This window comes from Camelus ferus, chromosome 23, assembly GCF_009834535.1.
Source record: "Camelus ferus isolate YT-003-E chromosome 23, BCGSAC_Cfer_1.0, whole genome shotgun sequence".
NCBI lineage: Eukaryota > Metazoa > Chordata > Mammalia > Artiodactyla > Camelidae > Camelus > Camelus ferus.
Window position 1 is genome coordinate 13564349 of NC_045718.1, and position 143886 is coordinate 13708234.

Genomic DNA, 143886 nt, shown 5'->3' on the forward strand with positions numbered 1-143886 from the left:
GCAGAGCATTGAGCACAACTTGAATTCTAGGTCAAGGAAGTTCACACTAGTTTTATTATTGAAGACAGAGACCTATGTTTAGTGGTAGAGGGATTTGATGAGAAGCAATGAAGAGCAATGTTTACCCTGCTGGCAGCAGGAGAGTTAAGGCAATTAAACTGGATTTTACCCCTTCAGAGTCCAACACTTGTTCCTCTAAGTACTGTGAGTTACAGAGATAGCACATCATGTACCAATAATGAAAATAACTCTGTGAACAGCACAGAAGTAAGTTGGGGCTACTTCCACCCACACAGAGATGAATTTTATGTGCAGAAGCCCAGTGGAATATAAATGAACTGCTGTATATGAGAAAAGAAACAAAAGGCTGAAACTCTAGAATATATCTCAAGAAGAAGCCTGCATTCATTTCCTCTATCTCCGCAAAGTAAGATCGTGGACACAGACTTCCCTTCTTGCAGGGATATAGCTGGTTGTAATAAAATGTCATGCACAGTGTGAGGGAGAGCTTGCATTTGGAGGCACTCGGTCTCAAGAGCCCCTGGTTCTCATCGCAAACTCTCTAGATGCTCTTCTATGTGCCCTTATTCAGGGTATGCTTTACTGGCAGCAGGTGTCTGTTCACTTTGATAAACGTCAGCTTCTTAACATCACTTTGGAGAGGGAAGGGTGACAGGCACCATCGTGCCCTTGCTGAACTGAAGGCCTTTCCACAGTGCATGCAGGAGGGCAAGTGGTGTACTCATGTTAGAGCCGCGTGGCTGGAGCTGGCCCGGTCTGCTCTTCTCTTGTCAGTGAAGGGCGACTCGGCATCAGCAGACATGCTCCAGATGTCCTGCCATCACCTGACTGATGCAGACTCTAGGGAGCCCCCAGCCTCTCAAGATGCACAAGGAGACAGGAAGCCCAAGGCTTCCGAGTGGTGCCCGAGGGGCTTCTGAAGTGCACTAATGCACTAATTGAGTGTTACTGTTCTGCCGTCTGTCACGCTGCTTCCACCCCTGCCCATTCCTCTTTTCTTAGTTGCTTGCTTTCTGAAGCCTCACTTAATCAAATATACTACTCGAATGAGTGTTGAATCACACAACATGCCCAGGGTCATTTTGCAATTGAATTACAGCTTTTGTTTGAAAACATTCAATAAAAAATTTTCCCCAAAGGCCAAGTCTCAAGGAATAACTCATTAAATATTGCTGTTCATAAAAATAAATGGCCAGTAAAGGTGACCATTGTTATACCATCTATTTGCAATTGGCATGGCTGCCTGAAACTTCTGATTTTTTCCAAACTAAAATTTTCTCTGTGCAGGGCCCCTTAGGTGGTATTTGCATTGAGTGGAATGATTTTTGTTTTCAAAGAAGGAAATTTTATAAATTGTGCTTCACTTTTATTTCAGCTTGAGCTGTTTTCTCCTGGGAAAACAGCTTGTTGCTTGGCAAAAATGGATGTGAAGCATTGGCAAAAACGAAAGGCCACTTTTATTGCAAAGAAAACTGCCTTTTGCTTTCGCCAAATAAAGCAAAAACGTATGAAGCAAGACCACAGATATTTATTTCCCTGTTTGCAAACCCTGTGAAAACATGATTTTTCACCAGTGGTGAGAATATTTTTCCCACACCACTCTTCCCATTTCTAAAAATTATGGTTTCAATGGTAAAAGTCATAATTTACACCTACAACACCTCATGACTGTAATCAAATATCATGAATATTGTTATTAAATATATTGAAGATCTATTCCATCAAGTGAAATATTGGAGGACATACAGCCCTTACCCAGTGAGATTAGGTTCTGAGCGACAGGGGACCACTGATGTTGAGCAAGAAGGCTTGAAAAGGGAAAGTATTTGGGTTGAATTTGGATTTAATGTAGAGCATGTAACTGAATAAAGACTTAGGAGAACAGCAGTGAAAGAGAAGACAAGTGTGGTAATAATATCACATGGCCGAAAGGGTGCTGAAATAGCATCAGGAGAACTGGATGCCAGTCCTGAGCGCACGGGTAACTGGCTGTGCGACCTTTATCATCTCAGTCTGCTGGGCTCTCAGACTCCACTTGTGAAAGTGATAGAATTCAAGGAAATGACCAGATTTCTTTCAGATCTACATATTTGCCAAAACCAGACTGGAAGTGCATTTGTAAAACATAAAAATTGTCAATATCATGGAATCTCCACTAATTGATTCTTGATTCCAAAATAACCCATGAAACCATGTGTCTTTGTGGTGTCTTTAATGATTTATGTGAAGGTATTCACGTAACAAAGTTAATTGGGAATTTCTTTGTGTTCATGGCTGCCCCTAATCTGCTTTTCCTCATGCCTACACTAAGTCCTTCCTGTGGTAATTAAGCTAATTTCTTCCCATTTTCCACAGTGAAGTAGTAAACATTCATTCACCTTTTCAAAATGTTATTAAAACACAATGCTCTGGAAAGAAAGTTTGTAATGCTCCATCAATGCACCTTGGTATGAACTTCGTAGAAAATATAACCTATCTATAAGTATAACTTTAAAATTGTACAACATAATAATGCACTTTAAATACAAAGTACATGTATAAACATACTTTATGTAAAGATATAAATAGGAAGTAACTTAAAATATTTATACATAAGTATTTTAAAATTAAATTATATATCATATATAAATTTAAATAAAATATTTTTTTTCCAGAAAAGGATTTTTTTTATTCAAGTAACTGCAAATAGGAAACCAGAAGGGGGACCCAGGCAAGGACAGATAATGGCTACCTCCTTCCTGACAGAACAGGTGGAGAAGGTGGTCCCTGCACCTGACGGTCAAAACAGGCCCCCTTCCTTTCTCTGCTGCAGCATACTAGGGGCAGGGCCGCACCTTCCCTGGGACTGGGGTAGTCGGTAACCCAGCCTGCTTTGCCCCAGGCCCCTTCCTCCAAGAGCATCTTGGAGGAGGGGAATGTAGGCAGAACAGGAGGCAATGAGGATGAACGTTTAGCGCTGGTAGCAGCAGCAATGATGGATGCCTAAGAATGAAACTGAACAAAAAACAGCACAACTGTCCAGAGGTATTTTGTGACCAGAGGAAAGATGAAACCAGAACCTTGGGGGGTGAGGAGGAGCAGAAGGGTGGGAGTGGGCAAGGCTAGCTCCTTGTTACTAGCGCCCCATGTAAGGGAAAGGGAAACAGGCCAAGAGTGGAAGCAGATGGGGATGAGGAGTGGCTCCAGCCCACCTTAAGTGGTTGCCACAGGAAACCCAGGCCCCTGGGCCTCCCCGGATAAAGGTGGCTTTGCATCTCCATCACTGCAGTAGACTCCAGGGTGAGGGCAAGGTGGACTAGAACCTGCTTAGGGCGAGTAGGGGGCTTAGACCCCTCCTGCCCTCCTTCCTGTGCCCCCAAGTGAGCTGCCCAACCTAGTGCAAGGACTAGGTAAGGTGGGGAAGGAAAATGGGTGTCAGCGACACCTGCTGCTGCTGATACAGTGCGAGTGGGCCATGTCAGAAGGAGATGGGGCTTGGGCCCTTTTTTGGCCAGGGGAGCCCTCCCAAGCCCCTTAATGGGAAGCCAGGGGTAAGAGTCAGGGATCAGAAGGGACCCCCCAGACCAAGAACCCAGCCAGCAATGTTCCCACCGCTGAGGGAGTGGGGATCAGCAAAGCAGGGAGCGGTGACGTGGGAAGTCAGCTTTGTCCAGAGGGCAGGTGTGGCGTGTGGATGAGAGGGGTCTCTGGGAATTGAAATCAAAGGAAAACTGCTTCCCACTCGGCCCGGAGGGCCCTGCAGCGGCCGGTGTGGGTGTGGTGCGGCTGTGAGCGCGCAGGTGGGTGGCGGTGATGCGTGCGCCTGGGGGAGGGGTGGGGGCATTGGGGCGGGGCGGAGCTACTAGCCCCAGAAGGAAACTGGTCCCTGGCGAGGGAGCAGACGGCGCGGGCACTGCTCCTCCTCCGAGGACTCCTGCGAGATGCCCTCTTCTTCCTCCTCTAGTTTTTTGGGTCTGCGCCTTGGTTTCCTCCCTGGAGTTGTGGTTGTTTTCCAGGTCTTGGCAGCACCCTTGTTTTTGCTCCCCTTCTGTCGGCCCCGAGGTCTAGGTGTTGGCGCCTGGCTGGGCTCCTGCTGACTCCCCGCCGGCGCCGGCCCGGGACTCACCGAGGCTGCCTGCGCCGCGCGCCCCGCCCTCGCTCCTCAGCGCCCTGCTTTTCCTGCTTGGAAGCCAAGGACTGGCTGGACTTCGAGCTCCACTCGCTCACCTTCTCTCGTCTGCAGAGCAGGTGGAGGAGCGACGGCCGGGATGCGCGAGCTCGGCCGCCGGCCTGCGGTGCGCGCCCCGAGCTGCCGGGAGCGACGGTGCTGGGCGCTGTGGGCCGGTCTGCCGCCGCCGGCGGTAGCAAATGCGGATGCCTTCCTGGAGCCACGCCACGGCAGAAATAGCGCGGAGTCGGAGTCCCAATTAGAGCTAAAATATATTTTCTAAATATAAAGAGAAAACATAACAGGAAAGTAATTTCTCAAAAAATAATGTCCTGGAATATGCAAATGCTTGAATTCAGCTACACTGGATAACTCTTATTTCTCTGGTGGTTGCTCCAAGCCTTATTTAGATTTCTGCCTATTGTTATTTTTCCCTATCAATGCTTAAAGCTTCTGTATATTTATGTCTTTCTTCCCCATGAGTAAGAAAAAAGCTTCCTCTGCTCTCTCGTCCTGGCATATTCCTGTTGTTTGCAGCTTTAAGTCTGAAATGGCGTAGGTATTTTTAGCAGAGGAGGGAGGCTGATCATTGCTATTTTTTTTTTAAACTTCCCTAATGTTGTTTTTTCATTTATTTAAAAATTATTTTTAAAGCGTGCAATTTAGTGCCTTTTAGTAGATTCATAAGGTTGTGCAACTATTGCCACTGTCTATTCCAAAATATTTTCATCACCCTCCCAAAAAACCCCATATCCATTTGTAATCGCTCCTCACCTTCTCCCTCAGCCCCTGCCAACGCTAATCTACTTTCTGTCTCTGTGGATTTTCCTTTTCGGAACATTTCATGTTAAAGGAATCATTTAATATGTGGCCTTTTAGACGAGCTTCTTTCATTAAGCAGAATGTTTTCAAGGTTTACCCATGTTATATATATCACATACTACTATTTTGTTTATTTTTTACTTTCTCGTGTCTTATTGCTTCTTTCTGGATTAATTTTCCTTCTTAAAGTGTATGCCTTAAGAAATCTTGCAAAGAGGCATAAATCTGTGGTATAAAATTTCCATAGACCCAGTATGTTTCATAATATCTTCATTTTGTCCTCATATTTATAATAAGGCTGGATAGAAATGTTTAGGGTCAAAGTTCCTTATCTCCAAAAATTTAAAGATAGCTCTTTACTGTTACCTAGAATCCTGGTAGCAGTCTGGTTCCCATTCCTTTTAGGGCACCTGCTAGTTCTCCCTGTAAGCTTTCAGATTGTTCCCTTTACGTTTGATACTCTTACATTTCACTAGGATGCATCTAATTGTATTTTTCCCTACCCTTTTTAAAATGTTGAGCACTGGTTGAGACCTTTCAATCTAAACATTATATCTTTCTCTAATTCTCAGAAATAATTTCTTCAAATTCTCAGAAATAATTTCTTCAAATATTTTTTGTCCGTGTTTGTTTCTCTCCTTTAGAGATCCCTGTTATGCAGATAGTGACATGTTTACTTTTGTTTTCTATACCTCTTAACAATTATCTGATTTTTTCCTTTCTTGATGCTTTCCTTGAGAGTCCTTTGACTTGATCTTCCAGCTCATTAAATCTTTCTTTTCAGCTGTATCCATTCTGAAACTTAATTTACCCATTGAATCCTTTACCTGGAAAATTATACTTTTCTGTGTGCAATGTTTTTAATAGCTTTATCTTCATGGTCACTTGTTCCTCTTGCAGATGTCCAATATCCTTCTTTAAGTTGGGAATTATTCATTATGCTGATTTTAAATTCTTGTTCTGTCTTTACAATTACTTTTGCTTCCTCCAGGGAACAGGTCTCTTATTTTTCTCTCTGAGTTTGTCTTCTGTTAGGGCTCTCAACTGCATTGACTACCAATGTTTCCCTTGGAGGAGTGAGAAAACCTTGCTTGTGTTTTCCAGGCTAGTTTAGGTTTGGTCGATGGGGCTTCTCCTCAGGTGAACAGACCCTTGTATTGCACGCTTGCTCAGCCACTCCCTGTTTCCCTACTTTAGCATCATCAGCCCCTTAGGGAATCTCCCAGTGCTTCTGATCCCAGGAAAGGTAACGGGGAGAACTTGGTCTCCTGCCAGCCAACCAGCCTGTTCCTCTGTGTTTCCTATTCTGGTGGGCACTGACATTGCCCTCAGGTTACCTGTCCAGTTCCACCTTCCCCAGGTGTGGGGTTAATATTGCTGCATGAAATGATCGTTGAAGGCAGATGCAAGGAGGGGAAGGGAAACAAGAGGAAGGCAGAGATCCAGTGGCTCTGGCCCTCTTTGACTCCAGACCACACTCCTCCTGTGTTAGTTGTTGAGTTCTGCTTTATGGCCCTCCCACCTCAGCCTTTCTGTGGTGTCTCCATTCAGGATTAGATCCAGGGGAGAGAGTCAGCAGCCCACGCTACTTTGCCGTTTTTTCAGTCTTAACATATTATCACTTGTCTTTCCAAATATGAAAGAAACATTCATTTGACTTCAAACCAAGGCTACTCCAACAATTGATTGGTAGGGCATTCAGAGTAAAATGTGCAAGCCATTGGATTTTAAGTGTACTTGAATAACTTCTATATACGAAAAGAGATCATTTCAGAGCTCAATGGTCTGATTAATATTTCATCTCAGTAGAAGCCCAGATACTGAAACCAACCAGTAACTCCACTCTCAGACAGAAAGGATTCAGTTGGCTGGTGTTTGGGTCTCAATTTCTAAACATAGAAAATGAGAAGATGCTTGTAAGGACATCTGCCTGGGCCATTTCCAGCCCTGGTTTCAAAGGCAATCCATTAATTCTATCATTGGACAGGGTGATTTTTGGTGGGGGACTATCCTTTGGAATCATTTCTTCATTCAAAAAACATTTATTGATCACCTATCCTATGCCAGACTCTATGCTAAGATCTTCATAAGACATTCTTTTATGTGAGTGATAACCAGAGTTTTAAAGTATAAACTTATTTATATATCTCATGACATTGAGCATAGAGCCTGAAGAAAGAGTCCTACTGTCTTCTTTTTCTATTAAAATTCTGGCCTTTGTTGAAGTTTGGGCTATGTTATCTATGAAGCTTCGTTCAATAACACTTTGATTGTTTAAGAAATACTGTATCAGCGGATGGCTATTTCTTTAGACTATCCTTTTAGACTCTGGTATAGAAGAGTTGGCATCCTGGCCTGCACACATGGAGTTGAGAGCAGAGCATCAGCAGAGGGGCTCCTGGGCAAATTCCGGGGTTGCTGCACTGCAGCCCAGTAAATTATCAGGAAAGCTAGTTAAAATGCAGATTCTAGAATCTTTCCAGGAGATACTGAACTAGTGTCTCTAGGGTTGGTGGCCCTGACATCTGAAAAATTCAGGGCTTTGGCTATGTGTGGGTCTATCCTGTGATTCTAGGGCAAACCAGATCAGAGCTGCCCATGTGGGAAGAAGGAAAGGATGGCTCCAAGCAACAGGCAACACTGGAGGGGCCCAGGAGCCATAAAAGGGAATTAAAATGTATTCAGAAGACAGCGGGGTTAGGTCCTGAGAAATAAGATTATGTATCAAGATAAATGCATGAGATGATAGAACTGTCACTAGGATAGGTTATGAAAAGGGAGCTGAGAGATAGGTGTAGGATGAGTGAAGCAAATTAAGATCGAGAATACTGGAACACAGTAGAACTTAACTTTTAATGAGAGCCCTGTGTCTGTTGTCATGGATGAAGATCCCTTCAAGATCCACTGGTGGATAAAAAGATTATTTTGCGAAGTCCTAAGGGGAAGGTGGCATACTCATTTCTCTATTCATTTATGGCTTTAGTCATTTGATCTGTGGCTAGATGTGGTGTATTCACTACTCAGCAAATATTGAGGGTATATATCAAGCACTGTGTGAATGGTAAGACTGGAAAGGTAGGCAGAGACCAAACCATCCAGGGCCAGGTGAACTTTTGCCTTTATCCTAAAAGCACATGGAAGTCACTGAATGATTCTAAGAAGAGATGTAACACCATCAGATGGCTTGTTGAAAGGCCACTCTGCTGCAGTGTGGAGGAGAGATTGGAAGGGGACAGGCATGGCTGCAGGCAGGCTAGATGGGAGACTGTCAGTTTCCAGAGGAGAGACAATGGTGCAGAAATAACAGGAAATGGACAGATGTGGGAGATATTTAGGAGGTAAAATTGCATTGGTAGGACATAATGCTAGATTGAACATGGGGAGCTTTTTAGGGTGGATTTCTGGCTTGATCAACTAGATGGTTGATGGTGCTATTATTCACTGAGAGAGGGAACGATGGGAGAAGTTAGGCTGTGAAAGATGATGCTTACAGTCAAGCCACGTCCTCTCACTACTTCTGCTCTCCTGTTGCCCCTGATGGACAACTTGGGTTCCCACCTGGTGCCTCTCATTGACCACTTTGGTCACCTCTGCAGGGCACTGACTCATTGCTCAGGGCCCTGCTCTGGAGAAAAAGGTTTGCTAAACTAGTTGATGACCAGTATGGGAAGGTCATTAGGTAAAATAATTGAGAGGGGCTGTGAAACCACCGAGCCCCACCCCAGTGATGATGGGAAGAGAAGAACCTGAATGGTTTAGTTTTGGAAATTCTTTGATAGGGTTACCAAGCCACTAGCACTCACCTCTCTGGCTTTGTAAGTAAGTCCCTCCCCGCACATCTATCAGAGCTGGCTAATAAGCACTTGCCTCTTTGGAGTGTTCTTTGCTTTTGTCTTTTCTGACTCCTCTTGAGCTTATGAACAGGAAAATGTTGAAAAGGCAGGCAGAAGACATTATTCAGCCAGACAATGGTATTTATTGAGCCCAATATGTACAAAACACTCTATTCGTTTTTTGAAGATGTAAAAAAGATACGGCTTCAAAGAAAAGAAAAAGTAGAAGCAAAACATTTAGGTAGTCCATAAATTACACAATCAACTCTTAAAAAAATAAACGAGACTCCTGGGCATATATCCAGAGAAAAATATAATTTGAAAATACATGTGCACCACAACGTTCACAGCAGCACTATTTACAATAGCCAAGACGTGGAAGCAACCCAAATGTCCATTGACAGATGAACAGATAAAGGAGATGTGGTATGTGTGCATATATACACACAAATACACACACACACGCACACGCACACACGCAATAGAATACTACTTAGCCATAAAAAAGAATGAAATAATGCAGCAAGATGGATGGACCTGAAAATCATCATTCTAAGTGAAGTAAGCCAGAAAGAGAAAGAAAAATACCATATGATATACTGCTTATATGTGGAATCTAAAAAAAAAAAAAAAAAAAAAGAAAAGACACATATTTACAAAATAGAAAGAGACAAACATAGAGAATAGACTTACGGTAACCAGAGGATAAAGGGGGTGGGAGTTTGAGATTTGCAGACACTAAATGCTATTATAACACAGACAAACAATAAGGAAGGTCCTACTGCATAGCACAGGGAACTATACTTAATACCTTGTAACAGCCTATAATGAAAAGGAATATGAAAGCAAATGTATGTATGTGTATGACTGAAACATGATGCTGTACACCAGAACTTGACACAACATTGTAAACTGACTATACATCAATTTTTAAAAAGTGCAAAAAAAAAAGAATGTAAAAGAATAAATGAGATTTTAAAAGATTAATTTAGACTGAAAAGAAAAAAAGGGAGGTGTGATTGATTACTAAGAGGTTCTATGGACAGGAGCTGGGCGCTCAGCAGGGGCAGGGGCCTGAGCCCCCTGCTTCAGTGGTTTATTTGCGGGGTGAGTGCTGACAGGTCGCTTGAAGCTTTTGGGGAGGATTGAGGCTAGAATTTTATAGACTTCAGCTACTTCTCTTCCTCTCACTCTTTTGCTGGAGAGGATCACTAAAACTCCCACCCGGCGAGCAAGCTGCTGGTGTAAATCACAGAAGTTATAAGCACACCCTCCTGGAAAATACAACCTTTGTAGGTAATTTTAGAGAAAATGGAATTAATTCTGTCTGGTGGAGGAATTGATCACATCAAGTATTAAGTGGAAAGTAATGTCTAGAGACTGTTACGGTGTAAATTAAAAAGGTAAGCCTTTCCCCTCACTTTGAGACTCAGAAATAAGAAAGGGGTCAATCCATACCTGGGGTCTAGTGCCTCGGGATTTTAAAAATAATGTCATAAAACTGTCTGGAGAACACTGTGGGAAACGGGAGTGGCTTAAATACCTTCCTCCGGTGGCCACCTGTGTACCTGAGTCCCGCATGGTTGCGAGCCTCCTAGACACTGCGTCACTCAGTTGTCTCAACAATCCTATTAAACGGGTATTGTATCCCCATGTTTCAAAAAATATTTTTTATTTTTAATTATGATGATTATTTTTTATTTTTAAGGAGGGGAAGTAATTAGGTTTATTTATTTTAATGGAGGTGCTGGGGGATTGAACCCAGAACCTCTGCATGCTAAGCACACGCTCTACCACTGAGCTATCCCCTCTCCCCTGTATCCTCATTTTCACAGAAAAAAATATGAAGCTTCAGCGATACTGGTCACACAGCCAGGATAGGACAGAATCAGATCCAAGAGGTCTGTGGGATTCCCTAGTCTGTGATGTCCTCTCCTGTTCTCAGTTCCCTTCCTGCTCCTTTGCCTGTTTTTTTTTTTTTTTTTTTTTTTTTTTGAAACTTGCAGAGAATTACTCAGCCTAAGCTACATGAGCTGCATAGAGGAGTTTCCACAGCTACCTTCTCCCCCTGAGGCATCAGGCACTGAGAGCGGTGGTTCTGAGTGTGGCCCCTGGACGAGCATACTTGGCATTACCTAGAACTTGTCAGACACAAACATTCTCAGGCTCCACCCCAGGAGTAGTGACTGGGAAACCCTGGAGTGGGGGCCCAGCAATCCGGGTGGTAACAAACCCTCCAGGGGATTCTGAGGAGACCAGTGACTTGGAGGGTTTCCCTGGGGATCTTCACCAGGGCATCTCCAAGAAATACCCTGGAGTAATTTAGGGAAGTGATCAAGAACTCTCCAGGGTTCAGCTTTCCATGGGTGGTAGCGCATTTCCTGAGGGATGGCACTGGGACCTTTGCCATGCCTGCAGCATGTGCCTGGCACCACAGGAAACCCCCACCCCCTGGGGGCTGCCTTCCCCAGCCAGCTGGCTTTGGCTCTCTGGGGCTTATAAACTAGGCTGGCTGGCTCTCCGTCACCATTGCAGGGCAGGACATCGCCCACTCTCTCCCCATGTCCCAGTCCTCTTCCTGGAGGGGAGACTGCTCTGGCGAGAGCTTGTCTGGGCTGAAGCTGGGGGGACTGGGGCCTCATATTTGGAGGGGCGGTGATCCTACCCCTGGGGAAGCTGCGGACTTGCTGAGGAGTGGGGAGAGAGCCAAAGACGATGAGCCAGAGGGAAGAACCCCAGCAGATGCCAACCCAGAGGAGGAGGGCAGAGGCCATGTTCCAGGGCAGCCTGCGCCACGAGGAGTGGAAAGCAGAGAGGGGCCCGTACACACCTGAGACCAGCAACGTGGTCCAGGAACCGCACATCAGGATCATCTGGGGAAAATGATGGCGGTCAGAGCCCTTCCAAGTTTGTGAAGAACGCTTTGGCTGGCTGACACAGCCGTCCCTACACCGCGATTTGCAAACCATTGCTGACTTCTCTGGTATGATGAGCGGTCACTGTCTCCGGGCCAGCAAGGGGCGGGTCACCTGGGATTTGGGTGCATTTTCATTAAAGCTACAGCTTGAAACAATTTGTTTTTATTCATTAGTATATTGGTTTGGCTGTTTTCACGGAGATGAAAATGAGGGCTAAAGCAGATGGAAGAGTCATTATCTTCTACAGAAAAGTCAGAGCTGGGTGGGCATCCAGAGTGGTGTGCTGGCTGGAGCCACAATGCTACCCCAAGACCCAGGTCCCTTCTCTCGTGTTGCCTGCCATCCCTTGGGGGTGCTGTCCACATCTGCAGGATCAAAACTGGCTCCCAAGGACCACATGTGGGCCAGCCCTCGGGAAGAGCGGAAAAGGAAGCGGAGTGCTTGTCAGTCAGCTCGGTCTGCTGTAACAAAACACCATGGGCTGGGTGCCTTAAACAACAGACACTTGTTTCTCTCAGGCCGGAGGCTGGAAGTCGGAGATCAGGATGCCAGGGGATAGGGTTCTGCTGAGTGTCCTCTCTTCCTGGCTTGGGGATGGCCATCTTCCTGCTGCATCCTCACATGATGGAGAGAGGACAGAGCTCTGATCTCTTTCCTCCTTATAAAGGCCCTAATTCTGTCATGGGGCCCCACCTTCACGACCTTCTTTAAACGTAATTACCTCCCAAAGGTTCCACCTCCTAGTATCACACCTGGGTTTAGGGTTTTAACAGGTGAATTTTGGGGGGAAAACCAACACTGAAACCACAACCCAGGGCCAACAGCTTCCTTTGACAACGTAACCCAAAGCTGTACATGTTATTTTCAGCCACATCTTACTGGCCAGCGTCTGTTCATAGGGCCACATCTGTGGCCAGGGAGGTGAGGGAGTAAAATCTTTTATCTGGGTAGCCATTGCCTCGCTAAAATTTGGGGAGTTTGGTTCTAGAAAGAAAAAGGAGAAAATTGATTCTGAGAGTTAATCAGGTGTCCTTCCACAGGGCTGGGCTCACTCTTCCTCTCTTCCCCCAGCCAACCCTCTCTACCCTTACGCTCCGTCCCCTGTCCTGCCTTCGCATGCATACTGCCCTCCTGTGTTCATGCCCATGGCCCTAGACATTGGGAAGGTCTCTCAGAAGCTGTGACCAGGTCTGTATCTGCCGCTCGGGATGTCATATTTTAAGCTGCCTGGGGCTATGCTTCCTTGGGTGGGGGTGGGGGAGTGAGGGTGAAGGTAAGAGCTCGATAAACAGCAGGCGCCACTGGTCCTGGACTCACTCCTAGCACCTGCTCACACATCGATTTGAGACACTTCCCTGGACTCTTAAAATAGGGATTCCCAGTTTTGCTTGTTTGTCTGTAGGCTCTCATTGGATCAGTATTTATTTACTTGCATTTTCTACACCATAAACATCTGTGTCACTACATAATAAAATCCAACAGCCCTATAGCACCTGACTCATCATATATTCTTACACAGCAAAAATTCTCAAATTTAATGGGCAAATCATTCAACGAGAGTTTCTAGATTATGAGCTATGGGGCAAGTTTGTGATTGAATTTCTAGCCTGTAACATAAAATGGGCAAACAATAAATAATTTTCTGAAAGAATAAACAGTTAGCCAATGATGAACAAAATTCACTTGGAGATGAAGTAAACTGTCCTAAAGGAGTTCACTATTCAGTGGGGGAAATGAACCTGCAAACGAGAGCTCATGACATCATTCTGGGAGTGTCTGGATGCCTGACTCCACTTTCTTGTCCCACCGCACCCCTGGCTTTCCAGTGTGGAAAGGTCTATTGTCCATCTACCGGATCAATCACTCTTTATGGGTTCACTCCTTACGGGTGAACCACCCTTCACCCTGGAGGTTTCTCAATAGCAGTAGTGCAGACATTCTGGATCTATAATTCTTTGCTGTCGTTTGCATCATGGGATGGGTAGCAGCATCCCTGGCCTCTACCCACCTGATGCCTGTTTTACTCTAGTTGCGATGCCTTCCTCCAGTTACGGTAACCAAATATTCCTGCAGGCGTCACCAGATGTCTCCTGGAGGGTGAAAGTGCCCTCCACTGAGAAAGACTGGTAAGCCCACCAGCCATCTCTTCTGCAAGGCTCACTGCAGATGAGGACCAAGAACTTGTCCAAGAACTTGACGATGAGTCAGTGCGGTTTCCAGCTCAGGCAGGAGGTTGAACTTCTCACTTGGTGAATATATATGTCTTACTCCTAAACGTTCACAATAGGATGACAACTCTGCTTCCCACAAGTCTGGTTTTAAAGCATATGGTTCTCACTCGAACCAACAATCCCAAATCTATGCACTAAAGGCAGTGATTAGAAATTAATTCAAGAATCAATGAAAACCAGGGGCTGCCAGGATTCGCTTGTAGGCACCTGATCTTTGGGAGGCAGATGAATGACCATGTTTATGTCCGTAGGCACATTGTTATGCACAACTTTACTGCACATCAGAATCAACTGAAGGATTTGTTTAATGCCTGTTTTGACCCCTTTTCCAGAGGTTCTGATTCAGTAGTTTTGGGGTAAAACTCAGGAAGCCACATTTTCTAAAGAGCCCTTCCAGGTCATCCACAGGCTACACTTTGAGAAATGGTATTTATTCCTCCAAGAACTATTTCTGTGTGAAATTAGACAATCAGAAAGAAAAGCTCTTGGATCATATTATCTTAGCCCCCTTAAGGAATGCCTTTGATACGTCACAACTTAAGGCTGTCTGTTCAGGCTTTTAAATAAACTTGGTTGAAAAAGTGCTTGTTTTGTCTTCAAAACTTTGAACTTTATCCATGGCGTCACTTGCTCTGCCTGCGTCCTTGCTCACACGTGGGGTGAATTTCTTCGGGGGTTTAGTTAAGACAGTATTTTCTCCACAAGAGACGTGTGTGTGTATTTACATATTGTAGAGGGAGATGGGGCCAGGAAATATAGCTAAAGTCTGTAATCTAATGCACGTCCCTTTGCCCTTCAGCGTCTGTCAGTCCCTGGTCCTGCTGTGACTTGCTCCCAGATGCTCTGCTGTGTCCAAATCCGAAACCATGGAATCCCAACTTGGTAGGAGATTGAGAACTGATCTCCATACCGGGGAGCTCTGATGTTGTCATAGCTGTGCTCCTTCATAAGCTTTTAATTAGAGCCCCAGCCTGTGTCACAGTTGGCCTTAATTGTCTCCTGCCTGGGTCCTGGCTTTCTCTCCAGTTCCTTCCAGGACAAAGCCGGCCCCTAAGCCCAGCCTGGCTGCCCTTTTCCTTGCTTCTTGCCAGCTCTTCATCCCACCTCTTGGGAGCTGGATCCTGTTTTTATCATCATTCCAGCCACATTCCTGTCTCCAAAGCAAGATTCACTGATGACCATGAGGCCTCATCCCTGATATCCATCACCATCAACATTCACAATGGCCCAGAGGTCCCACCCAACTAGAGAGAAAGAGCACAGCACCATTTCCCTCGTGAACAGAAAGTTTATGGGACAATTTCACCATCACTGCAATTAATTTATAAGGTAACAGGCTTCCCCTATGTCTTAGAGTTCTCTAGAGACATCTATCTATCTATCTATCTATCTATCTATCTATCTATCTATCTATCAATCTATCTATCTACCTATCTATCTACCTATCTACCTATCTGCCTATCATAAGGGATTGACTCAGGCCATTAGGAATGCTGAGAAGTCCCAAGTTCTGCCATTGGTGAGCTGGAGACCCAGGAGAGCTGATGGAGTAACTCCAGTCCTAGTCAGTCCAAAAGCAGGAGAAGCCTGGTGCCCCTGGTTGCAAACAGACAGAGAGAGCAATTCTCCCTCACTCATTCTTCTTCTTCTATTCAGGCCTTCAACAGACGGGATGAAGCCACCCATATAGGGGAGGGCAATCTGCTTCACTCAATCTACTGATTTAAATGTTAGTCTCACCCAGAAACACCCTCACAGCCAGAGCCAGGGTCATGTTTAACCAACTATCTGGGCACCCTGGGGCGCAGTCAAGCTGACACATAAAATTAACCATCACATCCTGATCTTTTCAGATGATCTATTTGTTCTTATTTCCAATTGCCTGAATTTGCCAGTTTATACAATTTTGTAAGGCATTTAAATTTGTTTTCATTCATTCAACAAATATTTTTGGAGCAAGTATGTCTTTCAAGGCAATTAAAATATAATGGTGAACAAAAGAAGCACAGCCCTGCCCTTGGGGAGCTTACAAACTAATTTTTAAAAAGGTGACCTTGAAGAAGCAGCTTAAAGTTCCTTAAGTATGGCAAGGGTGGGGAGAGAAAAGAGTTCCAGAAGGACCGTGAATCTTGTCTGGGAAGATCTAACTTAAGATTTCAGATATCTGGCCACCAACTCAGCCAGCTTTATTTGTGAAACAAGGAAATAAAAGCTTATGTCTCTTAAAAAAAAAAAGATTTGAGATATCTAGGGAATGGTGAAGAACACAAGATGCGCTAGGTGGGAAAGTAAGTCAGTTCCAGAAACTGACTGGTGACCCACCTGGTGGGAGATGAGGCTGAGCCTAGAGATGCATGCAGGAGCCAGGTGGTGGGAGCACTTACAAGCCTTGGTGGTTAAAGCAATCAGAAGTACCAAAGGGACTTAAGAAGAGGAGTGACATGGTCCTATCACTTTGGATTCAGTGTGTAATAGTCCTAAATAAAAAATGAGATTTGATGGTGTTCTGAAGTCCAGTTTAAGTGTGTTTTATTATACAATAAGTTATATTTATTTATTTAATAATTTTGGGGGGCAGGAATTAGGTTTGTTTGTTTGTTTAATGGAGGTACAGGGGGTGAATCCAGGACCTTGTGCTTGTCAAGCATGTGCTCTACCACTGAGTGATACCCTCCCCCACAATGATAACTGTTAAATTTCTACTGGTCAGTATATTTTATTAGTCACAACACCAAACTGGTTAAACAGTCCCTTGTTTCTAACAAATGGGAAATAATTCATGGCTAAGTGATGGCTATGTCATGTTTCATAGTGGTTGTTTCTCATTAACCTAGGCAGGTCTCTTGTTGAGCCTGATGAGTTTAAGGTGATTTGATCAGCCTAACGGAAAGCAGAGCACGTTTTGTAAAGGAGTAAACCATAAAGACTCCCTCTGACAGAGAGGCAGGCTCGCTGAGATGGCAGCATTTCATCTAAGGCATGTGTTTTCACCTCTGTCTCTCAAACTCACTATTAACTTCCCCTTTTTGTCCAGCACTGTTTCCTGATTCACTGTTAGGACTCCACAGCTCCCAGATAAAGCATTAGTCGGGACTTTTTTAGTTGCAAAGAATGAAATCCCAGCTCAGAATGACTGGAGCAAAGATGGGAATTCAGGATTCATATAGGGGAGCTTGACGTCAGGTACTTGGGGTGTGGGGCTCAGCTGGTCTCTTAGGAGCTCCTGCCCATCTTCCCTGTGGGTCACTTTGGTTCTAGGGAAGCTCATGGTAACAAATGGCTGTCAGTAGCTATAGCTTTTCCAAGTCTTACCTTCTCGGGACACCCAGCAAAATGTCCCTTCCCCAACTGTTATAACAAAAGTCTTGGCACTGAGTCCCATTTGTTCCAATTGGCTTGGGATACAAACCACCTTGAGAGCCAGGGCTCTCAAAACGCAGGTGGACTGCAAGTGAGGAGAGGAATGGACACAGGGCAGGAAAGACCACAGATGTCCACTAAAGAGGGGCTGAAGTTGCAGCCTTCAAAGGTCAAGCCTGAAAGGATGCTCACAGTGGATCCACTCAATGCCGTGTGTGCCCACACCAAGCTCTGGCTCACCTGAGCCCTCGAAAAGTGCCTGGTCTGGCATCTGGGTTTCACGTCTTGGTTGCATGTTGCCCTCTTGGCTCTAGACCTTTGGCTGTGATAGTGCTTTGAGTTGGGGGCCTTGCTGGGGCCCTCAGGAGCCCTTCTGTTCCCCTTTCCAACTCTGGCTCCAGCAGCCACCCCTCTTCTCACTGTCATGCCTCAAGTTTTTCGTACACTGTCCCTGACCTATGCACCTAGAGTTTCAAACATGGTGACCCAACACTTGTGCTAACAGGTAGAATGTATGAGCTCTGGACTCAACCCTGCTGGTATCCAGATGTTGCCTGTTGGATTCATTAAATGCTGCCACACATCACCATGAAGAGGAAACAAAAACCAGGCAGAGACTTGGAGGTTTGAAGAGAGCCTCACCCACCCCACCCTCTTCTCTTGAGTTCCCTGTAGGCACTGCCTGCCTCTGGGGAGCCGTGATGGGGAGTGTTGTCCCAGTAGCCATGACCTTCCGTTATCTTTAAGTAGCTGCATCCAGTAGTCGGAACAAAAGACAAATGAAAACTTTCTCGGCCTGACATTGAAAAAATTATTGGCAAGTCATATGGTAATTCATCAGAGAATTCTCATTCATCAAAACAATTCATTTTAGTTTGAAGAGGCTGAATAAGCAATTTCCTGCTGATTTCACCGTCAGCCCCTCTGGCCACGTGTGGCTCCAGTTCATTTGCAGTAATTTTATTAAATTTTATTTTAATTTTATTAAATTTTAAGAGCTTTGTGGGTATGTGTGGAATATTTTAAATCAAATTGGGCTGTTTTACTTAGATATCCCTTTTATATTCTTTCTTTTACAATTCTAATAACCAGGAATGGAATTTAATTGCTTTTTTTTTTTTTTAAGATGGAAAGATACACACCAGGGCTTGGGTTCTTTCTTTTTTCAGAAATTGAAATCTGATTTCAATTGAAATGGAATCAGAAATTGATTTGAATCCACTGCTGAACTGAGCACAGGAAACTGATTTCTGGCTAACTGAAAAAGATTTTGTTTTATAATAATAGCGCGAACTAAGGGGAATTGTTGTTCCAGAGTTTCTTATGCTCCTGAGCCCTAATTAAACGTGGTAAATGTGTGCCTTTACAAACTCCATCATTATGAAGCACATCCAGCCCCTTCTGTGTCGCTGTGTTTTAGCACCACAGAAATGTAACTGTTGGATTTCCACAAAGCTCTTTCTCAGAAATCTTTAGTCAGAAGTATTTCCCAATACCTAATCTTTATTATTCATGTAAAAGATTCTAACTTTTAAAAGGCTCCATTTTCCTTTTTTTTTTTAGCCTTTTAGCTGATTCTCCCGTCACCTCGGTTCCCTTAACAAGCCTCTTAGTAGTTGTTTCTCTTGCTTCTCCCGACTGTTTCTTAACCTCCACCCCGCCCCCCTCACAAAACAGGATTTGTAAAATGCTACCTCAGGCCACACAGGTTTAAATGCATGACTAGAATGGGAACAATAGCAGGTGTGTGGGGACAGTGGGAAACCAGAGACTCCTGGCTGAGGAGAAGGCTGCCACCCTCAGCTCCGGCACGGAGTCCCCAAGGGAGAAGTCAGCATGAGACTGGCCAGGTCTCACACTTTCAAGGGAAGTCAAATCTAGATTTTAGTGTGATTCTAAAAATGGCCAATTACTAAAATATTTTAAGATCGCTCCTCCCCCAAGCCTATCAAGGATCCTTAAGTCACTAGAAATGCGTTTTATCCATGCTTTAACCAAGCTTGCTTCCATTAACATCTGACTGTGCCACCCTGGTTTTGCCCCTCCCCACTCCCTGAGGACTGGGCTCAGACGTGGGCAGGAACCCAGTGACCCTCTAGGGAGGGAGAGCCCTTCTCTGCCCTCACAGCCATTTCAGGCACTGGGACCAGAGCTCTTCCTGGGAGCCAGGAGTGCCCCTGGACCTGCGCTTTGCTGTGAGCCTCTGGACTGTGACTGGGGACGTAGCTGGTTAAGAGAGAGGTGGCTCTGCCCACAGAGCCAGAACAAAGATGAGCAGCTGAATTCTAGTCCCCACCTGTCCCCTCCTCCCTTCTTTTCACTGTCACTGTCCCCTCACCCTCTATTTGTCCAGCATCTCCACTGCCACTACCAAAGCCAGGCAGGGCTAGATATAGGCACATCTCTGTTACACACACAGACTCACACACACATTCACACACAGGCTCACGCACAGGCTCACATGCACACATTTACACAGGGACACAGACACACACATCTACACATAGACACACATGCACACAGGCTCACACACACACTGCTACCATTTCCTGACTTGTTTTCTTTTTCTCACCTGCTCTCGCTGTTCATTTTCTTGATCTCATCTGTACAGAATTCCTGGTGTGTCTGAGATTGCCAGGGCTGTGAAGGAACCAAAGAAATGGTAGGTACTTAATTCTACCAATCCCCTGATCAGTCCACAACTTGGGATAATTGAAAGTGAACTTTGTCATAGTACTTGCACCTGGGATTTATATAATATTTAAATTTCTAAAAGCATTTCTGGAGTTACCATTTTATTTTTATCTTTACAAATAAACCCCGTGGCTCCAGTAGCGAGACACCATCTTTGATTAGATCAGGAAGCGCCTGTCAGGCTCAGGGACTTGCCTGATGTTAGGGATCAGGTACATGAGGGTCTCCAAATAAATTCTGATGTCAAATACTAAGAGAGGCTCTTAGTTGACATGTATTGTCCCTAAATTCTATCTCTCTTCATGCTATTTCACTCTTTTTAACAAAAATAATCCATCACCAACGTTATCTACACATAACGGAGTACCACCGTGTGGTTGACTAGGCTGTACCAATTTTTGGTCTGGTTAAGCCGACCAGTGTATGTACGATGCTACTCAGTCAGTTAGCAGAAGGTCAAGGACAAGTACTTTTTTCCTGAGCAAGATGATTTGTTTGTTGTCTATAACTAGATCAGGCCATGCATTACAGAAAGAAGGGGAAATGTGAAGTTTTCAGGTCACATACCTATGCGTGTATACTTTGCTGAATTTTTGGAAAGCACTACACAGCTAATTTATTGCTAACTTATGCTCTAGCAAGATCTTCTTTTGAAAAGCGATATCAATTAGAATTTTTTTGGTTACAACCGCTCCTATAAAACTCAATGGAATATAGACTTAAAAAAACATATTATCTTCCCCAGTGGCCAAAGCTGGAACAATTTGAGCAACAAAATGAAGTCATATTAGACTCGAGCACAAAACATAAGATAAAGTAAGTATCCATGAGTCCGTACAGATAGAAATAAATGACTGAGTAAATAAATAAAGTAGGGAAAGAGATACATCTCCTGTTCAGAAGAATTCCAGACAATTTATGTAACTACTCCACCCTCAAGGGGAATGTCAGCTCTTTACTCCGTAAGTGTGGGCTGCTTGTAATGATGTCTGTGGAGAGGACAGTATGGAAAGTGGGGGGAAGTCCATGTACAGTGGAGAAACTTGACACACACAACCTCAGGAAGGAGGTCAAGTTTAGCATCAACAGTCTGAAGTCCTGTTGATCACGTGTACCCTTGATGTGATGTGAGGAAAACAGCACGTACCTCTGTGGTCTTCCTCCCCCCAAACTCATCATTCCTGGTGTAATCATGAGCAGAACACCAGGAAAATCCCTCCTACAAAATCTTTTACTAGTGCTCCTCCAAACTGTCAAGGTCATAAAAACCCAGGAAAGTCGCCTGTCATGCGGCGAGCAGAACGAGTTCGAACTCGGTAACACTCTGGCACCGTGGCCAGTCGCCCGTGGCCTGCCAGCCCTTCATGGGGAAGCTGATGTCCGTGGCTCCCCTGACCAGGAGATTATGGATGCTGAGGACTGGGGAGGGTGGCAGTGGACAAGAGACAACAGAGACAGACAGAGAGAGGGAGACAAAGACAGAGACAGGTTTTGTGACAAGAAGCCTGGGAGCAGGCCAGGGAGTACAGGACCATCACACGGGGGTGCTCATGGCTCAGAGTGGATGCAGGGCGCTTGGGGCCACTCGGTCATGTGGCTGCCTGATGCCAGCCTCCCCATGAGGCCAAGGGGCTGGACAACTTCCTGGTTCCTTCGAAGCTCTAAATGACACCCCCACTTCAGCAGGAGTCCCCCGGCCCCCGTGAGAACCCAGGCCTGGACCCAGCCCCAGAAGGTGCCAGAAGTGCATTCTGCCATCAGCTCTGTGGCCACATGGAGTGGTGTCCACTTCAGTGCCCCTGCCTGGGACGCTGGAGCCTGAGCCCTACCCCCTGGCTCTGCTCTGTAAAAGGGATAGATAGAGACCCCCATCACAGGGCTGGGGACTGTAAGGGGACAACAGTTGGGCAGAGATTTGAGGGGCACCTGGGAAGGAAGGTGCTGGGCATGGGGAAGTGACTGATGGGGACACAGCACGTCTGGGGAGAAGCCAGAGCAGAGACAGCTGGTGGCGTCTGCAGTCTTTCCTCCCACTCTCCCGCTGCGGGGGCCCAGATGACCACCTGAAGACCCTCAGCCCTACTATGCCCCAGCTGAGCTGTGCCTGAAAACCCCAGCCCCAGTGGGCTGTGTCTGCCCCTGATCGAGGCATCCCAGGGGCCAAGTGGCAGACTGGCCTGGGAGGACAGGACAGGGTAGAGGTCCCAATTGTCTCTGAGCCAGTTCATTCCAGGCCCACTCTGCTCCCTCCACCCAACAACCACGGCCTGGGTCTGGGTCTGCACGGCGTGGGGGTGCCTTAGGTGCGGGGTGCAGTGGGGGCCATAGGAAACAACAGCCCCACCTGTCTGGCTGTCACCTGGCCTTCTTCCACCGCTGGGGCCTTCCCCCAACAAAACCCCACCCACCAACCTATCCCACCTCCATGCCTTTGCTCACACAGCACCTGGCCTGCACACTCTTACCCCTCCAGGCCTGGCCACGCCCTCCCTTCCCCACAGGCCACGCCCTCCCTGCACCTGTGTGCTCAGCTTGGGCCCAGGACATCTTCCCTGCAAGAGGCCCTGGGGACAGGGGTGGGCCCCCTCCCTGGGCCCTCTGGCGCTGAGCGCCTCACCAATGACAGAACAGGTGGGCAAATCCATCATGCCCCACGTCTCCAAGCTCCGAGCACCAATCTTGTGCCTGGAACGGTTCTAATGCAGACACAGGAGAGGGAGTCAGGCCCTCTCCCAGAGCTGATGTGTAGCTGGGGAGACAGACAGCGACCCAAGCAGAGAAGTAAATAGGTGGTCTGGGGTCTGCAGGGCAGTTATGACCCCTGGGGAGGCGTACTTCCAAATAGGTGGTCAGGAAATCCTCCCTGAGGAGGTGGCCTCTGAATGAAGACCTGGAAGAGGTCAGGCTGCCTGGATTCCTGGGGTAAGTGTTCCAGCAGCAGGTTGTAGGGAACATGTGGATGTGGGGGGGGGGCACAGGTGTGTGGGGTGCATGGGGTACATGGGGATGTTTGGGGGTGTGGGATGTATGGGGTGTACAGGGGTGTGTGGGGTGTATGGGGTACATGGGGGTGTATGGGTTGTATGCGGTGTGTGGGGTGTCCAGGCCGGGTGGGGTGTTTGGGGTTGTGTGGGGGTGTGTGGGGTGTAGGATGGGTCATGAGGGGTGATGGGGAGGAGTCCAGGGCTTCCTTTGGTGACAAAGAGCTGGCCCTGAATGTCCACTGGTTGTGGACAGGCCCTCTGGAGGCAGGTGGTCGGAGGACCACAGCCCAGGCCCGAGCACCCCCTCAGGGGCCATTGGTGTTGCTGGGCACCCTGGGAACCGACCTCCACAGTGGGAGCCTGCAGCGGCAATTTCCATGCAGCCTCACAGAAACCCTCCCCTCTCTTGGCCCCGCCCAGCTCACATAGTAAAAGGGCCCGGGCAGCCCAGCGAGGAAGGGAAGGAAGGGCAAGTCCCCCCCAGCCAGCCTGGAGCCACCGCTGACCCCACTTGCAGGTGACCTCCAACAGCACTGAACCCCCAGGCCCGAGTCTCCCAGCTGTGAGATGATGGCTGTTCCGGCTCCCCTGGCCTCAGTGGTCTCCCCAGCTCTCACCCAGCTCTGGGCTCCTGAGCTCTAAGACAGAAAGGCAATGCCAGGGCTCAGGGAACCTCCAGCTTAGCAAACATCCGTCCCGGCCCAGGCCCGTCCCCAGGCACGTGCTAACGCAGCACAGCTGACCCAGGGCGTGTCAATAGAGGTCCAAGTCCCTCTACAAGGGAGGTGACAGTCTCCCTCCTAGGTGCTGTTTGGACCACAGCTGGGTCCAGTGACCACTCCTGGCTTCTCCACAATGGACAGAGTCTGGGGAGGGGCCCTGAAACAGGAGGACCTGATAAATGAGGCCCAAGAGAGCTATTTAAGGGGACACTGGTGGTAACCATGCAATAACAGTTGTTGCAGGTGCTTGTGCGCCCCGTTCACCTCCCAGGGCCCAGGCCCAGGCCCTGCTCTCTACCTGCTACAAGGCCAACACTGCTGCCTTCCCAGGTGAGAGACACGGTCAATGCCACAGAGCTGGGTGGAGACGAGGCTCCTCTGACAAGGCGCTTCTGGGAGTGGAGGGCGACACAGTCCTGCCTTCAAATTTCCAAGGCCGTCCCAGAACAGAGACAGCACTGGGGGTGACACGTGGAAGTGGTGCCCCACCCCAAGAAGGTGCAAGCCAGGGGCTGGCTGTGGCCTGGGGGTCCTGGTATATCCCACAATATGAGGTCTCCAGGACCTTGTCTGGGTCTAACAGCCTCCTGCTGACCCCTTGCCAGGGTCACATGGGACCACCGTCAGGAGACTCAGGTCTGTGCACCTGAAAACACAAAGATCATCTTACAACCGAGTCTGGGAGTCCCGCAGAGGGTGTCTGGCCACTGCCTATTTAAAGATGAGGAAACTGAAGGCCAAGGGCCCTGCCCAGGACTGCGGAGCAGGGGCATGGGGGTTGGCAGAGCGAGGAGTGAGCTTACCCAGGCTGTTCACCTGGTACGTGTCCCACAAGTCCTTCATGCAGAAGCCAATGACGTCCACGAAGTCCTCCACCAGCCGGAATAGCTCCTTGGTGTTGGGGCCCATCTGGGGAGAGGAGGGGGTCAGGGAGCCTCGGAGACGGTGGGGAGCCCCACCGAGAATGCCAACCACCAGAGCTGAGTGTCACTGGAGGTGCCTGCACCCCAGCGGAGACACATGCTCTCATTCCTCTGCCTCTTCCTGCCTCCTCCTCTCATCTGGTCCCTCTTTGTCAGGGTCCTGTCGCTCCCTCCCCAGCACCACGGGGCTCTGGACCTGACTCAGGGAGCAGAGTGGGGACCTCGGAGACTCCATCAGCATTTTGCGGACGAGAACACAGAGCCCAGAGGGGAGGAGAGCGGAGGTCTCTGGGCTCCACAGCCCTCACACCGGGTGCTGCCCTGGGCACCGGAGTAGTGACAGCTTCCAGGTCACTCTGGGAGGAAGCGAGGTGGATGGCTCTTTCCAGATGACAAAGAACCACCATGTCCCAGTTATCCCAATGCGCGCTGCATGGCCAACATGTTTTCTCACACCCTGTCCTGAGCCTCACACGATGAGCCACAGTCCTCCTGACAGATGGGGACACTGGAGCTCAGAAGGATAAGCAGCTTCCTCAACATCACAAGACTGGCAGAGGCCGTGCTGGGATTTGAACCCAAGATCACACCCTGATCTGGCCTGGGGCTCAGGGCAGCACCGGGGACGCCTGTGCTCATCCTGCTACTCTGACTCCAAGGGCCCCAGACTGGTGCCCATACCAGCCGGGCCTCCTGCCACTTGTCCCAGTTCTCCACCAGCAGGTTGCTGATGATCTGGACAAAGTTCTGGAAAGAAGAAGAAAGGCCAGTGGGCAGAGAATAAGGCACCAGAATCAGGGTTCAGTATGTGACCAGGGTCAGGGCTCAGAGCGTGACCAGGGTCAGGGTTCAGAGAGTAACCAGGGTCAAGGCTTAGTATGTGACTAAGGTCAGAGCTCAGTCAAAGGCTGGGGTGGAGGACCATCCTCCTGGGCACCCACTGCAGTTGTATTGGCCCCACATTGCAGCTGGCAGGGTCCCTGTCAGCAGAGGGACGCCACACCCAGCACCCACCACTGTCCCAGATGTATCCATGAACGTGCGAATTGTTCTGGCCCCCTGCGTGATCAGAGCCCTAGTACCTCAGTTTCCACCCCCAGACAACAAGGGCATGGGTTGGACACTGGGCCCTTGGGCTCCAGGATTTCCAGCCGCACCTTAGACTGTCAGACCTTCCCTTGGCCTGGCCCAACACACACACGGTATCCTGGCCTTGCCTCCATCCCCTCCCTACCCACCTTAGGCCTTCAATGGCATCCCCAGACACCAGCCACAAAAGGCACCCTGTTGTCCTGCCTAGCCCTCTGAACAGTGCCTGCCTGTGTGTCCGGGGAAGGCTGCACTGGGGAGGAAGGGGTGGGTGGGCACCCACAACACTGAGGGCGGCCTGGGGAGCATGCAGGGTTGGGAGAGCCAGCAGGAGGGGGGTCCCTGCCCACTGCAGCCTGCCCTCTCTGCTTGGGGTGCTCCACGGGCCTCCACAGATCCCCCTGGGCCATAGCAGGGAAGGCAGCTCATCACCCAGAGGCAGAGGCAGCCCTGGCGGGAGACCCCCATTGCAGGCCCAGGATAACCTGTCTGAGCCGTCTAAGGTGCTCGGGGCGGTGAGGAGGTGCTGGGGAGCTCAGGCAGGCCTCCCTTCAGGAGCACAGAGCTGGGTGGGGCATGTAAAGACTCACCACCACCTTACTCTTGCAAGAGTAAAAATTCCCTAAGTTGAGCCTTCAGACAGGCATGGCACATTTGATCTTTTTAACAGAGATCCTACAGCAGCATATTTTCAGGACTCAGCCAGTAAAGGGCATTCAGGTTATGTTAGTAGCTTCCTCCACGGAAGGCTCAGGACATGGAAGTTTCTTTAACCATGTCCTTCTAGATCCAGAGATGGGCTCTTACGTGTAAGGGTTGTATTTCTATGACAGTGAGTTGTGAAATGTGCACTCTTATGAACTTTAACAATAGCTTGATTTAATTTTATAAAACTCATAAATGAGTGAATAACTAAGGTCTCATTCCTAGAACTCCTGAAAAGTGCCCAGAATTCCAGAGTGCCTGAAGCTCTGGACTGTTACCTGCCCCTCCCCTCACTTCAGGCAATGTGCTTTGGGTTGCTGGCCTTCCTTGCTGTGTTCCAGAAATGATGCAAAATGCTCTTTAAGTATTCTGGAATTTAGCTTTTTGATTTAGTCAGCCTGGCCTTATTCCAGATAAGATGGCCTGGGTGTACAAGGGGTTACAGTTTAACTTATAAAGAAAATGCTCAAAGCACAGAAATGCGGGTATGCAGACCAAAAGAAAGCCAGTGGTCTGGGCCCAGGCCTGTGCTGTGTTTGGGAGAATCAAGGGATCCATATTATTTGTTGAAGTGTTCTGAGTTGGTTTCCCACGTTTTGTTTGTAGTGACATTGAGGGGGCTGTGTTTGGATCCTGGCTTTGTTTTGTAACCTCAACTTTATGGTTTTTGACTCATCAATGTTTGTGCTTGCAGTGGGTTTATTTTGACAGTACCTCTGGTCCCTGGGGTACAGGCTCATCCTGTGTTGGCAGTACCTGCCCCAGCCATTGCCACGTGGACACTCAGGGTTTCCATTCCTGAAGCCTCCCCAGCCCCGAAGGCCAAGCTTATTTGACCTGCTTTGAAAAGGTGTGCATATATACATTTTTAACATTCTTCAGTATCCCCATGAAGGAGGACTTTAATTTCTACTGGGTAGCGTGTTCTTTACCAGGTGTTCTGTGGTTTTACAGCAGTTTGTAATATTTGTGCCTGGTGGGTCCAGAGATAATTGGGGCCCTCGTGGGTGTCCATGTGTTTATGTCATGAGCCTCGTGACTCATGGAGAATGGAAGGTGGGGACTCCTGGGCTTCTTGCCACAGTCTTGCTTTCAAGGGGACATTTAAAATTTGGCTTATCCCACTAAGCTCCTTGGCCCCTTTCAGGCCCTACCCCTAACCCTGTAACCACCGGGTCTGTCCTTGGGGCTCTTGCAGGCCTCTCCCAAAGACAAACTCAGAGTCTCTACATTTTCAAGTTTTGCTGCTAATCACTTCTGGAAAAAACCAGAAAGCACATTTGATTCTTTCCCCCCAGGGTAGTAAAGTTACAAAGCTTAAGAAAATGTTTACAGAAGCCTAAAGTTCAGGATTCTCTTTATAAAATGTATTTTTAAATTCCTCAGGTAATACATATTTTGTGTGAAAACATAAGCAATACTGAAATATATGGAGTAAAAAGTTTCTCTGTAGACCTTAATTTGCTGGTTGGAGGGTTTGCACATTAAAAATTTGATAGATACTAACAAATGGATGCTTTCCAAAGGTGTTGTGCCTTTTCAGGCCACCACCACCGGCAGCCTTTGAAGGCTTCCCAGCAGTGTTCCCAACACTGGGAACATCTTTGCAAATGTTTACCAGTTTGATAGGTGGGAAAATAGCATTTCACGTTCATTTGCATTTCTCTGATTATAATAGAGTTGAGTATCTTTTACTATTTTATTGTTTGGCTCTTTTCTGAGACAGGAAATAAAAGTCATCTTATACTGGGAAGGTGTGAGGTGCTGTTATCCAGTCTAAACTGGTTCTGTTTGCTGAACGAAAAATAAATCTGAAGAAGAGGTGTTGGGGCAAGGAATATCAACTTTATTTGGAAAGCTGGAAGACGGAGAAGATGGCAAATTAATATCCTGGAGAACCATCTTTCCCAAGTCAGAGTTCAGGCTCCTTTTCTACTTAAAAGGAGAGGGGATGTTGTTGGTTGTTGCAAATTTCTTGGTGCAGGAATTCTTTGTTCTTGGAATCCTTTGTTTTTGCAGCTGTCCATGTGGGTCAGGTCATAGTGCCCCTGCAAAACCTCCGACGAAACAAAGGTGATTTTCTAGTCTGCATCTTGTTATCTTTCTATGAGTACAAAAGTGTTAATATCCTTAACGGTCAGAGCCTTGAGAATAGGCTCTCCTGTCTATTTCAGCCTAAAAGCAACATTGTTCTACAAAAGGTGCAGAGCCGGCAAGACAGCCTAGAAAACAGGGCACAGGGTTAAAGCCTGAGGAACAGGTCTAATATGGAGTCAAATTTGTTCTTTTCTATTACAGTGCCTTTCCATGAGAGGTAAGAGGATGTTTCCAGTCGGGTTCTCCTCAGCCCCAGGCTGAGGTTTGGGTAGGAGCCCTAGCAAGTTTACCATGACTGTGGCTGGAACTGATCTCCCATAGAGAAAGTAACAATTATGTAGATGGTTAAAATTATCTGTCAAAGTCCCTTCAATTGCATGTAAACTACACCACGCTGGGGGGTGGGGTGGGGTGGTGGGGGGAGGGAGAAGCAAGTCTCACTCGCCTGTCAAAGGTCAGGCTCCCCGGATGCAAGGGACCAGCATCGCAGCGGGTTCTAAGGTGGCCTGGCCAGCGCAGCTGCCTACTTTGCTCTCAGGCCTTGGGCTCCTGTCATTGACTCTAAAAGCTCCAGTTCCTCTTCCCTCTGTCTCTGCAGGAATGAATGTGGTCCCTGCACCCACCTGGGCTGAGCCCAGGCCACGCACACAGCCCACAGTCTGCTGTCCAGCTGTCCATCCTCGGGCTTGGCTGCACTCTCCCCACTCCCCCGCACCCTCAGGTCCGCGTGCCCAGCGCCTCAGGCCTCGGGTTCTGGATTACCAACCCTGCCATCACCAACTCAAGGCCCACTGGCGAGCAGCTCGCAGCCCAGGACCATCCTGATCTGCCGCCTCAGAGGAGGCACAGGGCATGGGGAGGAAGCTGGTCGCCCGGGCGGGTATTGGAACCGCCTCCAGCGCTGCCCACCGCGCCCCGGAGCCTCGGACAGCAGGCTGTGCTGCCCGCACACTGCAAAGGATCCGCCTCCTGCGGCTGTCGCCACGGTAACCGGAGTCCGACTGCCCTGCCCCCGGCGGGGTGAGGGGGTCAGCTCGGGGAAGGGGTGCACTGGGAGTGAGGGGGGATCCCGCGGTGAGGGGTGACAGGCTGAGGCGCTCGGAGTGACGGGACCTGCTGAGGGGTAGGGGTAGGGGGTAATCCCGGCGTGAGGGGTGACTGTTGAGGGGCCCATCTCGGGATGGTAGGGGGACCCGAGGTGAGGCATGAGGGGTCAGCTTCGTTTGCGGGGGCTGTAGGTTAAGACCTCGTGGGACAGAGTGTGTGGGTGGGGACCTCGATGTGAGAAGGAACCTTGTCTTGGGGATCCGGTCGGGGACTGAGCCTGGCCGGGGGTTGGGGAGCAGTCACGGAGGGTGCCGCGAGCAGCGGAAGTGGGGCTGGGAGGTGAGGCCTGGACCGGGCCGGCGATGGTTCTAGTTGGGTGCCGCGCGCGACCCGGTCGGTGGCTGGGTTGGGGAGGTTGGGGATGGGGACCCAGCGGGCCCAGGCCGGGGGTTGGGCACGCCCCACCTCCCGGCCCCGCCCCACCTCCCGGCCCCGCCTAGCCCGTCTGGGCCCCGCCCCACCTCCCAGCTCCACTGGCCGCGACCCTTAATGTGGAGCCGAGCCCGAGCGTCCGCGCTGCGTGCGGGCCGGGGAGGGGCGCGCACACACCGACGCCCGGACGCCGAGCCCGCCCAGTGTGTGTGAAAGCTGTACGGGAACCGGGTGCTCCTGGACCAGTTCCACCAGGAGGAAGCGGCCTGAGGTCTGGGCTGCCGCCGCCAGGCAAGTAACGGGGCGCTGGTGGGGGCGCGCAGGTCGGGGAGCTGGCGGTGAGGCCCGGGCCGCGCGTTCGGTTAGGACCTTCAGGCGGATCCGGGGCCGCCGCCGTGGTTCGTGGTGCCGCCCGCCCCACCCCATTAAGTAGCGTGTGAATCCCGCGTCTTCGCTGCCGCGCGCAGCGGGTTTGGGAAAGCGGGTGCAGCGCCGAGAGGTGGGAGGGAGGTGGGGGGGCGCCGGAGCACCTCCGACTGGCCCGTCAGCCCGTGGCCTTCCTGCGAAAGTGGACCTGCCTGGCGAGTGGAGGCCGCCCCGGACCCTCCCGGGCACAGGCGCCCTGGGGGCGGAATAACCGGCGAGGTCCGGGCCTTTGGGAGCTTGACGGCCTGACCCCAAAATCAAAAGGTTTTGGCGAGTTTACTTTTAGGTTTTTGAGGAATCGCCACACTTTTCCACAATGGCTGCACCAAACTGCATTTCCATCAGCGGTGCAGGAGGGTTCCCTTTTCTCCACGCTCTCCACCGTTTCACCTTTGGACTTTTGAATGAGATGCCCATTCTGACTAGTGTGAGGTGATGCCTCAGTGTAGATTTGATTTGCATTTTTCTGATAATTAGTGATATTGAGCATGTTTTTCATGTGTCTATTGGCCATTTGTATGTTTTTATTGAAGAATTACTGGTTTAGTTCTGCCCATTTTTGGATTGGGTTTTTCGGTTTTTCAGTTGTATGAGCTGTTTATGTGTTCTGGAAATTAAGCCCGTGTCAGTTTCATCTCTTGCAAATACTTCTCCCGTTCCTTGGGTTGTCGTTTTGTTTTGCTCATGGTTTCCTTTGCTGTGCAAATGCTTATGAATTCAGTTTGGTCCCATTTGTTTATTTTTGCCTTTATTTCTGTTGCTTGGGTAGACTGCCCGAGGAGAACATTGCTGAGATGTATGTCAGCTAATGTTTTGTCTATGTTTTCTTCTAAGAGGTTTATAGTGTCTTGTCTTATGTTTAAGTCTTTAAGCCATTTTGAGTTTATTTTTGTGCATGGTGTGAGGGAGTCCTCTAACTTCATTGATTTACATGCAGCTGTCCAGTTTCCCTACACCATTTGCTTAAGAGACTGTTTTTACTTCACTGTATATTCTTGCCTTCTTTGTCAAAGATTAGCTGACCAAAAGTTTGTGGGTTTATTTCTGGGCTCGCTATTCTATTCCATTAATCTATACGTCTTTTTATTGTACAAATACCATGGATGACTGTTACTCTGTAGTATTGTCTGAAGTGTGGGAGGGTTATTCCTCCGACTTTGTTCTTTTTTTTTTTTTTTTCAGTAATGCTTTGGTAACTCTGGGTCTTTTGTGATTTCCCATAAATTTTAGGATTATTTGTTCTAATTTTGTGAAAAATGTCCTGGGTGATTTTGATAGAGATCACATAAAACCTATAGATTGCTTTTGGTAGTATGGCCATTTTAACAATACTCATTCTTCCAATTCAGGAACCTGGGAAATCTTTCCATTTCTTTAAGTCCTCTTCAATTTCCTTAGTCACTGTTTTGTACTTTCCACATAGAAGTCTTTCACTTCTTTGGTCAGATTTATTCCTAAGTATTTTATTTTTTTGGATGCAATTTAAAAAGGGCTTATTCCTCTCGTGTAAAGGCCACTGATTTATGTATGTTGACGCTGTATTCTGCTACCTAGCCGAATTCTCTTTATTAGCTCTAGTAGTTTTTGTGTGGAGCTTTTAGGGTTTTCTGTATATAGTATCATGTCATCCGTATATAATGACAATTTTACCTCTTCACTTCTAATTTGGGTCCCTTTGATAGCTTTGTGTTGTCTAATTGCTATGGCTAGGACTTCCAATATTATACTGAATAGAAGTGGTGAGAGTGGACATCCTTGTCTTGTTCTAGATTTTAGTGGAAAGGCTTTCAGTTTTTCACGATAGAGTGTTATGATGGCTGTAGGTTTGTCATAAATAGCTTTTATTATGTTGAGATCTGTTCCCTTTATACCCACTTTGGTAAGACCATGGACGCAGTGCGGTCAGGGGTCTGGGACGATGGCAGCAGCGGTGGCAGTGGCTGTGGGAGGAGGGGGCCTGCCCCTTGGGAGCCAGTCATTTGCTCTCATCCCCCCCCCCCGTCCTGGCCTGGGGGCGGCCTCTGCTGTGACAGGTTCTCTGGACGCATGTCTTTAGGTCAGTCTGCTCTCAGGAGGCTGGTGGGTGTGGTCAGGGAGCAGGGGCAGCGGTGGTGGGAGCGGGGCAGCCCAGTGCGAGCCCTTGGGTTTACTCCCATCTGTCTCCCCCTTGGCCTGTCATGGGGGCAGCCTCTGCTGCCCCAGGTTCGCTGGAGGCACGTTCCTAGGTCAGGCTGCTCCCGGAGGCGGGCGCGGTGGTCAGGGGGCGGCGGCGGTCACAGCGGGATGGGGATTGCCCGGTGTGCCAACTGGATTTGTTCCCGTCTCCCCCGCGGCCTGGCCTGGAGGCGGCATCTGCTTCCCCAGGTTCGTGGGACTCACGTCTCGCGGTTAGTCTGCTCTCGGCAGAGGGGAGCGGTGCGGTCAGGGGTCTGGGGCGGCGGCGGCAGCGACGGGGGTAGGGGGGTCTGCCCGAGACGTTCCGTTCAACTTGTTCTCATTTCCCTCGCTGCCCAGCCTGGGGGCGGTCACTACTGCCCCAGATTCGCAGGATGTAGGCTACAGATCAGCCTGTTTTGGGAGGCGGGCGAGGTGCCGTCAGTGTGCTGAGGCGGCGGCAGCGACAGCGGGAAATGGGAGCAAATCCGCGCGCTCGCACGGGGCGCCCCAGTCCCGCTGCCGCCTTCGCCACCTCCCCCCAGGAGCAGGCTGACTGGGAGAAGTGCGTTCCTTCAGGCTGGGGAAGCAGAGGCTGTCCCCAGGCCCGGACCAGGGGGAGATGGGTGGGAGCAAGTCGACTGGTTCTCCCGGGGCAGGTCCCCTCTCCCCGCCGCTGGCCTCGTCGCTGCCGCAGCTCCCTGCAGCCCCCGCACCCTGACTACCCGTCCCTGGCTCCCAGGAGTAGCCTGATCGCGAGACGTGCGTCGCGAACTGGGACAGCAGAGGCCGCCTCCGAGACAGGCCGCGGGGGAGACTGAAGCAAATCGACAGGCTCGCAGAGGGCAGACCCCCTCTCCCCGTGCTGTTGCGGCGCCGCCGCCTCCGCCGCTGCTGTCCCCTGACTGCACCTCGCCTGCCTCCCAGGAGCAGGTTGACCTGGAGAGGTGCCTCCAGTGAAGCTGGGGCAGGAGAAGCCGCCCCTGGGCCATGCCTTGAGGGAGATGGGGGCAAATCGACCAGCTAGCCAGGGGCAGTGCCCCTCTCCCCGCTGCTGCCCCAGGTTCCCGGGACACTTGTTTCCAGGTCAGTGGACTCCAGGGAGGCGGGCGCGGTGCTGTCAGGGGGCAGCTGCTTCGAGGAAGGCGGACGTGGCGGCCGGCCGCAGGAGGCGGAGGGGGCTGCCCCCGGGGTGCAGGTCGACTTGCTCCTGTCTCCCCCGTGGCCTGTCGCCGGGGCAGCCTGTGCTGCCCCAGCTTCCCTGGATGCCTGTCTTCATGTCAGCCTGCTCCTGGGAGGAGAGCACAGTGTGCTCAGGGGGCGGCGTGGGAGACAGGCAAGGACTTGCAGAGGATTGGGCTGTAGCCCAGGATAACTAACTCCTCTTTCTTTTGCTGCTTCATGTGGTGGCTGTAGCGGCTTTTCCATTATAGATTATCAGGAAATACTGAAGGTAGGTCTCTGTGCTATGCAGAACAATCTTCTTAAAAAGATCTGTTTTTATATATAGTGGCTAACATTTGTAAATCTCAAACTCCCAAATTGATCCCTTCCCACCCCATTTCCCTGGTAACCATAATACTGTTTACTGAGTCTGTGAGTCTTCTGTTTTGTAGATGAGTTCACAGTGTCCTTTTTGTTTTTTTAGCTTTCACATATGATACCATAAGGTATTTTTTCTTTCTCTTTCTGGTTTGACTTCACTTAGAACGACAATCTGTAGGTCCATCCATGTTGTTGCAAATGGCATTATTTTATTCTTTTTTATGGCAGAGTGGTATTCCATTGTATAATATACCACAGCTTCTTTATCCAGTCATCTTTTGCTTCATTTAGGTTGCTTCCATGTCTTGGCTATTGTATAATAGTGGTGCTATGAACATTGGGGTGCAGGTATCTTTTTGCATTAGAGTTCCCTCCCGATATATACCCTGAAGTGGGATTGCTGGATCATAGGGTAATTCTGTTTTTAGTTTTTTGAGGAATTTCCATGTTGTTTTTCATAATGGCTACAGCAAACTGCATTCCCTCCAGCAGTGTAGGAGGATTCCCTTTTCTCCACACCCTCTCCAGCATTTATCACTCATAAGCTTCTGAATGATGGTCATTCTGACTGGTGTGAAGTGATACCTCGTTGTAGTTTTGATTTGTGTTTCTCTGATAGTGATATGGAGTATTTTTTCGTATGCCTATTGGCCATTTGTATGTCTTCATTGGAAAGTTGCTTGTTTAGGTCCTTTGCCCATTTTTCATTGGGTTGTATTTTTGTTATTAAGTTGTTTGTGCTGTTTATGTATTTTGGAAGTTAAGCCTTTGTCAGTCACATCATTTCCAAATATTTTCTCTCATTCCATACGCTGTCTTCTTGTTTTGCTTATGGTTTCATTTGCTGTCTAAATGTTCATTAATTTAATTTGGTTCCATTTGTGGTTTTTTTTGTTTTTTTTTTTTTGCTGTTATTTCCATAGATTGTTGTAGGAGAACATTGCTAAGGTTTATGTAAGATAATATTTTGCCTATATTTTCTTATAGGGAATTTATCATGTCTTGTTTTATATTTAAGTCTTCAAGCCATTTTGAGTTTATTTTTGTGTATGGGACGAGAGAGTGTTCTAACGTCACTGATTTACAGGCTGCTATCCAGTTTACCCAACACCACTTGCTGAAGAGAAGACTGTCTTTTCTCTATTGTGTATTTTTGTCTCCTTTGTTGAAGATTAATTGACAATCATAGGTCTGTGGATTTATTTCTGGGCTCTCTATTCTGTTCCATTAATGCATATGTCTTTTTATGCCAGTACCTTCTTGTTTCGATGACTGTAGCTCTGTTATATTATCTGAAGTCTGGGGAAGTTATTCCTCCAGCTTCATTCTTTTTCTTAAGTAATACTTAGGCAATTCTGAGTCTTTTGTGATTCCATATACATCTTAGGATGGTTAATTCCCGTTCTGTAAAAAATGTTGTGGGTAATTTGATATGGATTACATTAAATCTGTAGATTGCCTTGGGCAGAATGGCCATTTTAACAATATTGATTCTTACAATCCAAGAGCATGGGATATCTTTCCATTTTTTAAAATCTTGTTTAATTTCCTTAATCACAGTTTTGTATTTTTCCACGTATAAGTCTTTCACTTCATTGGTCAGATTTATTCCTAAGTATTTTATTGTTTTGCATAGAATTTTAAAAGGGATTGTTTCTTTACTTTCTTTTCCTGTTTATTCATCATTAGTGTTAAGAAACACAACTGATTTTTGTAAATCTTACATCGTGCTACTTTGCTGAATTCTTTTATTAGCTCTTGTAGTTTTTTGGTGGAACTTTTAGGGTTTTTTATATATAGTATCATGTTGTCTGCATTCAATTACAATTTTACCTCTTTTTTTCCAGTTTGGATCCCTTTTACTTAGTTTTCTTGCCTGATTATTGTGGCGAGGACTTCCAAGACTACGTTGAATAGAGTGGTGAGAGTGGGCATCCTTGTGTTGTTGTTGTTCCAGATTTTAGTGGGAAGGCTTTCAGTTTTTCAATGTTGAGTACTGTGCTGGCTGTAGGTTTGTCATAAATAGCTCTTAGTATGTGGAGATATGTCCCCTTTCTACCCACTTTGGTAAGAGTTTTTTTTTTTTATCATAAATGGGTGTTGAATTTTGTCAAATGGTTTTTCTGCATCTACTGAGATGATCATGTGATTTTTCTCCTTTTTTGTGTGGATGTGGTGTACCACATTGATTAATTTGCATATATTGAACCATCCTTGTGTCCCTGGGATGAATCCAACTTGATCATGGCAAATGATCTTTTTTATGTGCTGTTGGATTATATTTGCTAATATTTTGTTGAGGATTTTTCCATCTATGTTCATCAGTGATATTGGCCTGTAATTTTCTTTTTTGGTAGTGTGAGCAGAGCAGGAGCAACCTTAGAAAGGTTTAGGTGCTTGGAATAATTTGGGAAGCCTCACTCCTGACTTACCGTCCAGTACATGAGTGATGCCTTTGTAGTGTGATGAGCATCACTGAATTTTTCTCAGTGATGTGATTTTTTCCCTTTTTTTGGTCATATAAAAGTCAGATGCTAACATGCAAGAAGTTGAAAAATTCATAGCTGGTAAAATAATCTCCTGGAAAAGAGAGCATTTGAAAATGTGGATGAAATAAATGAAAGTGTCAGCTCTTGTTGTTTTGCATGAAAGTTCTATTGTTTTTCCTGTGATGATATTAACTGACGTATATTTTTATTTTGTAGCCTGTGTACACTGAGGATATTGGGATGATTCTTTCTTTCCAAAGCACCCTAGTTCTGTATCAGTGTTTGTGCTTGCTGTCTCTGTAGCTCTCAATTTGTATACTTGATTGCATCCTTTTTCTATATTGTCTGCTTCCTCTCTTGATTTTTCAAATGTGCAGACTTCACCATCTGTATTTACCTGATTGGTATACATAGTAGATGATTAAGTTAAGTAATGAATAACTGAATAACATAATAGCTATCAGGTTTTTAGACAATATATTCTTACTTCAGAAAGATCTAATTTTAAGAGCTATGTGCCTAATTTTTCATAAGATACGTGATACTTAACAGGGAACTTTCATTAATTTAAGAGATTTTTGGCTCACTGAAACCTTTTCCAGCTTACACATTTTGAGAGTTCATCATACTTGTGCTAATGACCATTGAATGTTGAGAAGAAAACAGGGGGAGGGTGTAGCTCAGTGGTAGAGCACAGGCATAGCACGCACAAGGTCCTGGGTGCAATCCCCAGTACCACCATTAAAAATACAGAAATAAATAAACCTAATTCCCCCCCCCAAATAAAAAAAATACAAAGAATATAAACAGCAGCATAGAAAGGAAAGGAAGTGTGTTTAAAATATAGAGAAGGCAACATCTAATCTTTAGATCATATTGAAAGTTTTATTTAAATTATTATTTCCTTATAGTTAGATGGCTGTACATTCATTCCCATTTACATAACATCAGCTTTTGGGTTTGTGAGTTCATTCAAATTTACATGACAGTTTAAGTCTCCATGTTCTACAGTTGTGGCTGAGAACTATAATCAAAGAAGAAGTAAAGCTTTTCCACTGAAATAGTTATTGGAGGAATTGATGATTCCTGTGACTCTCATTTGAAGTTAATAAGTCATAGGGACATATTTTCTAAGTCTTAAACTCCAAATCACCTGGCTAAGCCACAAAGCTGAAACAGTCGACTGAATGCCTGGGGCTGGCTGAGGCATGGCTGGGAAGTCACTCTACAGAGGACTTGCTCCTGACTCTGTGCTGTCTCAGGATTGCGGTGGCAGGGATGGAGTGTCTGACCAGGGCTGAAGCAGACGTTGTGTTGCTGGTGGACGGATCGTGGAGCCTCAGCCGGGCAAACTTGAGAACTGTGCTGAGTCTCATTTCTCACATTGTGGAAGTTTGCGATTGGCCCCAAAAGGGTGCAGGTTGGTAGGTCTGACAATATTGAAGACGTTTAGACATTTCCATCATGCTCTTTGATATATGCTAACGCCAATAGTGTCTTTTTAGCCCTTGCTCAGTATAGTGGGGACCCCAGAACAGAGTGGCAGTTAAATGCTCACAGAGACAAGAAGAGCTTGTTGCAAGCCATGGTGAACTTACTTTACAAAGGAGCAGTACCCTCACAGGTGAGACAAAGTGGTCTGGCGTGCTTGGAGCTCTTGCTTTTGGTCAAAGCTTGTGGCTGAATAATAATGTGCCAGATGCTCTTTTAAAAATTCCACTAGGCATGGCTTTGAACTTTATTCGCTAACAGAGCTTCAAGACCCAAGCTGGCATGAGGCCTTGAGCTCAAAAAATTGGTGTTTTCATCAGCGATGGAAAAACCCCAAGATGATGTTGAGGCAAAGAAACTCAAGGATGAAGGCATGGAGCTGTTTGCTATTGGTTAAGCACTGAAAAGGCTGGCTATGCCTCCAGGGCTTACAAGTGTGCTGAGGATCATTTTGTAGTTTAAAATACTTTCTGAAGCATGGACAAACAGGCAAACACATTTTCCTTATGATATGATATAATTTATCAAAATGCTGTGCCAGGAGGTTAATTCATTTTCTTCTTTTCTCCTTGTAATGGGCTGAGACTGGCTTCTTGGAAGAGAGTAATGGGTCAAGAGGACAAATGTATGATTAAGAAGATTCAGGAAACTTTCTTTTTAACTTCCCACAGAACTGAGTTTATTTTTGATCCGTTATTTTTCTTTCCAGAAAAAACACTGAAGAGACACTTCTTGGTGGGAAATTGGTGTTAGAAGCACTTAGGAGAATCTAAACAAAATAGCCTTTGGTTAATATTTTTTTGTTTCTATTTTATAATCAGAGATATGTAATCATTTTATTATTCAGGAAAAACATATATATGTTCTAGTTAACATTGAATATATAGGGGTAGCCCATGAAATATTGGCTTCTATTCTGTTGATTTTTTTTCTGAGACATGTTTTTTATTTGTATACATTTATTTTTCCCAAGGTATTAAAAATGCTGACAAAGCTGAGTTAAAGATGATTGCAGAAGATCCTGATGGTACCCACGCATACAGTGTGGCAGATTTTGAGTCCTCTCCAGGATCCTGGATGACCTCACCATCAACTTGTGGGGAGATCCCGGTGAGAGTAAAATCCACACAGTTTAGGTGTCTGAGCAGTTTGGTCCAGATAGTTCTTTCTTGGATGGAGGGAGCGGTTTCTTTCGTGCATTGCGAGTTGTTTAGCAGCATCGCTGGAGTCTCCGCACTGAATTCGTAGCACCCCCTGAGTCTTAATAATAAAAATCTTCAGAATTTGCCACACGTCTGCTGGGGAGAATACTGCCCTCAGTTGAGAAACATTGGTTTAATCTTTGCCTTTTTTCTTTTTTGTTTTTTTTTTTTTCTGATGGCATCAAACTGTAAATGACTTCTAGCTTATTTGAGGGTACATTTTGTTTATATATGCCTGTGCCCCCCCCCCCCAACACACACACACACAGGGAAGGAGAGATGCTTTCTTTCCTGGTGTGCATCTACTTTCTGGTAAAGCACCTTCACTCTATGTAGCTAGGAAGTTACTTTTAAACGGTTGTTCCCAGATAACATTTTGTAAAGTTTGCTCCCTTTTGTTTCTGATTAGGAATGGAAGAGGGGTCTTATATATGGTGTGCTTTGCCCCAACTACCGATGACCTCATTTGGTACTTTGCACTTGTAACCCCTAAATATAAAGACAAATTATAGTTGTAGAGCTTGGACTTTTAGAAAGGATGTCATCTCTCTCTGTCAGTGAAGAAACAGATTTAGAGAAGTTAAATTACTCAGGGCCAAATGGTTAAAGATGTTTGTAGAGATCCTTGAAAAAAGGTAGCTATTGATAAGGAATTACGATTGAGAAATAAAATGATAGAAGTGAATCTGTAGTGACAAAGAGTGGTGCAAAATAATGACTGTAAATCACTGAAGAAAACATGGTAAGTGCCAAATTGAAGGTTTTTGGAAAATTAATGATAAAACTCATGGCTCTTCTTAGAAAAATTTCTTTTAAATACATGTAGATTATGATAAACACTGTCTTTCACTAATATATTCTGGTTTTGAAAATTTGGAATGAGTTTAACAAAGTGGCAAAAATGAGTCACGTGCTTTGGGTACTGAGGATACATTAATTTGAATGTTCCTTGTATTTCTCGCTCCAAAACATTACAGATTTTCTTTTTGGAATTTGAACAACAGATTTACCTTTTCCCTGGAGAAACAGACCAGCCAAGAAGCCAGATACAGTAGGTTTCTGGCTCTAGATTAGCTGAGAGATTTGTAGTTTTATAAGTTGGAGAGAATTTTGAGTGGAGATGAAAACATCTTTTATCTGTTTTTCTGTATTTTTTTAAATATCCACTGTGTAATAGTTGCATTCATTTAGTTTCCCAGACAATAAAATTGCTTGATAATTTTGAACAATAAAGGTTAGGATACTAAGAATGGAGATGCTTTTTCCCAGCTTTGGCTTACAAAGAAAGCATTATGGGTGTATATGAGAATGAACTGCAATGCTCATGGAGTCATTGGATTAGTTCTCCTATAATTATTATTTGGGACATCTTTCTAATGGTCATACTGAGCTGAATGTTTCTATTTTTTGTTAATATTTATGCAAAATATTTTTCTGTATTAGGCATTTCACCTATACTTGTTTCCACAGAGAAGACAGTCACAGGCAGTGGAATCTTCCTAAGTTTTAGGAAATTTGGCTGTTCTTCCTCTTGAATGAGAAAGCGGTTAGCTTCTTTCATCACTCAGTTAGATCCTGTCAGGGAACAAGACTCAACTAAGAAACCAGTTCTGTCCTCGCAGAGCGTAACTTACAGCTAAGGGGGTCAGACATTGAATATACATAATCAAAATGGTAATGAGGGCAGTGAACTTGGGTGGTGCCAACAGCGATAGAGGCAGTGGGATTGTCAGGACCCCAGTTGTCATTTATTGATACATGTACCAGGTTAGAGAGAGGAGAAGGTATTCGAGGATGATTCAGAGGTTTTGAGTTCCAGGTGGCCGATAAACTTGTGGTGCCATCCAGAAGAGGGGGAGCAGGTTTTAATGAGAGACAGTGAGGGCAGGGTTGAGTCCTCTGAGGCTGGGGAACCTTCTGACCGTCCATTCAGGGAGGACGTCTGGGCATTGGGCCTCTAAACTGATTTACTGTGACTGCTTAGTATGTGAAAGAGTATGTGTAAAAGCTTGAAACAGGGAGAGGAAAATCATTTCAACCTGATTTATTTATTATTATTTTTTAAGCATGAGTTAAAAAATTGTTGTATTATTTTGGATTTTTTGGGGGTAATTAGGTTTGTTTATTTGTTTGTTTTAATGGAGATCCTGGGGCTGGAACCCAGGACTTCGTGCATGCTAAGCACACGCTCTACCACTGAGCTATACCCTCCCCACTGTTTCAGCCTGATTTAAATGTCATCACCTTGCTTAACAATGAAAAAAGCGTCTGCACTTTATTTCCGCGAGTAGGTGACTTGAAAGCACCTTCTAACCTAGTCATTGCTGAGCGAACCCATCGTCTTTGAGAGTGAGCTGGACACCTCCTTCTGACAGCATGGACAGGTACCAAGTGGAGTCCTACCCAGGTTCTGAAGGGAAATGGCAAGAAGTGAGTGGACGCCCCCTACAGCCCCTCCTTCCTGGTCCAGAGATCGGGTCCTCTTCCTTAGGACTCCGAGAACAGTGCCGGGTGAGGAGCAAGAGGGATGGAGAGGGGGCCGAACTGAGTCGAGGGTGCTTTCCGTTTCTTGCTAGGCAGGCACTTCTATTTGGGCTTCATTAGTGGGAAAGAGCTTGGCTTAAATTCTTGAAATTTCTAAAGATTGCAGAACAGCAATACAATTTTTAATTAAAATTTTATTAGAGGATGCTTAATTTATTCATGTGTTTATACAAGAGTCATAAGGAAGAGAACGTTGAAGATGATCTAGTTTTACTGATAGATTTTACACATAAGGAAACAGCAGCTGGGAGAATAACTTGTGTGAAATGTCCAAGATCTCACTGTAATCTGGTGGTTACCAAAAACAAAAGACAAGGGCCTCATTAAAATCTAATTTCTAAGCTCATTGCAGTAACTACTACAGTGCGATTATAGTAGAAAAGAGGGAAGCGATGATAACGTAAGTTGCTTCTACTGTTTAACTTTGCCCTAGTTTTATGTGAGCTGGTTGGAAAGCAGCACAGTCCTGACAGATGTGAAGCCCGACACCGAGTGTCGTGTTGACGTGTCTTCAGTGGTAGAGGATGAACATAGTGAAGCCCTGAAGGGCACAGAGAAAACTTGTAAGTCGGATTTTTTTTTTTAAGATCTCGTTTTATTTTTCAAGATAAAGACGTGACAGCCCATGTGGGATTTTTTTGATCAGTCTTCTGAAGCATTCCTTTATTCAGTATCCAGTCAGTGCACATTTACTGAGTTCGCTGTTCATGCTCAATAAATGTGGTTTTCTGCTTTTAGTGGCTGGTCCTGCCATCACGGGATCCCACAGGTGGAATGGGTCATCATGGCCACAGATATCTCACAGGGAAAAGTACCTTTCTCAGTTTTCCACCTTTTTTTTAAAACATTTTTAGAACTATTTATAGTTTATTAATGAAATCAGAGCTGTCAACACCCCAAATCTCATTTGCTCAGACACCTAAACTGTGTGGATTTTACTCTCACCGGGATCTCCCCACAAGCAGTTCTCCACTTCTTAAGGGAAGAGACCACGTGGGGAGTGGGTCTAGGATTGTCTGGAAGAGCGACTGTGCAGGAGTGACCGGGTTCAGTGCTGCATGTGGCCAGATCTTCGTGCTGGCAATGAGATCTCCCCTTTTTTTCTCCTGGCTTTTGGACTCTGGTCTTTGCTAGAGAAGCTCAGATGGCTTTGGCTTTGAGTAGAGCTTTCGGGCAAGGTGTTCCTCACTCCTTCCCGGTAGGGTTTCTGAGGCCATATGAAAACACCCTTCCCTTCTCCCATCTTCTAGGCTGGTCTCTGGGAAGGAGAGAGGCCACTTGCAAGAGGAAGGAGTGGGCGTAACTCTCCAGGACAAGAACTGACCCTACTCACTGCCCGGTCTCTTAGGCCCTTATCTCCTTTCATGTTAGACCGGCAGAAGTGGGAAAGAATGTATTTCATAATAGACAGGATTAATCTGATAATTCCTTTAAAACTTTAAACTTAATCTTTGGACAAGAAAATAGAGAGCTATATGGGTGTTACATGGTGAGGAGACTAAACCTTTTACTCTGCCTCATGGGCTGATCTTCAAAAAGCCTGTCATCCATTAAGTTTCACTTACTAGTATGTGGAGCTCTCATTTAAAAATTTTTAAAGAGAAAGATGGAATGAAATACCGTGTTGGTTTTTTATGTATGAAATTCTATGATCGAAGAGTGAAAACTGTCAACTTAAAAAGATGTTCCAGAAAAAGAAATAGAAATCTGAGGAGGCTGGTGTCTGTTTTGGCTGTCGTATGGATTCACTGGATTGCCACTTTAAATTTAAACTTCTTTTCTCAGTGAGATAGTTACAACATGCAGTCCTGAGTATGAGGGGGAGATACACAATGAGAGGAGGGTTTGGAGGGGGATGGAGAGGATTATGTTAACTCCCACTGATTTCTCACAGCAGCCCCTATTTAGTGCATACAAATATCAATTATTAAGTGGTAAACAACAATTTAAAAAATGAACAGAGTAAGAGGAATTAATTAAACTGATGTCTGCCTTTCCATTCCTACAATGCCAGTGCCTGTAGTCAGCCTCAACCTTTATGACGTCGGCTCTGCCACCAGGCAGGTCCAGTGGCAGCCAGTGGGAGGGGCTGCTGGCTACACCTTGTTTTCAGGAACCCATCAACGCCACAGAACCAACCAAACCCAAAGAGGTGGGAGATGTTTGTTTTCTTTATCACTAGGTATTCCTGAGACCTATTTTAGAGTCCTGATGGAACAGCGGTGACTTAGGAACTCATTTACAACTTTACTTGCAAAATAGAAAAGCAGATTAGATTTGTGGCCTGTGACACATCTAGCAAACATTAGCATGAAAAAGGAAAAGCAGTTCAGAGAAATGAAAAATAAAAGTTGTGTTATGTACATGTTTATGGACAGATGAATGGATAAAGATGTGGCATATATACACAAGTGGAATATTACTCAGCCATAAAAAGAATGAAATAATGCCATTTGCAGCAACATGGGTGGACCTAGAGATTATCATACTAAGTGAAGTATGTCAGACAAAGACAAGTATCTTATGATATTATTTACATGTGGAATCTAAAAAATGATACAGATGAACTTATTTACAAAACAGAAACAGACTCACAGACATAGAAAACAAACTCATGGTTACCAAATGGGAAAGAGGAGCAGGATATATGAGGACTTTCGGATTAGCAGATACATAAAAGAGATAAACAGCAAGGACCTACTGTATACACAGGGAACTATATTCAGTATCTTGCGATGAAGTGTAATGGAAAAGGAAACAGAACCTAGCGGCTCCAAGTCAGTGTAACTGGCTGTCCCCAGTTGGTGGAAACATTTGATTTGAACATGTTACATCCCTTCAGCTTGTCCATCTGCAGGTGCGTGTGGGGCCGACAGTGAGTGGCGTGCAGGTGAGGGAGCTCTTTCCCAACACTGGAGATGCGGTCATGGTCCAGGACGTCCTGTGTGACCTCACCAGCGAACCTGTCACCACAAGGGAGGGCACCTGTAAGACTGCTAGTTTTCCTTCTTCCCGTATTGCTGTGAACATAGTATTCATTAGGCTTTTTCTTTCACCCAGTGATGCCAACAATAATTTGATAGTTTGTGCATAAGGGTTATTACTTAACTCAATCAAATTTGAGAATTAAGATTACTTCTAGACTTGTGGCAGCATCTTACATTGATTCTAGGGTTTGCATTTATTTTTCCATATTAAACATGCCTGATTTTGAGATGTATGTTACAATCAGTGGTGTCTTAAAACTGTTCTTGGTGAGGTGTCAATTAGGCAGTAAGACAGAAAAGAATGGTGCATCTTACAATTGATGTTGTAGATCCATGAAAGATGGTGTATAGCGCTGGTGAGACGGGAATGTTGGGTGAGTGTAGTTTTGGTGGAAGATACTAAGTTTAAGATCAAGATGTCCCAAGTTCTTGTTGAGGTAGAAACTCTATGGCACATATGAATAGTCTGTTTCAGTTAAGTAAATTAATCAATTAACTCAGTGTCAAAATACATTGATCTTCTGGGACACTCCAGCCCTGCGCTCAGGTGTTGGGAAGGAAGAATACAGAGCAGCACGGAGGACACGAACTCCGTGGTTTGCGCTTCTCGTGTGTGTTGTTCAGCCCCTTTCATGTTTCTGGTTTTTTTCACTAGCATACAGGTGGCTTTTCTTGAAAAGTGGCAGTGATTGCACCTAGGACCCTTGCCTGGCCTAGTTTTGTTTCTTACTGAGGTTGGCATGCTGGGATGGATGACATGGCTTAAATGTTGAGAGTCTCAGCTCACAATTCTAAGGAAATTAAGATGTTGTAAAGAACCCTCAAGAGGGGAAGGGGATGAGACAGAAGCATGATGAGACAGAAAAGAGGCACCTGCAAAGTGCGGCAGGAGACATTCATCAACAGCAAGTAATCATCTTGTGTATGTTGGGTCCTGTCAGAAGCTGGTGGTCGGTGGGAATGGAGTGGTGGAAGATGGGAAGGGTGGGGAGCCAGCCAGGGGTGGTGACGTGTGCTGGGAGAAAAGTCCCAAGGGTCACGGTGGGAGGAGCGATGAGTGTGGTTCTAGGTTGGGATGTGGGGCTAGACTGCAGCAGCAGAGGACTGGAGGGCACGGAGATGAGAACACGGAAGGGATGGAGGTGCAGAAACGTGGAGGTGGAGACAGATTCAGGAAGAGAGACGCAGAGAGCTGAAAGGAGAGGCAAAGGAAATTGGTAGACAGGCAGCTAGAATGAGTGAGATATGTCTCAGAGCAAAAGAAAATCTCCCAGAGGTGCAAATTTCAAACTCCCAGTGGAAATGTTAGGTCTCTTGATTGTGGAGATGGCTTCATAGGTGTCCACACCTGTCAAAATTCATCAAATTGTGCATCAAAAGTATGTGAGCTTACTGTACAGAAATTATACCACAATAAAATTGTTTAAAAAATTAAAAATAAAATAACTCTTGAAAAAAAAGAAAAAAATTTCTTCATTAGTTATACTCCTCAATCTTTTGAAGGTAAAGCTTTGTTTGACTTGGTGAAAATTTATCATTGAGACTTTCTTCTAACCGTTTTGGCTTCTGTGCTGAATTTCAGCTCATCTTCATTCTTCACTCTTGGAACCATCTGTTTTTTTTTTATCACAGTCTTAGGGGAGCGTATTGCTGATTTTGATTTCTCTCTTAACTGCTTTAACTCTGATAAACGTGAGCTACCCACTTACAGTGAATTTTGCTTTATTATAGCTGAGCAGTAAGTAAGAACTTCCTTAAATAGAGTAGAAGAAATTTAACATAGAGAAGTTAGAGTTGTAATAAAAATTTAAATTTATCCTATTTTTAAAAAGCCTTCTTAAGAAGAATTCAGCTGTACCTGGTAGAATCATGGTACTTATGTCATCATAACCAGTTTGTTACTCTGCTGCGCACCTCGAAGTCTTCTCCAAACAACCTATTGAAAGCTTGTGTGGATGCTTTAGAGCTTTGTTTTGTGGTTGAGAACCGCATCTGGACCTAATTTGTCCTGCATCTCCAGGGCCTTTGCCCAGTCCTTGATACCTGAAAGTCACAGCACCAGGAGTGTCTTGTGGGAACCTGCCCTTGGAAAAGTGCATAAATATACTGTCTGCTACAAAAGACCAGAAGAGGATGTCAGAGAGGTAGGTTGACGTTAGATTGGTTTTAGAAATACTTGCTTTCCTAGTAGATTTAACAAAAGAATCTAAACAAGCGTAGATGGTAGCTTATTTTGCATACTTGCTGTTTTATTGATCTAGTGTTGAAAACTTGTTATATATTAAAGCACTGTTTGAATATTGATAATATATTGGGCTGTCTCGCATTTTGTTTAGACATGTTTTGTTGTGTGATAGTAATCACAAAAACATCCTTTAGGTAAAGACTGATAGTATCTAGATGGTGTTTCCCTCTCATCCAGATGCCTATACTGGTGCTCTGCTATCTATGAATTACTGAAATTGTCACAGTAATGTTTCTAAAAATGAGAGCTAGCAAGAGGATGGTGGAAGGAGGTGGGGGGATTGTCAGGTAAAAGGAGGACAGGACAGGTGAGTAGGACGAAGGGAAAATGTGAATATAAAGTTACAAGAATGGCTCTTTGGCACTGAGCATTTTTGAGATGATGATGGGGGTGGAGAGCTGTTTCCATGACAACCTGCTTCCAAGTGGGAGCAAATCGAAGGGCTTCAGCAGTGAATGGATTTAAAACTCATGTTTGCCTGCGGGGCCATTCATATGGGGATCTCAGGGTCATTTCTGGAAGCTAGAGATAGCTTCTGTAAGCACCCAGTTATGGACTGTGCTGCTCCTTTGGATTGTCCAAAAGCTCATTTATACACGTGAACATGATCATTTCGTTCCGCGTTTCAGTTTCAAAAGCGGTACAATGACCATTGGGTCTCACAGGGTTCTTGTGTGTAATAAATAAGCTAATGCACAGGAGAATTTCTCAGAGAAATAAGGCAGTGATGTGAAGGGAGGCAGGGGAAGTGATGAGGTGGTTAGAATTCCTAGGCAGTCATCGTTTACCAGACAATTGTGCCAGACGCGGCTCTCTAGTCCATGCATTTTTTGGTTCTCTTACAGGTGGAGGTGGACAGGTCACAGGCTAGCACGCCTCTTAAAGACCTCTTCTCACAGACCGTGTGCACAGTCGGCGTTTCTGCAGGGTGTGATGAGGGGGTTCCTCCAGGGACTGCTCAGGAAAAGCACCTGTGAGCTGTGGCTGTGCTTTATTGATCATCGGGAAACAGCACCGTGTGCTCGTGTCACCGAACCTCCTTGGTTACTTCATTTCTTCATGTTATTTTTTGCCCGGGTTTAATAATGGTTGGGTTCCTAGACTGTTTTTTGCTTATTTTCTTCTCATCTTCTCTCTGTGTCCATTCCTTTTACGATAATTTCTCTCCTATTATTCTACCTGCCACAGTCACTGATTCATCTCCCAGATACTTGACTGCTCTGTGTGTGTGTGTGTGTGTGTGTGTGTGTGTGTGTGTGTGTGTGTAGGGGGTGGGGAGAAAGCGCTTTCTTGATGTATGTTGGACATTGTCTCTAGAAACCATGCATTAGTTAGCAGATTTTTGGAGATCTTCCTATACGTAAAGTGCTATCAGGGCTGAGAAAACCTTAAGCGTCTTTGCCCTCAGTAGTTCGTGATTTTGTTGCAGAGATAAAAGGTAACAATACCTGAGATTATGTAAGGAAGGTGAGCTGTGTGGCTCTCAGAGGGAGGGCAGACTTCTGTAGTGGAAAGGTGATGGAGATGCTGGGCCCCTGCCCAGGCCCTGCCTTCCCTGCTCCATTCTGAGGCCACTTCGAGGAAGGGATGTCCCTTTCTCCCTCTCATGGTGCTTGCATAGTATTTAACCCAGTTATCATTGCCTGTTCTTTTTCTATCTGTTCGACTTTTCCCTCCTAATGAAGGCAGAGACATGTCTATTTTGCTCAATTTGTGTCTCCAGTTTCTGGCTAGTGCTCAGCACGATTCTCTAATTCAATAGTAGTTAAGAAATTGAGTCTGGAACCAGCTAGGTTCCCAAGAAATAGGGGGCCACAGAGGTAACTCAGAATTTTCTAGTAGCCAATTAGAAAACGTGAAGAGAAAAATGTAATGAATTTTAATAATGTGTCATATTGTACTCTGTGTATCTAGAATATCAGCATTTCAGCGTTTGTCAGTATCATAATTATTAATGAGATATTTCACGTCTTTTTGGTAATAATGTTTTTTGCAATCCAGTGTGTATTAATTTACACCTACGGCACATCTTAATCCAGATACCACATTTCAAGTACTCAATGGCTACATGTGGCTGCTGGCTCCCATGGTGGACAGCATGGGTCTAGAGAATTTAAATGACTTGCCCAGCCTCGCCCAGGAAGCTCGTGGTGGGATCCATGCTATAGTCTGGAACTTTTCCTTCCTATCCAGCAACTCTTTCATGGAGGCTTAGAAGCTTTTCCTTTGGTGCCCAGCTGTCTATCCATGCTTAAGACATCTTGTCAGTTCTCTCAGTCTACTCCTGAACATCCAACAGTACCCACTTCTGCTCTTTTCTGACCAGGTAACACCTCTTAGCAGCTTCCCTTTGCCTTCTTGGCATCGGTTCTTACCTGGAAGGGTATTGGCTAGAGGTGGAAATGTGTCCACATGAGCAGACTGACAGATTTTTCATAAACATAACAGGAGTGGTCAAGAGAAGACAAAGTCAGGAAGACATACCAGTGGAAGCAGGTCATCTAATATACCAAATGGTTGCTTTGAATGTATGTTTTGTAATCCTTAAGATTTCCTAAGAACGTTTAGATACATCCGAAGTGCATTTCTAATGGTCGGTTTGCTTTGCAGCTGTGCTTGTGAAAGTGGTACCCGTCTCTGATCTCAGTGGGCCTTTTCATTGTAATGATTAGAAACAAATTTTTTGATGGCTCTGGGTTTTGTGTATTTGGCTTTTTGTTATCAGGAGGCAGAGAAATAATTGACAATGGAAGCTCCAAACTGGTGGCAGACATTCCAGATGGCTTGAGCTGCAAACTAACTAGACTGCTAGTCAGTAGCAGGGCTCTTAATTGGGATTTCAGGGCTATTCCTGTCTCCGGATAGAGTCAGCGCAGTCAGCTGCACGTTGTGTTTAAGGTGAGTGATCTATAGGAAAAGCTTACGTGTGAATTACTTAGATCAGAGCATTTTATGGACCACAAAGTGCCATGCACTCTCTATATTGTGTGCTAAAGTTTGTACTTCCTGTGTATTGTCGTGTGAAAGAGTCCATGGTTTTTCTTAGATTCCCCAAAATTGTGAGGTGCAAAGCGAACAAGAACCACTGAGTTAGAATAGTGTGACTAAATGCAAGCTTTAAAAAAAACTCACTGTTTTAGTAGAATATAAATAATAACCTATTATATCCATAAAATGCTTGCAGTTTTCAGAGCTCTGTCTTGTATTTACTTTTAAACGAACTGAATTGGTAAGATACTTGGTTCTAAGCCATGTCGTCAGCCAGTCTCCCCATGTCCGTTAAAATAGAACAAGGCGGTTTGATTACATGCAGTGTGTAGATCACCTCCAAAAACTTTGTTCTTCCTTTTCTCACGAGAGGGACTCTGCCAGCCCCAATAAACCTGCAGATACCGAAGTAACACCAGAGAGTTCCAGAGGGACTTGGTATCATGGAGCTTCTGACGTGTCTCTCTACAGAATCCCCTGGGCCCCTTCTGGAAGCTCAGATAAGATGGAGGTAGTGTTAATTTCTTCTCTCTCTTCCCTTTTTCTTTTCTTTTTTTAAAGATCCCATTTCGTTATAGGGAAACTTGTTTGAAATATGTATTGCCTCTGTTTCCTGAAAAGCTCTGAATGGAGCACTGTCTCCTTTTTTAGGTCCATGCGAGAACCGTAGATTAGGATTTTATCACAAGGTAGTAAACATCCCAGAGAGTGGTGAAATCCCTGGTAACAGTTCTGTTACACCCCTCCCTCCACCCCTGTGTCCACCATGCTCCCAGACAGGCCACTAACTCTAACGTGTTGATTTATTTAGGACCATACAGTGGACTGAGGAATTGGAGTGTCTTTGGGGAGACAACCAACAGCCTCTCCATAGCCTGGCATCATGCTGATGGGCCAGTTCAGCAATAGAGGATCATTTTTTCTCCCACCGTTGGTGACCCAGTCGATGAAAACGTGAGTCTGATACTCATTTGAGCATTTTGTAACCTCTAGACTGATGGGAGGGTGAAATTAAGGTTTCTTCTTTAGGAAGTGCTGTGATGACAGTTGAGTCCTTGACTATTGTGTGGCAGTCACATTTTATATGACTTTCTCTGACCTGGCCAATCAGAATCCTTCCCAGCTTGGGGTTGTTGACATGGGGCTGTGCTTGGCGACACAGTGGGGGCCAAGGCTGAGGCAGGAGACCTGGAGTCCCTGCTGGAAATCCTGGACCCCGGACCCTCCGCCAGCAGAGGGCGCTGTCCCCTCCCTGGTGATCCTGCCTCCTGGCCTCCTGTCCTGAGCCCTGCTGGGATCCTCTCACCTGGACCTGCATCAGGGGAGTTGCCTTTCAGAAGGCCTGTCATTGTCCAGGGCTTATTTTTCTTTGTATGGTCTGCTCACTTTCCTGTTGGTACTTAGTGTTTTTCTTACATTGATCTGAAGACTTATTTTTAAAATTTCTGTTACCCAGAGCCCTGGGCTCAGGCACTGGACGCCTGCTGACCAGGGCCAGCGTGGTGTGAGCACCAGCTGCACAGGGAGGCCAATGTTGGGCCCTGCCGGCCTGTGCACAGCGCCCCGCAGCCCGGGCTGGGCCCAGCCTGGATGGGGAGGCCTCACGGCCCCTGTGGGGTGGGCAGGCCAGGCCCCACGAGGCCTGAAGAATTTTTTTTAAATGTATAAGTTAATCTTTTATTGGCTCTTTTCTCCTATGAATACTTGTTTCCTAGTCTGGTGTTTGCTGGTGAATTTTATTTTGTTTCTTTCTTGCTCATACAAGATAATCCAGTTGATTTTATACACTGATCGTCAGTCCAGTAACCATGCCTTAATTCAGTTATTAATTGTAAATGTCTTTGGATTATGGTGGATTTTCCCTGCGTATAGTAGTGCCATGCATGCACAATGACAGTTTTCTTGCTTATGGTTCGGTCTTTATGCCTCATATTTTGTTGTTAAGTGCTCACGGAGCCCTTGAGAGAAACAAGGAATATGGTCTGAACCATCACACACAGTCACAGTACAAGAAGTGCTGCTCTTCACTTGGCTCTTGTAAAGTGATGCCACCCCGTGCTCCACCTGGAGACTCAGGCTGGGATTGCTTTTGAGCTCTGAGATCTTCCTCCAGGTACCATTTTTCCTTCACTATCTGGTGATCTTGGGATGGTAAGAGAGCCCACCTTTCCTTATGCTTCTGAGGGTAGATTCCAGCCCTATCATCCTATGAACCATTGAATCCATTACCTCCCATTTCCCAAGGCTGAGGTTCAGCATTCTTTAGCCAGAGCCTATGCAAGCCACACGAGTCTCCCTGAACTGCCCAGCAATTATCGAGAAACTGCCTAACCCAGGTGTGAGAAGGGAATAGAAACACATGGATTATTTGGATTTTCTCGTTCAGTCCTCATGAGGACAACACAAGAAAATATCTACTATGACCCCCGTAATACCAAGGTGGAAACCAAGGTGCAGGTCAGTGCACTCACCACTGGTTAACCACTCCGCTGAGGAAAGGCCAGCATTCCCAGGGCTCTAAGATGCCGACACTGCGTGTGAATGCTAACCTCACGTACCCTGTGGGAGACAGTGGACCAGGGAGCAGAGGGAGATTTTCTAAACTGTCTTAAAGGTCAAGTGGGTAATAAAACCAATTGTGGTGGTGTGCTATGGGGGTACCTGAAGATGATATATGCATTGAGAATGCATTTCGGGGGCCTTCTCTAGGGAGCATAAATCCAAGTGGTTCTGTTCAAATTCTCCAAATAGGTCAGGAGTTTCCTATTCCATGCAGGTACGGAGAGCTGGAAATGAGCCTAACAAGCCTGTTGGTGCAAGTTTCTGGGTGGTTGTGCAACCATATACATATGCATGTTATATATGCACATATACCTGTACATACACATAAATGTATTTAAATAGTTTTTCTGTATGTAAATAGTGCTCATGGGATACACTATCTTCTCCATTTACTTGAAATACATTAGTAGAAAACTTATGTCATGTTTTCCTATGATCTTTTTTTCTGTTCCTCTGGTACCTCTCTTCCATGTTTTCCCCTCCACCTTTCATGCTAGAAGATGTCCTCACATGTCACAGAGTCCTCCCCTGCCCATTCGCACTTGTGTGCTGCGTGGGAATCAGCTGACTATGAATGCTATGTGCCTGGGTGATGGCCTGGATCTCTCAGTGCTCTTCCCTGTATTAACTGGGGAGATGCACGTGGATCTGGACATCTTAGACTTGGACAGCTCCAGATGTCCCCCAAGTGTTCTACAGTCTCCTGTCTGGCAATATTGAGCGTGGCTGCCAGGATGCTGGAAGCTGACCAAGGAAAGAAGCAGCAGGGGTTCAGCTTACAATTTGTAAATAAGGCTCTTGTTTTCAACAGGACAGTTTGTGCCCCTACCTCACCTTTGCTCTCAGCATGAAATTTTATGAGATTTAATCATTTCTAAAACTAAGACCCATTTTAATCCTGAATGTTCCAGGTTAAACGTTTATGTGGCTGTACTATGTTTATTCATTCTCTTATTGCCAGATACATAATGTGTCCCCAGTTTTGGAAAGAATGAAAAAAAATTGGTTATAAATATACTGTTACACATTTTTTGTGGAACTGTTTTTCCCCTGGGTAAAAAACTGGGGCAGTGGGCAGGAATTACTGGTTCACACACAAGGTGTGTGGGCAAATTAACGCTTTCAAATGTTTGTACCATTATAACATCTCATCATCAATCTAAGAGCTCACGTTGCTCTGTTACCATTCCCAGTACTTGATTATCTTGTTAGCTATTATAATGGGTCCAGTTGCTACTGTTATTTAGCATAAAAGTCAATATGTTATTGGGGTTTTACTTTTGTTTTTCTAAAGAAAACTGTTGCCCACCGGGTCACCTACCAGGGCCAGGCAAGTCTCGATGACGGCGAAGGGCACCACACGCATAGTTGAAGCAGAAATGAGTTACTTCCTGCTCTCCTAGGTGAGTCCAGAGCACTAGCACCACGTGGCTGACTCTCTGTCACCTTAATGTCACTTCTTAATGCTAATTTATTGTTTGTGTGTTTTTGCTACATTTACAGCTGATAAGCTGGTGCACGTTAATGGCAACAATGGTTTAAAGTTTGTTTTCCATTTGTTTTTAAAATTTTTATTTGGATATAATTTCACATAACATAAAATTCAGTATGTTAACCATTTAAAAATGTATAATTGGGACATTACACAATGGTGGAACTGGAGTCTCCTCTCTCCACTCCCACGGATGTACTGAAGAAAAGCTACGCAAGAAGCAATTTCCTCTGAGAGAAATCTAAAAACTAGTGCATTCTCCTACACACTGGATGTCAGGGCAAAATCCAAATGTTGGGAAAAGCTGAGACACACCTGTGCACAAACCCAGTGCCCAGCACTGAGCCTTACACTCAGGATGCAACCCCGACTGTCGTCATCTAAGGAGCACAGGCTTGGAACAAAGCATCTACGGTGCCCACACCTATACTTGCCTTCCGAGGGACTGGCCCCTAAATCACTTAGCTCAGGGAGCTTGGGGGGCTCAGCATTCATGCGTACCCCAGGGAACCACAGATAAGACAGCGGTGGTGTTAAATGGGTGTGCAAGCACTTCCAAGGGCCATTTCTCCTAGCTCAGCACCCAGCAAGTGGGCAAAACACTCAGGTGCCAGTTTTATCCTGGTGGTGTATAGATGGCACATGGAATGTTCCAACTACCCCAACTGCTTCCTGAAGGTCACACTTCAAATTGGCCTGTATCTGGGAGCAGTCAGGGTCCTCTGGGAGCTGGAATGGGCAAGCAGGCACTTGCTACTGCTCCTTCCCCTAGCATGCTCCAGGGCCGGGGGAGGAGGGGGAGTAGGCTTCCAGCCTATCCTGGAAGGAGAAGGACCACATACCTAGCACCCTGACTGTTTCGGCTCCTGTCTGAGGGTCTGGCTTCTATCTCGTCTGTTTCTTGGGCGCTTAGGAGGCCCCACATTCACTAGGTCCCTCAGTGTCCACAGAGAACAAATCAGTGTTTTTTGTCTGTGTGTGTTTGTTTTTGTTAATCAGTCTCATGCACTGTCCTGTGACTCCTCTCCGTGACTCATCCCAGAAGTAAGTTCAAAATCAAAGATCATTCCTGGAAGATACTTCACATCTACTGCTCCACCTTTTCCAGCTGCTGCCCAAGGATCTGTCTTCCAATCTGCCTGTCTCTGAAAATGAGGAGAAAGTCACTCCCTAGCCCCCGGGAGTCTGAATGGGCAGGTAGGTACTTAACGCAGCTTCTTTCCCCAGCTAGCTCCAGAGACAGACAACCATCCATCTAACCTACCCATCTCTGAGATATGACAGAACCCAACAACCACTAAACCCCCAGCAGTGACAAAGCACAAAGCACTTTTGAAAAAGTGTGCAGTCTGAGCAAGGGTTCAGGCATTTTTCACAGATTCTGTCCCCACTGTAGCACAGAGTGAGTGGAAGAAAACTTCCGGGTTCCCAGCCTCTACCTAAGAAGAGAAATAGACCACAGCTGTAATAGAAAAGAACAAATCTGATTCCATATCAGATCTGTTTCTTTGGCTTTAACCCTGTGCTGTTTCCTAGGCTCAGTCTTGCTGGCTCTGCACCTTTTGTAAAACAATGTTGCCAGTAGCCTGAAATATATAGGAGAGCTTATTCTGAAGGCTCTGACCTTTAAGGATATTAACACAGTTTCATTCATATAAAAATAAAAAGTTGCAGAACTACTGTGGCTGTTTGTTCTTACTGTGGCTGTTTGTTCTTTTGTTGATGCTGGGAAACCTAAGTTGACCTGTGAGCACAAACAGGCCCCTGGAGTTTACCCTGTGAGACTGACCCAGCCCTCGGACTCCTCCTCTGCTAAAGTGACTTGACTCCCCAGTGGCCCTTCATACTGGTAGCTGCAGTTGTGACGACTTCCTGGGCCCCAGACCTTTGTAATATCCTCAGCACTTGGAATTTCTACCCTGCGGCCATGGGACCTCGTCTAAAGTCTCCTTTCACATCGTCTCATTCCACTTCCCATCCAGATACTCTCCTCTTCCTTCATCTCTGTTTCTCTGGACGAGACAGTCTCTGATGCAGATGCTTGAGTAAGAATTCTTTCTTCATCCTGATTCTTCTCCCTCGAACCCACATACATCATCATGTCTCATGATCTCTGCCCGTATGACTTCTCCTGGATCCAGTTCCATCTCTCTGTCTCCAACTCCCCTGCTCCCTTTGGTCCAGCCATCATATCCTCAGTCTGAAATCATCGTCTTGGTCTTCCACCTGGTTTGCCTTTTTCCAAAGTGGCAGCCACTGTCTTTTTGAATAGAAATAAAAAACTTTATTTGTGATGTCGGCTCCTCCCTTATTCTGACCCCTGGTGGCCTCTGCCTCCATTTCTGCCATTCTCTCCCTGCATCCTGGCCCTCTGGATTCTGCCTGGACCTCACAACCACCATGATCAGTGCTCTATGACCCGCATTGTCCCACACCCCACGAGGCTTCTCTCTAGGTATATTCAATGCTCAAGTGTCCCCTGGTGGCTGGCACCTTAAAGGGCCACCTCTGCCAAGACTACCCCCAATTCCACTGCCTCCCCTTTCCCTGTTTCTATTATAAGTAAAACTTCTCACCTCCTGGCATGCGTATCTCCTCTTTAATTTGAGTGTTCAGAATCTTCCTTCTCTCCCTGAAGTGTTAGCAATGTGAAGCTGTCGACTTTCTTTTCAGTTTTAATTAATCTTCTCCAACTCAAGCACAATTTTATCAGTTGTGAGGAAATGTTTACTTTATCTTGACGTTATGTCTGCCATTTCCTCATGTGATTCTCTCCAGGTCTAAAAGTCTTATGTTCTGTTTCCCTTCTACCATGATCAAAACCAGTTTGTGCTCATTACCTAGTGAGAGGACATCATTTGTGAATAAAGATACTAACTGTGAGGCTCAGACTTCATTATGTGGGGGAAACAACCTTGAGAATTCCTCAGACTGCACTGAGGAGTGAGTGTAAGATGGTGGGTGAGAGGTGGAGGGGGGCAGTGATGTGGAGGTTCCCCCAAATTGTCCAGTTGGATTTCTTCTTCAACAGAAAACTCACATTGCAGCATTATCGCAGTGAAATGAAACAATCTCCATATAATTTATCAAGTTTATTTTTTCATTTGTAGCCACTGTTACATTAGAATATAGATTTTAAATAAAAATTCCTTTTTATAAATACCATTTAACTCCATCTGAAAGGTAATTATCTTTTTTTTAATAATACATACTCTAAAACTTGCTTTGATTTAAATTTAGGACTATTGGTAATTTATCTAGAAAAAAATACTGCTATTGGCAACTAAAAACCTATATTGATAAATCTACATATATTTTCAAATTATAATGCAATTTTGTACAGAGAAGAAAATATAAATATAGTGAAATAGATATGTATGTATTTCACATGAGATTTAAGTATACTTGTTAGTAAAATCGTCTTGAGAGATGTGGCTTAAACACCCACTGAGTAGAAGATCAGCCCCTCAACTACAGCGTTTTCGCACCACTGATAAGTGATAATCCAAGCTTCCTGCGAATGTAAAGAAAACAATCCCACGTGTGTTGATGTGTTAGGAATTCCAGTACATTTTAGACGGGACAAGCTGACCATGAAGGAGCTCACTGGTGTGTCCAGCATGTAGAGCTGGAGGAACTGTAGCCCAAGGAGGGGCTCCTCTGCCCCCACTGGCCTCAGTACCGCTCAGGTGGAGATGCACTGGGGTTGGTGAGTGCAGCCTGGTGGCTTTGGAGGCCTGAGTGGAGGGGAGGAAGCATCTGGGCTTTAATGCCCAGGCCGCTCCTGGGGAAAGACCCTCCGGCCCGGTGCTTGGCCTCCTGGCTGCTGTGGGAAAGCCCCTCGTGGTGTGGTGACTCTCAGAACCTCTTCCAGGAGCTTGAGCATTTTTATCTCCAGCATCTCCTCCTCTTTAGCTGTCATCTCCTTTCTCTGTCTTCAGTTCCTGAATCACCAGAGAATTGAGTTCCTTCATAAAAATCAGGATGACCCTCATCCCCTTTCTGTAAGTGTCGGTGAGGCTGGGTTTATTGAGTGACTTTTTCTATCCTGGCATTCTCGAAAGATGTCTCCATCCCTGCATACTGCTTTTAGGCAGCACAAAGCTTGCCGGTGAGTTGTCATTTGTCCTCGATCTGTGCAGCCAGTGTTTTTGTGAGCTGCTTTTCTTGTCTTCCGTAAAGTCAACTTCCAATAGACTGAACAAGTCTGAATGAAAATAAAAGGCCCACCAAGAAACTGGTGACAGTCAGACACACCACGTCTCCCACTGGAGGCTCTGGAATGTGACCATGAACTCAGGCCATTGGGCAGCAGCACCACCACCACCTCACTCAGCTTCCCAAGCCTCAGCCTAAAGCCAAGCTGTGCAGAGGAGGGCAGCCCCTGCATGGCACTGACCCACCACAGGGCTCTGCCTGGTTTCCGTGGGTCCTCCAACCACAGCAAACCCCAAAACACCCCAGCATCCCGCCCGGAACCCAGCCAGCACCTGGCAACCCGGTCTGTTGAGGGAAGGGGTCAGTGGGAGTCTTGTAAATATATTCTCTCCATCCTTGTCTGAGGTTAATTTTTCTTTAATTCTTATTTATATGAATGTAGAATTGAAATGCAGTTAATAGTATCACCTTTAAGTTCATGGCTTGACAAATCTTAAAAACGTATAACCCCTACGGAATCCAAAAACTGTCAATACATGTATCATATCAGTTAACACAAAATCCCGTCACATTTCAATTAAAACACACCCACTCTCACCAAATTTAGCCTTTTAAAAAATTGTCATGAACATCCATCAGTTTGGCAGTGGCCATACTTCATAAAAATGAAGTAAATCATGTACACGTCAACGTCTGTCTCTTTTTGCTCTAAGTACTGTTTTTGAGAGCCACACCTTTTCATTTGAATAGTTCATTCTGTTTTAGAGCAGAATAATTTGTCCTTGTAAGAATATATCACAAAAAAATCTACCCATTCCCTTAATGGACATGTGATTTAGTCCATATATAGGATATTATGAATAAATATTTTTGAATATTTATGTAAATTTTTTTCTAAGTATCTGTTTTCACTTTTCCTGGGTGAAGAATACCTGGGGGTGGCAATACTGGGTAGGTATGTGCTAATAAATACTCTTTGAAATCGTTTTTTTGTGGTATAATTTACATGCCATAAATTCATCCATTTCAAAACACAATTCTTTGATATTTTTGCATGTTTGTAAATGTACAGAGCTGTGTCTCCATCACAATCCCACGTTAGAACAATTCTATCACAGTAAAGATTTCTCAGTCTTCGCTTTTCTCTATTGATTTCGTTTGCCACAGTCTCTAAGATGCTTCCACTGGGTCAATACATGATACTGTTTTTATAATTGGTCTTGTTGTTTTGTGCATTTTTCTCAACTCACCAGCTCCTCCTTCTCTGACTCCAGTGATGGTTTCTATATTTCTCCCAAAACCCTCAGCTATGTTAGTTCTGACCCAGGATGTAGTTCTCGGACCAGTTTTCTTTCTCAGCAACTCATCTCCTTGCTGACCTTGTCTAGCCTTGTGGCATTAATGACGTCTAAACTGTCATGATTTCTACATTTATGTATCTCTTCCAAACCCTTCCATACAGTCCAGATCACACCCACCCAGCTGCCTCCACACATCTCCATGTGGACATCTAACACACTCCGCCTCCTCTCCCTCAGTCTCCCACTTTCTCCAGTACCTCCATCCTGACAGGTATTCAGGCCCCGACTTTGTGATCTTAACTTCTCTCTTTTCTCCACTTCACCTCCTCCCTTATCAGCAACGCCTCTATCCCCAATTTCAGAATATGACCCGCACTTGCCTGATCAGAGCTGTCATCACCTCTTGACAGGATGAGCTTGAGTGTGACAGGATGTGATCACCCAGTAGGAGCGGTGATGGGTGTCACCCCCATACATCACCACCCCTACCACCCACCTGTCCTGTTTCCCTTCACCGCCCTCATTACCACTTCACATGCCAAGTACATTCTTGTGTGAGCTGTCCAGTTCTTCACTGAATTGAAAGTTTCATGAGGGCAGATGTTTTTCACCAATTTGTTACTGCTTTGTTTTCAGTGGTGGGACACTGCTAGGGTAGCACTATGGGTGCAGTATGAATGCAAATGAAAGAACTACTGAATAGCATGAGAATCCAAAATGTATTGCATTTGCTGTGATGAATCTGTGATTTTTTCCAGATGGTCATGTGCATGTCAGCATATTTCAGTTTCTCTTTAGACTTCTGATATAAAACTAATTTCTTTAATATCTTCTTGGGAAGTAACACGAGAATTAGGAAGATTTAGTAGTAAATAGTAGAGGAAAACCTAAAAAAAAAATGAAATACTTAACAAATAATGAACAGTGTCTACCAGTGGTGGGGCTTCACCTCATGGAAGCTTGTAGAGGGGCAGCTCAAGGAAGGGTCTTCATCTCCGCTGTGTCTCCCCTCTGAGAGTGAGGGTGTTGCATGTCCATGGATGTGTGTGCAACCAGTGTGGGAAGGCCCAGTTCTGGGAGGCTTGGCAAGATAGAAGTACCTGCTTCCACTCCCTCCAGATCTGGCCTCCTGCAGATCTGCAGTCAGCTTGAGTCCCTGGGAATTTTCTGGGAAACCAGTAAACCAAGTTGCTGTGACATACAACATTTTAAGACAGTAACTAGGATTATGACTGGTGACTTTATTACCAGGACACACCCAAATTTTAGAAACTTTGTTATTTTTATGACATTACTATTAAGGATATTTATCTGTGCAATATAACTTACTTACATGATAATGCTTTCCATCTAATTGAACATACCAAATAATCCTACTTCATTTAATATTTCTTTCTTAGGTGTCTTAGGGTTCCTCAAGTATCCCGAAGTTAGCTGGTGAGCAAAATAACTTTAATTAGAATTTGATACTTGGGAAGTTTGTCAAGAATATCAAAAAGTTTCAAAAGACTTGTTCAAATAGGATCATAGGTCACAGTGAAAGAGTGCTTACTCATTTTACCAAAGTGGCAGAAGATTTCAAAAGGAAGTGCAGGTCATTTAGAGGCAAGGAAATTCACAGAGCCTGTTGACCAAGAGCAGCGTTCTAAGAAAACTTGGCTCTCCTGACAGGAAGAGAGGATGTTGGCGGTAGATGTGGCCAGCATCCAGGTTCTTTTCCCGTCCCAGAAAGAATTCAGAGACAAGACCTGGAGGGTAAGAAAGCAGAGTAAGAGTTTACTAAGAGGTAGTCAGTGCCCTGTCTACAGGAGAGCGGGCAGGCTCAGGTGAGCGGTTTTTCACTCTTCTCTTTATGTTTTGAGACAGCATCTGTTCCACAGTAAACGCTCAGTGATGTGAATGAATGCTTCCATCACAGGCTTGGGGCCACTTGAAGGGGATCCCAGGACTCTTCTCAACCACTGTCCCATCTCACAGCGGGTCCTGGCGGGTCTCCTTCCTTCGAGTTGAGACGTCCCACTTTCTGGGAACACGGTCTTGACAGATTACTGTGCTGCTTGGACTCCAGGAATTATGGCCTGCTAAATGGAAGGGAAATAGACATTAAAAATAGTGAAAATCAAGACAGAAACTTCATCTAAGCCAGTACTCAGGAAATCTTGCTGAATGCTACAGGACGAGGCTACCCAAGCGGTGTCCCACCAACCTTGAAATCAGGAGCCATAAGGAAGCAACGCCAAAGGAGAGCCGGGCCCAGCGCGGAGGGGCTTCACACTTGGTGAGGTCTTGACCTTTTCTACACTCAGTGTCCCCACATCGTCTAAGTGCAGCCCTCCTAGGGTGCTGCGCAAATTGTCTAACCTTACAGTAAAACACGAAGAAATGAAATTATACAAAGTGAGTACATAATCCTTCTAAAACGCTACCTTAAAATTTTAACATAGGTGATCAAATCTCTGACCATGCAAGCAGCCAAAACCAGATCATCCCTAGGGAAAATGTGAGGGTTTTGGGTTTTTTTTTGTAATACTAATTAGTAAACAGAGAAAAGTGATCAAAGACTTCATTATCATTTTATAATGGTAATAAGCAAATGTTGATGACATCATTTTATTAAAAAATTACCTAGTAGAGGACTAAAACTTGTTCCACATTATAAATTTCATTTTATTTCATATGGGGATAATAATATTATCATAGCTTCAAATCTTACAAAAAACAAATCAGTATATATAAGATGTGTTACAGCCATTTCAGTATCAAATTTAATTACTGAAATAACCTCATCAGTAAATGCTTAGATTTAAATAAGTAATTATGTACATAAACTCAGTGATTGTGTGATTGTATTTGTGGGAGCAACAACCAAAATAATGTACATAATAATAAATATTTCTTAATATATATCCAATAAAGAAATACTGGGCCAATATGACCAAAAATAATATAATAATACCAGCTATAAACGTGTGATAGCAATTACATTAAATGCTTTGAGTGACGGTAGTATGAGTTGAGCATCGTTGTCAACCATAGAACTAAAAATCTGTTTCCTTAATCTTTCCTATGGTAAAGTTTTAATACTCTTTGTAGCAAACAAGGTAAATAATTTACAAATCACTTTTGTTGGGTTATTTCTGTAAAATTAAATTTAAAACCCCCCACGTCTGTGTGAGGATTAGGAATGAGTGAGTGGCTGTGTTGCTGTTCGGTCGCTTATTTTCCTTTTACTGTTCCCTCTGTGTAGTCTTACGCCTGTCACAATATTGAAACGTCCATTTTTAGGGCAGGGAGGGATTGGGGATTAACATACACACATAAATAAAATAGATAAACAACAAGGACCTGCTGTAGAGCACAGGGAGCTCTAGTGAAACATCTGTCATATAAAATGGTGGGGGGGAGATAGCGCAGTGGTAGGGGCATGCTTAGCGCGCACGAGGTCCTGGGTTTGATCCCCAGCACCGCCACCAAATAAAAGTTACAAAAAGGTAAATAAATAAACCTAATTAACTCCCTCCCCCAAAATATTTTTTAAAAGTTGTGGTATAAAATGGAAAAGAATCTGAAAAGAAAAAGTACATATGTATGTATGTATATATATATATATATATATATATATATATAACTGAATCACTTTGCTATACACCTGAAACTAACATTGTAAATCAACTATACTTCAATAAAATTTTTTTAATTCCATTTTTGTATGTAACTGAGAAAGTAAAATGAAGATCACATGGACTTCCGTGTTTTCATCAAGGACATCTGTCTGTGTAAATGAACCTGCATGTTCCCATTCATAGTTTTAGATGTTCAAGGGAATGTCAACTCAACACCAGGAGCTCTTTGTAAAAAAATGTAACAAAGATTGTGGTTTCAGTAAGGGTTTTTACAAACTTCTCTTAAACTCTGTGCCTAAATTACATGACAGAGACAATACTGAAACACAAGTTCTCTCTATTAGTAAGTGATTTCTACCAATTTCTACCAATACAGCTGTTGTATTTCTAAAATTAAATGTAAAAGCATTAAAGGAATTTAAATATGAATTATATTGGGTGTGCATTAATTATCAAGTATAAAAGATGGAGAGGGGTATTCTTATTAAGTAAACATTCTAGCATTACCCTTCATAGATTGGCAATTGTTAAAGATGGATGAAGCAAAAATAATAAAATCTTAAAGATTCTGAAATACCTTAGAAATACTATGTATTCAGTAAGTAGTGGATTAGGCTTAAAGTATCAGAGCCCTAAAATACAGTTGATTCATTGATGGTAGAACATAAACAGGTATCAGTGAATGCCATTTGGGTGTATCTTACTATTTATGTGTGAAACACATTTCACCAAGCTAATATCTGTCTCTCCAATAAATAACAATAAAGGATTATTATTTGTTTCATTCAAAACAAGTAATACATTTGCTTTTCATAGATGCTTTTCCCAGCTTACAAAATTCTTCTCCAAACCCAGTGTGGTTTCCTGTAATTTCAAATAAATACATGTGAATATTGAGATTCATATTACCCAAGTGACTTGCCCAAGTTTTCACAACCAACCATTACAGCAGAGCTACTATTCAAGTTTCTATCAATTCACCATAATATGCATGATTTTCATTTTGTTTTCGACCCCAGTTCTTATCAGAGAGCCTGGATCAAATTGGTCTTAGTAAATATGTCGGATTGAAGTAGACTTACAGGATTGGTTAACTATTTAGAGAATAAATAATGACTAGGCTAATGACTAACTGGGAAAAACAGGCAAAAAGATTGTAACTCATTCTTTGAATCTTATTTTTACATTTTGAATTTCAGCGTTATTAAGGCATAATTGACATACAGTTGTAGAAAACGTAAACCATATGTCACGGTGGTTTGATATACATACACACAGTAAAAGGATTCTCTCCATGAAGTTAGTGAACACGCACATCACCTCAAATACTTATCGTTTGTGTGTGTGTGTGAGAACACATAGTTTCTACTCTCTTCGAAAATCAACTATACAGTAAGTGTTGTCAACTATAGTCATCATATTTAACATTAGATCCACAAAGCTTATTCTTTTCATAGGTGAAAGTCTCTACCCTTTCATCAACCTATCATTATTTCCCCACCCTCCAGCCATTGGCAATCATTTTTCTACTATTTCTTTGAAATTCACTTCCTCTTTTTTAGATTTCTCATCTACGTGATATCATGCAGTCTGTCTTATTTATTTTGCATAATGCCCTCAAGTTCCATCCATGTTGTTCTGAAAATGGTAGGATTTCCTTCTTTGTCATGGCTGGTTCCACTTTGTCAATACACTTGAGTGTGTGTGGCTTCCTTATACATGCATCTTTGGATGGTCATTTAGTCTCTGTATCTTGACTATCGGGAATAATGCTGCATGAAGATGGGCGTGCAGATACCTCTTTGATACCCTGTTTTCATTTCCTGTGGATGTGCACCCAGAAGTGGAAGTGCTGGATCATATGATAGTTGTTTTTTGGTTTTTTTGAGGAACCTCCATACTGTTTTCCGTAATGACCGTGCCAGTTTACATTCCCACCAACAGTGTACAAAGGTTTCCTAATGTCCACATCCTCTCCGACTCAGGTTGAGTGTCTGTCTTCTTGATGATAGCCACTCTAACAGGTGTGAGGTGATAATCTCATTGTCCCTTTGATGTGTATTTCCCTGATGATTCGTGACATAGAGCACCTTTTTATGTCCCTATTGGCTGTTTGTACGTCGTCTTTGGAAGAATACTTACTCAGTTCGTCTGCTTATGTATCATATTGTTTGTTTTTTGGATTAAGTTGTATGAGTTCATGTATTTTTGATATTAGCCGTTATTAGATAACATGATTTGCAAATATTTTTTCTCATTCCATAGGTTGCCTTTTCGTTTTTTATTGTTCTGCTTGCTGTGCAGAAACTTTGAAGTTTGATGTAGTTCCTCTTACTTATTTTCGCTTTTGTTGTCTTTGCTTTTGGTGTCAGACCCAGAGAATCATCACCAAGATCAATGTCAAGGAATTTACCAGAGTGCTTTCTCCTAGGAGTTTGACAGTTTCAGGTCTTATGTTCAAATCTTTAATCCATTTTGGTTGATTTTTGTGTATGACATAAGATAGGGGTCTGGTTTCACTTTTTGCAGGTTTCTGTCCATTTTCCTCAATGCCATTGATTGAAGAAACTATCCTTTCCCCACACCCTTCTTGGCTCCTTGGTCATAAGGCAAATGATCACTGATGTGCAGGTTTACTTCTGGGCTCTCTATTGTTTTGCATTGGTCTGTGTGTCCATATTTAGGTCTGTACCATATTGTTCTGATTACTGTAGCTTTGTAACATTTTAAGTCAGAGAACGCAATACCCCTGGCTTTGTTTATCTTTCTCAAAATTGTTCTCAAGATTGCTACTTGGGTCTTTTGTGGCTTAATACATTTTAGGATTGTTTGTTCTATTTCTGGGGAAAATCTCATTGGAATTTTAGTAGAGAGTACATTGAACCCGTAGATTGCTTCGAGTAACACGGACATTTTAACAATATTAATTCTTCCAATCCATGAGCACAAAATAACTTTTCATTTATTTGTGTCCTCAGTTTTTTCATCAATGTCTTACAGTTAGTAGTGTGAAGCTCTCATGTTCTTTGTTAAGCTTATTCCTAGGTATTTTATTTTTGATGCAATCATAATTTAAACTCTAAAGCTCAGGCTACATATGTGCAGCTCTTACCTCCACTGTATTGGATAGGCCCTCTAGCTGTTCAGCAGAGCACCATTTCCCAAGGGAGGTTGATCACATATTGATCATGTGGTTTTGTGCTGTTTTGTTCAATGTGAATACTTTCATAAGTGGCATTTTTAGCAAGATACAGTTTAAAATTTATATGTTATATATACTAAATATATATATACCTACCAAATGTATATTTTATATATAAGCATATATATATACTACACTAAATATTCATTTAATACATTACTAAGGTAGGTAATTTCAAGAATCAAATACTCTTTTTGGTCCAAAACCAAACACTGGGTTGACTAGTGACATTTACTATACGCTGAGTTTCTTCATTCTGGTAAGATCAGTGCAGCTTTTCCATTCATTCCATCAAGTTATTTGGTGAATCTCTCTCTAGGAACAATCTATTTCTTCTTAGGAAATTCATTAAAAGATTTTTTTAATGTCCTTGGTTGCCCTTCATGCATTTTCTCCTCCTCCTAGTGTATTAAATACTTCTAAAATTCTGCAGTCCACCATGCCCCAAAAAGAGACAAAAGTGTTTTCCAACATGGAATTATTTTATGTAGATGATCCAGCTTCTCATAAAGATTCTCTCTGATTATATAACTTACAGAAAAAAATAGAGAATAAACTCACAAACTGCCTGAGAAAGGGCACATTGTTAGCTGGTCTAGAAAAGAAATACAGATTCTCATTGAATTATTCAAGTTTACCTATGGAGAATTCCAGACACCATGAACATTTTACAGATTCAACCAACCATGTAACATGTGAAGGCATCTTATTTGGAATAAGACAATCAATTAACTATCCAGTCACAGTATCAAAGAATACTGCAAGCAGTACTGTTGCAGTATTGAGTATTGTTACTGTTACTAGTGTTGCTACCATTGTCACTGTCATTACAGCCACCACTGGCAGCTCTCATATGTTGAGCCCCTAATATGCATGGGAACTGTAATTAGCATTTACACAAGATCTCACAATATTCTGAACATTTATGAAAGTAGGTCATGTTATTCAACTTTAAAAATAAAATAATCAGGCACAAAATCATTAATCTATAGAGAGAAAAATAGTAACTAATCAATGTTAGGTTTAAAACTCAGTATGACCTTTATGAGTACATGCTCATAGCCAGCGAACTGTATTACAGAGGAGATTTGACAGAGATGAGTGATGCCAGGCACTCACTAATGGACTTGGTTATCTTCCTAATAACCTATAGCATAAACGTTATATATGAAGATTAAACTTTTATTTTCAGTCACTTGAAGATAAAGAGCAACAGGCATCTCCGTGCATCCCAGGATCGGGGGTCTGGGCGGGGGCGCAGGCCAGTGGAGGAGGTCTGTCAGGTTTCAGTGTTGTTTCCAGCCCCTTGCTCTCTCTCATTGCAAGAATAGTCATCACAATATATAATCTAGTTTCATATATGAAAACACACAGAAGGTGTGACTTGTCACAATTGTACTTACTAATAACAATGTAGAGTTCTAGGTCAGGGATTAATAAGGGAGGTATTTGGGGATTGTTCAGGGATTTTTTTTTTTTGCTACTTTATTAATTCAGATGTTTCTGATGAATAATCACAAGGTGAAGTGATCAGCAGAGCATGTCTTACCAGCTCAAGAAGTTTTCTCATGCTCAGTTCTGGCTTCCCCTCAAGTACTCATCAGCAAGAACAAGGAGCGGACCAGGAGGGCCGGTGCAGCCCCCACGGCCTGACTGAACCTCAGGCAGGTCTTCTTGATCTGGAAATAACACTGTACCATGTCCAGGGTTCTGCTTCAGAGGCTATGAGCCTCTGCCTGGTCCCACAGGCCCCTCCTCTGTGGAGCCTCTAGCCATGGAGTCAGAGATCTGAAGGCCCCGAGCCTGTCCTGTTGCGAGGAAGCCAGGCCACGTGGGGAGGTCTCAAGAAGGTCCTGCAGCAAATGCAGCTTCAACTGCAGACATAGGAGGGAAGTCACCTTCAGAGGATGCCTCCCCTGCTTGTCCTGCCAGCCCTGCTGGGGGTCTGCCCTGCTGAGCCCCCAGCGTCCTAGAGCAGGAAAGAGCCACTCCCACTGTGCCCTGCCTGAATTCCTCACCCTCTGTCCATGAACAGACTAAGGTAGGTGTCTCATGCCATGATTTTGGGGGGTTAGTGGATTAAAAAATATATTAAGAGCAAGAAGAATAACACAATTGTAGAAAGTCAAGAGGTGCAATAGATGCACATTAAAATTTGAATTTCCTTCCTTCCCCATCTGTAGCCTTTTTGGTTCAGTCTCTGGAAGTAACAACTGTTGAGTGTCTGTATTCCTTCCAGATGTAGTGATTGAACATTCCCAGAGCACTGACACTCTGACAGGCATATTTCTGAGAGCTACTCATTTACTCGTTACTGCATAGTCAAGTGACAGAAGAAAGGATCCTCTGTTCCAGCTGTTCTCCAGAAATGGGAATCTGAGCTGCTCATCAGCATGGCTGAGTGTTGGTCCTCTGCTCAGATGGGTGTGTCGTTTATAGTGTATTCTCCAATTCTTCTGTGGTTTATTCCTCAGTTTTCCCATCCACACCCACTGTTGTCTATCAAGCTGGGAAGCATTCAGTTTCTTCAATTAGAGAACGTGATTTTACCTATTCTTTTCCACCCTTGTTCAGTCACTCCTCACTTGGGCAATTCTGGAGATAATCTGACACTGTCTACAACCTTACACCTCATCAGTGATCCAGTCGATTTCTTCTTGTAGCTACTTGGGGAGGAGCAGCGGTGACAGAGGTCAGTACTAGAGCATTCCAACCTGGCAGTCTCCCTGCTTTGTTGGAAATAGGGCAATTTTCTCATCTTTCTCCCAAAATTTTCACTTGTTCCATGTTGGGGAGGGGGGACTGACTTAACCTTTCCTGAGCTAGTTTTCATGACCATATCGTAAGTAGGGGTGTGACTTGGTGTCTTATTTTTAGCCAGAACACCCATTTAAACCTAGAGTTTTGGCTGTCTAAAAGTCTTTGTTTGGAAAACCACTTACATGTTTTCCACAACCCACTGGTAAAAATACAGTGATTCCTTTTTCTTGATTATTCAATGGACAGTTTTGTACCTACACAATGAGAGGGACACTTTTAATGAATACACAAGAGATTGAGAGATTATTAAATCCAGAGATTTAGTTGCATCCAGGGAAAAGGAAGTGAAACAGAGAGAGAAAATTTTACATAATTTGATAAATACATGCATAGGGAGAAAATGTGATATTTTACAATTGAATTCCTACTAATGCTGCTTTTCATGTGGAAAAAGTTTTAAATTGTTCACTGTAGAAATGTCTGGTCACTCAGGAATAGTAGAAATGGATAGAGACAGTATTTCCACCAGAATGAAATCTTTTCATTCTCAAAATGTTAGTTTTATCCGCCTTCACTCTGAAGCTTTCAATATCAACAGTATTTGGGGAACAGGTCTTTTTCTCTTACAGAACTTGTTTTCTTAACCAGAGAGTGATCATGGGTGAGCCTGGATTCAATTTCTGAACTAAAATTAAAATGTTGGCTCTGAAATGCCACCCTTGTCCACGGACTCACACTAGTCCAACAGCAGCAGGTGGGCCCAGAGTCTGCAGAGATTGGCTCGCTCAGAGTTCTGTGGTGTTCTGTTCCCATGGGAATGTGATGATGCACCTTGCCTTCCGGTCCAACGGCCACTCTGTGAATGCAGAGTTTGGTTAATGGTTGGAGGTGAGAGGCTCTGGTGATATTTCACTGGAAACTAGTGGAAGAGTTGCATTTGAACATGGGAAATCTCTGCTGTCCTCAGGGTAGGTTCCTCTTGATCCTCTGATCCTTCAAGTGGGCTGCTTAACTTACTAAAAATAGCTTCCATATCTATTTTCCATTTTTACTACTTTAATTTGTCTACAGTGGTATAAATCTGTTACACACCTTTCTTGTGTTATTTAATGTATATTTTAAAACCTCTGTCAGGCTGGCTGCCTCGAATATTTTTCTAAATTTAGAAAAATGTACTATTTTCTAATGTGAATTTTATACACAGTCTTCCAGAGAAGAGACACAGGAAACAAACCACGTTGTTTTCACCAAAGCAGGAGCATCTTGGTGCTGCCCCTGCAGTAGGTGTTACAGGAAAGGGGAATGACAGCTCAAGTCTTCTGAAGGGACATCTCAAAACCTGAAACCAAGTATTAGCAGTAAAATGCAGAGATTTTTAGAAAGGAAAGAAACAGGGTTTTTAAGGTGGGATTTCCACGGGCTGGTGGAGACAGGACCACTGGCTGTTTGGGTGCTGCCCGGGAGTGTGGTGAGAGGGGGCAGTTACACTGGGTTAGTGGAATGAACATTTGGCAGCTGAGGGAAGAGCCCGTCTGGTCATCCTCAGAGAGAGTCCCTGGGGGCGGTGTTCAGGCTGAAGTTGTGGAGGGGACCCTTATAGAGGCTGTGGTTCTCTGTCCCTGTCGCTCCAGGATCTAGAGAAGGATGAGGAGTTTATAGAATAGAGACTAGATTTTGGTGAGGAGAATGAGCTCCTGCCCATTTTCTGACAGTTCTTTGTCCAGGCTACTCAGTCAGGTGATCAGATAAAAAGTCAGTAAGACATTGTCACACAATTAACTAGGCAGCAAACAGCAGCCCAGATGCTCCTCCCCAGTAACTTACTCTCCAGGGTGGGTCAGTTGAAGGAAGCTAATTTATGGCAGAGCCAATAATGTGCCCTTCGGTTGAGAATGTTCTGAGTTCTGAGCCAACTTGGGAGCCAAAGAGCCAGTTGAGGTGGCCGTCTGGTGGTCAGGAAGGGGCTGTGTGAGATGGCTGACAGTGTGAAGAGGGTGGCGGCAGTTGGAGCTGCCCCTGGTCCTCCCATTCCGACGGGGGAGGGTTTTGTTTGGAGGAATCTGTTGTATTTTCAGTCAGAAATTGACACATAAAGGCAAAAGGCTGGTTGAGGATTTGGACTGTTTTCTTGGCTCAGACTTCTCAGGGGCAACGGTTCACCTACAGAACCCTTGAGGCGGGAAGATTTGAAGAGAGGGTGAGGGGACCTCTTGGTTCAAGGTCCAGAGGATGACCTCAGGTCTGGCAGGTCTTAGGGGTTCAGGGATTTCTGTCCTAAGGGAACCAACTACATTTCTGTCCCAGATTCACCACTCCTCATTGTTATGACTCTTGGAAAGTCACTCTAAATTTTAGTGCTTGCCACTGCAAGATACGGCGTATGGCCCCTACTTGACACGCCATTCACCTGCATGTGGACTGACGTGGGCGTCAGAGGAAACAATAACACACATTCTCCATGAGCTGTGTAGCATCCTTCCCATGTGAAAGCTGAAGAGTAAGATTCCATCTTCCCTTTCTTTAGAGCCATCAGATTCCCTCTCCAGTTTCAGCCACTGCACTTTGTCTAGCTTTTTCTCACAGTCATTCGGTGATTGAACACTTAGAGAGCAATCAAGTCATTAGCCCATTAGTTTTCTTAAGGCTTTAACTCTGTTGAATCATTTTTGGCCTCAAAGTGATGTACTAAGTAGGCTGTGTCAGGACAGGGAGCTGGGGCCCGAGGGCTCTGCTCCACTTCCCCGGGTGCGTGGTGCGCATGAGTGGGATCTGAAGCCAGGCCCTCAGGCATGGGCACTGTGCTCTGGTTTACACCTAGAATGTAAGTGCATTTGTCCGCAGGAATCTGTGTGTTGGGTGTTTTGAGTGCATGCATCACAGTGCAAGATCTTCCTAAGTCAGACTTTGACTCAGGGTGCCCTGTTGGGCAGCTAGTGAATAAAAGGATCAAAAATTGAACTGTGAATGAATTATTACTAATTTCCCTATGCTCTTCTGCAATCAAGATGTCAATAATTCTCTCTGTTGTAATGCATTTTCCAGGACATTGCTTCAAGAGGTTAAGAAAATCAACCCGTAAGTGGGCCAGACTCATCTGCTGCTGCCCACCAAACAGGGTCGAGCCTATCAATGACCCGACTGAAGGTACCGTGGGCATTCCCTCATTACGTTCAGTCAAGAAAAATTACTCTAGTTCATCCAGTGTCCCATATTTAAGAGAACACTCTAAAAATGCTAAGTAAGCCATGTTCTTTTATTTCATGTATTCAATCTGCTTAACTCCATTGGTGGTTTTATAACTAGAGAAGTAAAGATACATTTAACAAAATCTGGTTTATGTTTAATAGTAAAGATGGTCTCTAAGCTCATGCTAAATTGTGACTATTAGCTGAACTAGGTATCTCTCTGAAACCATGTTTCCACAGTTTTAAAAATTATTATGCAAATTTAGAAAAGGATTATATGAACATAAAAGTTGGACAGCTAATACAGAATGTTCCCAGATCCCATCCGTCCAGTTTCCCCTATTAACAACATTTAACATTACTGTTGTGCATCTGTTACAATTAGCAAAACAATATGGGTTATTTTTATTAAGTAAAAGTCCATATTTTACTACGATTCACTCTTTGTGCTGTGACATTGGATGAGTTGTGGACCCAAAATGGAATATTATTCAACTAGAAACAGGAAATAAATTTTGAAATACGCTACAGCGTGGATGGACCAAAATAAAAAAATATTATCAATAGTGAAATCAAGCAGCACAGAAGAACAAGTACAGTATAATTGTACATGTATTAGGTAACTAGAGTAAGCAGATCTCAAAGAGAGAAAATAGAAATTACCAAGAACTAGAAGCAGGGGTGAAGGTGGAGTCACTCCTCAGAGACGACAGCTGTTATGTCAGATGTGATGAGAATGGTTTGGAAATAGACAGTAGTGATGTGTAAACAGAATTGTGAAGGTAATTAATGTCACTGAATTAAATCCTACAAATTCTTGCTAGGATAAATATTCCATATGTTTCAAAAAAATAAACGAAGTACAAAGAATCCGATAGACTAGATGGTGAACACAGTGGCAGCAGGCAGGCTTGTAAGGAATCTGAAATAGTCTTGTAACTCTTGAGAAGTGGGCATTTGACGGGACTGTGAAATGAGCAGAAGGAAGCATGAGTCTCTTATCGACACCCAGTGTACAATTTAGTGTTTACCCTTTTCAAATAGACTGTATTGAATTGCTTAATTTCCCCTTAGCTAGAATGCTAAAAGTTCTCTTTCACATTTCTTTCAAGTTCATCTTTTCTCCCTTTAATCCACCAAAAGTGACCCAACAGCAGTTCAGATCATGTTTAACTCACAGCCATAAACTCCCATTCCATGTCCACCTCAGATAAGGCTCTCTGAGTAACTGCTGAGCCACAGCACAGTGTCCTGAGTTTGCCCTGTGTTCTCCTAGGTCTCCCTGAGGACGTGATTGAGGACCTGTCCAATTACAATCCAAAGGACGATCCAGTTATACACAACGTAAGCTTGCCGTTCTTTATCTGGGATTAAAAAAAAAAGTTGCTTCATTTCTTTTTATCTATCTCATTCAGAAACGAAAATTTGACAACATACATTAAGATGATACAGAGAAATTTTGAGTTGGGGTAATTTTGAATAAAAAGTCTGTACAAACAAGAAGTGATTTAAAAGTTTATTTGAAAAATTGACAGCATGAGTTACAAACTATGCAATAGTGAGCATTTTGTTCAGAAGAATATTTTTCCCCTTGAAAACAAATTTTTTATATTCTGATCAGCTTGGAATTGGAAGAACTTCCATGAAAAGTTCTAAATTACTCCAAAGGTGTCCTTGCTGTTTTCTTTTGGGGAAGTTCACTCAACTGTGGTTTCCCATCTAGTTTCTTAAGGTCACCAGGAGAACAAAACATCTATACTCACAGTCCGGAGGATGCCATGGTCTTCACAGTGTTCTCTGTTCTCTATTCCCAGGTGGATTGGGGCACCAAGGAAGATGGCAAAGATGGTATGTATTCTGGAGCCCTCCTCTGCTGAGGAGAACTCCAGGTGACAAGGAAGCTTGGCCTTTCTTGTTTTCTTCGTTCGGTTTTAGTTGATTCTAGTTTCCCACTGGGAATGAGGATGATGGATGCGGCGAAAATAACGAACCTCCCAGAAAAGAGTGGTGCACAGATTGTCCAGTCCCTGGAGAAAGGAGGATATTTAGATGGTGTGGGTTTGTTTCTGTGAAGATTCAAGGGGGAGATCCATGTGTGAGCCTCTGTGGTGTGATTGTGAATCTGTCCATATGAACGTGTGTGTTTCCTCAGGAGCTAATGCTCTATTACACAGCACAACTCTGTCATAAAATGAAAAAAATTTCAGGGCACACTCTCTCTCCATTCATTCACTCTTGCCTCACCACAGATTTTCCTAGAGGTTTGGTTGAAATTCTCTTTCATCACATGGAGATGGCTCAGAGACGAATGACCCAGGCTCTTGATCTGCTACATGGAAAAGCCAGAATACGAACCCATGCAAGGTTCCAGTGTGGCTGTTCTGGACCACTGACTATACTTAGCAGCCAGTCGGGATTGTTAGTGATGGAGTAGGAGGTTCCCTGCTCTGTGCATGTGACTGAAAGTGCTGCAGTCCCCAGAGACCCCAGACACCGCTGGTCACTCTGCGGCGGCCCAGTGGTCGCAGGACTCAGGGTCGGTACAGGTGCATTTCAGAGTTGACTCTGGCCTAGTCCTGAGAGTGAGATGCACCCAGGAGACCAGCCTGGTCCTGGTCAGTCAGCGATTCTGAGAAGTGTGAGGCCTCCTGCAGGACGATGCAGGTTGACGTCTGTCAGTGCTGGGGCCATTGCTTAGCACGTGGCCCCAAACAGGAAGAAATGGAGAGATTTGATTATAGTCCATAACATCATGGCCAGCCTTAGAAATGCTTGTTAGCCCGGTGCCCACCCCCCTGGCTGCAGATCTCCTGCACAGCTGGGTTAGAGACATCAGTGTGCATTCGACAGCTCCTCTCCTTACTGAAGTCTCTCTTAATTAAATGTCTGGTGGAAGTGGGGGGGTGTCTCTGAGTCAGTGGACACACTTGGATGGTTTTGAACAGGAAGAGTGGGAGCAAACTACCACATGAGTGACAGTGGCTCTCCTTAAATGGTAGGATTTTAGTATTTTCATAACTTCTATATCTGATTTCCTCATCAGACATTCTAGTAAGAAGACATAACAGTGTTCATTGCCTGGGATTGAGTTCATTCCCTCCATAAAGGCCATTTTTCACAGAAAATGTAAAAGGGGGGTGATAAATACATTAGCAGCCAGTCTGGCTCCAGGGGGAGGAAGTGATGGAGAAGTCAGGAAGACAGAAGCCATTTAGTCCAACTCCAGGCAGACAAAAGAAGCCATGAGAACCGGTCCCTGAAACAGAGCCTGCAGCATAGAGCTCACTCCCGTTCAGCTTGACTGGTTCACGCTGACCCCACTCGCCACAGACAGGGAGCCAAGGGCTCTGTTCCTCATTCTCCTGCTCTTCTCTCTGCCTGACTTCAGTCCACCCAAGACGGGGCCCAGCAGCGTTTCCGCCTGTGCTTAGTGACATCCGCGTCCATGCGCTCCCACCCCGTGTCCACATCAGGTCTGGCCCCTGAATACTTCTCTCAGCACCACCGATTTACTAACAGCTACTCTGTGTCTACTTAGATCTAGAAGACCTGACGGAGTTCTTAATCGACCTGCCCAGCAATAGGGCAGCGGAAGAGCCTCCGATTACCCCCAGAGTAAGTTCATCTTTCTTTACCTGAGAGAAAAAGGTTGCTTCATTTCTCTTTTATTTTTCATCAAATTCAGATATCTGACGATGTTCAATATAAATGATATTTACAATTTCCTTGATTGGAGAAATGTTCTTGAGTGAAAATCTATCGCCAGTACATCCCTGGTTCAAAGGGTATTTTAACACTGACAGCATGAGTTCCAGACTATCCATGATTGAGCGATTTTGTCAGTAGACTTTCTTCCCCCTTGAAAAGAGAATTTTGTATCATCCATGAAGACTTGGTGCCCTTTCTGTGGGTGTCTGACCTGTTTTTTGAGGGGGCCATTAACTCAACTACTTTCTCCCGCTTGCTTTCCTAAATTAACCAAGAGATAGCCAGACCTGTGCTCTCAGTGCACAGGATGGTGTGATCACTGGGTCCTCACAGTGTTCTCTTTTCTCTATCCAGCTGGCCTGGGTCGCCAAGGATGATGGTATGTATTCTGGAAGCTTTCCCTGCTGAGAAAAGCTCTAGGTGATGTAGAAGCTCAGCATTTCTTGCTTGCTGTGATTGCTTTTAGCTGACCCTGGGTTCCCACTCGGAATGAAGATGAAGGACGCAGTGAAAGTAACAGATTTCCGAGAAAGGAGTGATGCCCAGATGGTCCAGTCCCTGGAGAAAGGAGCATATTTAGATGGGGTGGCTTTATTTCTATGAAGATTTTGGAGGGAGGTCCATGTGTTGCCTATGTGGTGTGATTATGAGTCTGTCTGGATAAGTAGTGTGTGTCTCCTCAGGATCGAATTACCGTTTGCACCCCAGAGTACACATATCCAGTTTCTAATATAAATATCTCATTACCAACACAGGGTAGCTATCCATTCACTCATTCTCACCTCACCAGAGCTGTTCTCAGATGTCTGGTTATATTCTGTTTCCTCAGATGGAGATGTTGCAAAGTTTAACGACTGACGTTTATTGACAGGTACATTGCAGCCCAGAGAACACCACTGGTGCAGACTGTCTGACCGAGTGCAATATAGGGTTTTTTTTTCACAATTGAGTAAGAAAAAAAAAGGAAGAGATAATTTCTATGGTATTGGTCCTGTGGTGACTATTACATTGATTACACTCCCAAAGATAGGAAAACAAATACCCTATTTTCCATTTTTTTCTCTGTTCTTCTTTGTGCCTTCCTTTACCACTCAACGTAATGCCCCAAACATGTCACTTTATAATTACATAACATCCACATCCATACACTTCCACCCTGTGTCCACATCGGTTAAGACTCCTGAATAATTACTATCAGCGCGGCCAATATGCTAACAGTTTCTCTGTGTCTTCCTAGCTCTCATGGAGATCGAGAGGAAGGACCCACCGGAGAAGATGGGAGAAGAGGAGACCCCATCCACCACTGAAGTAAGTTCACCTTTCTTTACCTGAGAGAAAAAAGTTGCTTCATTTTTTTTTATTTTTTAACAAATTCAGATATCTGACAGTGTTCAATACAAATGATATTTACAATTTCCTTGACTGGAGGAATGTTGTTGAGTGAAAGTCTATTACAGCACATCCCTGATTCAAAGGGTATTTTAAAAATGACAGCATGAGTTCGAAACCATCCCTAATTGAGTGATTTTGTCACTGGACTATTTTCCCCCTTGAAAAGAGAATATTGTCTCATCCATGAAGCGTTGGGGTTTTTTCTGTGGGTGTCTTCACTGTTCTCTTTTGGGGCCATTAACTGAACTACTTTTTCCCACCTGGTTTTCTAAGGTCACCAAGAGATGGCAAGGCTTGTGCTCACAGTGCACAGGATGCTGTCATTCCCACAGGGTTTTCAAAAAGTGTTTCAAATTGAAGTAGAGTTGACTTAAATTACTATGTCAGTTAAGGTGTGCAGCTTGGTGATTCAGTATTTTTACAGATTATACTCCATTAAAAGTTAGCACAAAATATTGGCTCTAATTTCCTGTGCTGTATAATCAGTCCTTGTGGATTATCTGTTTTATACATAATAGTTTGTACCTCAGAACTCCCTCCCCCTGTTGTGCTGCTCCCCCTTCCCTTTGCCCTCTGATAACCACTAGTTTGTTCTGTACCTGTGGGTCCTCACAGTGTTTTCTCTACTCCCAGGTGGAAGTGTTGGAAGTTGATACCGGTATGTATTCTGCAACCCTCCTCTGTTGAGGGAAAAATCTAACCTGATGAGGAATGCAGGGCCTTTTGCCTGCTTTGGTATCAGAGGCACTGATTCTTGGCTCATACTAGGCATGAGGGTGGAAGATGAAGTAAGCGAAATGGATTTTCCATAAAAAAAGAATGCCCTCTTTGTACAGTCCCTACAGGGATCGAAGGCATTGTGATAGTGTGGGTTGTGTGTGTGAAGTCAGTGTGTGTCCTCGGTGAGCCTGAGCGTGACTGAATCTGTCCATGTTAGTGTGTGTTCCCTTTGGGGAACTTTCCCACTTTAGCATCATAAATGTGTCTGCTTTATAATAGAAACTCTCATCACTGCACGCTCTCTGTCCATTCAGTCCCTCTTCCCTCAGCACAGCTGTTACCAGAGGTTTGGCCAACATTCCCATCCCCAGATGACGATGGTCAGAGATAAATGGCCCAGGCGCTTGACCTCCCAAATGGAAAACCAAAGTGTAAGCCAAGCTGAGGGTCCCAGTGTGGATGTTCTGGACCACTGATCTCTGCTTGTCCTTCAGCCTTGGGATCATTCATCAGGGAGCAGAGGGGCCCCTGCTTTTATATCCGTGCCTGGAAGTACTAGTCTCCAGAGGGCCCAGACGTCGCCCATCAGTATAAGGTGGCTGCATCTTCAGTGAACCCTGCGCAGGTTCAGGTGCATTTTACAGTCCACTTGGGCGTAATCCTGAGTGTGAGACGTACTCAGGAAGCCAGCATGTTCCTGGCCAGGCACAGGGTCTGAGAGCTGTGAGGCCCCATGGGGGACGGTGCAGGTCAGCATCTCTCAGTGCTGAGCTCATTGCTCAGCATGTGGCCAAAGGCAGATAAGAATCAGGGACATATTTTTTTGTTTCTGATAACATTACCATAAGTCTTAGATCTGTGCAAATCCTGCGGGCACACAAACAGAGACTCAGTCAGTGGCAAATGAGAGTTGAAAATGAAACGTGGTTAGTAGCCTGGTGTCCATCCCCATTGTTGGCCAATCTCCTGCTCAGGTGACTTACAGACACCAGCACTCACTCCATGCCTCCTCTCCTTAGTGAACTGTCCCTCTGATCGGATCGCTCATGGGAGTGTGGACATTCACTGGCTCAGTGCACCCTCGTACATTTTATACACGAGGATGACCGGAGGAAAGTGTCACCTGATTGACAGTGGCTGTTTTAAAATGGTCAGATTCAGTATTTTGAAATCTTCAGTGTGTTTTTATAAGTGATTGGTGAGTGTGAGTGAGTGTAAGAGCATGCTTTGCCTTGGATTGAGTTCAGTTCCCCAAGAAGGTTTGTCTTACTCCAGCACCAATCTTGTAAGAAGGGAGGAGACATGCAGTAGTGGCAGCTGTGACTCCACAGTAAGAGGTGGTTCTGGATGAGTCAAGAAGACACTCACAGTTGAGCCCAAGTTCAGAACAGGCAGGACAAGTCAAGGGAGTCTGTCACTGAAGCACAGCATGCACTTCAGTGTTTACTGTGTTACAGACTCACTATTTCACGATGATTAGATCCTCCACAGTTAGAAAGCCACAGGCCCTGTTTTTCATCTCTTTATTGCTCCTCACCTTTGCCTGCATCATCCACCAAAGATGCTGTCCAGACAGCACTTCGTCCATACTCAGTGTCCACCCACATCCATACTCCCCACCCCAGGCTCCCATCAAACAAAGCTAGTTAAGGAATTCCTGATGAGCGCTGCCCCTGTCCTGACAGTTACTCTGTGTCCGCCTAGCTTCCACCGAGGACCTTCTGGAGTACCTTACTGGTCCACGAATTTCAGAAGAAGAAACATCATCTACCTTCAAGGTCAGCTGGCCTTTCTCATCTTGATATAGAATCATTCCTTTTTATCTGTTCCAATAGAATGAAGATAAGAAAATCTGAGCATGTGCATTTCGATGATACAGACAATTTCCTAGGTTGGGAGAATGTTAGTGAGAGTCTGTTACCCACTGCTGACACCAGACTCACAAGGGCATTAACAGCGACAGCAGCCCTACACACTGTACAGTAGGGGGTTCCTTCTACCATGGCAACTTTTCCTCCTGGGAAAAGGATTCTGTCGTTATCAACTAAGATGGTCTTGGGAGATAAGACCCATCCTGTGGGAAAGGGTGATGTATTTTGGCCTGAGTAGATTTGTTCTGTTTTTGCTGTATTTCCTTGAAACCACCAGTCTTTCCCACCTGGTTCTGCACTGTCATCACGTGAACAAAAACCTTGTGCAAATGGGATGCAACATGATCTGATCCTCACAGTGTTTTCTCTTCTGTTTTGGCAGATGGTCTCAGATGAGAGCAACACCGGTACGTATCCTCGAATCACTCACTTGGGTAGAAAAATCTAGAAGATGTGAAAGGTGGGGGTGTCTTGCTGGCTTTCATGGGGAGAGCCACCCTGAACCCAGCTTCCTGCTGGGAATGAGCAGAGGGGACACGGGGGTAGAACGTGATACTCTGGATGGAGAACCGAGGTGAAGTGCTCACGTCCCAGGAAGCAGCTGTCCTACAGCGAGGCGGTGCCTGTGTGTGTGCGCGGGAGCGGGAGGCTCTACGTGAGTTCTTTTGCTGTGGTGCTCGGTGTGTGTGTGTGTGCATGTGACTTTTCTGCGTTTTGTGTTTCCCCTGATACATGGTACCCCAGAACTTCACAGTAACTAGTGTCAACTTGCCCATTTTATCCCCCATCATGCTTTTTTGGGGGGTGTTGGAGTCTGTGGGGCTGCCCCAGAAGCCAGAGCTGTGGTGTCCCCTCCTCTCCCACTTCACACAGCCAACAATAAAGGTTGGTCCTACAGTAAAAAAAATATCCTGTCACCATTGCATCATGAATGTATATGGGTGTAAAAATTAATCAGATTGTATAACTTAAATATGAGCTTTCTTTGCCAAGTATGCCTCAGTTAACCTGGAAAACAGATCGTTTCACCACCAAGAAAATGTTTATTGGGTTATAAGTGGAGAAGACTGTTTTATCATCCCTGTTACTGAGTCAATAACAACTTCATTTAATAATGAATCTGCCCTCATAGTGGGGCTCATACATTTTAAATAGTCACGGTACATCTCTTTTGCCACTTTCTTCATTTGTGACTCTTCCTTCGTCCTCTCCCCTCATCTTAGCACTGAGTGCTGGGGGACGGCTCCTTCCTTCTGGGGGTGCCCCTGGTGCACCCACATGCCACCCCCAGTTATGGAGGGATCTGAGGAAGGAGGAGTCTCCGGGAATAGATGGGGCAGAGTCTCTCCAACCGGCTCCTTTGAAACTAATACTCACCTTCGGATGCTGTGCTGAGAATACAAAGTGTCCTTCTCCAGTGGAAAGTCTGTCTCCAGTCATTTGTGCCTGCCCTGTCTGTGCCGGGCGAGAAACTGCGTACAATGCAGACAGAAGCGAGAGATCTCCAGAGGCTGAGCTCAGGGTGGGCCCGGGCTCCCTCCCTGGGAGAGCGAAGGGAGGTTGTGTGGTGCATGGTGTGGACAGACAACCTCAGCAGTGTGACAGGAGCAGCTGGACTCGTGTTGCCATGGAAAATTGCCAGATGAAATAGTGTCTTGGTGTTTTCTAAAGGCCTCTGCAAAAAAAAAAAAAAAAAAAAAAAAAAAAGATCAAGGGAGTAAAAGTCCATTAAACAGGAAATAAGGCAACTTACACGTTTTTTCTTTTTTAAGATCCTGACTCCTGTGATGATGCATTTTGAGTAGAACTTTTATTGCCCTTTAGGTGTTAATATTTTTCCCACCAAACAAAATGAGATCACTTCATTGTAAAATGTCACCTGTTTACCTCCAAAACCATCTATGAGGCAATTTTGCCCTAGAAATCCTCTGGCTCTAGATCATATTTCCTGGATGGTGCTGAAGGGAACCCCCGGTATGTGTGATTCAGTGTTAAAGTGAGAGCTGCCCCCAGTGGTTTCATGTGTGAGAAAAGTCCTGGGAGCCTTGGGCTGGACTTGATGAGGAAACACTTTGAGGAACAGAAGGAAGACAGAGAACGGCCCCCGGGCCCTGTGGTGTCAGATGGTGGCTGGTTTCCAGGTCAGGGAGGGGAGTCCAGCACCTGAGACCAGCTAGGCCCCCAGATAGGATGCTATTTGGGGTAATTCTTGGATGGGGATGAGAAAGGACCCCGCTGTCCTGCTGGAGTGAACACTACAGAGGCATCTTCTTTAAAAGCTGGAGGAGAACCTTTCTCAGGATCTGTCGCTGTCCGCGGTTACCTGTGTGACACACCAGACCCCTTCCCACTTCCCTTTTTCTTGCTTCCTTTTCTCTTTCTGTTTTTCTTCTTTCCTTCCTTTTTTTTTTTTTTTGCTTTGTATTTTATTTTACTTGATTTTTATTATAATTCAAAAGACATAACATGAAACCTACCGTGTTAACCAGGTTTTAAGTGTACAGGACAGTGTTTTTAACTCTGTGCACATTGTGTAAGCACGTGTTTAGAACTTTTTGATCCTGCATGACTACAGACTTCCATTTTCATCTTCTCCCCTTCCTTGGCAGCCACTCTTCTACTCTGCTTATGAGTTTTATTTCAGCTACCTCTTTTAAATGGCATCATCCAGTGTTTGTCTTTCTGCGACTGGCTAATTTCACTTTAAATAATGTCCTCCAGGCTCATTCATGTGGCTGCAAATGGCAGATTCCCATCATTTTATAAAGGCTCAGTAACGTTCCATTGTGTGTACACAGTGCATCTTCTTTACCCGTCTGCCTGCTGGCGGACGCCGGGCTGTGCTGCTGTCCCAGTCGTGGTGTGTGACGCTGCCGTGAACGGGGCTGCTGGTCTCCCTTCCTGACACTGATTCTCTTCCTTTGGGTTTGTACCCAGAAGTGAGGTTGCTGGATCATACGCTAGGTCTATTTGTCATTTTTTTTGAGGAAATGCACTGCTGTTTTCTATTAATGGTGGCACCATTTTACATTCCCACCAAGAGTGTACCAAAATGCCAGTTATTCACATCTTCACCAACAACTGTTAAATTTTTTTTATCAGTAAACATACTGACAGGTGTGAGGTGATACTGGTCTTTTGATTTGCATTTCTGGGATGATTAGTGATGTTGAGCGCATTTATATATGTGTGTTGGCTGTTTGTATGTATTCTTTGGAGGAATGTCTATTCACGTCTTTTGCCCATTTTAAAGAGATTTATCTCTCCCTTTTTTTTTTTTTTTTGCAATTGAGTTGTAATAGTGTCTTCTATATATTGGATATTAGACCATTCTTTAATACAAAATTCACAAATATTTCCTCCCATTCTATAGGTTGTCATTTCATTCTGTGGTTGTTAAAGAGACTGCTTTCCCCACTGTGCAGTCTTAAGCCTTGATGGAGATTATAGTGCCAGGATGTGTGGCACTATATATTTGAGGCCTGTCTATTCTGGTCCATAGGTCTGTCTGCCTGGTTTTATGCCCAAACCACCTGTTTTGATGGCTGTGGCTTTGTCATGTTTTGTGAATTCAGGCATTGTGAGCCTCCATCTTTATTCTTGCTGTCAAGATTGTTTTTGGCTTTTTGGCGTCCTTCGTGATTCCGTATGTATTTTAAGAATATTTTTCCATTTCTATTAAAATGACACTGAAATCCTGAGAGGTGTTGGGAGAAGTAAGAAAAATGGATGGGTCACAGTTTCTAATAACGTTATTACTCATGGTTGTGTTTCTACAGAAAAGATTGTGGAGAGCACCTGTGACACTGTGGACGAAGATGCCGCAGGTGGAAACAACACTCAGGTACGATCCAGTGCGGGAGGGCTCCTAGGAACACCTGGGTTACACGTGGTGCTTGTAGTCTGAGGAAGTTGAATATGAAATCAGAAAAAAAGAAATGTGTGTAGAAATGTTCTTTTCACTTCTAATAATAATAGTAAGAAGATTGTGCCCATTGGGTTTGGCTGTGCCATTTGTAATCACTTTTCTTCCTTTTCAACAAGGCCTGCTCCTTCCTGCTTTTGTCACTGGCAAATGTGGAAGGCTGGTTTCTGATGGGCACCTCAAAGGCACTGTGCACAAGAGACTTAGATTTTGTTTTCATTACTGACCTAGGTGGACACAATCCGGTGGGACATAAAACTCTCATAGGCCCCTGGCACTGCAGACCAAGGTCTTCCATTGAGTGTCAGGTGTTGAATGAGAAGCAAACTCTCTCCCTCTGCACTTTCAGGGTTTCTGGCCTCACCATCAGGTATTGTCCTCACTGTTAATTTTTCCTGTGAAGGGCACGCGCAGGGTTGGATGAGTTCAGGAATCTGTCCTCTGGGGTAACTGCACGTGCTCCGGCATCCTTGAACTCGCTCAGCCTCCATGCCTCACCCAAGGCTGTTGTGCGGAATATGCTTCCACTTGAGGGAGGCCCATGTCCAGCTGCCCCTGGAGCCCCTCCCTGGGCAGCAGAAAGTCTGGAGGACTGTGAGGGGCTGCTGGACACGCATCACACGGCTGCTCTCACAGCCCTCCTGACCTGGTCTCCTGGGCGTGTTCTGTCCCAGGACGGAGCCTCTGGACAGCAGGGCCAGGGCGGCCCTCCTCTTCTCAGGACGTGCTGCTCCAGCCACACACCCCGCCCCTGACCCCTCACACCCCCTTCATGCCCAGACTGGACTTTCCCTCAGGGGCTCCCGTACCCTCCCTCCCGGTCCTTCCAAGTCTTGGGGTGAATGAACCCTGGCAGGTGCTGTGTGTTTATGTGGCCACATCTCCTGTAGGACATCAGTTGCACCATTTTCAGGCTAAGGGAATTTGGACAAGGAACTTGACCTCTAATTTAGCATTCTTTCTCTCTGATGGACTAGGAAACTCATGCGGTGTTTGTAGGGATACGTACCCAGTGTCGTAGGGCAGTCACTTGACGTGTGGATTTGTTTGCATGTCTTGGCTGTTGTGTGCAGTGCTGCAGTGAACACGGGGTTACAGACAGCTCTTTGCAATACTGATTTCATTTCTGCTGTATGTATACCTGGAATCCACCTGCAACAGAAGTTAGTTTTATTTGTGATTTTTCCTGGAAACTGCGTACTGTTTCCCATAATAGTTGCACCATTCTGCATTCCCGCCAAACTATGCAAAGCTTCCAGTTCTCCACATCTTCACCAACACCGATTAATTTTTTTAAAAAATATATATTTATTTATTGTTAATTTGGGGGGCAGGGATTAAGTTTCTCTCTTTATTTTCTTAACGGAGGCACTGGGGATTGACCCCAGGACCTCGTGCGTGCTAGGCATGCAGTCTACCGCCGAGCTATGCCCTTCCCCCAACACCGGTAACTTTTATTAATAAAACGTATCCTGATCGGTGTGAGGTGATACCTCTTGTGTTTCGATTTGCATTTCCCCATGATGAATGAGGTGGGGAACATTTGCTTATCTCTTGGCCTTTTGTATTTCTCTTTGGAGAAACGTCTTTTGAAGTATTTGGCCCGTTATTAAACTGAGTTATTTATCCTTTTGGGGCAGCTTGATTTGTAGTAGTCTTATGTAATTTGGATGTTGGCCCCTTTTCAGTTACATGGTTTTCAGATTTCTATCCCATCCTGCAGCCTGTCTGTCCATTATTTTGGTTGTTGGAGAGACTCTTCTTCCCCGTTGTTGAGCCTTAGAACCTTGGTGGAGATCGTGGTGCCACATGTGTGCGCGTGTTTGAGGCTGTCTAGTCTGGGCCATAGGTCTGTCTGCCTGTCTCTGTGTCAGTCCCATGCTGTTTCGATTGCTGGGACTGTGTCATGTATTTTGACTTCAGGAAGGGTGAAGCCTCCATGTTTATTCCTCCTGTCAAGACTGTTTTGGATCCTTGGGGTACTTTGTGTTTATACATGTATTTTAGGAATGTGTTTTCCATACTGTCAGAATGACGGGGGAATTCTGACACGTGTTCCAGTGCATCTTTATGTCACTTTGGATAGTATGAAAATGTCAACAGCGTAAGGGCTCCTGTCTGTGAACATGACAGGTCATTCCAAATATTTGAACTTACTTCATTCTTTCAGCAGTGTTCTGTAGTTTTTAGTGTACAAGTCACTTTCATTTGTAGGGCCCTGTCCCCTACCTTCCAGCTCATCCAGAGTCAGGGTGAGAAGGATGGGCTCGTGAAGACAGTGCGGTGCCGCTCACTCCCATCTGCACCTGCTCTCTGAGTGAGTCCAGCACAGGCGCACGGGGCCGTGACCGGCACCTCTGCTTACTTGGCTTCCTGCTAGGGAGTCTTCTAGGACCTGGTGTTGACATTACTCTTTGGGTGTCCCCAAGGCCTCATATAGTTCCTGGCATGTGTGCACGAGCACAGAAATACTTAGAAATGAATGATCAGATCAAACCAGGAAATGACTCTGCAGTTTAAAAAAAAAAAACCAACCAGGGGAAGGGTGGTAACACCCTCCTCATCTTTGAATCTCTCAAGCTGTGCCGTACAGTATGGCAGCCACTAGCCAGATGTATCTGTTTATAATGAATTTAGTGAAGTCAATAATTAACTCAGTTTATTTACATAAGACACGGAGGACAGGTAAGATCTGAGAATCTGGAAGAAAAATCTGAATGAAGCTCTGTGACTCACAGTAACCTCCAGTGACATAGGAGAAACAGGCTCGTCACACTTTCTAATAACTTTATTACTCCTGTTTGTGTTTCTACAGAACTAAAGGGTGGAGAGCACATACAGTAGCGAAGATCAAGCTGCTGCAGGTGAGGAAGGACACTCAGGTAGGATCCAGTGGGCAGGTTTGGGAACACCTGGGTTCTACCTGCTGCTTTAGAGACTGATGAAGGTAGATATGGAATCAGGGAAAAATTGAACTGCCTATAGAAATCTTATTTGTTTTCATATTTTAAACGTGTAAGAGTAAGACGCATTGTGTCCCTGGCCTTTGACTGTGCTGGGTTAGCATCATCTCGTCTTCCTTTGCTACGTAAACACGATACCTACAAGACCTGCTCTTTGGTGCATTCGTCACGGCCCAGTGTGAAAGCTTGGCTTCTGATTTGCACCTCAGGTGTATCATGCACAAGAGACTTCAGTTTTGTTTTCTTTATTGACCTGTGATGGACATCATGTGCTGGGAGACAAAACTCTCACAGGCACTTGAAACTGGAATTCATGTTCTTCTAGTGACAGTCACTTGGGGGACAAAAAGCAAACCCTCTCCCTCTGAACTTTGAGGGTTTCCGGCATCACCATCAAGTCCTGTCCTCACTGTTCAGTCCTCACGTGAAGGGCACTCGCAGGGTTGGATGAGTTAAGGAGTCCGTCCTCTGGGGTAACTGCACCTGCTCCAGCATCCTTGAGCTCGCTCAGCCTCCACGCCTCACCCAAGGCTGTTGTGCAGAATGTGCTTCCACTTGAGGGAGGCCCGTGTCCAGCTGCCCCTGGTGCCCCTCCTTGGGCGCAGGACGTCGGGAGGACTGGGTGAAGGGCTGCTAAGTTTGCTTTACACACTTGCTCTCACAGCCCTGCTGACCTGGTCTTTAGGAGTTGTCCAGACCCAGGACAGATCATCCAGGTAGCCCAGCCAGGGGGTCACTCTCTTCTTAGAACCCACTGCTCCATCCAGACAGCCTTCCCTGATCCCCACACCACAGTCCTGCCCGCAGAGTGACCTTTCCTCAAGCCTGCCCTGTCTCACCCCGCCCCACCCTTCCAAGGCTCGGGACAGTGTGTATTTATGTAGGGCTTGTGTAAAATCATTTTTATACTAAGAGAATTTAGACAAATTACACCTGATTTTGCTTTCATCATCTCTAAGGGGCTAGGAGACTTACGGAGTTGGTGTGAGGATTAAGTATCTCCCAGTCACCTAAGATCACCCCAGGCACAGGACAGTCCCTTTCCATGTGGAGTTGGTTGTCCTCTGTCGTCCGACACAACACCAGGTTCATGCCTGGGACTCCCTGGGTAGGATGGATGCTTTCCAAAAGTTTACTTTAGCGATGATCGCCAGCGTCTTGACTTAACTTTCACTTAAAGATTAAGAAAGACACTAACTTTTTAAAATCCACACATGACAGGTTATTAAAATGAAACTTCCCGACTCAGTTTTGGCTGTGTCCCCCAAGACAACAGATGCCAACTGTGTCCACATTCCCAAGCCGGGTGCAGGACCAGCCCCGCAGGACCTGCAAAGGCTTCCAGAGGCTGGTTTTGCAGTTCTTAACCAAAAGGGTCAAAATGAAAATAATACACTCTGAGGGCAGGTCTCTCTATATTTCTTTCTTTATTTTCCCCTGTGGGAAGGAGAAAAGAGAACTGAGCAAAAGAAGCCACACCTCGGGGCAGATTGCTTTAGCAACAGACTGGTGGAAGCTGGGCACAGGAATGAGCTCTCATCCAAGTTGAAGTTCAGAACTTATTGCTGAAAAAAATCTGTCAGGGTTTTTTTTTTTAAGCTGATTTCCCCCAAAGTCTGTTGCTAGAAATAGGAGGGAGCTGACTCCAAGGAAGGATGGAAGTGGAGTGAGAAGTTCTCGAGTGAAGCTCTGGAGATGAGTGCAAGATGCAGCTGAGATGGAGAAGAGCAGAGGGAGAAAGGGACCTGTCATACTGTGAATTGGTTCATTTAGAAAAGTTATTCCAGAAGAGTGATCTACTTTTATTGCTAAGTGTTAAGCTTAGTTATTTCCACAAAGAACTCATTTTTGTAAATAATGAGGAAATCAGCTGTATTAGATTATATAGTTTGCCTACTACTTTTACCATTTTACAGACTTACTTTCCTATATTTTGTTGATTTCCTTAGCAGTAAATATAGTTCTTTTAAAAAATCCACATATTTTTTCCTTAGCATTTGACCTTGCTGGAACATCTAGTGCTTTCAAAATACTCTCATAAATTGAGTGATCCTACATCAATGATTTTATTTCTCGTTCTATTTTGCTGGACTTTTTTTTATTGCCAACACTTAAAATAGTGAGTGTACTGTGCATTTACCCGTCATCTACAGATACGTTTTTATTGAAGAAGAGTCAGTTTACAATGTCGTGTCTGTTTCTGGTGTACCGCACAATTGTTCTGTCATACTTGAACATTCATATATTCCTTTCCATATTCTTTTCCACCATAAGTTACTGTAAGATATTGAATGTAGCTCCCTGTGCTGTACAGTATGAACTTGTTGTTTGTCCGCTTTGACCCATAATCTAATTTTCATTATACACAGTCTCCCAGGTTATGTTACCCATTTATAGATCTTCATGTCTATATATCTCTATATGCTGATAACTGCTAAATATATCTTTAACCCTAATGTACTTAAAGTTTTAAAGTAATTATCTGGTGGCTTTTTAAAATACCCCTCTGGATAAGTTCCAAGGATCTCAAAATTAAGATGTCTAAAACTGAGCTACTCCCCCCAAATTCCAGTGTATCTGATCTTACAGTGGTGTTAGCCCCTCCTTATCAGTCTGGGTCTAGCCAGGAGAGACCACATAGTCATTTGAACAGTGAAAATTTAATTAGTATAATTTTTTAGTCTAGTATTTAAAAAAACCTGTTCTTACAGGGGATTGGAATAACTAGGGACTGGCTAGTAATAAATAAAGAAAGCTCAAATCTATAGGACTCGCAGATTTAAGGAGCAGCTAATACTCCCAGGGCTGAGCATCCCAGGAGGAGCCTCCACTCCTGGGCTGAGGTTCTGCGGTTGTTGGAGAGGCCACGGCCTTGGCTTGCTGAGTGGCAGAGAAGTCACTGGTGCCACGCCAGCTGAGCCTGATGGAAATCTGCCCCCTGGAGTCCCAGGGAAAGCTGTTCCTGGGGCGATGTCTTACTGGCCACCGTGCACTGCAGGGGCATAGGCTTTGGGGAAGCTGCACGACTGGCAGGAGCCAGATGCTGAGGAAACCATGGCTCGTGCACAGCAGAGCTTGCTGAGTGAGCACACCAGCCTGAACCTGGGCAGAGACTCCTCCTACAAGGCCTCTCCAGTGCCCTCTGCTGACCGCTGAGCGCCATTCCAGGCAACAAAGGAAAAATATTTAAAGGGCCCAGATTTATGTTCATGGAGCCAACAAAAAGAATAAGGAGGAGCTGAGAGACAAATGGACAACCAGCACACCCCTCCAGAGCCCGCCTCCCTCCCATTGCCTGTACTTCACTGGCTTCTTCCAACATCTGTTGTCTGTGACTTGGCGTTTGCATCCTTCTTAATCAGGGCTCAGTTCAGGGTCATACCATTTTTCTCTTGTTTCATCAGTCTTCTCTCCTCCAGCTTACCTTCATCATCTACATTCTTCCTATAATACAAAACTAACGATACCAGCTACAGAATTAAATTCCAACGAGGCTCTTCACCATCTGGCCATAGCCCATCTTTCTAGTCCGTTCTTCCATCACTAACCTTTTTACTGCATCCCAGGCCCTTTGATGACTTTTTGGTGGCCCTCTTCCCCGTCATTTTGTAACTAGCTGTTACTTCAGTGATGCCTTATCTGACTTAGGAAATTAGTTGCTCTGTGATCTCTTACAGCTTTTTTTTTTTTTTTCACTGTCTGTGTAACAGCAGTTACCATGTTGTATGATAATTACCACGTTCCTATGAACCTTATTTCTCTTTGTGTTCCTAGGACCCATCGCCCATTCAGCAGGGGGATAATTTTCCGTCTTAGTTAAAAATCTGCATTTCCCTTTTTAAGCCTTTATATTGTAAACAGACTTTTTGGTTTCCCCATTTTAAAAGATGAAATATCCTTGTAGCTCTTGAGTATTATAATCCTGTTTCCATGATGATAACGTGCTTGATATTGTACACTTTTTAGTATCTTACGAAGCACTTTTAAGTATGTCATGCTGCCTTTAACTTTTCTTAATTTGCACGTTAGTGTAAGTAGTTGAGCGAGACATGATTTTGTCCATTGGTCCGTACTATCGTCTTGTGAAATAGGCAGGGTATATTTTATAGTCATTTTACTAATGAGGAAATGGATTCTAAGAATATGAATGACTTGTCACAAAGCTAGTAACTGACAAGCCCCTGTCTCTCACTTGGAGCTGTGTGATCCGTGGAACTGGCTACCTCAGACGCAGGAAGTTGGTGTCTCCCTTGTTCTGTTTGGTTTCACTCTCTGTGCAGGCAGCCATAGCTTCTCAGGGCTGCAAGTTGTTACTTGTCCTTAGTGTCCCCGTCGGCTCATAGGCCAAGACGATAAGTCACCCCTCTCCTATTTCTGGTTACTGTAGACTTTTTAAAGGTGAGTGTATTTTCTTGACTAGTTTTCAGACATCTTCTCCTTGTTCAGTTTCCCTCCTTGTTAGAAGTTAGAGATGGGTAACTTACAGAACCTCTCAGTTCAAATAAGAATCTCAGCAAGTCTTTATTGGATGGGCTTTTGTTTATGGCCCTTAGGGACTGGAAGATTCTTTAAAACTCCAGACAGGTGATAATATTCGGACTATGACTTTTTTCACCTTTGTCAAACCTCACGTGACTGACCTCAGTAAAACTAGATCTAGAAGTAAATTTGCACCAGTTTATTTTGTAAATACTTGAAAGAAAGGGAGATTGAAAACACTTGTTAGATTTAAAAAATTCACATTGTTTCAGTTCATAAGTACTCTGAGTTAAATTATCTTGATAATAATGCTGACTTGATTGTTTTAATCTTTTAAAGCCTATACTTAATATAAGGGACCTTGGGTTATGTGAGTTAAAAATTGGACAGAGTGATCAACTGGGCGACAATCTACTTCCCGGATTTCATAGAGGCAGAAAAGATTCTTCCCATTGGCATACATCTCATATTTCTGCACAGTCCTTGGAAAATAAAAATGGTAAGCTAATGTATTTTGTGTTCCAATGAAAGTAAGCCATTGTATTACTATTAATAATTTCATAGACACCACTTACTAACGTTTTCTATGTGCAAACTTCTTTCCTGAGTTGTTCCCCCCCCCTTTTTTTAGAGTAAGTTTTCACTGGAATGACTAGTTTTACAGAAAAATTGCAAAGACATCACAAAGAGTTCCTGTATACCCCTCACCTCTCTTCCCCTAACGTTGACTACTTCCACAACCACGGCACCTTTGTCCAAACCAAGAAATTAACATGGGCACAATACTTTTGACTAAAGTATAGACTTTATTTAGATTTTACCAAATAAAATTGAATTTCCCCAAATCACTAGTTTTTCCGTTAGGGTTCTTTTTCTATTCCAGGACTTAATCCAGCACACTAAGTAGCATTTGGAATAGTGGAATGTTGTTGTTGTTTTAACTTTATGTGACCAATATTTGTTAGATTCCAAGTAACACAGTGACCTCTGAGAATATGTTAAAGAAACAGTCGTGGTCGCTGCTTGTATAGAACATCTATGTGTTTTCTCACTTGTGTCCTATACTAAGTGGGCATTTTATTAAAAGGGAAGTCAACTTCATGATACTCAAACAATGGATGTGAGAGGCTTATCAAAATACTTGCTGCTGGAAGAAGAGACTTTAAAAATTCAATACAAATGATAAAAGCCCTGGAATTAAAGAACAGGTTTGAACAGTTTTGTGAGGAAGTTTTGATTTGAAGCTGTACTTCACATCAACTTAAATCATTTACTGATCCTTCATTCTTCTTTTGCCTTTATTTTGTACACGAGCTACAGGATGGGGAAGCAGCGACCAGCCGGGCCCCTAGGCCGGGAGCAGGCGGCAGGTCTGTGCGGCCCCAGGGACAGGCTGGTGCTGCAGCCACTCACCCAGGCCATTCTGGAGACATCTCGCATCTCCCTTCTCAGGGAAGAAAAACAAAAAAGGAGAGCTATAGGATGAATAAAGAACTCACAAGTAAGGAAAAGATGAAGTTTTTGAGCTTAGATGCTTGCACTAAAGATCAGCTTCTGTTTTCTTTTTATGCTCTACTGCCTCCGTCCTGAGAGAAGCCCTGAGGCTTAGCGGTTGAGAGTAGACTAGGACCAGACTCAGTCCTGCTGCTGAGTGACTGGGGCATTTACAGTAAATCTCTGTTTTCTCATATGAAGTGTGAGGAATAACCCCTGATCTCTCTTTGGAGGATCAAATGTAATGATCTAAGCAAAGTACTTGGCCCACAGTAAGTGATCAGCAGAGTCAAATTTTTTATTATCATTGTTTTATAGTATTGTTATTATTACTATTGCTCACCTAGTCCGAGTATTTACATTTCCTTTTAAGATGTTCCTCTGACTGCCAGCTGTTTCTTCTTGGCTTAGGCAGGCAGAGGTATTAGGAAAGGGTGTCTTGGCTTGATTATTAGAGTTCTCACAGAAATCCTGGATTCTAACTGGGATGTAGGGAGAGAGGAGAACACGTTTCTGTTGTTGCTGCACCCAAATTCCCTGGGAACCTGGGTGTTCAGTAGAATGGGGCCCTCTAGTCAAGGACAGGGGTCAGGAAGAATGAGGGCAGTGTTCACGGCGATGGAGGGAACCTGCTTCATACCCACGTCTATGAAGCTGTAAGAGAGAAAGACAATGACACCTCTGGTTCCCAGTGTTGCATTACATTGTTCAGTTGGGTGTTGAAATTATCGCTAGGAAATATAAATTCTTTGTCTCTTTATGCTCTTAACCAAAAACTTTAACTAAACATGTCTATCTTTTTTTTTTTTTTTTTTAATCTCTGACATGCCTTTATTGCGGAGATGAGTACACAGGCCTCACTAGCAGCATTCATGGTCCATGTATATCTTTTATCTCTTGGTTTGAAGGTAATTTAATTGGCAGCTATATTTGTATATCATATTACAAAAGATAATCTAATGAAAGTGATGAAGGAGTGTGATTAGATTTGCAGTGCTGTTAGAAATATCTAAAAGAGCCATATGTGGACAAACAAAAGGCAAAATTCATTGCTTTTTTTAATATTTGGTAAAATTATGTATTGTACTTTATGACTTTTGTTTGTTTGACAATTAGAAAATTTACTTTTTACAATTTCTCTCCAGGTTGCTTAGACATATTTAGTACTTTACGCAAGCCTCTTGCTTGTGCAGACAGCATTCAAGAACTCTCAAAAAAATTTGTTCAGATCTTCAGTACTGGCCAGTATGAAGCAACAATTGTTTTATTTTGAAAAAATAATAGATTTATTTACTATTCTGATTTGTCTTTCTTAATGAAATTAATGATTATAAACATTTATTTGTGGCTCACAGTAGAACTTACAGAATATTTGGAATCAACTAGTATGGATATATCTATGTAGTTTGTAATCTGGGAAACATAAAATAACTGGATTTTGAATGTGAGTGAGAAGTTCCACAGTTAATCAGGTTCTAGGAAACCTCCTCCAAAACAGTCAAGCACATTAGTTTACTTCCCTCATTTTTAAAATCCCTTTGCAATGAAAAGATGAATAAATAAAAATGAGGGGAAAGGGCAGCAGCCAGAAGGGTTTCATAAATGGGCCAGAAATTTGATGACTCTGTAAGTTACAAAGTCAGTGAAATCACATTGATATCAAAATTGAATATATATCCATTCATAATTATTTAGTACCAGGCACTAGTGATGGGCGTTAGGTGATAGGGACAGTTACATAACTGAAAAAGACACACGTTATCACCTTCATGAAACTTACAACAGTGACATGAAAGAGATGTGTAACGCTGTTTCCAGTAGAACTTAGGAACCCCCCCAGGTTCTGAGTCAGTGGTAGTGGGGTGTGGGGTGGCCGATGGAGTCAGCGGCTGAAAGAATGTGCTGAGTGGTCAGCCACAGAACAGGTCTGGCCTCCGTCTTCTGGGCAAAAGACACATTTGTGGTAAGGTGTCTGTGTGTTGAGAGGAGACTCTTGGTTTGAGGATTGATGCCAAAGAGAGAAACAAGACAGTAACCCCGGGTAATTCTGAACTTGAGTCAAACACTAAAGGTATCTGCTCGTTTACCGCACGTCCGTGTTTTGTAGTCTGAATAGGCTTACCGCCTTGGTAGTTTTGAGGACACCTATCTCCAGTCAGTACTCATCACTGTGTTCTTCTTTATAAATGGATTAGCAAGAATCTCCACATATTTGAGGAAAATGTCTGTCATGGAAGAGAGGCACCAAGTTGGGCAATGAAGACTCCTTTGACGTCCTTTGAAGAAATGGTTAATGCAGAAGACAGAAGAATACTTCAGGAGGATGGTACACTAATTTGTAAGTATTTATGAAATAAAAAACTAAGCATGTATTAGGGTATAAAGAAAATCTCAATATAATTTTCAAAAAGTTATAACTCAGAGGTCAAATTCTTTGATCATATGATAGAACTGAAATCCAAGAACAGAAAAGATACCTAAAAAGTTCCTAAAGATGTGGAAATTTTTAAACATACTTTTCTAAGTGTCTGTGGCTAAAGGAAATTGAAAACAAATTGTAGACAGTTACTAATGAACCACAGTGACAGTCTGCGTATCTGGATCTTTGGGTGGAGGACAGGCTGATGCTGAGGGCATTGTATTCACTCTAGGAAATGAGGAAGGTGGGAAATCAGTTGTTTAAATATTCATCTTGGAATTTCTTCAAAAGAGTGTAAGAAATTAATATGGATAAGACACATTAAATTAAATTAGTATATCAATAAGAAATGGTTTAACTTAGTTAAACCAAGAACAAATTTAATTTAAAAGGAAAAAAATAAGAAAATAGAACAAAGTAACAATCTGATTATGAAGCAATGAGAAAATACAATGTGAAAAGTGAATATACACCAGAAATTAAGACAACCTTGTAAACTGACTATAATATAATAAGAAAGAAAAAAAAGTGAAAAGTGGGAACTGTCAAGAGATAATGACCGTTTTGAAATTACAAGATAATGTGTATAATTTTATATTACAAATAAAATATATTGAAACATATAATTATTTGACTTATAAATTATTAGTAAAGCTGACCCAAGAAAAGACAATAAATATAAATTTTGAAATATAATATCTTTCACCTATAATTCCTTTGCCCCAAAGGCATGAGACTCAGATGGTTTTAGGGCTGCATTCTCTTTTCCAAGGTCAGAAGTTTTCCTGTTATTTAAAACTTTAGATAAAGATAGAATAAGCTGCCCTGTTTACTCCATGAGATTACTGATACTAAAATATTAGTACAAAAAAAGAAAACTGATCAATTTCACATGATACAGGTACAGAAATCCTAAGTAAAATCTGAAAAAACAAGTATAGAAATATGCTAAAAAAATATGGTTAAGGAATACAAGAGTGATTTAACATTAGGAAGTATATTAATTTATCATGTTAATTGATTAGAGGACAGGATGATTATTTCAGTGTATGATAAAAAGGCATGTGATGTGTCTCAATGTTCCACTTCCTAAAAACTCTTAGCTCCAGTGGATACTTTACAACTTAAGAATACCTATTAGTTCTCATTAATATGAGAAACAGGATGTCTGGTATCCTGTTTTTATTCAGTAATTTGGAGGTCCTGAAAAATGTGATTAAAGAGAAAAAGAGAGGAGTTTTGTATAAGTTAAAGGAAGGGACAAAATTATAATTAGGCGATAAGATTGTTTACCAGAAAATCCAAGAAAATCAACTGAAAGGCTGCCCTGGTACCATAGAAGATAAATGAATAAAAACCAATAACTTTCTTATATTCTAACAATAGGTTTTATTTACAGTTTGTTCAAAATCCATTAAATCTTGTGTCCTAACAAGAAATAGGCAACATAGCACATGTACACAGATGGGTATGTGTATGTATATGAAATCTGACTGACGGAAATAAAAGCAGAGTAGAGTAAAATCAAGCGAGAGAATACCATCACCCTTTTTGGAAGGACTTGGTGTTACAACATTATCAATTTGCACCCAGATTTATTAATTCAGTGCAACTCCAATCAATACTCGAAACATTGTTAGGAAAATCAAGAAGTTCATTTTAAACTTGGGCATAAAAAGAAGGGAATGAGATTCTTCTCTTACACCTTAAATGAGTTCCAAATGCATAAAGAACTGGAAACAAGAGTTAGGTGAAGTCAGTAAAGTGCCTTTAAAGTCCTGGTTTGAGATGAGACAGTTTCTAATCAAAGCACACTGCAGAAAACACTAAAGATTGAAAGCTGAGGTTTCTTCTGTTTCAAACCGAATAGTAAAGGCACTGTTTCTTAAAAAAAGATGTGGTTTTCATTAACTCTGCAAATTACTGTATCACTTAATTAAAAGACAAAGGCATTAAAATAACTGTTTAAAATATGTCACTAAAATATATGTATCATCCATATTCTATAATTGAAAATGGAAAAATATGAAAAGTCATGAGTGGTCAATATACTAAAGAAATAAAAATAGTCAATAAAAATAAAAAATGTTCTCAAAAATTTTCCTCACTTCTAATCTGAAATACAAATTGAAGCATGATGCTATGTTCTGCCCATCAGATTTTGTACAAATTAAAAAGATTTTTATTTACGTTCACTGCTGCAAAGGGTGTGGAAAAAAGGACATTTATATTCATTGGTGGATGTATAAATTCTTGATAACAACCATTCAGAGGAAAATTTATTAGCGTTAAACAATTCAGGTCTCACAGTGTGACTTTCAGGAATTTAGTCCTCATGTGGTGAAGGATAACATGTACAAGAATTTTAACTGCAGTGTTATTTTTAGCAATAAAACCAGGAAACAGCTAGTGCCTGTGGTAGGGAGGTAGTTGAATAAATTACCATACTCTTATAAATTAGAAAACTGTAAACAGCCATTAACCTGAATGCACTGTCCAACCTGTTCTGAGAAATGTCCACAATATATTGTTAAATGGAGGAAGACAATTGCAAAAAGTTACGTTCCATTTTAACAGAAAGAACATGTATTTAAATACACAGAAGGGTAGTCGTGGAATTGTTAACAATAGTTACTTCTGGGAAGTGGGATTGAGGTTTGAGGAATAGACGCTGACCTTTTATAAATATTTATTGATGGGTTTTTTGTTGTTGTTTTTACATTTTAAAATTACCAAGAAGTGCAGAGGGTAGAGCCCAGTGGTACAGTGCGTGCTCAGCACGCTCAGGGTCCTGGGTTCAACGCCTAGTACCTCTATTTAAAAAAAGTTAATAAACAAACCAATTACCTCCCCCTGAAAATAAGTTAAATTAAATTACCAAAAAATGTAAATTTGCTTTATAGACTCAATGCATTTTAATGCCTTTAATTACAGGTGTGTTAGTGACAGGCAAAGAAGTGTGTTAAAAAAAATAAGACTATAACTAGGATGCACACCTAGCGCTGCCCCACAGAGCACGGATGTGATGGTGCGCTTCATCTCAGAAACACGCTTTGTACTGAAACAGAACCAGGTGTGTTGTGCACTCCCGGCCAGAGGGCTGTGATCACTGCCGCTCACGGTGCTTTCTGTTGACTCTGCTTCTCTCCTGTGCCCTTACCCAAGGGCAGGTTATCATAATTTCCCTCCTAGAATACTGAAATAACCTCAGAACTTGCTTCTCATCCGTTCCACCTCCTGGAACCTGCGTCTGCCCTGCAACCATGATTATCACATATTTTTAAAAATTCAGATCTCATCATGTTACCCCCTTGCTTAAAATCCAGCTCGTGTTTCTCATTGCTGCATGGTTAAAGGCCACAGTCCTCTGGCTTCATCTTGTTTCATTTCATTGCCCTTCTTTCCACATGAATTTTAGAATCAGCTTGTCAATTTCTTTAAAAAAAAAGTCTGCTAGTCTTCTGGAAATTAGATGTGGATTATGTTGAATCTGTAGATTAATTTGGGGAGAATTGACTTCTTAACAATATTGAATTTTCAACGCCTGAACAAAATTTATTTCTCCATTTATATAGGCAGTCCTTGATTTTCTCAGTAACATTTTAGAGTTTTTAGTGTATGGATCTTTCCATCTTTTATGAGTTTACCTGTATTTCTTATTTTTCAGTGAGGTTGTAAATAATATATTTTATATATTTATTTATTCATTTTAAAATAATATATTTTAATTTTAATTTCTGATTTTTCATTCTGATTATAGAAATCCAGGTGTCTTTTGTGTGCTGATTCTGTGCCCTCCAGCCTTACTAAACTCATTTATTAGTTCTAGTAGCCTTTTTGTAGATGCTCTCACATTTTCTATGTAACCGAAGGTTGTGAAGCTTTTTCTTCTTTAAACTACTATCTTACTAAAGATAGTTCACATTTAACACTGCAGCCAGTACATTCTCTGTCACAGCTAATCAGCAGTGTACCATGAGAGCAGCTGTGGACAGTACACAAGTCAGTGGGCATGGCTGCATTTTGGTAAAGCTTTACCAAAGCAAGCAACCCAGTGCATAGGGTGGAGTTAGCTGGCTGATATAATGTAATCTTTTGCCTGCTAATTAGCAGACAGTTTTCCCTCTTCATTTCCCATCCAGGTGCCTTTTGTTTCTTTATTTTGCCTAACAGCACTGGCTAGAACCTCTAGTACAGTGCTGAAAAGCCCTCTCTCCCTTTCCTGCCCCTGTTCCTTTGAAGCTGGCTGACCTCACTGTTTAAGTTTCAGCTCAGGCATTCTCTTTAGAAAAGCCGTCACAACATCCTTTATCTACATTATTCTTTAAACACCAGTGCCTACTGCTAAAGCAGGAACTCAATAAATACTGAGTAAAACAAAGAAATATACAAAGATAGTTTTAAGAGCTTGTCCTCTACAGTGTAGGAGCAAAGAGGATGGACATGTAAAGAAATAGTTTACAGTTCAGGTGATAAAGATAGCTTGTACTTGAGAGATTTTTCTGGTGTAACTCCAAAGAAGGAGATCCCTATCTATCTGGGGAAAGACAGCTGTCATCCAGGAGGACTTCACCAAGCAGGCGAAGTCTTAAAAGAGGAAAAGGAATTTGTCACAATAGTAGAGAAAAACATTTCAGATTAAGCAACTGATAAAAGCATAAAAAGTAACAACTTTGGAATCCATGAACAATGTTGCTGTTGAACTTCCCTGTGTTGTTCAAAAGGTACTATTATGAGGTAAAGATTAGAGTCTGTTGTGACTTTGTGTGTTTGTACTGTATTTTTAAATTATATTTTGTTTCTCTTTGTTTTGTTCATGTTTGGTGGATGAATTTGTGAATGAAACGTTGGGATGTCTGTCTGCCTTTAATCTGATGACATCTAGTATTTCCCAAATAGTTTGTGGAAGACTTAGATAATCAGAAGTATTTCTTAAAGAAATAAACATTCAGCTGAAGAGTAAGCCTAATTTAAACTGTCAATTGATGAAATTATTTTATCTATTTTTATAAAGATTATGCCTTTTATCTAACTTCTGAGTAGTTAATTTTAACTAAATGTATACATTTTCAGCAGCACTTGACTTAGAAATGACATGCAAGGAAGAGTAAGAAAGACTTGATGGAAGTGAATATAACCACTCCCAGGTATGTAAAAATGTACATTTAAATTTCTGGTTTACTGTCGTTTTCTGTGCTTTAATAATATAACATAATTCAAAAGAAATTGCCTTCAAATCAGCCTTTTGGGGTCAATAGATAACAATTTAATACTTAGTTTTTATAGCATTTTAATCTAGTTACAAAACTTAAAGTATTGTTAGGATCTATAATTTATAGTTAAACTTTATCCTTGGAATTGAAGCAAAAAATTTCCTGAGTATTCGCTTCTTCCATTTTTATAACTTCCTTGCATGATGAAGAAGGTGGCATCAAATACTGAATCATACATTGAGCATTTGAAAGTGTGAACCATATAGCAGTGATGGCCACTGAGTTAGATCCATGAAAGGGATAATCATTCCCAATGGTTCAGAATTTACAGTTTCACTTTGCCAGTCATAAACGCCAAGATGAAAGGCTTCTTCTGTCTTGTGATATCTCTGTAATCGACTTCAGAATCTACAATCGGGGAGAGAACTGGCATCATAGCGTCAGCCCAACTGCTGATTAAGAGAATCAGACCTTCCAGGATTGGATCTTTATTGTTAGGGAACAAATAATAACTTTCTAATTTATTTCATTTCAGCGTAGGCAATCAGAACATATTATTAAAAATCCTTTGATTCACTTTCATTAGTGGATATTAGAGTGTAATATTACTGGATGGAAGCAGATAAAACATTTTGATATGTAACACTAGCATAGTATATAAATTACATTAAAAGTTAGGTATTTGTTTCTCTTTCTCATTGATATTAATTGATTTTGGCTCCTAGTAATTTAAATTTTGCCTATTCTCCAGTTATTAGTCCTTAAAAAAAAATCCTTACATGCACTGGGGCACTCACTCTTTAAGGCATGTGAGGTGAAATATTTTTTAGTGAGGAAGGCTTTGTAACATTAAAAATCATCTCCTAATTAATTCTTGGTAGATTTCACATGTATGAATTGTTAGTTCAAACAAACAGTGACAAAATTAGGTCTGTGAGTTCATGATTTTCCTCCTATTTTGGGCTAAGGTAAGTTATTTCTGATTTCTTAGTTTGTGAGTACCTAAATATAGATTAAGAAGTTTGTTAAATTTTAGTTATTTTCTAACTTTTCTTTATCCATACTTGACTACCCCAGGATGAAGTTGTTTTACAAACATGTACTCCGACAGAAAAGACATCTGAAAATCAAATCAAGCAAATTAATCTTCCACTTTTGCATCTGCGGAAAATGCCTCAAGAACCAAGAATGAATAAGGAACATGATAGAGAGGACGTATCTGTATATTCAGGATGTTCCTGTGTAGAAAAGCATGAGGACATGTGGATCAGACAAGGCTAATTAGAGTGAAAAAACAATACTAAACTCATCACAAATGAGTTAAAGCAGAAAGTGGGTGAAATTTGTGAAAAATGCAAAATTACTGTTTGTTCTGGAGACGAGCCACTACATGACACGCTATAAGGAAGGAGCAGACTTAACGGAAACACCTTCCGACTTGACACTTAATGTACTTGACTGTGAGGGAGAAGACGCATTGGGCACCCGTCTGCTTGCAGAACTCCAGGCATTTGCTGAACACGGAGAGCCCGGTCTCGAAAATGTTTTTCCATCTTACTCCAACCTTGAGTCCCCCAGATACGCTTGCCAGGTGTCTTCAAAACTTGATTTCAATGAAAATGAATTAGACTGTGAAAGTGATCAACCAGACACTGAACACGTTTCTCACAAAAATGAGGAGTTTTTATAATGATACAGAAAATAAAAAAGTAAGGAACCCAGTAGCTACGTTTGAAGTGAAAGAAGACCAAGAGCTGGATATGCGAATGATACAAAATACGACCCAAAATACCACTAAGTGGAAGTCAGACGTCGGACATGCACCACCTCAGTGTAGTGATCCAAAAAGCCTTTTGATTTGTGGCTTTCCCACTCCAGTGAGATGAAACACATGATTCAAATAAAAGGTCACAGTGTTTCTGCTGTTGCAAGTACTTACAAGAAAACCAAACCAGTACAAACAGGTCCCAGAAGCCATTGCTTGCAGGTAACTGCAGAGCTAATAACTGAAATCACGGACCCCGAATTAGAAAATGTGAGTTCTTCTCCATCGAATAGTAACAGAACATCCAAAGTATATCTAGACGAAGAATTACAGCAAGATATGCAAAGGTTTAAGAATGAGGTAGGCATGTTACAAATAGAACTCCTGTCTTTGGAAAAAAAGAAGATTCAGCTTCAAAAAGAGGTGGAGGTTCATTTGCTGCTACTCTGTTTTTTCTCTTTATCAATGATCTGATCCTTGGCTGATCTGATTTTCCACTTATGAAGATAGCTTATGTATAAAATGGGGTCATCTAAATATGTAATTGTGTAGAAATAGATGATTTCTGCCATCTAAATAATAGGAATTCAGGGAAATATTTTCCTGGGTTTTGTTCCTTAATCAACCTAAGTCTCTGTCAGTCTTTCATGTGAACTGGGAAAGGAATTTAGCTGTGTACCATGTGACCTGAGCCCAGACAAACACAAATGAAATTGCTTAAGAAATATAATAAGCTCTAATTTTTTTAAAATCTATTGGCTTAAATATAAATTGCATTTCCATAGAATGAGAAGGAAGCAGTGACTGAGAGAAGGGAGAGAAACACACACTCTCACTAAACTGATCTGTTTATTGTGCTCTGGCACTTAGAATTCCATCAGGGCTGCTTTGAGATATTTTTAATAACAAATACATGTATTCCAACATATTTTTAACCACCACTCTCAGATGTTTCTGTTGAGTCCGACCCTTACATTATGTTGTTTAATAAAATGCAGTAAGTTTTGACATGTATGATTTTATCATATAGGTAGTATGAACCCTCAGCAAAAAAATTCACTATTTATCTCCAAAGGAGAAAACTGAGTTTTGAGGTGCCCTGAGTTTTTTTTTTTTTTTTCTTCTGGTAATAGATTCTTAAAATTTGTTTGTTTGTTCTTTTGTGTGAGGTGCAAAGAGCTTTAAAGACAGAAATCTGGAGATGTTCTCCTTTAACAGAAAAAGGAGATGAGCCCTGCCCCCAACTTTACCGAAGTCACACTTTTAATGTATCTGATTAATTGATGAATTTATTTGGTGATTTTTAGATTCGGTGTTATAGAATCGTATCGTCTCTTTTGGCACCGTAACATGCTGGGGGGTGCCGCTTAGGGGCTTTGCACAGATCGTTTAACCTTTCTTGGTGGTGTTTCCATTATTGGTAAATAGTGGGGCTCAAGTAGATGGTTAATCCTATACCCTCTGGCTATAAAATGGTCATGGTTATTGAATGTGAAATTGGGAAGCATTGCTCCTTTTCCAGAACTCCACACTAACTAGCAATTCATCAGTTTCACTCTGCTCCTTGTGCTTTGGTAAACCTTGGTTCATATCTTTTATTGAACACCACTTTTTTGATATCTCCAGGATCCAAATGAGACAAGAATTGTAAAAAGTGGGGGAAGAATAGCTTTAGTGCAGAAAGAAGAATGTTTCCTTTCTGTTACTGAAGCACCAAGGTGTCACACCCTCTATATCTGGCTGTTTCATGCAAAATCTTTGGTAAAGACAGAAGAGGGCAAATTTTATGCCTTTGTCTTTTTATTTCTCTATCTCTGCCATTCACATGGGGAAGGGTGGATGTGACTTAAGAGCACAACCTTAAGAAAGCCCTTTTGGAAATGTTGGAAATTCTGTTTCTTTTCCTCAAACAGAAAGCAGAATTTATAAACATTTCAATGACTTGTAATGATAAAATTAAGCCCCAAAATATTTTAATCAATTGGAATCAAGGCAAACTCTGAGTCAAATGATAAAATGAATGAAAACAAAAAAGTCTTTATAATGAATAAAATAAAAACAATTATCCTTTGTATCAAACTTTCTTTAAAGGTTGAAGAAGAAAAGCAGCAGCACGGAAGTAGTGAAACGGAAGGACCAGGAAGCATGGGTGATGCCGGTGAGGACAGCGGATTAACTCAACAGAGGAAGAGTGGAAACACTAGTAACCAGCAGCCTCCTGCTGCAGAGAATGGAGATTCTGGTAGGTAAGCCTGTATCAGTATTTACCAATAGGTAATTGTTATTTGCCTATAAAATGAATTCTGTTTGAGCTAATATTCGTGGTGAATACACTTTGTATTTCACTGGGGATATAATTGTTTTTAATACTCTTGCCCTTTTGCCTTAATACTAGAGTCAGTTGGTGAACATACTACCATATTAACAGTTTTAGGGTATTCTGGATTTGACTGTATATTTACCCTTACCAGTGTGTTACATGTTTTCATATATTTTACATTACTAATTAGCATCCTTTCATTTCAGCTTGAAGACTCCTTTCAGCATTTCTTGTGAGGCAGGTCTGGTGGTGGTGAACTCCCTCAGCTTTGTTATCTGGGAAGATCTTTATCTCTCCTTCATTCATGGAAGATAACTTTTCTGGATAGAGTGTTCTTGGTTGGCAGGTTTTTTATTTTTTGTTTTTTATGCACTTAGAATTTGTCCATCTACTCTCTTGAAACCCACTGATAGACTTATGGGGGTTCCCTTATAATTTCCAAACCTCTTTTCTCTTGCTGCTTTTAAGAGGCTTTATCTTTGATTTTGGATGGTTTTATTGTAATGTCTCCTGGTGAGGATTTTTTTAAACTTGAGTTGGTGACTTATGAGCTTTAGGATCTTGGATATCCAAATCTCACCCCAAGTTTAGGAAGTTCTCAGCCATTTTTTCCTTAAATAAGCTTTCTGCCACCACCTCCCTATCTCCTCTTTCTGGAACTGCAGTAATTCACGAATTATTTCTTTTGATGGTATCAGGTAATTCACGTAGTCATTCTTCACACCTTTTCATTCTTTTTTCTTTGTTCCCTTCTGATTGGGTAATTTCAAAGTTCCTATCTCTTAATTCACAGATTCTTTCTTCTGCTTGATCCATTCTGCTGTCAGTGCTCTTTCTTGCGTTTTTCCTATCATTCATTATATTCCTTATCTCCCGGATTTTCGTTTGTGCTTTTTTTTTTATTATTTCTTTCTCTTTGTTAAACTTCTCATTTTGCTTATATATTATTTTCCTGACTCCATTGCATGTCTTTCCGTGTTTTCATGTAGCTCATCGAGTTACCTTAAAACTACTGCTCTGAATTCTTCATCAGTTTGCAGATCTCTGGGTCTTTGGATTGGTTATTGGAAGATTATTGTGATCCTTTAGTGGGTCATGTTTTCGTGATTTTTCATGTTCTTTGAAGTTTCGTATTGCTGTCTTAGCACTGGAAGTAGCAGTCACCTTTTGCAGTCTTTGATAACTGCCCTCTCCAAGGTGCCCACACTTGTATTCTTTTGCTCCAGTGGTGTCCTGGAACTTCTCTGCTGGAAACGTGGATTTCCACAAAGGCGCTCTCATCTGTGGGTGATTATCTATTTCCGAGGATGCCATGGATGTGGTTAAGAGTGGCTGGAGCCAGTTCATGAGCCACTCAGGGTCCACAGCTGGGATGTGTTCTGTGTGTCTGTTTCCCGGCACGGGTGGGCAGGACTCTGTCCAGGTCTCTTGCAAAGACACCTTGTCTGAATAGATGCCACACTGTTGTCAGGGGGACATGAGGTCCCTCTTTTTCAGCCATATGCTGATGTCATCCCAACATGTGGATGGTTTAAAAGTAAATTTTCCCCCTCAAGGTATTTCCTTGATTTATTTTTTCATGTTACATGTACTTAATGTTATTTTTAAAAATTATTTAAATTAACCATTACTATATTTTAAAACAAAACATTATAGTACAAATATAATTAATATGTAAGAGTCACTGCTTTTAGGCAGTGAGCTCCAGCTTTTTTTTAGAGTAGAATTTGGTATCATTCCGAATTTCTTCCCAGACTCGTCTCTCTACTTGCTTCCATGTATTTTGTACTTTTCCTTCCAAGTACCCAGGACACACTTGGATGCCATGTGCCTAATCTGTGTGCTCACATTCTCATCTCTAAGTAGAATAATTTCCCTCCATTTCTTCTTCCTCATGACCTCCTGTTCATGTCCCCTCTTCTGTAAAGCCTTCCTATGCTCACTTATTACTTCCCATGTGTCAGCTCTTACATGTCACGTTGTATCATAATTGTCTTTGAAGCAAGAATTTTACTTCCTTGCATATGGTTTGTACTTCATAACTGTTTTGTGAATTAATAAATGACTTAAGATGGGTAAGAGTTCAAATTTTACAAAAATTGGTTTTTTATTTAACACTAGAATTATTTTAAAACATTGGCTTTTTAATGGACTGTTTTAAAGTAGCGGTCCTGGCTCACATATGAAGGAAGTAAAGAAACGTGAAAATGAGAAATGGACATCAAAAGAACCTGTGATTTCAGCAGTGTTGGAGAAGGGCGCCCCACTGCCAGGCGGTCTGCTGCACGTGAATGATGCCAACAGTTTGAGTGGGGCAGGTCAAGATGATGGCAGGTCAAACCCACAAATTCTTTATTTCTAGGTGAAGAAAAGCTAACAGTGATTACCTTCTCTGGAAATAGAACAGCATAATACAGTGCACAGGCCAAGGCAAGAGAATTCTCAACTATCTCAGACCAGCGCTGCCAAAAGGTTAAGATGAGGACAAGTGCCTGTGACTGGCAGTGGTTTCAGCACAGAGTCCCCGTGGGAGCTGGGCTGCAGTGAGTCGGTGGAAAGAGCTGCGTAGAGAACGTTCACTGGGAAGGCAGGAGAGGACTGGACGGTAACTGAAGAGGAGTGTGGGGCTCAAGGGAGCTTCCTTCCTTTTTTTTTTTTTTTTATGTTAAGATGGTAGTTTTTAGAGCATGTCTGTAAGCCCTTGGAAATGATTCCGTAGAAGATGTGTTTTTCAATTTAATCTTGTTTGCATTTCCGGTATTAGAATGTGTATTGATTGTATTATTTTATCTTTAAAATACAGTGAACTAATTGTCTGTAATACTTCTATTCACATTCAGTTTTATGGTAAAGACCTGTTCATTGGTTCTGAAGTATAATATTCTTACACAATTGAATATGCAGATGATTACTTAAAAGTTATACTATCATACATAGATTTTTTAAAATTAATATGCTCATAATAACTATACATACACTTACTGAGTTGGATATAATCATTCCTTAGTGATTCTAGACAGTATAGTGTCTCTGACAGTATTGTCATGAGTAGCTGTGGTTTTGTGAGGTGTCCTAAAATACCAGATTCTATTAACTTCATATTTGTTTAGATTCTAGGGAAGAGGGGAAGATTTATTTATATACAATGGAATATTAAACTTTAACAATCTATCACAGATGATTACTTTTGGATTACTAAGTTCTCAATTACAAAAGCCATCATTCCTGTACCAAAAGTGTCATTAACATGTATTGTTTGCTCCATGAAGACCCGTCGGAGTGCGTGAACTAACAGCTGAGTGGATAATGACTACCTGCTGATGAATTTCTTTAGCAAAAGCAAATCCGTATTGAAAGTAGATTTCCAGTATTGCCTAGATTTAAAGTCTTTTTATTTTAAAAAAATACGAGTAAGATCCAGAAGTTGTTAGAATTATAGCTAGACATGAAATAATACAGATTCCTTTGCTATGATGTTACTTAAAAACACTTTAAAAGAAATCTGCTTTCTCAGCATATTGTGAAATGCAAGTATTGAAGTCAGATTTCCTAGGTTAGAATTCCGGGCAGACCGATGGACTTCAGCAAGTTACTCAGACTTTCTGTGCCTCATTTTCTTCCTGTGTAAAGTACCTAATGTATTACCTGCCTCCCGGGATTGTTGTGAGCGTTAAAATGCCTTTAAGACATGGAAAGTGCTTAGAATAATGCATAGCAGTTGCATACTCCGTCCTCAGAAAGCTACCGTCATGATTATTAGAAAAGGGTTTCTTTCATATAAGGATTTAAGTAATACTTTCCAAATAGGCTTTAGTGCCATAAAAGCTAGTTTATATTGAAAATGACAAGAAAACCCTGGTATATTTCTTCCTATCAAATAATCCAAGTCATGTTACGTTTTTCCTTTTCCTTTGACTGTCAGCTTGATCTAAATTTAATACTTTGTTAATATTATTATTGGTATACTTTCTTTGTCCTTTAATGTTACTTTTTCTATTTATTATTTAATCCTTTTCATAGAAAATTACCAATGCAAAGATACTATGTAAAAAATAATAGGTTTAGCTATTCCTTGTATTTTAAGTGTTTAATATTTGGCTGAAAACAATTGCTTGATTTTTTTTTTAGGTCTGCAAAGAAAACACCTAATGAAAAGGACAAGGTATAGTAAAAAATTAATCATAAAAATAATATACTGTAGTTAAAAATACTTTATAAAAGGTAGAGTGGAAAAATTTACTTTGAAAAAATAATTTAGAAATGCTATTGATAAAGTTATCCTTTTGATAAAGTACAGTTTTTTGAAGAAGTGTCTGTGGTTTTGCTTTCATAAACAGATGCATACTTACCACCTCTGTACAGTGAGTATATTTTATAAATATGTTGGAGACACTATGAAACAGTATTATTTATTTGCAGGTCAAAGAGCAAATTAATTCTGTGGATGACCTCGATGACTTAACTTAGTCGTCTGAAACGGCTTCTGAGGATTGCGACTTGCTTTACTCTAGTTTTAAAAGTTCCCTGTTGCTAATTGAACAACTTGGCGTGGAGCGTAAAGGTAGGACCACTGTATGAGTATGAAGCTTTTTTATGTGTCCCATGGTAACACTTGCACACCTAGCGCTGCCCCACAGAGCACGGATGTGATGGTGCGCTTCATCTCAGAAACACGCTTTGTACTGAAACAGAACCAGGTGTGTTGTGCACTCCCAGCCAGAGGGCTGTGATCACTGCCGCTCACGGTGCTTTCTGTTGACTCTGCTTCTCTCCTGTGCCCTCACCCAAGGGCAGGTTATCATAATTTCCCTCCTAGAATATTGAAATAACCTCAGAACTTGCTTCTCATCCGTTCCACCTCCTGGAACCTGGGTCTGCCCTGCAACCATGATTATCACATATTTTTAAAAATTCAGATCTCATCATGTTACCCTTGCTTAAAATCTAGCTCGTGTTTCTCATTGCTGCATGGTTAAAGGCCACAGTCCTCTGGCTTCATCTTGTTTCATTTCATTGCCCTTCTTTCCACATGAATTTTAGAATCAGCTTGTCAGTTTCTTTTAAAAAAAAAAAGTCTGCTAGTCTTCTGGAAATTAGATGTGGATTATGTTGAATCTGTAGATTAATTTGGGGAGAATTGACTTCTTAACAATATTGAATTTTCAACGCCTGAACAAAATTTATTTCTCCATTTATATAGGCAGTCCTTGATTTTCTCAGTAACATTTTAGAGTTTTTAGTGTATGGATCTTTCCATCTTTTATGAATTTACCCATATTTCTTATTTTTCAATGCAGTTGTAATATATTTTATTTATATTTTTAAAATAATATATTTTACATTTTAATTTCTGACTGTTCGTTCTGATTGTAGAAATCCAGGCGTCTTTGTGTGCTGACCCTGTGCCCTGCAGCCTTACTGAACTCGTTTACTAGTCCTGGTGGCCCTTTGGTAGGTTCTCAGGTTTCCTGTGAAACTGCTGGCTGTCCTGCCTGGACTTTTCACTTTCTAGCAAAACACATTTTAACATAAGCATGTTTCACTGCAGGTTCACCTAAAATAAGAGGAGGAGAAGAGGAGAAATGCTAAGTCACATGAGAGAACCAGGGGGCAGTTAAGAAGAAAAGAAGAGCAGCTGAGCCGGGAGGTGTAAGCTGGGAGCGTGAGCTGTCCCCTGACTCAGGTAAATTAGTCTTTGGTGAAAATTCCACATCTCTAACACTGTTTCATCAATATTATTTATAATATTCCTTGGATTTAATATATATTTGGGGGATTTAAAACAAATTAAAAATGTTATCTCATCCAAAATAGAACTATGACATTTATAGTTTAATGTATTAATGTCTTGCAATTCTTGGCATCTAATAGATGCTCTGTGTCTGTTTTCTGAATGGAGGAATGGAAGGTAAATTGAGCTTATGTCTTATTACTTATTTAAGTAATTTTTGAACTTCTCAAACGTCCATTCAGTTTAGCAACTCTCTTTCTAAATGGGATTGTACTCGTGCACCAAAGCTAAAGCAGTTAATACTCCTAAGAGTAACTTTTTACATGACACAGCGTTGTGTCTCAACAGCGTTATTGTCATGTTTCTTTTAAAAGCAGGCCCCCAGGGCAGTGCCTGTCCACCTGGATGGTAACTCTAATCAAACTGTCACAACAGTTGAGCTCATTCCTCATAAGGCAGAGGCAGGTCGGGAACCTTGTTTATGGTGTCAGTCCTGTGCTCTGCGGAGCCCCTCCTGCCCTCACTCCCTGTTGCCCGCGTGGACAAACGAAGAGGCGTTTTCCTGCTGAAAGGGAAAGGTAGTTGCTCAGCTTCTTCCAGACCTTTTTCCTTCATTCACTTTTTTCTCTGTACTTAATTTTTCAGCTCCTTGATTGACAAATTCTTACTCATTTCTTTTCTCTGCAGCAAAGCACATGTATTTAATATCTACAAACTGGCAAATGTAATTTCCTTCATATATTAACCTATTTACAATTGGATAATGAATTGAAGTGGTTTAAATGACTTGATTTTATTATATTTTCATACTTGTATTTATTTTGAGAACATTTAAAATAAGAATGATACCAAATTTTAACTTAAAAGTATCAATAATCTGAAAATATGCTAACTGTGAAAATGAATGTGTGCAGCAAGTACATTTTTATCCGATTGATCTCAGAGCAATGTTATTTTCCAGCCTGTGATCTCTTTTTTTTTTTTTTTTTTTTTTAACAGACGTACTGGGAGTTGAACCCAGGACCTCATGCACGCTCAGCGTGCGTGCTCTGCCCCTGAGCTACACCCTCCCCCACTGTGACCTCAAATACATTATGGTTGAATGAATGAACATATATTTGTATTTGTTGTGTTTTGTATTATCACTGGCTTCACTATATTTCTCTTTCTAAAATGTTCCTTTCAACTTTTCCCTGCTTTAAAGTGGGGGTTGTTTTGAACAACGTGCACTAATTGCAAAGTCAGGGAAGAAAGACACGTTTCTCCAGCTGTGGTCTGAACATCTTCCTTGTTGGAGCTGTGGTGGGGAAGGTGGCAAATGACACTTCTTTTCCCTTCCAGAGTTCAGGACATAGGATTCAGGCAGGTGGAGATCAGCTAAGTGGCTTTATTCCTAACACATCCTAACAAATGGAAGAACGAATGGGAGAACGTGCTTTAGATGGGCAGCCACGCGGGGTCCGAATCCTTCATCCCAGTGAGGCAGGTGCTTCCCCAGGCAGGCTGAGGGGAGGGAGCAGGTGCCTGACCACAACCCGGGGCCCCTGCCAACTGCAGACCTGGGGGCAGACCCAGCTTCACTGGGCTGTGGGCAGATCCAGCTTTTCAAGGAGGAGGTTCAGGACCAGGCAAGCACTTCTTAGTTCCCTCTCCCAGATTCACCCAGTAGGTAAACCTCCTGCCCTCAGGGGGAGGGCAGAGGGAGTGTAAGTCCTCACGTGGAAGCGTGAGGCCAAGGAAATGAAGTTCTCCTGTAAATTCTGACTGAATTTGAGTTAGAATTGAGATTAAGCTCTTGATTTTTGTACTTACCAACTAATGGTGAGACATTGGATAGAGGTATGCTAGAGGGTAAAAAGAAACCTGTTTTGTTTTAAGTTTTGCCATAAATAACCGATAAAATAACTTAAATTCATTTGTTGACTGATTTTTGTAAACCAAGTTTCATTTGAAGGAAACGAATATTCTTTTAAGGAAGAATCTCCTCAATTTCAGCTTTCTTGATTTAACTAAACATTTTCTCATTCAAGTTCCCTGTCCTGTGGGTTAAAAAATTTGTACTTTATCAATTGAGTGTATTGACTGCTGCTAACAGGAGTCCTGATGCTGACTTTGCGTCCTTTATTCTTGTCCATGCCTTTAAAATTTGTGTAATTGTGTAATTTGGTTCAAAAAGTACTATTCTGTGTCTCATGCCTCAAACATGATTGAGCTACAAGACAGAGTTTTACATATTCATTTTCTCTGAATTATAAATATTTATGTTTTTCCTTAACACGAGGAAGTGGCCAGCCCGGACCCCTGTGCTTCGTGACCGCAGGCGGGCTGTGGTCCCGACAGGCTGTGTGACCTCGCCTGTAAAATTAGAGACTTTGACCAAGTCAGTGACTTTCATACCTTAAATTTTTTTCTCAAAGAAAAGAACCTTTTTTAAAAAATTTAATGAAACTATTATATAAAAGAGACAAGTAGAGCTGTTGAGGTAAAGGGACGACGGAGACTCTGACTGTGAGGCTTCTGTCCCTCGGTCCTGCAGTGTCCCCAGTGGGGCCTCCTGCTTCTATGGGACACAGTCTGCAAACCTGCCAGTTAGGAGAGAAGCCTCTTAGTTAAAAATCTTTAGAATTAAAACTTGCTAGTACATTGTCTTCCTGTGTGTAATTTCATCACCTTTCTATGTTTCCGTCACATAGAAAAGTTTAAATGAAATTGCCCGTGAGTTCTCCTATAGAGAATGTAGGACTTGAGCTCCTTCCACCACCCGGCACAGCCCCCACCTAGACAGAAATAGCCATAAAGGGCACGAGTGCATGTTTAGGGAAAGAGCTTTCTGGGGGGAATGTGGCAATCTTACATTCAACGCATGTAAAAATGCGATCTGCATTTTGCATAATGTTTATTAATAATGGTAATATAAAATTATTTCAATAAAGCCTTCTCCCTTCATCTGTTAGGAGTTACTAATTTCACAAGACCTGTCTAGTACTGTTGTCACGTTATTCATTGTACAAGGCCTCTCTGTAATGCTGTTGTCAGCAAAGTGTTAGGGAAAACAGTCTCTGAAAATATTGCGAAATGTTAGCCAGAACATTTGTCTTTGCACCTAAAATTTAGAGAGGTCTTGGCTCTCACACTGTTGTTATCACCACAGTGTTTGTTATGTTCAGTGTACTATTTCAGACCCTGTTTAGTGAGAGGGTACCTTTTATAAGAAAGATTTTTTAAAAGAACACTTTAGATGGGGACACTTGTAATAAAGTTTGAAATGTTCCCACACATTTCTTAATTAAGTAGGTAAGTGTAATTAGTCAAATGTTTACAAAAGATGGCCCTACTTTCTAGAATGAAAACAGAGTTACAGTTAAACAATGATATATTATTTTCCTTGTTTCTAACTCTAGAAAGTCGTGAATCCAAAACCAAATTTGAAAACTGGCACTAGCCTCTCCTTTTCCTTTCTTTAAGGAGATTTTCTGAAATAAATGTTTCAGTCATCTACAGAGAACAAAGTACATTTGATTAATGTTTTGCCAGTAGAGTTTTCACATGACATTACAACAGAACCATTTTCTTCATTTTATGTATTGAAGATTCTGTGCTTAAAAAATTATTAGCATAGAACAGACGTTAACATTTTGGTTTTATAAAAGTACAAGAATAGAAAGAATAGAAAGCTTATTTTAAGGAGAAATTCATTAAAGTAAAAACTCCGATTAAACGTCTGTAAAGGGCAGTTTTTCTAAGAATTGCAAAGTAATGCATTCAGTGTAAAATATAACTTGAATTGTTTAAACTTTTTTGTACCAATAAGATCAAATATCAGCTTCTGAAATTATGTGTATTCAATAGGCCAATATTTATTGTACTTTTCATCAGATGAATCTCAATAGCATTACATATATGTGTTCTCTGTTACCTGAAATCAAAATACGTAGGAATTTATTTTATTTTATTCACGTGACTTTTTTCTATGTAAGTAATCCCCACGTTGGGTCTAGTCTCTAAAAGTATTGTTTAAGGCCACATTTTATAAGCTAGCTGTCATTCCCATGATAATGTGCCTTATTTCATTAACACATAATAAATAATATTTGACTTATTTCAGATGCAGCAGGAGTTGGTAAAAAATATAACTAGAGAACCAGAAGATGGTACGTTGCAAAAATTTATGAATTAAATTCAGACATTGATTTCTGAAATACAGTGTAAGTAGTAAATGACATCTCTTTCCATTGTTTGAATAACAGATATGCTACATTAAATTTTTTTTTGTCCATAGCTAATGAAAAATGTGAAAGCATAACCAGTCATAATGAAAAATACACTTATTCCTCATTTATTCATTGTGATCCATAGTGTTAAAAAAAGTCACAAAGAGTCTATGTCCTCTGTTTATTCCTGGCTGTACCCTCCCTCTCCTCCTGCTAGCCCTGTGGGACTGTCACCCTGCACACTGACACTTCTCAGAGAACCTGGAGGTCATCAGCTTCTCGTGTTTCTGGTAGTGACTGCGGCCAAAAATGCAGACTCAAGCAATCACAGTCCATGTAGCTGCCACCTACTGGGTGACAATTAAATTTCCTCTCATTAACTGTGTAACCGGTTAATCTTTTGCTCTCGGGAAAAATTACAAATTCCTTAGCTTGGAATAAAAAACACTCACATCAGTTTGGTTCTTGCCGTAGTATTCAGCCGTGTCTTTACTCCCCTGCTCTGCCCCTCTGCTCCCGCGTCTGGCCCAGTGCACTGCTGCCAGCTCCACACGTGCGCTTCCCTGCCTCTGCTCTGTGTTTGCTTCTTGCCTCTCCCTCCCACGCTTTCTCCTCCTCCTTCAGGTGTCTGCTTACACATCACCGCCGCTAAAAGGGGGCAGTATTGACACAAAGCTGGACGTCCCTTCTGAGTGTCCCAGCTGTGCCCTCTTTTGTACCTGTCATGGTGTTTATGACTCTGTATGGAAGTTGCCTATTTTTCCAGTTGATGGTATATGAGTCTTCAGGGTGGACCACGTTATCTTCATCTTGCGATTCCAGCGCTTGTCACAGTACCTTAGCACATGGTTGCTGAGTCAATGAATAAAGAATGAGAAAACCAGGAGCTCGGCCACATGCGCAGTTAATTCAACGTGCAGCCATGGGCAAAGTCTAGTATTTTATGTTGTAGTCGTATATAGATACTTTTTATTCTTAACGCTTAAAAAGGTCTCAGTTTTTTAAAAAACACATATTTAGCTACGAAGTATTTTAGGTAAAGAATCTCATTCTCCCTCTCTTTTTTTTTTTCCAGCTGCTGCTGAACTTGAACCTGGATCCTATGGAGCTTCTCCTCTAGGATGTAGCGCAGCGCGTGGAGAAGCCACTTTGGGCGGCTTTTTGTGGGGTCCTGGGGCCTCTCTCAGCCTCTGGGCGCCTCTGTTGAAAACCCTTCCTAGCTGTCTGGCCTGCTGGAAAACCACTCCGCCTGCTTTGCCCTGAAGATGTGTTCTGTTTATAACTCACTTCTACTCCTTGGAAAATAATTCAATGAAAACCCAATTGGTTTTCCACCAGCTTTGGGCAGGGATGAGGACTAGCATATTATTATTTTATTAAAAATATAAATAATAAGAGAAATGTAATAGAAAAGAACAAATTTGACTCTGTATTAGGGCTGTTCATTTACCTTTAATAAAACCACTGTGCTCTGTTTTCTAGGCTTCGTCTTGTTAGCTCTGGGCTCACATAAAGATAACAAGTTGCAAAATAGAGAATAACCTCTGTTGGAGGTTTTGCAGGAGCACCATGATCTGACCCACATGCACAGCTGCAAGAACAAAAGATTCCAAGAAGGAATTCCTACACCAAGAAGTTTGCAGCAAACAAGCATACTCCGTCCCCTTTTCAGTGTAAAAGTGGCCTGAATTCTGACTTGAGGGACATGGTTTTTCAGGACATTAGACTGCCACCTTTTTGGTCTGCGGGCTTTCCAAATAAAGTTGCTATTCCTTGCCTTAACACCTAGTCTTCCGATTTATTGGCCTGCTGTGCAGTAAGGAGTTTGGACTCGGTAAAACCCCTACCTACCTAGCAAGCTGGGTCCTGGAACCAAGCACAGCTGTCCCACCCCCAGGGGCCTGCTGTGAGTCCTTGGTGGGCCCCCCAGGGTGGGGAGCAGCTTATCCAGGAGGGGTCGAGACTAGGCACCAACACTCAGGCAGTCTGCTCCCAGCTGGGGCTCTGACCATCTACCTCCTGCACATCCCCTCCCCCACTCCCAGGGCCCTGCAAGTGAGGCCGAGACCCTGCCTGCCTCATGTTTCCTAGTCTGAAAGGGGAACATGCTCTCCCTAAGGTAATTCTGGGCATTGGCTGACAAGGCCTGCAAGCGCTTGGTCCCCGGAGCCACACAAAGCCCAGCTCGGTACAGGGGCAAAGGGCGTGCTGCGGGCAGGGGTTCTGCAGGGGCCTTGGTGGGAGGGCTCCCCTAGGTGAAATCCGAGCTGCGTGCCTTGAGGGGTTAGAGGGGCGTGGAGGCAGGGCTGGCGCCTCCTTCCACGTGCCCCTGGAATAAAGCGGTTTTTCCTCCGTCTCTGCCACTCCCCTCCCCGCTTCTCCCTCCAGATCTCTCCCTTCTCCCTTCAGCCCGCTGCTTCCATCTCTCTCCCAGGGCCAGCTGGGTCCCGCAGAGAGGGTCTGGGGACCCACATCTGGGGCAGAGTCTGCGGCTGGGACTGGCCTCCGAGCGGGGCTGGAGCCCAGGCCCTGTCCTCTTTCCCCTGCCCCGCGATCCCAGGACTGCCCTCCTCTCCCTTTTCCTCCTCAGTTTCTTTTGGATTAAAAGTGCGTGAGATCCCGCAGCAGTGTTGGGCACTGTTTCCCTGGGGTGAAGATGGCTTTTCCCCCGCCTGGTACATGAAATTTGGATTTGAGGATCTTTCAGGTTTGGTCTGGGCTCCAAGGAATCTATTCATGGTCCCTGTGGGAGCAATGGGCTCTGGGATGATGGTAGTGGATGGAGAGCAAGGGGTTGTGGGAAGTTATATTTGGGAGCTTCTAAGTTCTGCAGAAGCTTTTCTCTGGGTGGTAGGTTTGGTCCAGGGTAGGACTGTTCATGAGCCCAGGCTCCAAGCCCCTAATAGATGCACCATCGATCAAACGGATTGCATTCACACAACACAAATTATTAAGATTTCAGAGACAGCGAGGGCAAAGTATTAAACCCCAAGTGCTGGGCCCTTCTGAGCAATGGGCTCTGTCTGACTGCACTGGTCACATGCCCGTGAAGCTGGCCATGTTTCCACTCTGTCCACGCCCACCCCAAGCCCATCAGCTACCAAGGCTCTTCCCACAGCTCTGCCCCAGCTCTGGATGTTTGTGTCTGGTTGAGCAAAGGATCTCAAATCTGGGGGACAGCCCTGCCTTAAAATATGCCTTTCCTTTCTCAAGCCATGATGTGCAATGATCTAGGTGAGGGCGGAGGGAAAGATGGGATGAGGGACACAGTACTGGTACCCTACCAGCAACCCCTTGGAACAGGAGGGCCCTGCCATGGCCCCATTTCTGCTTTTCCTGGACGAGCTTGAAACAGGTGCTAGGGCTGGCCAGGAGCATCCAGAAGCCCTGTGTGGGGAGAGCAAGTCTTAGCATGGCTCCCTGGAGCTCATCCCCCCACCCAGAGACGTCCCCCAAGTCCTTACCTTCCCATCTGGGGCAGGGACAAAGCTCAGAAACTCATCCACGTGGCCCACAGTCAACCAGTCCACAAAGAGCTCCACAGGGGGCTGCACCTTCTTTGGGAAGTCCCCAACCACCTGGATGGCCCTGCGACCCCTTGACCTGGGGCCTCTGGTTAAAAAAAAAGTTGCTTAACTAAAAAAATCTGTGCAGAAGTGGAATGACAAGAGCCTAAGATTTCTGCAGTATCTGCCAAAAAACATGCATCGCTTTTGTAATCAGAAAAGATCATTATATATATATTGCTTTTAAATTACATTCGAGGTGAGTTCTCAACAAGGCAGACACAGGACAGACAGGTCAGTCACACCAGGCCAGTGATGCCCCCAGGTCTCGCCATCCAGGCAAGTCCTCAGAACTACCCTCAGACCCCATCCTCACACTCTCCAAGACGCTTTTCACTCCGTATTCGGTCAATGGCTGGGCAGTTCTTCCTTGAGTTTAGCTCACATCTCTGGCTGCAGCTTCACCTTCCTGCACCTCAGTGGGGAGAGAGGGCGACCTTGTCTCACAGCCCTGGCATTTTATGTTCATGAATTTAAACCCCATTCTTTCACCCTCTGAAAAGGTATCTGAAGGCATGACCCTTATGTCCCCTGTCTGTGAGATCACGTGTTTGTGGCCAGTTAGCCCCCTCCAAAACTTCCTGATTCACCTGTTATTTGATCACAAGTGTGTTTTAATTGCTTTGCTGAATTTGATTGACTCTATGTTCCGGTCTGTTCCATGGCAAATAATCATTAACGTATAACTCCTTTCCTTCCCCGTCAGTACCCCTGTGCCTCATGTTGAACGAGACATCGTCTGTGACTTACTCTCTTTGTGTTCCTGCCATTTCACTTTTCATGTCTTCCGCCTCCCTTCTGCTCTCAGGAAAAGAGCTGATGTTAGTCATTCACATCATAGTGTGAACAAGCATTGATTTGAATGCAGTTTCTCCCAGGACTGCTGAGACTTAAAAGCTTTTTCTTCTGTAACTATTTATCAATAGTAACATCTATTTATTTTCTGAATCGAAAGACCTACAGCTAGTCATAGCTTTGCATCCTTTATGACCTTTATCAGGTCACTTACTGTCTCTGGGCCCACCTGTAAAATGAAAGGATTGGAATGAGTGATGTCTCAGGTCTGTGCTCGCTCTGGTCTTCTCAGACTCCCGAAGGTAAGTGTGGACAGTGTCTGGAGAACAGCCCACTGCTCCCGTCACCACCACATCCAGGACTACAGCTTCGCCACCCCTTTCTGGTTCTCTTCCAGCAGTAGAGTGGCCCCTCCCCCGGCCACCATCAACCTCCACCCCAGGAACACCTCTCCTTGCTCCTCTCTCACCCAGGCAGGTTGCCCCCATGAGGGTCCTCCCCAGGGGGTACTCCTTCCCGTTGGCCACCTCCGGGGGACTGACCTCCAGGTTCCCAAAGAGAGTCCAGGCAACTAACTCACAGAGTTGTCCCGTGGCTCCAGAGTAATGTAGCCGAAATCTGGACCCAGGTAGGGGAAACCGAGTCAGGCTGAGGGGTGGGGAGGGCTCACCAGGGAGAGCTTGAACGAACTTGCTGGGCTCTGATCTTCTTAAAGATGGGGTGGGAGTGGCCACCCATTCTTCAGACGGAAACACTGAGTCAGAGATGGGGCTCTGACCTAGCTGATATTTCACGCATGCTCAGAGATGCACGCTTGCCAAAGTTGGGAAATACACAGCCCGCATGTGGTTCCCCATTGTCACCGGGAAACAGCCGAGGGGGCCCTGGCTGCTCCTACATGCCCATTAGACACGGAGCCCAGGGCCACGCCCCCCCCCTTACCCTCTGCACGGCCTTCCTGCCAAGTCCAGCCCAAGTACAGGTATCTGGCCACTCGCAGTGGCCGGTTCTCGAGGACCAACAGGCTGCTGATGGCCCTTACAGCCTCAGTTTTTCAACTCTGGAAAAGGAGACAACTCCCCAAGGCCATGTCTTAGCAGGAATTTACACAATATTGAAAGCCAGAGCCGGGGGAGACCGCCTCCCACTCCGTGACCCACTGAGGGCTTAGAGAGGCTGTCCGCTCTCTGCAGCAGCAAGGGCATCTCCCTCTTTCCTCAAGGTGGGGGGGAGTCAGTTAAGTCACCCTCTTTTTTTTATTACCGATAATAACAACAGCGAACTATGCTATATGCTTCTTCTGTGTGGGCATGGAGAAGCCTCACAAACACCCGGGAGGCCAGGCTAACATGTCATTATGACTGATGAGAAAGGAAACTGAGGCTCAGAGAGGGGAAGTTACTCGTGCAAGATCACACAGCATGTGAGTGACAGAGCCACACTGTTCCGACTCCAAAGTCTCGGTTGTAAACAGCTATACTGTCCCGCCTTCCCAGCTAAGGCTGCCAGATTTAGTAAACAAAGATACAGGAGATGCCCAGTTCAATTTGAATTTCAGATAAACAACAAGTATATTTTTAGCATAAGTACATCCCATTCAATGTATGGGACATACTTTTCCTAAAAAGTTACTCATTGCTTAGCTGAAATTCAAATTGAACTGGCCATCTCCTGTATTTTACCTGACAACTCTACTCCTGTCCCTAAAGAAAACAGTTCCCAGACTGGCCATCATGGTAATGTCCCTCAGCCCTCAGGGCTAGGCTGTGGCCAGGACCACTCACCAGGATTCTTTTGCAAGGGAAACCCTGCAGTTTCCCATTCCTGGGGGAGTCAGAGACCACAGGGATAGTCTTATGTGGTGCCTGAATGTAACCCAGATCCATCTCATCCTGCAAACACGAGGGACACTCAGATGTGGACAGTCGACTGCTTTCCCCCTTGCCTGGCACTCAGCAATTTGAGGGAGACTGTTCTTGGGAGTCCTCTGCCTCAGGCCTGCTCTGCCCTTGCAGGGTGAGGACAGCAGGGGCCATGATACCTGCTGGTTGGAGGAGGGGCTGGGGGCTCAGAGAGGGGGCCCACTTGCCCAGGGTCACACAGCAAGACAGATCAGGAATGAGTAAGAACTTGGCCTTGGGGCTGTCCCTGTGCTAGGACCAGGACAGGGTGAATACAGTGTGGTTCAAGAGTTCAGTGTGCCCTGAGTTGCACAAACAGGCTTCTGCGCACCAGCCAGCACATCTGGCCTCCCCACGAGGTCATGAGGGATTGACAACTGGACAGGACTGAAGGACCTGAGGAGGTACAGATCTGCCTCCTTTTCAAACATGTAAACACACCCAAGTCAATTCTGAGCCCTCAGGTTCTGGAGGCAAAGATGACCCAGCGCTGATGAACTTGGTTGCCAACAAGAAGCTCAAGAAGCTCAGTATTTTGCACCTGTTCCTGCTCCTTTACCAATATTAATTCCATTAGTTCTCATGACACACCCCTGTGGAGGCACCGTGACTACCCGTATTGCAGATGAAGACAGTGAGGAACAGAGAGGTCTAGTTATTTGTCCAAGGGCACACAGCTGACCAGTGGCATAGTCAGGCTCTACACCCAGCTGGTCTGGCTCCGGAGTCCTGCCCTGAACCACCTCATCGGATGAACCTGCAGCTGAAACAGCTTCTTAGCTTGGCGTTGGAGTTCTCCCACCTCAGCTCTCGCCCTTCACAGAAACCTGGCCCCAGCCAAAGAGAACACATCCTTTGCCTGCCTCCCACCTCCAGGCTTTTGCATGCACTGATCCTCTGCCAGGACCACCATGCATGGAGTCCCAGCCCGGCCCTTATCAACTCTGTAGCCCCAGACATTTGCCCCACTGAGAACAACTTCTGTACAGGGGTATTAAGGTGGGGGGGGGGTTGTCAGGAAGTTGAAACGATGCTACACATGGCCTGTAGCAAGTGCTCGATAAGTGACACAAGTCATTATCCATTCACCAAATTCGGTCCAGCTCAAATGACCCCTCCAGGCAGTCTTCCCTGATTCCCCCAGACAGAGGTGAAGACACCCTCACTGAGCACCTACTATGCACCTAAGAGGCGTGGTTCTGGGCTCAGGACAGAGCCGTGAGCAAGGCCCCTGCTCTCCAGGCACCTATACTGTTGTAAAATCTTGAAATTACATGACTAAAATCTTGTTAACAGAAGCAGAGCAGAATTAATGTCACTTATTTAAGAGAAGCTTCTTGCCCACCCCTTCCACTCTTTCCCCCTCCCTGTGACCTGAGACAGGGACGTGGAAGTGATCATCTCTGACTTTATTGTGGTCAGTACTATCAGCTTGTTGATGTAAAGACTCTGTGAAAGACAGCATGGGGCACGGTGACGCTGCCAGCCTGAACAGGTCCCCTGTAGAATGCTGTACGTGTTACCGGAGTCTCACTGCTACAGTGCCTTATTATAGATACCGTAACAGATATAAGCAGTTAGCCTGTGGATTTTTGGTCCTTCCTTTCTGGTTTTTCCATATAGTCACATTTTAATATTAAATTTTAAATGATCATACGTAAAAATAGGCATTTGGGTGTACCGTTCTAGGAAAGTTATCACACACGCCGGCTCATGAAACCGCCACCACAAGCAGCATATAGAATAGCCCCGTCATCCTTCAAAAGCGTCTTTGTTCGGTCCCTTTGTCGTCACACACACACCCGCTTCCCAGCCTCTGGCAGCTTCTCACCTGTTCTCCATCACAACGTTTGCTTTTTTGCGCTTTACGTAGAAATGGAATCATATAGTATCTAACATTTTGAGACTGACTTCTTTCATTCAGCATAATGCCTTTGAGATTCACCTAAGTTTCTGCATGTAAAACAAGGTTAGTCCTTTTTTCACTGAATAATATTCTATTTTCTAGATTATCAGTTTGTTTATCCACTCACCTACCAAAAGTCATTTGGATTTTTTCCAGATTTTGGCAGTTATGAATAGGCTTGCTAGAAACATTCATGTGCAGGCTTTTGTGTGAACATGGGCCTTAACTTCTTCTAAGTAAATATCCAGGAGTCTGATTTCTGGATAATATGGTAAGGTTCTGTTTAAGTTTATAAGAGATTGCTAAATTGATGCCAAACTGTACCATGTCTAGCAATGTATGAGAGTTCTAGTTGCTCTGCATCCTTGTCAACACTTGGGATTGTCAGTATTTTAAAATTTAGCCAGTCTAATAGCTGCATAATTGTATCGCATTGTGACTTTAATTTATTTTTCTTTCATGGTATCTTTTGGACATCTTTCCATGTGCTTATCCACCATCTGTATATTCTTTTTATTGAAGTGTCTAATTTCTTTGCCCATTTTAGAAGCTGGGTTGTCTTGAGAGTTCTTCAAAGGACTTTTTTCAAGTCATTGTCAGATATGCGATTTCCAAATATTTTCTCCCTGTTTATAGCTTGTCTTTTCATTCTTTTAACAATGTCCTTTGCAGAGCAAAATTTTTCATTTTAATGAAGAGCAATTTATCAATTTTTGTTTTATGGGTTGTGCTTCTGGTGTACTATTTAAGAATGCTTTGTCTAACTCCAAGTTACAAAGGCTTTCTCCTATGTTTTCTTCCAAATATTTTATCATTTCACGTTTTATATTTGTACGTGGCACTTTTGAGTTAATTTTTATATAAGGTGTGAGGTTTTGATTGAGGATCTTTTTTTTTCCACACTGTTTTCAATTGTTCTAATACCTTTGTTAACAGGACTATCTTTTCCCCCATTGAAATTGCTTTTGTGTCTTTGTCAGAAATCAGTTGGCCACATTTGTGTGAGACTATTTCTGGACCTTCTCTTCTGTCTCATTGATCTGTGTGCCTGTACCTTTGCTAATACCACACCACCATGGTTACCGTAACTCTATAGTAAGGCTTATCATTGGGGCAATGGGTAATTTAATTATAAACTTGGCTAGGCTGTAGTCTCCAGGTATTTAATAAAAAACTAATGTTTGAAAGAAAAAAGGGAAACTACTTCAGATGAGCTTGCAAACTCAAACTGCAGAGAGTGTGATCAAAGTAGCCAGCCAGCTCAACAGATAGAAGAATTCACTCCTGAGAAAAGGGAAATAATTGAAAATTTTAAAAAAGGCTTTAAATGAGTATATTTAAGATCCCTAAAGAGGTAAATAAAGGAATACTGTGCTAAAGCAGTAATAAGAAGTTACGAAACAAAAGAGGCAGATATTAACTAAGATCAAGTAGCTATGAATAAGAACTAATTATAAATCTAAAACTAAAAATATATTAACTGAAATATATAAAAATAAAAAGCAATAGACAATTATTTCTCTGTGGGGTTACCTCTGATAACCTCCCATGGTCCAGCTGCTGAGGCAAGGCCTGTGCTTCTGGCCTTGAGCACAAGGGTATTGCAGAAGTAGGCTCAGAGATCATTCTGCGGTTCTACGCTGTTTTAATAGGGTTTTGTTAAGCTGAGCTATGGTAAGTTAGGTCAAGACTGGAGCAAAGGAGTGAGACAGTCCCTGCTACAGCCAAAGACCAGATAAACCCTTTCACTTTCTTGTCCATCGGCCTTTGGGTTCATTAGGCAAAAAATCAGTGCCAAAATGCTGTTCTTATCCAGTATTCTCTGGAAATTATTGGACATCCTTGATTATGCAGAAGCTGGCTGCTCCACAATCACGGATAGCTTGTCCAGCTTTATACAGACATCGTAGGAGGATATGATGTTACTCGGGAACTCTCCCTTCGGGCTCTCACATTTAAATTGCTCAAGGTTATCTCAGAGTTGCTGTGACCCAGAGCAAGGAGTCATGAGAGGTCAAGCGGGGATATGAGTCAAAATGTCATCTAGACAGGTGACAACTATTCTTTCTAGGCCATGAGAACCCCCTTCATTAGCCCTGGGAAGAATAAGGTCGTCAGTCCTTTCTGGCCGGTGCCAAAAGATGGACATTCATTTAAATCTCAGGACTATGGAGATGGCCCAGACTGTTGGTGATCCGTTTAAGTTGTTGGCCATCCTCTTGAGTGAGCCTGCTGGAGCTGAAGCAGTCTTAAAAATTGGGTCTATTTTTCTTGTTCAGAAAGTGTGCTGCCCTCCCCGCCCCAGGGGGAGTCAGTGGCTTGCTGAACCCACACTGCAAGCTGGTGCAAGTAGGTTTCAGGCTTAGAGAGCAAAGAGATTAGTTAGGATTCTTTAGTTACAAATAGAAAGAAGGAACGCAAAGCAGCTTAAGACCTCAGGGGTGTTTCATGAAAATTAGAAAAGGAGTGTACCTGGATTTCAAGAGGAATTGTGATAGGGACATAGCAAACCTAGCCTTAGCAATCTAGGAAATACTGTCCCTGTCTCATGTGCTGAGTTTTTTGGAGAGTTTGCTTCATTGTTTCTTGCCAGACAAGCTTTCTTCAATGCTGTACAGAATTTACCCACTTGACAGGAGAGCAATCCCTCAGAACCAGGTGCATCCAAAAATACTTAAGATGTCAGAGTCAGTTTCTTTTACTTCAAGTCAAAAAAAAAATTTCCTGGTATAAAATTTACTTACCTAGGATTCTGATAACAAGGCAGGAAGTGGAGGTTGTTTTTGACTAGCAGAGAATGTTAAGTTGACCTTAAGTTTTGGGTCTTTTAGACAATAAGGTGGTTGTGGGTTTTGAGATAGAAGAGACCGAGGGTCAAGGGGGAAATGTGGCCAGCAATTCAAAGTGCTCCTGCTTGCACAGCTGGAGTTACCCAGGCTTCCCAGACTTGGTCCCCAAAGCCACATCATGTAGCTCAGTTTATCTTAGCATGAATGAGAGGCAGGGCTTGCCAGTCTGAGCTCTGCAGGGTTTTATCGTTTCTGTTTCCCATGTAACTATGCCAGGGGCTGATCTGAACCTGTGGTTCTCAACTGCTTTGGCTTGGTTCTAGTGCAAGCTTTCTTGAAAATGGGCCCATAAGGACAGTTCATTCTACTCTATCATTCAAAGAAAGAAACAATTAGTTGGCTTAATAGATAATCAGCCAACCCTCCTCTGTTCCCAATCTATGAATGTTGCTTTTAGCCATTTTTTATGGGTAAAGCCAGCAAATACTAGACAGTATGGTTATTTGGTTCCACTTCTGACAAGTACAAGACAAACAAAAATGACCTGTTAAGATACTTTCGCAAGTCAGTAACAGCGCTGCATCCATATCAGCACGTAGGAAGGAGAACTGTCAAGTTGGAGTCTAGTGGAAATACTTCCCGTGGAGCAGCAGCAGTGAGGCACTGGGGAGGCAGCAGCGGTAGGGCAAGGGGCCCTCAGGAATTTTTAAGCATAATTCCTGGAGCTCTGAGCTAATTATGGTAAGCTGCAAGTGGAGTGTTTACAGCTAGCACGGCAGCTTTTTATTTTTTGCCCCTCACAGGGCTCCTATGTCACCCAGAAGACAGACATGGACCAGGAATTCCCTAACAGAAGACAGAGCACAAAGATGTTTAGGGTGAGACTTGAATATGGCTCTCAGAGTTGACTGGGCCACGAAGCACGTGTAAGCTTATGAGGCTGAGGAGAGTTGTGTCCACCCCACCTTCCAACGTGTTCTAGACTGCCCTTTGGACATGATGCTTGATTAAACCTCTTCAATTAACATCGTTCCTTCTTAGCATTTCACACTAAACCATGGCCATGCCCCTTAAAAATCAGCAATCTGATTCTCAAACTTTGTAGGACTAATAACAATTTACAGAAGCAAAATCAGGCACTGGCTTGGATGGGCACCCATCTTAAACAGAGCAGATTATGAGAACACAGCTTAGAGGAAAAGAACAAAGAGCTTCTTCACTGTGAGAGTGGCCAGAGAGACAGCAAAACACTTAGGAAGTGAGGCATCATGGAGAAGATGGTCTCAGGGAGGATCTCCATAGAAATTCAGTAAGAAAGGGAACTCAGAAAATGCAATGAGGAGGTCACTGGCAACCCCAGAAAGTAGCATTTCAATAAATAGGTACGTTTTGAAGCCAGAGTTTAGGGAGACACAAGAAATGAGGAGTGCTGAAGAAACAGAAACCATAGGTAAAAACTACACTTGCTAGTCACGAAGGGTAGACGGAGAGAGGTGTCTGGCATGGATGTTTTCAAGACAGGATAGGCTTGTGATTGGAAACTAGAGAAAGGAGCTTATAGATAGAAAAAAATAGTCATTTCTGTCATTCCTGAGTGTTTAGTTTTGCAGGGTTAATTTTCAAGTTTATTAATCCCCAACACCTTGATCCTGTAATGAAGCCATACTGCCCCCATGTGGTGCTGTAGCCAGCCCAGGAACTTCATCCTAAACTAGGAGTCAGCAAGCTAACTGGAAATACTTAAAATACTTTAGACTTTCAGAGTCTTCGTCATAACTATTCAACTACTCTTGTAAAGTGAAAGCAACTGCAGATAATACATATATAAGTGTGGCTGTGTTTCACTAAAAGTTTATTTTCAAAACCAAGCAAGGGGCCAGATTTGTCCTTCAGTCCCCCTAACTTGGTTCCTGACCTAAACCTTTGGTGTTCAGTATTTGGGCTGAACGTTAAAGTTATCTGGGGATCTGGGGTCCGACCTCAGACCTATTGAATGAGAAATTTTGGATGTGGAGCTAGGTTAATGGTGCTTTATAAAATCCTACCAGGGAATCTATTGTGTAGCCAAAGTTGAGAATTACTGACTCAGATCAATAGGTTTCTAGCTATAAGCGCAGTAAGTAAGAATCGTCAATGCTTATTGAGCGCTTATTGCATACCAGGTGCTGAGCTAAGAGCTTTCCATAGATTATCTCATTTAATCCTCACAACTCTGAATTGGGTACCATTATTATGTCCATTTTATAGATAAGGCAACTGAATTTTGGTGAGATTAAGTAATCTGATTAAGGTTGAGGAAGATAAGAATATGCCACCCCCAGATATGCCACTTTGGCATGAAGATTATTTTAAGCTGAAGATATTTGATATTCAACAGATGCAGGAAAAAAAGCCTTCTTGGAGCTTCCTTTATTTAACCAAAAGCAGCAAATTCTGGGACATAAAGCTACGGTAAATTCTTCTTCAGGGTAGATCTATTCCCGGAAGGGAGAATGCAAATAAAACGTGTCCCTAATCCCTTATGTAGGGGAGTTTTATGGGCCCTGAAGGAGACAGATCACTTATACCAAGGTGAAAAACATTGTCACAAATTTTCTTATCACCGGTTTGTTTTCCTGAAAGCCCATTTATCTTTCCAAAAAGTAATTTGATTTCCTGTAAATGTATTTCTTTTCCCCCTCTTTACCTATTCAGATGGTATATAAACCCCAAATTCTAATCACCTCGTTGATTATTCGTCACTGAGGTCTCCCATGCGTATGTATGCTGCACTTGTAAATCACTGTTTTTTCTTTCCCTCTTGCTAACCTATCTTTTGTCAGTTTAATTTGCAGGGTTCCTAAGACATAGAACCTAAATGGGTAGAGAACAAGTTTTTTCCTTATCTACCAGGTCATGTGGCTATTAAGAGGAGAAACAGAGGTTCAAGCCCAGATAAATGCTTCTGGAATCTGAGCTCCCATTACTAGGCTGCCCTATTTATTATTATTTTTTAACTGAAAAGCACTTGGCTTCCATCTGAACTTAACTAGATAAAATTATTTTACCATATTTTATTTAATTTATTTTTATTTTTTTAAATGTTTTCCATTCCTTTACTGTTATCTTCCCCACTACCACCACCAAAACCAGGTAGGGCCTCTGTTCCCTCTCCCCAAAAGGTGCTACCTCCTTCCCAGGCAGTTGACGGAGGACAGGACTTCAGGCCAGAGCTGCCATTAGGCTTTCCCTCCCCAAGCCCGGAGCTAGGGAGGGGAGGTGACTGATGGTGACGGATGGATGGATGGATGGGCAGAGGGCCAGAGATGGTGGGACCAGGAAGGGGACAGGAAGGGCTACTCCAACAGAGCCCTGCTCCCAGCCGTGCCTCGGGGTAGGTGAGGCAAGTCTGACTACCAGGGCCAGGGTGACACCCAGCTGGGCCACAGCTCCTCTGGGGCAGCCCAGTAACCATGTGGGCTCTTGGCTTGACTGATGCTGCTATAGCTACACACACCTCTTGGTCCTCTTGTCCTTGGTTTCCCCTCAACAAGCCAGATGGTGGCAGGAGAGGGTGGGAGAGGAAAGCAGCCCCTGCCCTGGGAGGCTCGCAGTCTGCGCCAGGAGAGCGGCCAGCCTGGGCTGGGGGCAGCCAGGTCTTGGGATGGCTACCCCACACATCACAGATGATTTTACTGGGTGGCGCCCCTGGAAGAGGGCATCTAGATCCCAGAGCAGCCCTGGGGGGCTGTGGATTTCAGGGGGCACTTCTAGTTGGCTGGGCTGGTTGAGGGTGGGCACAGGGTGGGGGGCAGGAGGTGGGTGGTAGTGGGGCCAAGGGCATTACCACATTGGGAGTGTAGATGGGCAAGTAGGAAGCTGGCAGCTGTCCCCAAAGTGAGGGCCTTGTGACCTCCACCAGACAGCCCTCCCGGGTCTGAGGTGCCCTGCAGTAAGTGAAGGGGCCAGGTTCTGGAATCAGAGGAGAGGGGCGAGGGCCTACTGGTTCCATCCTGGGAAGTCTCCCCCTCCACTCTCATGGGCCCTGGGAGGGGCCACAGGGGCCACAGAGGCCTCTCAGAGGGCAGGAGTGGAGTGGGTACCTCCCCCCATCCCACTGCGCACTAAGCCTGACCAACTTAGACTGCTCCGTGGCGCCCTCTCCCCGGAGCCCCCTAACAGAGACTGCATGCTGAAGCTCTCGCTGGGCGGCGGCTGGGGACTGGGTGGCCGGTAGGGCCAGCCGGGCAGCATGTCGGGGCCTGGGTCCTTTGCTCTGCCGGCGCCGGCATAGGGCCGGGTCGTGCAGCCGCGGCGCCTCGGCCGGGGTCAGGCTCACGTTGACCGCCCAGGAGTTGCCCTTGGCCTGGGCTTGGCAGGATCCTCGGGCACCTTACGGAAGTGCCTGTTGGAAGGGAGGTCGTGGCGAATGGAGTCCCTCTAGCCCTCGTATTCCTCCCTGGGCCTGCAGGAAGGTGCGGCCTGGGTCACCAGGGCGATCATGGCCAAGTAGGTGTACGCGGACTTGTCAGGCGGCAGGGATCTCTTCTTCCTCCTCTTGGGGGGCTGGGAGGGTGACTCCCTCCCGGGGAGCCCCAGGCGTGGGTTGCTGCAGGGCCCCATGCAGGGGAAGCAGGCACTGTGGGCAGGGGCCTGGCCCGGTGGTGGGCGCAGGGCAGTGGGGCAGTGTGGCCAGGCTGAGCCGGACCCGAGGCCCTTCCATATTTTAAATAGGATATATAAAGTCACAGTTTTCTCCAGATTTAATTAATATAATTTTTCTTATATAAATACCACTTAATCTTATTTTGAAACAGATTCTTCTCAGACCTTGCCCACAGCTTTGGCACATCGCAGACATTCACCCTTTAAGTACCCTTCCACTTTGTTTTCTGTCGTGTAATTTTCTCCATCTTAGCCACCGTTTGACTCCACATTTGCTTAGGCTACTAATGTTATTCAAAGGCAAGGCTTTAGTATGATTTTCTTCATTTTAGAGGCAGGATAGGACAGTGGTTTTATCATCATTGAAGCCAGGCAGTCTTCAATTTGAATTCTGGCTCTGCCACTTGCATGGCGAGTCCTCAATAAATATCAGCTAGTTTTCTAGAATTATAATTTAAAAAAACTGAGATGTATTCCTTCTGATTTCCCCATGTTTTCTGTCTTTATGTAGTAGAAGCAAAACGAAATTAATTACCTAAGGTGTCTTCAGATAATAAATCATAACTGTCATCACTGCCACAGTGATAATAGCTGATGCTTAAGGAGTGATTACAATGTATTATTTAAATACTTTCTGCTGATTAATTAATTTGATTATTTCAATAGCCCAATGAGGGAGATGTTATTATCTTTAATTTATAGATAAAGGAAACTGAAGCCCAAGGATATTAAATAATTTTTCCAAGATATAATAAGTGGCAGATACTTTTTGACCCAGGTAAGTCTGGCTTCAGAATCCGCACTCCATTACTTCTCTATATTGCTTTATTATACTATACTGCCTCCAACAGGAAATTTTACTGCTATGCATTTTTCTAAATCATAAAGGATAATTTTCCAGTGCCTTCAAAGCAATTGTACCTAGACTTTGAAATTTCACAATTAAACTGTAAAAGAAGATTCTGGCAAACAATATAGATTTGCCACTTTTAACTTTTAACAAGAAAAGACCTTAAAAAGCAAATACCACCATCATCGCTTACTATTAGCACAAAATAAAGGATAATTTAATACAAAAAAGTAGGATGGGTGTAATCTAGAAGGATAGCATTCTAATGCAAGATACATGCATGTATTATCCTTAAATTTTCCACTTTGTCAAGGACAAAGATTTTAGAACAACATTCCCTTTTCACTCTCTTCCTAATAGCTAGGCTAATAGCCAAATGTTACTTGCGTTAAAATATGATAGCTCTGCAGAAAGAAACCCATGTACTTATGGTCACTTAATATAGACAAAGGAGGCAAGAACATACAATGGGGAAAAGACAGTCTCTTCAATAAGTGGTGCTGGGAAAACTGGACAGCTACCTGTAAAAGGCTGAGATTAGAACATTCTCTAACACCATGGACAAAAATAAACTCAAAATGGATTAAAGACCTAAATGTAAGACTGGAAACCATAAAACTCCTGGAGGAAAACATAGGCAGAACACTCTTTGACATAAATCATGGCAATTATTTAATCTGTTTCCTAAAACAAAGGAAATAAAAGCAAAAATAAAGAAATGGGACTTAAACTATTTGCAAATGATAATGACTGACAAGGGATTGATATCCAACATCTATAAATAGCTTACATGTTAAAAACAAAGACCCCGATTAAAAAATGGGCAGAAGAACTGAATGAATATTTTTCCAAAGAGGAAACACAGATGGTCAACAGGCACATAGAAAAGATCCTGAGTATTGCTAATCATCAGGGAAATGCAAATCATAACCACAATGAGATATCACCTCACACCTGTCAGAATGGCTACCATCAAAAATAATACAAATAACAAAGGTTGGTGAGGATGTGGAAAAAAGGGAACCCTCGTACACTGTTGGTAAGGATGTAAGTTGGTGCATCCACTGTGGGAAACGGTATGGAGGTTTCTCAAAAAACTAAAAATAGAGCCACCATATGATTCAGCAATTCCACTCCTGGGTATATTTACGAAAGAAACAAAAACACTAATTTGAAAAGATATATACACCCCAATACTCACAGCAGCATTATTTATTTTTTATTTTATTTATTTTTTATTGCTTTTATTTTTGTCAGAGGATAGAGGTGAGGGGTTGGCACCAAGAAATGTTTAAAACAGCTATCTAGATAGCTTTCTTTTTCAAAAAAGACAAAATGGGCATCCTAAAATAGTTAAAAGAGTATTGGGAAACTCAGTTACTCGGCTGGGTGGGTGGGTGGGGGTGAAGAGAGAGAAAAACAGAGTGAGAGAGTGGTGGGGGGGAAGAGACAGAGAGAGAGAGAGAGATAGCAGCATTATTTTTAATAGCCAACATATGGATGCAGCCTAAGTGTCCATTAACAGATGAATAGATAAAGAAGATGTGGTGTGTGTGTGTGTGTGTATGAATGCTACTTAGAAATAAAACAGAATAAAATTTTGCCATTTGCAGCAACATGGATGGACCTGGATGGCATTATGCTAAGTGGTATTAGTCAGACAGAGATAGACAAATACTGTATCATATCACTTATATGTGGAATCTAAAAAAATACAACAAACTAGTGAATATACAAAAAAGAAGCAGAGACACAGATACAGAGAACAAACTAGTGTTTACCAGTGGGAAGGTGTAAGGAGGAAGGGACAATATAGAGGTAGAGGAATAAGAGGTACAAACTATTATGTATAAAATAAGCTACAAGAATATATTGTACAACATGGGTTAAAAGTGAAATCAAAGAGGAAATTTAAAATACCTTAGGACAAATGACAATAAAAACAAAACCACACAAAATCTATGGGATACAGCAGTCCTAAAAGCAGTCCTAAGAGGGAAGTTCATAGCAATACAGGCCTTCCTCAAAAAACAAGAACAATATCGAATAAACAACTTAATGTACCACCTAAAAGAATTAGAAAAAGAAGAACAAACAAAACCGAGTCAGCAAAAGGAAAGAAATAATAAAGATCATGGAGGAAATAAATAAAATAGAGATTAAAAAAATAGGGAAAAAATCAATCAAACCAAGAGCTGTTATTTTGAAAGAGTAAACAAAACCTACAAACCTCTGGCCAGGCTCACCAAGAAGAAAAGAGAGAAGACACAAATAAATAAAATATGAAATAAAAATGTAGAAATGACAACCAACATCAAAGAAATACAAAGAACCATAAGATAATACTATGAAAAACTATATGGCAACACATTGGACAACCTAAAAGAAATGGACAAGCTTCTAGAAACATACAGTGTACCAAGTCTGAATCAAGAAGAAGCAGATAATTTGAACAGACCCATCACTAGAAGTGAAAGAGAATCAGCAATAAAAAAAAATTCCCTGCAAATAAAAGTCCAGGACCAGATGGCTTCATTGGGAAATTCTACCAAACATACAAAGAACTTGTGCCAATCCTTCTCAAAGTCTTCTAAAAGACTGAAGAGGAGGGAACACTCCCAAACTCATTCTAGGAAGCCGCCATCACACTGATACCAAAACCAGACAGAGAGCACCAAAAAAGAAAATTACAGGCCAATTTCGTTGATGATCCTAGATATAAAAATTCTCAACAAAATATTAGCAAACAGAATCCAACAACACATAAAAAAGATCATACACCATGATCAAGTTGGATTCATCTCAGGGACACAAGGATGGTTCAACATATGCAAACGGATCAACATGATACAGTACGTCAAGAAGAAAAAGGACAAAAATCACATGATCATCTCAACAGATGCAGGAAAAGCATCTGAAAAAAATCCAACACCCATTTATGATAAAAACCCTTACTAAAGTGGGTATAGAGGGAAGATACTGCAACATAATGAAAGCCACTTATGGCAAAACCACAGCCAGCATAACACTCAATGGTGAGAAGTTGAAAGCCTTCCTCCTAAAATCTGGAACAAGACAAGGGTGCCCACTCTCATCACTTCCATTCAACATAGTCTTGGAAACCCTAGCCATAGCAACCGGGCAATAAAAAGAACTAAAAGGGATCCAAATTGGAAGAGAATACAGAAAATTGTCACTATATGTGAATGACATGATGCTACATATAGAAAACGCTAAAGGTGTCACATAAAAACAACTAGAGCTAATAAAAGAATTTGGCAAGGTAGCGGATACAAGATCAATACACAGAAATCAGTTGCATTTCTTTACACTAACAATGAAAGATCAGAGAAGGAAAGAAAGAAACAATCCTTTTTAAAGTTGCATTCAAAAAAATAAAATACTTAGGAATAAATCTGACCAAGGAGATAAAAGACTTACATGCAGAGAACTATAAAACATTAATTAAGGAAATTAAAGATGACTTAAAGAAATGGAAAGAGAGCTCTTGGATTGGAATAAACGATATTATTAAAATGTCCATACAGTCCAAAGCAACCTACAGATTTAATGCAATCTCTTTCAAAATACCCAGGAGGTCTTTCACAGAACTAGAACACATAATCCTAAAATTCACATGGAACCACAAAAGGCCCCAAGTTACCTAGGCAATTTTGAGAAAAAAGAACAAAGTTCAAGGTATCATGCCCCCCAATTCAGACTATACTACAAAGCTACAGTAACAAAAACACACGGGGCTGGCACAATAATCGGTGCATATATCAATGGAACAAAACAGAGATCCCCAAAACAAACCCATGTATTTAAGGTCAGTCAATTTACAACAATGGAGGCATGAATGTACGACGGAAAAAAGACAGTCTCTTCAATAAGGAAAACAGGACAGCTGTATGTAAAACAGTGAGATTAGAACATTTCCTCATACCATACACAAAAATAAACTCAAAATGGATTAAAGACCTAAACTTAAGATTGGAAAACATAAAACTCCTAGAAGGGAAAATAGCAAAACATTCTCTGGCATAAACCATAGTAATGTTTTCTTAGGTCAGTTTCCAAAGGCAAAAAGAAAGAAAAGCAAAAATAAACAAATGGGACCTAATCAAACTTACAAGCTTTTGTACGCAAGGAAACCACAAATAAAACAAAAAGACAACCTATGGAATGGGCGAAAATATTTGCAAATGACAAGGGCTTAATTTCCAAAATATACAAATAACTCATATAGATCAATACCAAAACCAAAAACAACTATTTGCAACAATATAGATGGACCTAGAGATTATTATGCTAAGTGTAAGGCAGAGAAAGACAAATATCATATGATATCCCTTAAATCTGGAATCTTTAAAAAAATGATACAAACGAACTTATTTATAAACCAGAAATAGACTCACAGACACAGAAAACGAACTATGACTACCAAATGGGAAAGGGGGTGTAGGGATAAATTAGAAGTTTATGATTAACATATACACACTACTATATATAAAACAGATAAACAAGGGTATACTGTATAGCACAGGAACTATGTTCAATAACTTGTAATAAACTATAACGGAAAAGAATCTGAAAAAGAAGCTAGCTAGCTAGCTAAGGTATAACTTGAAACTAACACAACATTGTAAGTCAACTATACTTTAATTTAAAAATAAGAAATAAAACAGCTATCTGGTTGAAAATTAAAAACAAACACACAAACAACCCAATCAAATAATTTGGAGACCAAAATAGACATTTCCCCAGAGAAGACAACCAGATGGCCGACAGGCACATGAAAGATGCTCAGCATCTCTAATGACCAGAGGAATGCAAATCAAAACTGCACCGAGGCATCATCTCACACCAGTCAGAATGGCCATCATTAAGAAGGCCACAAATGACAAGTGCTGGACAGGGTGTGGAGAAAAGGGAGCCCTCCTACACTGTTGGTAGGAATATAGTTTGGTGCAGCTATTATGGAAAACAGTATGGAGATTTCGCAAATAACTAAAAATAAAGTTACCATATGATCCACCAATTTCACTCCTGGGCATATACCTGGAGAAAACTCTAATTTGAAAAGATTCATGCACCTCAATGTTTATAGCAGCACTAATTACAATAGCCAACACATGGAAGCAATCTAAGTGTCCATCAACACATGAATGGATAAAAAAGATGTGGTATATAGATACAGAGATAGACAGATAGACAGACAGACAGACAGATAGATAGATAGATAGAGCATTACTCAGCTATAAAAAAGAATGAAATAATGCCATTTACAACAACATGGATGGACCTAGAGAGTATCATACTAAGTGAATTAATTCAGACAGAGAAAGACAAATACCATATGATGTCACTTATATGTGGAATCTTAAAAAATTATATAAATGAACTTACTTACAAAACAGAAACAGACTCACAGACATAGAAAACAAACCTACAGTTACCAAAGGGAAAAGGAGGGGGAGAAGGATAAATTGCAGTTAACAGATGTACACTACTTTATATCAAATAGATAAAAAGAAAAAAAACAAGGTCTTACTGTATAGCACAGGGAACTATATTCAATATCTTGTAATAATCTATAATGGATAAGAATTTGAAAAAGAATACATGTCACTTTGCTGTACCAGAAACTAACACAACACTGTAAATCAACTTTACATCAATAAAATATTTTTCAGTGGTCAGAAGGCCTGAATAGACACTTTTCCAAAGATATATAGATAGCCAACAGGTATATAAAAAATTCTCAACATCACTAATCATCAGAGAAATACAGATTAAAACCACAAGGTATGGTCTCACATCTGTCAAAATGGCGATCATTAAAAAGACCATAAATAACAAATGTTGGTGAGGGTGAGGAGAAAGGGGAACCCTAGTACACTGTTGGTAGGACTGTAAATTGATGCAGCCACTAAGGAAAGCAGTATAAAGGTTTCTCAAAAACCAAAAAATCAAATTACCATGTGATTCAGCAATTTCACTGCTGGGTATCTGAAGAAAATGAAAACACAAATTCAAAAGATACACATACCCTAATTATCACAGCAGCATTATTTACAATAGCCAAGATATGGAAGCAACCCAAATGCCCATCAGATGACTAGATAAAGAAGATGAAGATAAAGAATAGATAAAGAAATATATACAATGGAATAGTACTTGGGCATAAAAAAGAATGAAATTGTGCCATTTGCAACAACGTGGATGGACCTAGAGTATTATGCCTAGTGAAATAAGTCAGGCAGAGAAATAATATTCTATGTTATCACTTCCATGTGGAATCTAAAAAATAAATGAATACGACAACAAAACAGAAACAGACTCACAAATATAGAAAACAAACTAGTGGTTACCAAAGCAGATAAGGAAGGTGGGGGTAAGATAGGGGTATGAGATTAAGAGACACAAACTACTATGTGTAAAATAAATAAGCAACGAGGATATATTGCACAGCACAGGAAAATATGGCCATTACTTTGTAATAACTTTAAATGGAATACAATATATTAAAATACTGAATTACTATGTTGTACACCTGAAACTAATATTTTACATCAACTATACTTCAATAAAAAAAATAAAGAAAACTTTGACAAGAATAAACAATAATTTGGGGTTAAAAACTATTAAAGGACTTAAAGGAAGATTTAATTAAATGGAGATGCACACCACGTTCCTGAATTGAAGGACTCTACAGTATATAGATGTCAATTCAACCCAAATTAAGTCTATAAACTGAAGGAAACTTCAATCAAAATTTTCACTAAAATTCTTTTTGGAACTTGAAAGAAACAACAGCTCTTTTAGTAACTTTTACAACTTGTCTTTCTAGAAAAAAGTGTGTATCTTTGAATCTGGAATCTAGCAGTGTCATTAATTTTAAAACTTCTGCTTTTTAGTTAAAGGTGGAATAAAAGATCTAAGTGTGTTTTTTTCTCTACCAATGTGGCCAAAGGACCTATGAGGGGCTTTGCTTAAGATCTTCACATTCTTGAAATTTTGAAAGATAAACAGCTTGGGAATTAGCACTTCTTCCACTTCACTGCTGAAAATGAGAGGACGTTTCAGCTAAAACCTTTTAGTCTCCGAGAGTGATGGCATATAAATAAGGCGTATGTCTTTTGCACCTTTGATCTCCTCTAGAGTCCCAGTGCCTCAGTGTTTTGCAAAAGGGTGTTGCATGAGCAGAAATATACTTGCATGTGGGCATTATGCATTTTTAAATTAACATTGTGAAATGACAAGGCTCAGTGCTTTACTGGCTGCATTTTGTACTTGACCACAAGCATCAATTATATATATAAGGAAAAATTATTTGAAACCACTTTCTTTTATTTCAGTCTGTTAGACCCTGGTATGTGTTATGATTTTAGATAAAGTAAATTGGAATAGCTCACGACTATAATCAATTATATTCAGACGAGATCGGGCGCGTTCAGGATGGTGCCGTAGACTCAATTATATTCAGTTTCAATTACAATTCCTAATTGATCCAAACCTTAATAGATCTCTGGTAACAGTCCGTTAAACAATGTTAGTAAAAGGCCAGTGGTTTGCGCCAAAGGAACGTCTATGTACTAAGTAATTAGATTAAAAATAGAAGTCTTCTAAATATTTTGGGGTGGCGCTCTCTGGTGGGTCCAGCAAGCTGGATTTCTGGTCCCTAAATTCTATGCTTCTCAAGCCAGGGATTAGCACCTTTTGAGAGCTGCAAGAAAGTTATAAGGAAAAAGAACCTAACTTAGGACACACAATAACTTATACCTACTGGTGATATTAGACCAGGATCCCGCTCCCTTGCAGTTCTGTAACCTTCACTCGGAGATTTGCCTCAATACAAAGGAAAGACATTGTTCTTTCCTCATCAATCCTTACAGTATTTAGTTTAGAGGATGGTGGTAAATAAAAAATCATTTAGGAACCCCTCCCCCAACTTTGAGAATTCAGAAATTTGTGGCTTTTGTGTACGAAATTAGAGTGAAGACTCTTATAGACCCATGTTGGAATAGCAGGCGCTCCGTCTACGTGGCCTGAGGGGCGGAGCACGAAGACACTGCGGGTCTGGGGTATTGAGGTGAACGTGGAGTGTGGACAGAACCGGTAGCATAAAAATCGAGGAGCCCAGAATATAAGTTCAGTTCTAATCAACGCAGGTGTGGGTTTCGGGTCGGAGACACCAAACCATCGTACAACAGGTCCGGCAAAAACTCACGCTGCCCAAGACCACAGCCACAGACTCTTACACAAAGTAGACGCAGGCTGGTCTATAGGCGCCGGATGATGACGTACTCGCTAGGCCAGATGGTGATTGGCTTCTGAAGAGGGGCGTCGGCCGCCAATGCGCTACGGAGCCTTGGCCTAAGTCCTCGCGAGATCTGGGGCCTTAGGAGCGGTATGGCCGCGGATCCGGGCCGAGTTGGCCCTCAGCTCCCGGATCTGGCTCTCTGGCCTGAAACATGGCCCGGGGTCCTGGCCCGCTAACCCAGCCTCGCCCCGAGACGGTCGCCATGCCCAAGAGAGGGAAGCGACTCAAGTTCCGGGCCCAAGACGCCTGCTCCGGGCGAGGTGGGCGAGGGGGCGGGGGCGTTGAAAGGCTTGGGGCTGGAGGCCGGGAGGGGGCTGGAGAGCGCAGAGGCGTGTGCTCGCCGGCCTGCGAAAGGAGGGCGGCTGGGGCTGGGGGCTTGGAGTGAGCAGGAGTTCTTGGTGGGGAGGAAGCTGAAGAGAGAAAGCCTCTTCCGTTGAGGATTGCTGCTGTGTTTCAGTGACCGTGGCGGATTATGCCAACTCGGATCCGGCCGTCGTGAGGTCTGGACGGGTCAAGAAAGCGGTCGCCAATGCTGTTCAGCAGGAAGGTAGGCTTCCGATGAGTCTTTTCAAGCTCGGACAGTGAAGACAGAACTAAGTGTTTTATTTTCCTGGGATTCTGCCTCTGTTTTTCTTGCAGTCCTTTGGGTATCTTCCCATAAGGATGTTTGCTCTCCTCGATGGTTACTTACAGATTTAGGGGAGGGGAAGGATTAGCCAAGAGCAGTAGCAGTTTCTGTAACAGGAATATTTTACTAAAAATATTTCCGTTAAAAAAATTTTGCATACTCTTCTGTAGTTTCCACTGCTTTCTTCCTGGTTATTAATCTTTTTCCTGTAGTTCATATATATGCTCCACTTAACTCTGCAGTTTGCTTCTTTGTGTAATAACCTTGAAGTATTCATTTTCTTTTCCCATGCTTTTCTTACTTCCAGGCTCACGGGTCCTTGAGACTTGTGTTTTTCATTGTATGTAATGTCTCCAGACCGGGTATAGGCTTAAATTGGATTCAGTTCCTCTCAAACATTGATCCTAAGAATTTATGCAAATGAGAATAGCATTCACCTTTTGTTTTTACCCTGCAGGTTTTATAATGGAAGAATAATTCATTCCCTTTTTCTTCAGGTCTGAAGCAGTTTCTGCAATTTTGGAGTCATTACCCATTACTTCCCAATTTATTTAAAATACTTTTTTTTTTTTTTTTTAAGATTTTCAGCTTTCTTTAGAAGATTCTCAACACTGCTTTTGCATCCCCCCCCCCTTTTTCTTTTTCCTTTTCCTTTTCTTCCTAAGCTCTGCTAAGTACTTGCCATCTCATTCTCCTCTTATTTTCTTCTAGTAAAATCTCTTTGTGGCTTGGAAGCCTCCCAGGTTCCTGCAGTGGAAGCTCTTTCTGGAGCTGGTGAGCCCTGTGACATCATTGACAGCAGTGATGAGATTGATGCCCACGAGGAAAGCATCCATGAGAGAGCTGTCTCCAGAAAAAAGAAAAGCAAGAGGCACAAAGGTACAGGGCTTGTTCTCTTTTAGAGCACTAGTCCTAAATGTGGTGATAATTTGAAGCCATCACTTTCTCAGTAGCACAAGAGGTGATAGCAGCAAAGAACCAGTTTGGATCTTAGTAGTGGAATAAGACTTTAATATACCAGGGCCTTCTACTTATGTCTGCATTTGAGAGGAAGGGAGACTGATAACAGTCAGTAGATTTCTGGAGTTATGAACTTGATTATAGTAGTGGTTAGAGTAGCCATTTATTGAGAATATGTCATTATCAGGTAAAACCCATGTAGCAACACGAAAACAAAAAGCTTTTGCATTTCTGTATTTCTGAATGTGTAAGGTGGCAGAGTTGTTGCAAAACTGCTTTCCCAAATATATGGATTGTATATAATCAGTTTCATTTCAGCTAAAATTAGATATTATAATGGACTTTGAAGTACTCTGCAATTATTAATGCCTACTTTATGTGTAGTAGGTACTACAGGGAAGAGAGAAGTATGTGATATTTATGTCTTAGTGGTAATAAAACTGACACAAATGAAACAAGGGAAAATAAACTAACAGTATATAATGTGCCGACCCATCATTCACTGGTTTGTTCTAGACTTAATGAATCAGACTCTCTTGGGACAGAGCCCAGGATACCTATTCTTTTTTTTTAATTTATTTATTATTTTATATTTTGTGGGGGGACGTAATTAGGTCTATTTATTTATTTTCAGGGGAGGTACTGAGGATTGAACCCAGGACCTCATGCATGCTAAGCATGCGCTCTACCACTTGAGCTATACCCTCCCCTCCAGAATACCTCTTCTTAAAATTAAAGTGGTTCTGATGATCAGCTTAGAGTTAGGGGGAAGCTAATATAATAAATGATATGTGTATTTTTGGTTTCAGATCTACCAGAACTTTCACCTCTACTTGAGAATCAGATAACAGACTTTTGCATTCATTAAACTATATTGAAATAATCAATAAATTAATGAACTTACCGTATTTGCAATTATACCAATTATTGTCAATGATACCCCTCTTTTCCAGAACCCCAAAATTCATAAGTATTTCTCACATTTCTTTGTTCCTTAATTTCTTGCTTGAAATCACCATTCAATTAGAGATTTCCCTTGATTTTCCATTTGATTTTTGATACATTTCACAGAAGAGCTTATGGACTTTTTAAACCTCTTTATTGAGATAAAATTCACCCCTTTAAAGTGTACCATGCACTGGTTTTAGTATGTTCATAGAGTTGTATAGCCATCAACATGATCTAAGTTTAGAACATTTCTATCCTCCCAAACCTGTTAGCATCATTCTTCATTCTCTCTCAACACCCTCCCACCCACCCTCGCCCTAGGCAACCACTGATCTAATTTCTGTCTCTGTAGATTTGTGTATCTGGTCATCTCGTATAAATGAAATCATATATTTGTGGTCTTTTGTGTCTGTCTCCCTTGACTTGACATAATGTTTTCAGGGTTTATCCATATTGTAACATATATCAGTACTTCATTCCTTTTTATTGCTTTTTATTTGGCTACTGTGAACACTCATGGACAAGTTTTTGTGTGGACATGTATTTTCATTTCTGTTGAGTAGGAGTAGTATTGCTGGATCACATAGTAACTATGTTTAACTTCTGGAGGAATTGCCAAACTTTTTTATGAAGTTGATGTTTCATATTCCCGTTGGCAATGAATGAGAATTCCAGTTTCTCCACATCTTATCAACACTTGTTACTCTCTAACTTTTTAAACTGTAACTATCCTAGTGATATGAAGTGGTATCTCATGGTTTTGATTTGCATGCTAATGATGTTGAGCATCTTTTATGTGCTTTTTGGCCATTTGTGTATCTTCCTTGGGGAAATGTCTATTCAAATCTTTTGCCCATTTTTAAATTAGGTTATCTTTTTATTACTGAGTTGTAAAATTCTTATGTATTCAGGAGACCAGTCACTTACCAGATATATGATTGTGGTTTATAGACTCCTAGCTATAGTTCATCTTTTACTTCCTTGCTCTACTTTACCCCCGTTAGGTTCCTTCATTCTCACCTGACTGGCCTTTTTTCCCCCCCCTCTTTTTTCTTTTAGCTTTTTAAAAATGAAACATAAACAAAAGAAGAGAGAACAGTATAATGAATCCCACGTGGCTATTACATAGCTTCAACCGTTATCAACTCATGGCTGTTTTTGTTTCAGTCACTACTTCCCTGCCCTCTCCCCCAAAACACACACACACCACACACACACTTGATTATTTTGAAATAATTTCCAGATATCCTATTAATATCTGTAAATACTTTGGTAGTTATTGCCAACAGATAAATGCTCTTAAAAAATTATCATGTCTAAAAAAGTAAACAGTAATTTCTTAATATCATCAAAATCTTGTTAGACTTGTCTCCTTAATGCCCTCACATGTGTTTTATTTTTCTGAATATCCAGGCTTCATATTAGCTGTTTATTTCATTTGGAATACTTTTCCTCTTAACCTGTGCCTGTCAGAATTTTTTATGTCCTTCATAGCCTGTCTCCGTGAAACTTTACTGATTCCATTTCCTACGTTTTGAAATTTCTTAATAATTATGTGTAAAACTTTGATCATTTTTGTAATTCCTGAATTCTGTCCCTGAAGACAGAAGAATTTTAATAGCCCTCTGCTTTGTAAAGGTCCTTAAGGGTCTCAGTGGGGGAAATTCTGATTGTTGTTTGCCTTCTCTTTCAGAGAGTGACTTAATGGGGAGAAGGGGCCACAAGTAGTAGACTGAGCCTTAAAAGGTTACTGGAGATTTCAAGAAAGTGCAGGAACCAGAAAAGAGGTGGTTGTTTTAGAAGCATTGGTTTCTGTTATGAAAACCTAAAGTGAGAACCTGATTGAGTCACTGAGCGGCAGGAAGCAGCTAGAAAAACAGAGGCAGCTTCCAGGAGGTGGTTATAGGGTCTCTTTCCCAGGAAACAAAGAAGGCTGGGGTTTGATGAGTTCTATGACTAAATCTCATTGCAAGATTAGGGTTA

General features: G+C 43.1%; 3 protein-coding genes, 1 long non-coding RNA gene and 1 pseudogene across 30 annotated transcripts in view; 3 read left to right on the plus strand and 2 right to left on the minus strand.

The window, feature by feature from the left end:
• Positions 1–3509: 3509 nt before the first annotated feature.
• LOC116659229 lies at positions 3510–25690 on the minus strand. The gene is given in 5 exon segments (XM_032466460.1): positions 3510–4128; positions 4131–4382; positions 24536–24641; positions 25337–25402; positions 25670–25690. Coding segments are annotated over 5 exon segments (711 nt in total). The 3' UTR covers positions 3510–3862.
• A 3367-nt stretch (positions 25691–29057) lies between these two features.
• LOC106728836 lies at positions 29058–101955 on the plus strand. Of its 14 annotated transcripts, XM_032466729.1 has the most exons (24): positions 36463–38263; positions 39104–39240; positions 41624–41843; positions 42310–42439; positions 43891–44028; positions 44719–47007; positions 47954–50006; positions 50467–50607; positions 50908–51050; positions 52042–52209; positions 53953–54061; positions 55150–55347; positions 72237–72338; positions 73656–73723; positions 74194–74227; positions 75918–75994; positions 76442–76466; positions 77325–77395; positions 78113–78137; positions 79904–79977; positions 80453–80477; positions 83850–83914; positions 86811–86859; positions 91777–94105. In XM_032466729.1, the coding sequence occupies exons 12-23, from the start codon at positions 55302–55304 to the stop codon at positions 86814–86816; spliced, it is 618 nt and encodes a 205-aa protein (XP_032322620.1). In that variant the 5' UTR covers positions 36463–38263; positions 39104–39240; positions 41624–41843; positions 42310–42439; positions 43891–44028; positions 44719–47007; positions 47954–50006; positions 50467–50607; positions 50908–51050; positions 52042–52209; positions 53953–54061; positions 55150–55301; the 3' UTR covers positions 86817–86859; positions 91777–94105. The 14 variants fall into 14 exon arrangements, 2 of the variants coding, with proteins under 2 accessions (XP_032322619.1, XP_032322620.1); XR_004314580.1 differs by lacking the exons at positions 36463–38263; positions 39104–39240; positions 41624–41843; positions 42310–42439 and adding exons at positions 95127–95269; positions 100424–100497; positions 101641–101955 and having other exon boundaries at positions 42450–44028; positions 91777–93839; XR_004314579.1 differs by lacking the exons at positions 36463–38263; positions 39104–39240; positions 41624–41843; positions 42310–42439; positions 43891–44028 and adding exons at positions 95127–95269; positions 100424–100497; positions 101641–101955 and having other exon boundaries at positions 44400–47007; positions 91777–93839.
• A 496-nt stretch (positions 101956–102451) lies between these two features.
• On the plus strand, positions 102452–116372 carry LOC116656659. Of its 9 annotated transcripts, none has more exons than XR_004314592.1 (9): positions 102452–102688; positions 104420–104574; positions 107011–107253; positions 108777–108810; positions 109068–109209; positions 110022–110099; positions 110197–110331; positions 114485–114584; positions 115666–116372. It is a non-coding gene; the product is annotated as an uncharacterized LOC116656659 (long non-coding RNA). The 9 variants fall into 9 exon arrangements; XR_004314591.1 differs by having other exon boundaries at positions 104420–104570; XR_004314594.1 differs by having other exon boundaries at positions 104420–104570; positions 114485–114530.
• Positions 116373–126170: 9798 nt separating this feature from the next.
• Positions 126171–130149, minus strand: LOC116659230 (annotated as a pseudogene).
• A 9259-nt stretch (positions 130150–139408) lies between these two features.
• The window catches only part of TMEM183A (transmembrane protein 183A), a 13033-nt gene continuing 8555 nt past the window's right edge, over positions 139409–143886 (plus strand). For 3 of the 6 annotated variants that reach the window (XM_032466717.1, XM_032466715.1, XM_032466716.1), the window contains exons 1-3: positions 139420–139627; positions 139825–139914; positions 140707–140874. In XM_032466717.1, the coding sequence (XP_032322608.1) occupies positions 139519–139627; positions 139825–139914; positions 140707–140874 (367 nt within the window). In that variant the 5' untranslated portion in view covers positions 139420–139518. Of the gene's footprint in view, positions 139628–139824; positions 139915–140706; positions 140875–143886 lie in introns of all 6 variants that reach the window. The other 3 variants (XM_006178176.3, XM_032466718.1, XM_014553723.2) reach the window with 3 other exon arrangements.

Bases quoted from the DNA above. Each gene is read 5' to 3' on its own strand.
- LOC106728836 (XM_032466728.1), top strand. From the start codon at position 29,151: ATGTGGTCCCTGCACCCACCTGGGCTGAGCCCAGGCCACGCACACAGC. The intron at 29,533-30,121 runs GTAACCGGAGTC...CCCACCTCCCAG, and splicing joins CTCCTGCGGCTGTCGCCACG to CTCCACTGGCCGCGACCCTT. The intron at 30,317-39,103 runs GCAAGTAACGGG...ATTTTTCCCAAG, and splicing joins GTCTGGGCTGCCGCCGCCAG to GTATTAAAAATGCTGACAAA.